This window comes from Salmo salar, chromosome 07 (genome assembly GCF_965601325.2).
Source record: "Salmo salar chromosome 07, fSalSal1, whole genome shotgun sequence".
In the NCBI taxonomy this organism is placed as follows: Eukaryota; Metazoa; Chordata; class Actinopteri; order Salmoniformes; family Salmonidae; genus Salmo; species Salmo salar.
In genome coordinates, this window is record NC_138297.1 from 49,879,448 (window position 1) to 49,998,265 (window position 118,818).

General features: G+C 42.5%; 3 protein-coding genes across 7 annotated transcripts; 1 reads left to right on the top strand and 2 right to left on the bottom strand.

Moving 5' to 3' along the window:
- Positions 1 to 4,032: 4,032 nt before the first annotated feature.
- On the bottom strand, positions 4,033 to 61,397 carry LOC106609476 (chemokine-like protein TAFA-2). Its single transcript, XM_082977726.1, has 6 exons — positions 60,714 to 61,397; positions 18,872 to 18,975; positions 14,421 to 14,573; positions 8,590 to 8,714; positions 7,831 to 7,887; positions 4,033 to 5,286 (listed from the first exon to the last, which is right to left on the bottom strand). Exons 2-5 carry the CDS (start codon positions 18,972 to 18,974, stop codon positions 7,858 to 7,860), a joined length of 411 nt encoding a protein of 136 aa, XP_082833852.1. The 5' UTR covers position 18,975; positions 60,714 to 61,397; the 3' UTR covers positions 4,033 to 5,286; positions 7,831 to 7,857.
- Positions 61,398 to 62,164: 767 nt separating this feature from the next.
- etv6 (ets variant gene 6 (TEL oncogene)) lies at positions 62,165 to 81,017 on the bottom strand. Of its 5 annotated transcripts, none has more exons than XM_014208155.3 (8): positions 80,697 to 81,017; positions 78,937 to 79,066; positions 66,665 to 66,829; positions 65,389 to 65,523; positions 63,327 to 63,914; positions 63,077 to 63,219; positions 62,866 to 62,966; positions 62,165 to 62,715 (listed from the first exon to the last, which is right to left on the bottom strand). In XM_014208155.3, the coding sequence occupies exons 1-8, from the start codon at positions 80,727 to 80,729 to the stop codon at positions 62,613 to 62,615; spliced, it is 1,398 nt and encodes a 465-aa protein (XP_014063630.1). In that variant the 5' UTR covers positions 80,730 to 81,017; the 3' UTR covers positions 62,165 to 62,612.
- Positions 81,018 to 82,772: 1,755 nt separating this feature from the next.
- On the top strand, positions 82,773 to 116,834 carry LOC106609439 (protein mono-ADP-ribosyltransferase PARP12). The gene is made up of 12 exons (XM_014208283.3): positions 82,773 to 83,147; positions 110,331 to 110,466; positions 110,703 to 110,973; positions 111,250 to 111,300; positions 111,397 to 111,523; positions 111,707 to 111,872; positions 111,992 to 112,112; positions 112,323 to 112,419; positions 114,603 to 114,687; positions 114,858 to 114,988; positions 115,398 to 115,549; positions 115,691 to 116,834. The coding sequence occupies exons 1-12, from the start codon at positions 82,873 to 82,875 to the stop codon at positions 116,080 to 116,082; spliced, it is 2,004 nt and encodes a 667-aa protein (XP_014063758.1). The 5' UTR covers positions 82,773 to 82,872; the 3' UTR covers positions 116,083 to 116,834.
- Positions 116,835 to 118,818: the final 1,984 nt, after the last annotated feature.

Genomic DNA, 118,818 nt, shown 5'->3' on the forward strand with positions numbered 1-118,818 from the left:
TCTCTCTCTCGCACACAAGCATGCCCACACTCATACAAATACCTGTATACACAAATGTATGGTAATGCAGCAGCTCGGTGGTGGGTTGTAACACACCCTTACTCTCACACTTTACAGTGAAACCACATTGTAGTGAAACCACAGTTGTAATGTAACCACAGTTGCATTTGGGAGTGCCGTTTGATGATGACGAATGCCTCATGTTGATCTTTGATCTCACCATCATCAGTAGAAAAGGAGCTTAGACAGAAAAATCATGGGTCCTCTGATAGAGGTTGTGTGTATATCATTTGTGTATGTGTGTGTACAGGATCTTAATTTGATCACTCTTTTGTTGCTGATCATTTTCCTGTGCTGCAGGAAATGCAGATTAGCTTCATGATTTATCATAATTTCACTGAAAACCCGCACTAAAAAACAGTTAAATTAACATTATTGCACTTTTCATGTAGCCACATTTTGGCAAGCTATTAGCCTAACCACCGATCAAGCAACGTTATGGACTAAACGTTAAAATCCTTTTGCTGCAGGATTATTTAGCTGCAACAATACTGGTAAAATTAAGATCCAACATCTCTCTCTGTGTGTGTGTGTGTGTGTGTGTGTGTGTGTGTGTGTGTGTGTGTGTGTGTGTGTGTGTGTGTGTGTGTGTGTGTGTGTGTGTGTGTGTGTGTGTGTGTGTGTGTGTGTGTGATTAAGGTTTAATGAGGGCTCTGGCTGCTGGCTGTGCATAAGAAAACTGGTACACCTTGGACTGATGTAGAGAACATGAAAACTATACAATTATCGGCCAATCTGACCACCAGTCCTACCACAATGTGATTGTTTAGAGCTTTGTGTTCGGGCTTTAACTGTTTCTTATTGGAGGACACCATGTTGCAGTGTTATTTATGATTCCCATGACCTGTTAATAGCAGCTCATTTTAAAGCATTTCAAGAAAAAAAGGGGACCAAACAGGTGATCATCATTAGCAGCTGAGAAGCAGAATGAATCACAGGCTATGACTCGTACAGTCCGTCATGGAGCTGCTTCAATACAGCAGGTCAGAGGAGGGCAATTTGAAGTTTGGCTTCGTAAAATGTCTTTGTGCATCTTGGTGGGCCCAGGCTGCAACAGTGAATTGATGAGTAGGATAAAATGTTCTACTGACAGGAGGTTGTCCAACATGCAGGTTGTATTAGGACTTGGGTCTACAGAATGCATCAATATAAATGCTGATTTTTGTGCTTAAAGTGCAAGTGTACTGCTGATCCTAGAGCTGTGCTAACCTGGGAGCTCTTATTATTAGCCCTGGCGTAGAACAAACCCCTGCAGCCCCGCAAGGCACTAACTCTGGGGACCCATGCACCCCCATGTCTACATTTAAAAAAAAATATATATAATAATTTGACTTTTAAATTGACTTTTATTTCCACATGTAGCGAGTGAATTGTTTGTGTTGTCCAATCTACATGGGTAGTAGGTGAAACAGACAGACAATATAGTTGTCATGCATCTAATTAGCCTATTTCTCAGTGGCGGCTACAAAACTTTGCGGGGGGGGGGGGGGGGGGGGCAGAGAAACTGTGCTCGGCCAGTAATTATTAGGAACAGGAAATTATGTCATTTTGCTGGTTCTCCACACATGCTGTTGACTAGTCACTATGCCTACTGTCAAATGAAATACTATGAATTGTCTAGTGAATGAAATAAGAAATTGTCTGGCTAAGTGCGTAAATGCGAAAATGCGAAAAGTTCATTATCGGCCAAATAATCTCCCCATATGCTGTCTCTTATCGAAGTCCACGCTCAAACACATATCTCCAAGCCCGAGGAAAGTTTAGGGGAAAAAAACTATAGGCTATCAACACTCCCTGTCTTAAAATGATTAGAACGATTCATTCCATATCTATACTTTTTCCAACATGTAAGCCTGACAAGTTCTTTTGTTATGCAAAACTATAAAATGAAATGAAAGTACAAAGCTGGCGATAGCATCACCAGTGTTTTACACTGAGCTGCTTTAATGAAATTTTCCTTTCCCAGAGAATCGACAAGCTCCATTCCCCTGGCGGAGCATTTAATTACAAAACCCACATAAGATTATGAAACTATACAGCATATGGTGAGAGGAACGGGATTCCTTTGATGTGCACTTGTAATGGCAGCAGTGGAAAAAAGAACGAGACAAATGCCTTTACCTCATTTGAATCAAGAAGCATCAGAGAAAGAGAGAGAGAGCTTCCAAGTTCAGCTCACTGTTCTCTCTTTTATTGCTAACTCCACCACCTCCCACCCCACCTCCCTCACCTTTCCCATCACAGCATTGAGACGTGTCAGAAAGCGGCGGAGAATCTGTGAGGGTTGTTAAAATGTCAACCCGTTTTAACGCTCTGAGGCTTGCAGGGTGTCATGGCCTTCCGACGGTGGAGAGCATGTGTTGTTCTGAATGGGGCGCCCTTTGTAATCGAAGGTGAAGCTCTGTGTTTAAAGGAAGCACTTGCTCGTCTAAGAGGAATCCACAAAACATGACAAACTGAGACGCTCGGGGCAGCAGCGCTTGTCTTCTGCTGCCGCTTCAACACATTTCACAGACTTAAGGGTGGGAGCGCGTTAGCAGGCTTGGAAAGCCATGTCATTCAAGACGGTGTTGTTTGACAGTCGGAAGCGGTGCGTTGCAAAGAAACCTCAGTGGTTCAGTAAGAGAGGGCATTGAGGCTGCTGGGAGATGATATGAGTCAATCGTACAAGGATTGTACAAGAATAAAACATGTGTCCATGAAAATGTAAAGAGGAGCCAAATGAACTAAATAAACATGAGGCACCTCCTTGAAGCTTACTGTACATCGTACCTTGATCAAGTAGACTAGAGTACAGTAATGAATCCATATTGCCATGACCCAAGAAAACAAAATAAGTAGCCTACTGTTTTGAGCCTAGTCCTTTCCATACAACTGACAATCTAAGTGAACATGCTGTTTTTCTATGTTATATTGCCCCAAAGCAACTATTCACTCATAGAATTACTGCACTGGAAATACACATTTTAATAGCTTCAAGAAAATCATTATTATTATGTTGACATTATGCCAATACGCCATTCATTTACTGATATTATTCTCGCAGTTCCATGCCTTTTCAGTTGTGATTTTATGAAGGTATTTTCTCTCCTGGCTGTCATGTTCTTGGAACTCAATAACCCCTAGATTTCATTAGCTCCTCTCTCGGTGTGATGTATTTACTCTGGTGACATCAATGTTTGTCTGCCCATGAAAGGCAAACAATGGTATTCTTGAGGGGGAGCGTTTGAAAAGGTAGGTTCTAGTTGAGTGGGGGGGACAACTGACTTTGAGTTTGTGGGCTTTGCTTTCATAATGTTCCATACAGTACCAATTTAGGATTTGTAGTTTGCTATGTTTTTATCTTTTACCATGAAAATCTTTAATGTTCTGAATGTACATTTTCAAAGTGTGTGTGTACGTGTTTAACTATTCTTGTGGGGACTTCTGGTCCCCACAAGAATAGCAAACAAACAAAAATTTGACCAACTGGGGACATTTTGTTCATCCTCACAAGGTCAAATGCTATTACTTGGGGGCTTAGGGTAAAGGTTAGAATTAGTTCAGGTTAGAATTAGGTTTAGGGTTAGGAAGTTAGGTTTAGAGTTAAGGTTAGGTTTTGGGGTTAAGGTTAAGTTTAGGTTAAAAGTACGGGTTAGGGATAGAGTTAGGTTTAGATTTAGGGGTTAGGGAAAATATGATTTTGAATGGGACTGAATTGTGTGTCCCCACAAGGTTAGCTGTACAAGACTGTGTGTATACATATTTGTTTTTTGTACAGTGTGTTGTGGCATAGCCCATAACGAGGACTCTGAAAGGAATCAATGTTCCATTCCACAATCGAGATACTCAATCTAAGGGCTGTTGCATAATCATTATGAAGCCTTATCAGCTTCATACTGTAGCCTACACTGTGTGAAGCATAGCTAAACAGAGTCAATCTCTGGTTTCTTCTTCCTACACCTGAGGAGGTTAAGGGTCACATGACAAGCGTTAAGTTAAGACACAACCACAGTTTATTATTCGAAGATGTTATCACTTGCACAGACGAAGGAAGCGTCAGAGATACCTGTTGAAAAGTTATCAGCGAATCAGAAATACATTTTAAAAAGTACTTAACCGGCCCCTACCAACCCCATGGACTATAGCCAGTATTGTAGAATGAAGGCATTTTAGCTTGCATACATTAACATAAACTTTACATGGACATTCGAATCTGAGCTTCAGCATTGTGCAACATAGACAAACTAACTGGATCAGCTGGCAGTTGATAGGAGGATTTTCAAAAGAACATAAGCAAACGTTAAGCACACTAAGGGTAACTCATTTGCGCACCACTTTCATTCATGTGTACATTTTCAAAAGTATGCACCTAGTGCCCCAATCTGCTCTAGATGAAATGAAAGATGATGCCCTTAGAATAAAACATGCAAATCAAACATGACCTTCAGTTTTCAGTTTTGGTGGTGTAAATCCTACACTGTAGTCTGCCCTATACATCAGTAGTCTACATCAATTTGTCCTTGGATACATCACATTCTCTCACTTGCCATTGGTTGGCCATTGATTGCAACTCTCATTTGAATAAGCTAAGTTCCCTACGCGCAGCACCATCAAGAATGGCCACCCACAATGATGGCCACCCATTTCAAAAATATGGAGGTGTAGATACGCCAATTCCAGTACCTGTGCCTTTTTTGTGCTCCTTTGAAAATCACCCTGCATGTTCAATGATTGGCTCAATACAATAAGGTTCACCAATTTTATATTTCTTCTTCTTACTATTTTCTGACCATCATTTGATTGTTAAAAACTGGATCGAATACTTGATATTGATGATACTCTGTTACAGTAATGATGCACAATGCATTCTGAGGGGGAAAAAACTATTTCCCTAAGGAAAACTATCACTTTCCAAATAATGTTTAGGCAAAATTCACCATTGTAATCCACTATAAGCAGAACAATGTTAGAGAATAAAAAGACATCTTGATGTCCAATGTGGTGATAGTCATGTCTGGGCTTTTCAAAATAAAGGTCCCCTCTACTGAGCAATCATTTAGTAGTGTCCACTCTTCTCTTCACATCCAGATGTCCTTTGTTACCCTGTGCTTGTAAGTCTTCCAGAAGATTCATAGTATAGTCTCCAATAGAGGGAGTCTCTATTTACAAAAAGGGTCGCTGCAATGTTCTTGAGTCCATGATGGTATTCCACAGGTAAAGACCCAGTAACATTTATTGATCCACCTGTAACACAAACACATTTCCATGAACATCAGACCATCCAGATTTCATCTCACAATTAATACAGTATGTGCAGTACAAGCAACGCCACTGTTTTCACCACCCAGTTGTTGAGTTATAAAAGGATTCTAGAGTGTCTTTGAAATGTAGACATAAAGGTTAATGAACAGATTAATTAAAAATCCATTGTTCTACATTCAGTCCCCAGTGACTACAGAGTCAGTTTGTATCTTGTACTTTTCCCAGAAGAATTTGAGGTTATTTGGTGCAAAGTAATCACAAGTCTATCACAAGGCCTTTTGCATCTAAAGTTTACGGTTCATCTGCCCGCATTATGAAATGACCTTTTTTGAAAAGTTTACAATTCTTAATCTCATGACCTAATCTTGTATGAATTAGGTGGTTGGTTTTCTTTGCTAGTTTTAATGAGAAAAGGCAATAAAGTGAGCAAAGAAAAGCTATCAGGAGATATTAGCGTCTCCGCTCACAGTGGTCAACAAACAAAGCAAACTCATTAGCGTTCGCAGCCACTGAAATTACCTCTGTCACACTGACTGCACAAGTCACACATGATTTTGTCCACTTCTTTTTCCAGATAGGGGCAAAACAATAATGATAAGCATAATACTAAATCAAGATTTGAAAGGCACAAGTGCTTTCCCCTGGATAGAAATGTGCTTTCCCAACTAAATGCCTTTCCCCATCCGTGCTGGGAAATGATTTGTAGTGGTAGGGCTACACTCAGTGGGGGGAAATTCCTTGAAGGAAATTGAAACAGAGAATATGTTTTGCAGTTTAGGCCAAGTTGTTGTTCAAATTTTTCCTGTTCCACCTTCCATATCAGATTCTGGCCTATCCTGACAGGGATGGTGTTTTTATCTTGATAAAGGACTTGTGTGGATAGAATTTGCCTTACCGTACAGACTGAGGTTTTCTGCCTCCCCTAGTTTAATGCTGTCAGATACTCTCAGCACTTCGGACCCTTCACAAGATTAAATTGCCCGTCATGAAGCTCCGGCTCTGACTGACAGCTCCTCGGCTCAGGCAAAAGTACATTCCGGAAAGGGCTTAAGAAACGTGCCTTGCGAGGAACACCCATAACACCTTCATAACGACGTTCCACTATCGATTCCAGCAGACTGTCTACCGACTAGGCCAGTCTGACAGCTGAGGGAAGCTGCCACGGCAGTTGTCAAGCTACATTTTTACTGCTGAACTTTGCAAAGAAAACAGGCACCTTTGACAGACTAATCAGCTATTTGACTGTGGACAGGCCCATTTTTCATATGTCATAATACACTGTATTCTCTGTCTCTGAATAAATTATCTTAAAATATAGTGATATAAAATTTAAATGACAACCCCCAGGCATCGCCTAACTTCATATTAAAAAATCTCTCATAATCATATCAAACACACTCTCAGTAAATTCCACAGATATTTAGGTTAGCACTACGCCACTTTGCATATGTGTAAGGAGAGAGTGTCTTCTTGTCGTTCATATTGCAATAAATTCTCCCCCTCAACGAGCCATTTACATTTCCGAGCTGTCACTGTGATTAATGTGGTACTAATTTGAGAATAATTCCATGCTACAAAGACAAAGAGCAGGCGCAGGCTTTTGTCAGCAGAGAAAGGAGCCTACACGAGACAGATCTAATGGCATCTCAGTGGAGTTGTCGCAGAAGGGGAAAATGAATGCATCGACTGAGATCATCATCACCAACAGAAGACAGGAGGAATTAAATAGGAATGTGGCACCTTCTGAAGGTTTTTCAGGCTGCTTTTAAAACATTTAACTCATAATCTCTTTCTGAATCATATTCAATCACATACATTGTGTTAAACCTAAGGCTGAGTGAAAACAATGAGCGAAACAGGCCTATAGCTGCATGGGTCAGAGGGTGACTCATGAAATCCGTAACACAAAGATACCCAACCTGGCTCGGCTCATTATTCACTGTACAATTATCATTTTCCAATCTATAATGGCTAAATGGGTTATTTGGACATGTTATGCTAGATAATCATTCTCCTGTTCATTCTCCTGCATTCTCAATAGGTTTTGCCCGTGGCAGGGAAGCACATTAGCGGGTAGATGGAAATACGCTTTCATTTTAATGTAAGGCAATTTTATTGAGATGGCATAATCACATTATGGGGAAGCAATGTATTTTCCATCTTCCAAAAGATGTTGAAGTATCTTGGATGGCAGGTAAAGCAATTAGAACACTCTCTCCAGCTGTTTTGTTGAATTTATCAATTTAAACCATACATTATCCATGTATAGTCATTACTTGCATCCTAATAAGTACAATTAAGGAGCATGGTGTAAATCTTATTTCTTCATTAAGCAAATGTTCAAAATAATAGAAATGGTTTGTTTGCTGTTTCTCACCAGCACTTGACACAGTAGGATGCAGATAATGTTTAAACTGTAATATTCAATATTTGCATTAAATGCAATAGTCTGAATTCAGAAAACAATGAACATTAACACTGATACTGGTCTAATTCAATCAAATTTATCTAACAAGATTGCATCACCTTGATTCGGTTCCGTGGCATCAAGGGTTACCAGAGCTGATCCCTGTCCGATGAGATCTTTCCGGCGTTCCGTGTTAACAAAGACAGGGGGAAAAGAAGAAGTGAAGAGATGGGTTTTACATTTCAAACCAGGCGAAATGAACACGTGCGTGAGGTTATTATGGTTGATCAATCCATCAATACAGCTGCAGCAATACCGGCCACCAAAAAAAAAACATTCCATTTTGAGGTCCCGACTAATCCCTGGATCGATAATTACAGGCTCCAGACAGGTGTGGTGTGGCCAGTTTAAATAATTAAGTACATGGAAGGAGGCAGAACTCAAGTCTAGGGGTCGTCATAACCCAGGGAAGGATATGGGCATCGGGTTACCGCGTTAAAAGCAAGTAATTGGAGTGAGTAATTTGCACGTTTCGGTCCTCAAATGGCTCTGATAGTGCTAAGGAGACATGTTGGACCCTCAGATATAGGCCCCCGGGGTCCCAGTAGTGACTGCAAACATTAGACCGTTTTAGCAATGGCACGGCAGAGTGCTGTAATTTCAGACTAAACAGTTTGACCTTGACCAATGATACTAATAGGCAAGGTCAATAGATTGAGAAACATATAGGTGCCTTCTTAAACTGAAGTTGACTGTACTTGGCTACTATGAGGACTACTATGACCGCTACCATGTTGGTACTCCGTACAGCTGAAATTAAATTCAATGGCTTGTTGCCACTGTCTAAAGTGCAATGTGTTGATTACGATGACCCTTACCTTGGTAGTCTTTATCTTGTTCCCCGTGGCGCAGCTCCATCCCTTTAGATCTGGGAGGACTTTACACTCCTCCCCATCCAGACATGGATGCATCTGACACCACCACTTCTGCTCCACTATAGAGGCTAGGGGAGAACAGAGGCACCGTTATGATGAGCAGCTTTGAGAGATACTAGGGAGACATACAGGAACAGACATGTTCCTTGTTTTACAAAACACTAGGGCTGGGAATTGCCAGGGACCTCACGATACAATATTATCACGATACTTAGGTGCCAATACGATATGTATCGCGATTCTCACGATTCTATATGTACTGCGATTTTGATGTTCCAAACTTATTGCTCACTATGTGTCTGCTGCAGAGAGAGACATGAGAGAGCCATGAGAAAATTAGTTTTGATTAGTCAGGGAAATACAAGTGCTGAAAACATGTTGGCCCACAATTTAAAAATAAGATGGAGAACAAGCTATAGGATGAAAAATAGCGGCGTTTTGGCGCATGTACAGCTGATGAGCGCTACCTAACGCTTACGCTAACTACCGATTTCTTTTACAAATCAATACTTGGAGTCAAATATTGATAGAATATTGGCAAAAAATAATATGGTGAAACGTAACGGTATCGACCCCCCCCCCCCCCCATCACCACAAAATACCATGAAGTTGTTGTATTGTATTTAATGAGAGCCAAACCATCATGCACAGAGACTTATTTGTATCCCACAGGCATGATTATAACAGCAATTTTGTGTAAAGCACCTTTAGAAGTGACAGTAATTGTACAACGTTGGCTGTATCATACGGTTTGATGTCCAACAGAATACATTTCAAACACTTAACAATGCTTTGAGGAGGTGATCAGGCTCAAACTGAGATGAGAGCTCAGGTAATCCCTGGATGTATAAAAAATAATAATTAAAAGGTTAAGTGCTGATCATTTTTCAGAGATCACCCGTGGAGCACTTTAAACTGGGCGCCATTGGCACAGCGCTTTAATTTGCTGAGAATGTCAATACTCAAATGTCATCGAATAGGTCAAACGCATCTGGTGCCAGACTTTAGGTGTGAACTGCTTTTCAAGCCCAAATTGAGGCAGTTCTTTCTGCCTGGTTGGTGGTCTGACTGCCACATTAGTGTGGGTAAGTGATGTTCTGGGACTGACATGGCATAGATGTAAGTCAACTTCAAGTGCCTTTTTTGAAAATGTGAGGGTTTCAAATCGTCCCCTTCCCTTAGAAAGCATAGTGATTGCTGTGCACTTTCTATTGATTTCAAAGCAAAAACTTCCCTTCCCACTTCCTGTAGACCTAGTAGCATAATAAGGACTTTATGGGACAATGATACATTAGTCTTAACATTCTGATATACAGCACTGTTAATCACCTACATTCACTTTGCAATACAAGGGAACAGGTTTGGAGCCTTGCAAATTAATCTGTGAGCTTTTGAATATGATACCAGGTGCACAAGGAATGCAGCAAATATAATGTAAGCTAAGCAAAACTGGGAGGTTTGTGAATTCACGGTTCTGTGGTCAAAACTTCAGCCTTGTGGAATTATAAAGCGGTTTTGAGTATATGTAAAGCTGAGTTGACTTTGCAGTGAGGCCTGTTGAAGTGTAGCTAAACCTTGAATGTGGAAATCAGAGTGGCTGTATGATATAACCCAATGAAAGGAAACATGACGCAGCAGTCGTCAGCTTTATGCTTCAGAAGAAGCACATCTACCATGAGGGCTCCCGAGTGGCGCAACGGTCTGAGGCACTGCATCTCGGGGCTAGAGGCATCACTACAGACCCTGGTTCGATTCCAGGCTGTATCACAACCGGCCGTGATTGGGAGTCCCATAGGGCGGTGCACAATTGGCCCAGCGTCGTCCAGGGTTAGGGTTTGGCTGGGGTAGGCCATCATTGTAAATAAGAAATTGTTCTTAACTGACTTGCCTAGTTAAAATAAAGATATGTAAATCAAGTACATATCTTTCTACTGGCAACTTTGAAGCACTCAAATCTACAGTTCACATGCAAACATACACTGATTTCATTATTGATACAGCATTAGACCTATAAAATGATGGTCAGTATTGACATTCGTATTCTGTACATTGAAAACCTCTTACGAATTAAGGGAATAGAAGAGATTTAAGGAATACATCTGTTTTTGAAAGCCAAGAGTACTATTGGCATACTTCGCTCACCATATATAAATCAAATGTATATCTAATTTCACACTTATTTCACAGAAACACATTCCCTGCTTGCCACACATGAGAATTGCTCCAAAACAAGGAGCAGCCACTTATACCCCTGATCTGTCAGTAATTTGAGGATTAAGTCGTACGGTATTAATGGGAGGTGAATCTGGCTTCAAATCAAATCAAATTGTATTTGTCACATGCGCCGAATACAACAGGTGTACAGTGAAAGTTGTCCTGTCCCCTTAGCAGAAAACCCCCTCCAAAGCATAATGTTTCCACCTCCATGTTTGACGGTGGGGATGGTGTTCTTGGGGTCATAGGCAGCATTCCTCCTCCTCCTCCAAACACGGCGAATTGAGTTGATGCCAAAAAGCTCAATTTTGGTCTCTTCTGACCACAACACTTTCACCCAGTTGTCCTCTGAATCATTCATATGTTCATTGGCAAACTTCAGACGGGCATGCACATGTGCTTTCTTGAGCAGGGGGACCTTGCGCGCGCTGCAGGATTTCAGTCCTTCACGGCGTAGTGTGTTACCAATTGTTTTCTTGGTGACTATGGTCCCAGCTGCCTTGAGATCATTGACAAGATCCTCCCATGTAGATCTGGGCTGATTACTCACCGTTCTCATGATCATTGCAACTCCATGAGGTGAGATCTTGCATGGAGCCAGCCCCAGGCCGAGGGAGATTGACAGTTATTTTGTTTCTTCCATTTACGAATAATCACACCAACTGTTGTCACCTTCTCACCAAGCTGCTTGGCGATGGTCTTGTAGCCCATTCCAGCCTTGTGTAGGTCTACAATCTTGTCCCTGACATCCTTGGAGAGCTCTTTGGTCTTGGCCATGGTGGAGAGTTTGGAATCTGATTGATTGCTTCTGTGGACAGGTGTCTTTTATACAGGTAACAAACTGAGATTAGGAGCACTCCCTTTAAGAGTGTGCTCCTAATCTCAGCTCGTTACCTGTATAAAAGACACCTGGGAGCCAGAAATCTTTCTGATTGAGAGGGGGTCAAATACTTATTTCCCTCATTAAAATGCAAATCAATTTATAACATTTTTGACATGCGTTTTTCTGGATTTTTTTGTTGTTATTCTGTCTCTCACTGTTCAAATAAACCTACCATTAAAATTATAGCCTGATCATTTCTTTGTCAGTGGGCAAACGTACAAAATCAGCAGGGATCAAATACTTTTTTCCCTCACTGTACAGGGGGGTACCGGCACAGAGTCAATGTGTGGGGGCACCGGTTAGTTGAGGTAATATGTACATGTAGGTAGAGTTATTAAAGTGACTATGCATAGATGATAACAACAGAGAGTAGCAGCGGTGTAAAGGAGGGAGGGGGGCAATGTGAATAGTCTGGGAAGCCATTTGACTAGATGTTCAGGAGTCTTATGGCTTGGGGGTAGAAGCTTTTTAGAAGCTTCTTGGACCTAGACTTGGCACTCCGGTAACGCTGCTGTGCGGTAGCGGGCTTGGGCCCAACGTTGCAGTGAAGGCGTAAAATTGGTTTCTGGTGGGAAAAGACAACACATATCTGGGTGCCTGAAGATAACACTCATTGAAACGGCTCTGAGATTCACAACATCTACTTTCACGTCCTATAGGTACAGTGCCTTCAGAAAGTATTCACACCAGTAGAGGCTGCTGACTGGAGAATGGCTCATAATAATGGCCGGAATGGAGAAAATGGAATGGCACCAAACATCTGGAAACCATGTGTATTGATGCATTCTGCTCCAGTCATTACCACGAGCCTGTTCTCCCCAATTAAGGTGCCACCAACCTCCTGTGATTCACACCCCTTGAGTCAATACATGTTAGAATCACCTTTGGCAGCGATTACAGCTCTGAGTCTTTCTGGGTAAGTCTCTAAGAGCTTTGCACACCTGGATTGTACAGTATTTGCACGTCATTCTTGTTGATCTTTGCTAGACAGCCATTTTCAAGTCTTGACATAGATTTTTAAACCAATTTAAGTCAAAACTGTAACTAGGCAACTCAGGAAAATTAAATGTCATCTTGGTACGCAACTCCAGTGTATATTTGGCCTTGTGTTTAGGTTATTGTCCTGCTGAAAGTTGAATTTGTCTCATAGTGTCTGTTGGAAAGCAGACTGAACCAGGATTTCCTCTTGGATTTTTCTTGTGGTTAGCTCTATTCCGTTTCTTTTAATCATTAAAAAAAATCCATAGTCATTGCTGATGACAAGCATACCCGTAACATGACGCAGCCACCACCATGCTTGAAGAATGGTACTCAATGATGTGTTGTGTTGGATTTGCCCCAAACAACACTTTCTATTCAGGACATAAAATGTATTTCTTTGCCACATTTTAGCAGTATTACTTTCTGTATAGGCCTTCATTTTTTCACTCTGTCAATTAGGTTAGTATTGTGGAGTAACTACAATGTCGTTGACCCATCCTCACTTTTCTCCTATAACAGCCATTCAACTCTAACTGTTTTAAAGTCAACATTGGCCTGGTGAAATCCCTGAGTGGTTTCCTTCCTCTCTGGCAACTGAGTTAAGAAGGATGCCTGTATCTTTGTAGTGACTGGGTGTATTGATACATCCAAAGTGTAATTAATAACTTAATAACTTCACAATGCTCAAAGGGATATTCAATGTCTGCTTTTTTTACATTTATACCCATCTACCAACAGGTACCCTTCTTTACGAGGTATTGGAAAACATCCCTGGTCTTTGTGGTTGAACCTGTGTTTGAAATTCACTGCTCGACTGAGGGACCTTACAGAGATGAGGTAGTCATTCAAAGATCATGCTAAAACACTATTATTGCACAAAGTCCTTGCAACTTATTATGTTACTTGTTTAGCACATCTTTTACTCCTGAACGTATTTAGACTTGCCATAACAAAGGGGTTGAATACTTATTGACTGAAGACATTTCAGCTTTTCATGTTTTATTAATTTGAAAAGCATTTTTTAAACATAATTCCGCTTTGACATTATGGAGTATTTTGTGTAGGCCAGTGACAAAAAAAATCTAACTTTAATTAATTTTAAATAAGGGCTGTAACACAACAAAATGTGGAAAAAGACAAGGGGTATGAATACTTTCTGAAGGCCGTGTATTTGGCATGTTCAGCTCATTCTAATAGGACCACATGGTTCTACAGACTATAGGGAATGAGAGGAGGAGTACAATTCAGCAAGGCCATTACTGTAAAAGGCAGAGACACTACTGAGTTGTAAAGCATCAGACTCCACTAAATGTAAGGAATTTTAGGTTGAAAAACAAGAGACCAAACTAATTTCCCATGAGGATACGACTATGGCACAGGAGCACTTCTGGTAAACACTGTTTAACACATTTCATTACAGTTTAACACTTGTAAAGTGCATTGTAAAGTTTAAGTATAAGACAAAGTATAAATGAAGCCTCTGTGGATGGCTATGACTAAGCACCTTGTGGTCTGAAGCGTTACAAAATTAACAACAATTCTTAAGAGCAGTTTCACTAAGGAAGATGGTGCGAGCTCATAATATAAAGATTTAATGATGATCTCAGCCTAATCTCCTCCTATTAGTCCGAGTGGAACAGACCATCAGCAAAAAATGACACATCGATAGCACATTAAATATTCAGCTGGAACGTACCATCTACACAGGACGGGGCAGCTCTGGTCGTCCCGGCCACTTGTCCAGGGAAGCAGGAGCATTTAACCGTTTGGGAGCGTTCTTCTATTTTGTTCTTGTTGCAGCATCGATGCAACGCCACAACCTCACAAGTGCCGGTTCTGACTTGATGCACTGTAGAAAACATAGAACAGAATGAAATCAGAATTAGCCACTTGATAAGTCAGTAAATGCTTGTCAGAACCAAAATAATGCAACAGTACTTCCACATAGCCTAAAACTCAAGTTCTTGTCATAGTGCAGCACAGAAAAAAGAGCCACAAAGCAAATACTATTGTATTACTTATGCTGTGTGACTACAAAAAACGTTAGAATCAAGCGTTCATTTTTAACAGGCAATAGAGTAGGCCTACTATATATCAATTGTAGAGTTAACTTTGTATTAGGTTGGCTAACAGCCTGTTCACATAATCAGAACACTGAAGGCAGGTAGCCTAGTGGTTAGAGTGTTGGATGTGTAACTGAAAGGTTGCAAGATCGAATTCCTGAGCTGACAAGGTAAAAATCCGTTGTTCTGTCCCTGAACAAGGCAGTTAACCCACTGCTCCTAGGCTGTCATTGAAAATAAGAATTTGTGACTTGCCTGGTAAAATAAATAAAATATACCTGTTAAGGGAGGCTCCCAAATACTTATGCGGTATCCAAACCCTGAAGGTACAGAATAACTCCAATTAAGCTTTAAAACAGTTTTTAACCGCAAGTATCAGCCGAGGAATTAGTAGGCTATTCTGCCATTCAAAAAACAATTGAAAAATACCTATCTTAGGAGTTGCTGTATTTTGAGCCAATTTACAGCTCAGGCTACATTGTCTGAATTATTTAGAGACTGTGCTGCTTCCTGCTCTTTTAATTACATGTGACATTTTCACGAGGAGTCCGTCCTTCTGCAGAGGCAGTTATTGCTCACTTGGTAAACAACAAATGAAAAGTGCTGTGGAACCTTCCCACTGATTGCTGTACTTTATACCAGTGAAGCCAGCCAAGCTTATTTCATTACATTGCTTTTGCATGCCTTGTTATGTTATTTTCTTTTTTTCAATTAGGCAGAAATGTCGTAGGAGGAGGTAGGGTATTGAGTCGACTGTATTGCAGCTGCATCAACACCTAAAGTAACATCCTCAACACCACCATCACTGGGACACAATGTGAAAGAATCACACCTCAATCAATAACATTTGAATGTTTCCAATGGCTTCGATCAAACTGAATGCAGTGGTTGATGAACTCACAGTAGCAGATAAGAGTATTATTGCTCAGGTGAGATTCCTCACACTAACTGTCAGGAGTTCAAGCAGATGAGTAGTCGTGCCATGTTATAGAGAGGTGTTAGGTATAGGCCTATAGATCAAAAGACAAGCAGGAAGTGAAAAGGAGGGAGGCGGAGCTCTTTTTTGATAATACACAAGTTTTTATAGCGCTTCTGCTATCGCCGTCCCCCCTGTCCCTGCTCATACATCAAAATAACTGAGGAGCAATCGCTTGAACGTAGCGGGAGTTTGACTCACACTCTAGTCGTATCAAAAAAGATATGAAAGACAAATACGTTTCTGCCGGCGTTGCTTAGATCTATGTAAAAGTAGCGCCACGCTGCACACAGAGAGGAATAGTTTTTTTTTGAGTAGATTTGGAGCTCTAGCCGTATGACCACTGTGCTGTCCTGCTATGAAACAGAGGTTTTTTTATGTACTTGGGAATGAGTCTTTTCCCAGAGTCCCAGAGAAGCGCCTTTCCCTGCTGGGCCGGTGCATGGGAAAGGAGTGAGTGGCTTTATACACTGGTGAAAAGCATATTCCAAGGTGATGAAGAACTGGTGACCCATGTAATTGCTATGCACTGACTACAAATTGATTCTCTGGGTCCGTGTTAGGAAAGTGGTACCAACACTACAGTTCATGATTATATTCACTTTTTATATAGCCATTATTTCTCTCTGTTTGAGAGGCTTTTGGCCAGGCCGGTCTCAGATGTACAGTACAGAATGTCTCGATTTTTTTTAACCTTCAAATCAATTCTGAATATGCAATTTTAGCAATAGCGCAAGTGAAGACAACCAGCGGCAAAAATAGCTTTTCAAATCATTGATCCTTATGGTGTTCTGCATCTGACATCCGTAAAGCTTGAGCCATAGATAGAAACGTTTCTTATCGTTTTTATCATGTAAATTGGTCGTGAACACATAAGATACATTTTATTGCAGGGCTCCACTGAAGCGGACAGTCTGTGTAGTGAAATCCTCAAGGCATTCCACAAATCAGATTAAGAAGTGAAATCAAATGTATTTTCCGAGGGCAATGCAATTGCTGATCTATTCCTCACCAAGAAGTATTGATTGTGCTGTTTCAGGAAAAAAATAAAAATAAATAAGACTCCCAAATGGTTGGGAACTGTGCTCTTGAGGAAAAGAACAATGTTAATTTTTTTGGCAATCCATTTGCACTGTTACCAGCCAACGGATTTCCCAACAAACACTGGAAATCGACAAAGAAGATAAAATGCACTTACAGACATAATAGGATCCTCGTTCTGGGTTGCCCATAATTCAAATAGAATTGCTCCAGTATAATGGGGGGATAAGGACATTCTCACAATGTTTTTAAGTAGGCTGAATAGGTCGTAAACCTTTGGAGTGAGACCATGCTTCATTGTACATTTTATTGCAATGCGCTAATGGTCTATGACAGTAATTGGACAAACTAAAGCGATATGTTTAGTCTAAGTGCTAATTGTATGTGTCCAGTGTTTTCTCATTGGATCAATACTAGGAAAAATATAGATGATCAGAAACATTCCTCCATTGACTTTACAAGGACAGTGGATCATTGTAGTGATAAGGATTGTAAAGGTCCTTGGACATCTTATTCCAAGGATGTGTATCCGGTAGGAGTGCCCATAGGGTCAAGTGCTCTTGTTGTGCCTCTCCAGTATTGCACCTTGACCGTGTAAACAACTCAATACAATGGCAAATACAAGGTGAACCAGAGAGAGCAACTCGGAAGGCGAGGCAGATCACTCTTCCTGCACATCTCAGCAAATTAAAGCCAACACGTCAAAGCGCAAAGAGGGAAGAGTTGTTTTGAAGATATACAAATTTATGCAGCTTTTTGCTGACAGAAGCCACTAATATAAAAAAGTATTGCGAGCACTCAAATAGGACACAAAGTGCATTAGAAAATCAATTTCTTTGCTTGCCGAAACCAACAATATTTACTTAGGGTGGTTCTTTTTTTCAATGGTATAATTTATTTTTTTCTTGTGTTCTCTGGGAATATTTTTTTTTCTTCGACTTTGAACGTGTTCTGGATTGATTTCATCCCTGGAATGATAACAGGTTTACAGCAACAGAAATAACACCCGAGGGAAATTAGAGGGCTGCTGAAGCTATCAGATAGAAATTGAACGTGTGCGAGATTATTCTGATCCAATTCCTGATGAGCGCCTTGAGTAAGGATCGCTGCCAATCAAAAGCCACATGCTGGAGGCCCATGCCCTACTTTAATTGGTCGACAGACAGAAGAAAGCTAAATATTTTCTGTCATGTCCACGAATGGCCACCCTGCATGTCTACGGAATCACATTGCCAATTATCTGCGACAGTGGATTGTCAGTGAGGTTCTCAGTGTTGAAAACAATGAGGCTAAAACATTCGAGTTGCCCCACACTTGTAATGTTACTGAGATGCCATAATTGATCTGACTGGGTTCTAGTGATGTTCTAGTGGTGTCCCAGCATGTCAACAGTCTTAACAAGACAAGGGAACTATTTTGAATTCCATCTCTTTCACACATTTAATCCCTATCACACAATCCTTTTTCGATGGAACATCAGGTGCATTTAATCATCTATTACCTAAGATAAAACATCTAGGCATACTATAGGCTATATAAAGGTATTATAATGTGAAGGCTCAGAGATCAGACATCATCTAAACTAGCAAGATGAATGTAGTTGCACCCCCTTTTGCCCTCACAACAGCCTAAATTCGTTGAGGCATGGACTCTACAAGGTGTTGAAAGCATGCCATCGGTCCGCCTGGCACCTACTACAGTACCATGCCCCGTTCAAAGGCACTTAAATATTCTGTCTTGCCCATTCACCCTCTAAATGGCACACATAAACAATTAATGTCTCAATTGTCTCAAGGCATAAAAATCCTTCTTTAACCTGTCTTCTCCCCTTCATCTACACTGATTGAAGTGGATTTAACAAGTGGCATCAATAAGGGATCATAGCTTTCACCTGGATTCACCTGGTCAGTCTGTTCATACTGTTTTGTACACTCAGTGCATATACAGTAGGCATCTGCCAAAATGAGCGTAAAAAAATGCAATGAGCATGCTCCACTTTGTCCATGACAGCCAACAGACGCTCATCATAACACGCCCCTTCTTACAGGTGTACCGTACTGTCCTTACCTCTGACACCTTCTGTTGGTCTGGCCATCTCCAGCAGAGTCACCATGCAGACCATTAGAAGTAGAACCCCTTTACTTCCTTGCTGTGTGTGTCTCTCACTCATCCTGCGAGAGAAAAACAGAGAGGGTGAAGAGAGATGCACGGCTACACTTAGTTTGTTTTAACAATGGTTATACACTTATACACAAGCATCCCATTGTCTACTTCAGCATCTCGCACGTTACGCATTTAGGTCATCCAAAACATGACCGTTGCGTCTCAGTGGTCTTAAGAGACTTCCACTCTCCACATAGCTATTATTCATCAACGTTGATCTGTAACAACTGAACAGGTGAAAGAAAATCATTCCGTTGGTTTCTGCCATATTACTTTTACCAATCGTGTCTATTTGGATCAGTGCGAAAAGAGGAAGACATTTGACTATTGATGTCCCATGGTTCACATTCATTCTGCTCCTGCCTTTTCAAATCCACTTCCAAGAAAGGCACAACAAGTGTCCATCTAGTAGTGTCTTCTCCTGTGTTGTAGGAGATGTGCTTTAAATTGCATCAGACATCTGGCCAACCTCTGCTGACCGGAAGCCTATACACTAGTCAACTACTCATCTCCACCTTCATTTACCCCCTCTATCTTTTTCTGCCCATCCCTTCTCTAGTTTCATTCACTTGCTTTACCTCCGTCTCTACCATATTTCCTAATGAACTCTCTCTCTCTCTCTCTCTCTCTCTATGACGGAGCCAAAGGGCCACTCAGAGCAGGTGAGGCCCTCTGCCACCCCCACACAGGCCCTCACCATTTCAGTAGGGCAGTAGGGCAGAGGCCCGTGGGCTGTGGCTCCACACAGGGAGGAGACGAGAGAGGAGCCTGGGTTCTTCTATTCAGAATTAATCCATTCCTTCTGCCTTACCCTGGGCCCTGCACTCTTTTCTCCCTAATGAAGTGTGGTTGAGATTGGGATGGAATACATAAACCATTTGGCATTGCTTGCTATCCTTGACAGGAAATGATCAAATTTCGAACACAAGACACAAGTGGTGCAGTAATTACTGGAAGAGGCGAGGTATCAGATGCCATGAGGCAGAGACAGTTACATGCTTCGTCTACCCCTTTAATTTCACCATCCCCCGTCTTTCTCCACCTCGATCATTGACATATAGATTGCGTATCTCTCATAGGGATTATCAGATTATTCATGTAGTTCATTTTATTTTTGCAATCATGAAACGGGAGCTGGCCTTTGAGTGCGGAAATAGTGATTAAAAGATGGCCGATCAACAAAACAGATAAAAGACTGACCATTCTAATACAGCACTGAGCTGCCATTGTGGCCTTGCACAGGATGACATTTTTCAATGCAAGATTTGTAAAATGTACTGTTCATTCCACGTCTCCCATAATAAGTGGATGTTACTATGACGCTGCATAACTGTGCCAGTATATCAGCCATGCACAGCACAAACAAACACATTATTAACCTCTTTCTAGTCAACAACCCCATTTTTCACCTTGTTCACTGACTGTTCAAAATTATTCCGATAATCATGAGGGATCAGTGAAAGTGTTGATTTAGCAAACTATTCATCCCCTTCCTAAATCTTCACTCCTCCCTGAACACTCACATATACCACTACCTCACATGAGGGGTTTCTCTGAGAAAGCATAAGTCTGTGAAGTAAAGAACCATTTTGTGCATTATTAGTATTCTTGCAAAGCCTTTTGATTGCAAGGGAAACTATGAAAGGGTGCAGATAATAACAGTCCCACTTCAAGCAGTGGGATTTGAGTTACCTCCATATTCCACATCACCATTGTGTGAAATTACTATTTTTAATTGTACTGTAGTTTTAGACAGAAAGGAGGAGACTCACACTTATTTTCGAGTTAAGATAGTGTCAAAGTGCAAGCATCACGTTCTAATTTGTGTGTTTTATTCAAATACAACTTCATGTTTAATGCATGGATTTTGTCACAGAATAGACCCAGAGGAAATATGCATAATGTATGCCACTGATTGCTGCAGGCACAAAACACAAATATCACACAAAAGTTTAGAGGAGAGCAAAAACAAACCGAACAGGAATAAACCACAGAGAAATGTACTGTATAATTAAAATATGGTTTGTGAGGATGAGTTTCTTTTTCTTCTGCCTCTAATCTATGGATGTGTGCTGATATTAATGATACAATACCTCTATTAAAATTGTTAATTTGAAGAACATAGTATTGTTCACTCGTGCCACCTCAGTGGTTTGCCTGAATTGATATCCGTGTTCAAATTCATTTGGAATGGGACTTTTCTCCCATTATATCTCTGTAGCAGTAAGGTCTGTTGTTCGATGTATGGCCTATGGAGTGTAGATTTGATTTTCTTTCAAGAGTACAAAGTGCATTCGTTTAAAACTGAATGAAGCAAGAAAAATGTTTCCTTTTCTGCCCCTTCCTATTCTATTGACTTCTCTCTCTGAAACAAATTGAATAGGTACAGACCAATGAGCAGCCTTTCAAAAGACTCAACTTGACCTTGCAGAGGGGAGCGGTTGCATTGGCTATGGAAGGACCACTTCAAAAAGAGTTTTCCCACACAGAAGAAACGTGCATACATAGCTGATCTATATGTAAAATTAGCTGAAGTGAGTGCAATGAAAAATAAGGGAATTGACTGTATATTTTGATTTCATTAAATTATAATATAAAAGGTATAAAAGGCTATATTATGTTGCATTAATAAGATGTAAATACGCGGTATTACCTTTTTAATGTAATAATATCTATATTTAGCAGGTTTTCATAAAGTCAGGTGTTGGATGTTAAATGCTGTTACTGTTTAATGAGCAGCAATAACACGTGTCTTCATTGAGCGCCAACAATTACTAATGCAAATATGATTTATGTAATTATGCTGTTTTTGCACATATTCATGTTAATTACTATATTGTTGATAAATATCTGAAACTGTGTCATAATGCATGGGTTTGATATGAGAACATTGCCACTGCTAGCAGTGAAGTGAGTATTTGCCTCATAACACCAAATACTCTGGAGTACAATTATTGGTTAGATTGAATAGTATTACTAAATAGGCCAACTGTGATTGGATGAAGACCATGTGATTCATTCCTATCCACAAGCTACGATGAACTGCTTTACGAGGCTGGTCCTCACTGTGGTTCCAACAGGTCATTAGGTCAGCATGTGGTTCAAATCAAATCAAAGTTTATTTGTCACGTGCGCCGAATACAACAGGTGTAGACCTTACAGTGAAATGCTTACTTACAGGCTCTAACCAACAGTGCAAAAAAAAGTATTAGGTGAACAATAAGTAAATAAATAAAAACAACAGTAAAAAGACAGTGAAAAACAGTAGCGAGGCTGTAAAAGTATTGAGGCTACATACAGACACCGGTTAGGTAGGTAGGTTGAGGTAGTATGTACATGTAGATATGGTTAAAGTGACTATGCATATATGATGAACAGAGTAGCAGTAGCGTAAAGAGGGGTTGGCGGGTGGTGGGTGGCAGGACACAATGCAAATAGACCGGTAGTCATTTGATTACCTGTTCAGGAGTCTTATGGCTTGGGGGTAAAAACTGATGAGAAGCCTTTTGTCCTAGACTTGGCACACCAGCACCGCTTGCCATGCGGTAGTAGAGGGAACAGTCTATGACAGGGGTGTCTGGGGTCTTTGACAATTTTTAGGGCCTTCCTCTGACACTGCCTGGTGTAGAGGTCCTGGATGAAGGCCGAGCAATTGCCGTACCAGGCAGTGATGCAACCAGTCAGGATGCTCTCGATGTTGCAGCTGTAGAACCTTTTGAGGATCTCAGGACCCATGCCAAATCTTTTTAGTTTCCTGAGGGGTTATGGTCAGCCTTCCACTGAATGTTAGCCTATTCCCCAAAATCATTACTAGATTCTGCCGAGCTCCTTGGCTGATCTGTGGAGAGCGAGGTCGTGTTCACAGACTTTGATAAGTTCCCCCTGTGCCGTTGTGGTGAGGAGAAGGTCGTAGGTCAGCCTTCCCCATGGACAGACAGTGATGGGTTCTGACCTGAGGTAAAAGCGAGATGCTGGCACTCTACAGACAGGGCAACATACCAAGATCTCTTTCAACCCAGAGTGAGTGTTTGCATCAGTAAGTCTATTCAGGCTGATACAAGAACAAAGACAAGCGATGGAGTGTTCTCACAGCCAATGGGTCAAGCTGCTGCTACTTTTGTCAGGGATGGATGGCATAACTAGGTTGCTTTTTAAGAAACTTGAGATTCAATAATTTAAGAGTGGGGCTGAAATCTAAGACCACGTTTGCCAAGGGGAAGAGATAGTGGAAAAACTGTATTCCCTTGTGAAGACAGACTGTATCAACGGGATACATGTCAAATCATTCTGTCCTATTTGTTAAACCTAAAAATATTTTGCCGCGTAACACATATGTCACTCATATCCCAGCCTTGAAGGACCAATCTATAATAGTTTTCATAATGTGGACAAAAGACTCCATCGACCTTGGCCTACATACATACTCTAAAGAGGAAAGAACTCAGGAAGGGAATACATTTATTCATCAAGACTTACAGACGTAGGATGTTAATTTGAGCCAGTTTGCAACAGCAGGAAAATAATCCTGCCGCAACAGGAAATGTGAATTATTATGTGGATTATAATGAATGGACATTTTTGTGGGGCTTGATACATTTCAAAGTGGAAATTACTATCTTCAGAAGCCTTTTTATACCTCAAATACATTACAAGTTTTACATTTCCTGTATTGCAGGACAGTTCTCTTGCAACAGGAAGATCAAATTAAGATCCTACATCTGTATTTACATAGTGGAAAAAAGTAAGGGCCCTATTAGCAAAGAAAGAGGCCATACAGGAGAGGAGACTCTGATGGTACAGTAATGGTGGAGCCATTATAGTAAGTAAGATCTGCTGAAGTTGCAAAAGCTATTACACAGTTAAGCCACGCATGATGAGAGCTATTCCTACACCACTGTACTGTGCAAACCTCTTTGAGACGACCCACAGTAACCGACAGAGGGATTTGTGAGGCCATGACAACAAAGAGCCCTGACACATTCGGCGAACAAACATAGGCTTTTATTCCTATAGACATGGCCCAACATATGATAAAAGCCTCAGTGTAATAAAGTGAAGGAGAGGGTGGCGTGGGAGACAGACAAAGCTCTGGATGGAGAGATTGGCAGGCAAGGGAGTGAAATCGTTAAACTGCAAAAACCTGGACTTTCCTCTCTGTCTCTGGAGCTGGATTTGATACAGGGATTATCTCTCTCGTCTCTCTCTCACTCCCCCTCTCCCCCCCTCTCTTTCTCTCTTTTCTTCGACCGTGACAGGGACTGTCACCTCGGACAGCTGCAGTGGGCCGATTGCACGGTCACAGAACAAGCATCTCTGCTACACAGATGTTCTCCACTGACAGTATGAAGCGAAAGTAATGCTTTTTCCCCTCTGTCACACCAACCACTTTTCATGATCCTGCTTTAATGTGAATGTAAACGAGACGTGACACCAGTCATAACAGTCTATGATTTTTAGGTCAAAACTATCAACAAAATCACCAAACCCTGTCACAAAATATTCTCTGGTTCAATGTCTATCTTGAGCTAACCGGGTCACTCTGGCTAATGGAAATTGCAATGCATGTCCGGCAGAGATGAAAAACACAAACAACATGTAGAAGCTTCCCAATATACAGTAAGTAACTGACATGAAAATGCAGGGACCCCTAAATGCATGACCTGACTTCAGTTTTGAACCCTTTCAAAAAGTTTTCACTTCCAAGTGTTCACTTGTTACCAGACACCAACGCTGAGTGCCCTTTCCGAGTGGTGACCGTCATAATGACCTTCCGTAATGACACCTTCCGTAATCACACATCGGAGATGTGAAGCCATTTAAGAGGGCAAGCTCATAAACGTAGCAGGCTGCAACATTCAACCCCGTCTCGGACAGGCGTACGGGGGTCAGTGTGATATTTCAATCCGTTTCCCATCAAGTTCACTCTGGCACTATTACCAGTCAGGAGAAACCAGTGCATTCACACCAATGGATTGGATGGCTGCCTCTCTTGCTCTCCTTTTCACACTTCCTCCTCCTATGAGTTATGAGGTCATAGTACAATGGTCTATTTTATTTTGATATGGACCGTAATTGCTCTCTTAGCCGAGGCTTTATGAATTATGAATGAATGTGGTCTAAACATTTTAGTAGTAAGGCATTGCATATCTTTTGAGTGTTTACTTTAATGAAGGGTAGTACAGGAAGTAGTCATACAGGATGGGCTCCTTGACTGCTACCCAATAATAACTTCCACATGAAAAGATTGATCAGAGAGAGATGAATATAGGGGGGAACTATGAAATAACGTCTTTGAGTTCTGCCGTTTACGTTCGCTAGTTATGCCCTTTTGTACGTTCTATTAAGTTTGTCTTCTTGATTGATGCGACTGAAATAACTGTAAAGAACCCAGCAAGAGCTATTTTTCTTTAACGCATATTGGTCTTGTCAGACTTGATAACAATGGTAATATTACTTACTTTTTTTCCATCTACACACAATACCACATTAGGCCTACCTCCTCGGGACATTTCTTACGTGCACAGCTGATATTGATGAAGTGGTGATTATTGTTGTGGGTGACCTTTGTCGCATCCGCAGAGGAAATGTGCATCACCTGCCTGTATTAGTAATGACCTGATGAGGTTTGTGTTATTTATATGCAGCATCCGCACCGCCACCCAGGCTGGCGATGTCTGAGCAAACAGACATATTAGACTTCCTGTGCAATTCAGACACTGGTCTCCACCAGTCTCAAAGAGTTAGAGCCTTGAAATATTTGGGTCCTTTTATCTAACCACATATCACCACTGTCTTCAGTGTCTGTCATAAAATGTATTGGTTTTGATTTGGCATTTTTCTCGTCTTTATATTATCCTTTATGTTTAATCGTATTGCTTTATTATGCTTTTGTCATTTATTTATGATAAGGCCTTTGGGCTGCACCGCTGTATGAATTACACTATTACAATAACATGTATCATGAATGTCAATAGATGAGGGTATAATGTGGGATGTCTTCCCTAAGTGTATGCAGCATATTTCCCCTCTCGTCACTCTTTACCATTCTCTCTTCAGAAGTGCAACACTCGTTACGGCTATTGACATGCTAAGGCAGCCGTTTGAAATATTAATGTGCAATATTTTTTAAAGCAATGTTTCCATCCCCTTACAACCTAATCCCAGAAGACGATGCTACAGAGAGAAAGCAGTGTATTGGGTAGGGAACATAGGCTACGTCCCAAACGGCACCCTATCCCCTACAGGCCTATATTACATAGGGCTCTTGTCAAAAGTAGTGCAGTATGTAGGGACTAGGGGGCCGTTTGGGATGCTGCCATAGAGAAGTGGCACCACATTATGCCTTAGTGCTGCAGGGTGAATAGGTCCTAGCTGTTCAGCAGGGAGCAAATGACTTCAAAGATCTGGCACTTGACAACATGTCAAAAACGGAGAGCCACTTGAATTATCCAATCATGGTGAATGATGCAGATTGTTACGGAAGGTGTGCGTGCAGGAGTGTGCACGTGGCCATGCCTGTAGTGTGTGAGGCCGTGGGTGTGTATATGTGTGCATTTGCGCGTGCATGCGTGTATGTAGACTATGTGTATACATGCTGTGTGCTAGCATTAGACACCAAAACACTGTAATTTATTCTTGTATAGAACCACCTAGGCTTCGGAGTGTTTTCCCCCAGTATTTGCTTGAGGTGCAGTAGCAACATATAAAACAAACTGAGGGTGCCAAGTGGTCTGACCTTTTAAGGTAGGCCGCTTTTCACAAACACTTAACCACCGTATGGGAATCAACGCAGAATCACCACAAGACAGGGGTTGCATTGATTCTTCTTAGAACAAAAGACAATGAAATGTGACCTGTTATCTGCAATTACAAGATGGGGCTCATAAAGGACACAGTAAAGGGTACCGTTCCTGATCCACCACCATTGTTTTGTAGCATCCACGTGGGTGATGCAGCTAGGACGCTAATTTGGGACAAATAAGAAACCTGAACACCCCTCTTGTTTTCAATCATGACGTCATTACAACAAAAACTGTCGTTATGACATCATTGCAACCAGGAACTGTCATGATGACGTCACATCCAACTTTGCCCACTAGGGAAAGTGACCTTCAATCGAGACCCTTGGGAGAGCTGGCGGGTACACAGATGCTGAGGCACATTCACACCTGTAGCAGTGATTTGGTTTAAACAAGCCTAATATTACATGTAATTTAAGGAGCTGTTGATGCGATTGGACAGGAGAGCTGAGAACTAATTTAGTTCCAGACACCTCGGGATGACATGTTTCACCAGTGTTAATGCACTGACTTTGTTTATATGTCATAGTAGAATTGTGTTCATGGGCTTGGCTGTTTAACACACCTCTAAACCGTTGTTACCTCAGACTCCATCTGTTGTGACTAAAACGACATTCCCTATAAAGGTCCAGTGCAGCCATTTTTATCTCAATATCAAATCATTTCTGGGTAACAATTAGGCACCTTACTGTGATTGTTTTCAATTAAAATGGTCAAAAAGAAATACAAATTGCTTAGCAAAGAGCAGTTTCTCAAGCAAGAATTTTACTAGGACTGTCTGAGAGTAGTCTGAGTGGGGAGGGGAAAACTGAAAACTAGCTGTTATTGGCAGAATGGTTTGGAACTCTTTCTTATTGGTCTATTAACTAATTTGATGACAGCAGGCAAGCCAAACTCCATCCCTCCAAAACAGACAAATTTCAGCCGCTCTTTCCAAATAGCTATTACACTAAAGGGTCCTTAATCATCATTTTCACAGCATTATTTCAACCTCATAATGTGGAAATATATATAAATCACATTTTTGACTGCACTGGGCCTTTAAAGTTAAGATACTGTACTGTTAAATAAAGACACAATCTATCCCCCGGGGCCCGCATCCCGCATTCAAAGTCACAGGCTCAATTTTCTTAGCCTAACTTGGTGTGATCGGAAACCAAAAATTCCTACCTCGGATTAACGGAAGCCAATAAGCGAGAGGAAACATGAATAGAGTGTCTAAGCCGTGCTCGGGTGCGCTGAGCTCCTCTTTGATGAGAAAGAGAAGGTGAAAAGTGAGGCGTCAGAGCGAGGGAGCACTCTATTTTTAGGAGGCTTGATGAAACTTCTCATTTCTGTACCAAGGACAGGCGAGAAGAGACAGGTGATTATTTAATGCCTTTAATTAGCCACAGAGACTGACTGTTCTACCTGTTAGCCAATTATCGTCTGAGCACTCTGTACCCAACTCTTAATAACTTACTAACTGAAGCTGTAATATATCACTTCCTGGAAAACATGGAACTGAATATGTTGCTTTATTGCACAGTAAACCGTAGCCAGGGATGGGGAAATGATGCACAGCACATAATGGGTAGTACTGTATGTTGTTTGGTACTAAACTTTTCATTTCAAGTATTCAAGATGTAAGAATTTCTAAGACAACGGTAGGGCTTTATTATGCTATCTGTGCCAACTACCTTGGTGATGGATTAACCTTATAAAAAGGTGTTGTAAAGCACCCTGCCTGCCACATTGTCAAGCCGTCGAAGATCCGTTAGGTGTGATTTTATAGTACCTCAGCTGGAATAGAATCACCTTGCAGCAAATGTCATCATATCATTATCATTCATCAAGATCATGCGCATGATCAAGCCGGTGATTAGCCTGACATGATTCTATATTAGAGTTGCTGTCTTCATCTGAGGTTATATACAGTAGCGTAATTGTAACTGGAGCTATTGGAGATGCTATTCAAAAGAGTGACTGGAGATTTCTGTTCTGCTGTCCTTGCCTGCAAGTGGAGAGACCTTGAGGAGCAATGTTTCAAAGGCTCCTTCTTTCCCCCATTGAAGCCGGGGCACCATTTGTTCAGAGGTTCAAGTTAAGACTGATAGGCGTGAGAGCCAAGGTGAGCAGCCCTTCCCCAGAATAGCACCATGTGGGTGTGTGTGTGTGGCTGTGTTTTCTCTGAGCGTGTGTAAACTCAAGCCCCTCCACCTTAAGAATGGCTGACCAATTCAGCCAATGTCACCCTCAATGCTTTTCTGTTCGTTCCCTCAGTGTGTGTGTGTGTGTGTGTGTGTGTGTGTGTGTGTGTGTGTGTGTGTGTGTGTGTGTGTGTGTGTGTGTGTGTGTGTGTGTGTGTGTGTGTGTGTGTGTGTGTGTGTGTGTGTGTGTGTGTGTGCATGTGAGTGTGTGTGACCCTGACAGCTTATCAAAGCCAGGCTTCAAAACCTTTCTTCAGTGATAATTTGTAGGTCAGTGCCACTGACCATTCCGAATGCACAGCCTATGACAAGCTATGCCAGAGCAGGCCATGAATTAACAACACCTTTCATTCTCTTTCTCTCACTCGTGTCAGCCTCATTCACATGTCAGCACAGCTACGTAGGCATAGGGGTGGAGTGGGTGGCTGGGGCCAACCAGGCATTGATTTAGATTAGCGAGGGAGGCTCCTCGAAGTCCAGAAGGGGATCAGGGTGTGTTCAAATGGAACAGGCAGGCCTTATTTTAATGGGGGGGGGGGGGGGGGTGAAGGAGAGAGGAGGGGGTGACAAAAAAAATATTTAATTACACAGAGAGTGATTGAGCGGATTAAAATGAAATGGTACACTTTTTTCTTCCTTCTCTCCCTCTCCTCTCTCCCTCTCCCTCTCCCTCTCCCTCTCTCCTCCCCTCCTCTACCCCTCCCTCGCCTCTCTCTCCTCACGCTCCCCTCGCTCTCCCTTTTTTTTTCTTCCTTCTCTCCCTCTCCCTCTCCCTCTCCTCTCTCCCTCCCCTCCCTCCCCCTCCCTCTCCTCCCTCCCCCCTCATCTCGCCTCTCTCCCTCACTCTCCCCCTCCCTCTCCTCTCTCCCCCTCTCCCTCCCTCCCTCCCTCCCTCTTCCCCTCCTCTCCCTCCCTCTCCTCTCCCTCCCTCTCCTTCCTCACTCTCCTCCCTCCCTCTCCTCTCTCCCTCTCCCTCTCTCCCTCACTCCCCTCTCTCCCTCACTCACTCACCCCCTCCCTCTCCTCTCTCCCCCCTTCCTCTCCTTTCCTTCCCTCCCTCCCTCCCTCTCCTCTCTCCCTCCCCTTCCTCCATCTCACTTCTCTCTCCCTCTCCTTCCTCACTCTCCTCTCTCCCCCTCCCCTCCTCTCTCCTTTCCCTCCCTCTCCTTCCTCACTCCCTCTCCTCTCCTCTCCCTCCCTCTCCTTCCTCACTCTCCTCCCTCCCTCTCCTCTCACCCTCTCCCTCCCTCCCTCACCTCTCTCCCAATCCTCTCCTTTCCTTCCCTCCCTCTCCTCTCTCCCTCCCCTCATCTCGCTTCTCTCTCCCTCTCCTTCCTCACTCTCCTCTCTCCCCCCTCCCCTCCTCTCTTCTTCCTCACTCTCCCCCTCCCTCTCCTCTCTCCCCCTGCCCTCCATCTCCTCTCTCCCTCCCCCCTCTCTCCCCATCTCACCCTCTCCTCCCCCTCCCTCTCTCCCTCTCCCGCCTTCCCTCCCTCTTCCATTTACATCCAGGAACAACGAAGCAGAAGTTATTTGAGCTTGTGCTCTCGCGGGGGTTATAATCCGGCCTAAGTGACAGGCTAATTTGTGGTATTAGATTACTTTCATCAGCGCGTTTCGTTGGGGCCTCCTTTGAACGCAAAGGGGCATAAACGGCCGCTCTGCTTGGATGGCCACGGTGACTCGTGTGCTGTTCATGAAGACTGTCAAGGGGGGTATCACAACACCGTGGTGGCTCAGAGGAGTCACACACACCTGCCCATTGCCTTGTTCCAACTCCTTGATGACTCACTATGAAAACATGTGTACATGGATTCTACACAGATGATGTGGCATGTTATAATTTTGTCCTTTTAGCAGGTGTCTGGCATTGCATTGCAGTACTATGCAAGTGGCTCCCAAAGGTTATGTTGCCATAGACATTGACAGAAGACTCTTACAGAGCTTGAATGTAACATTAAGGGATCATTAAGTAGACCACTTGGACAAGCATCCGTTCACAGTCCACACCAGCTGTCTAAAACCTTTATGAAAATGGTCCAGAAATGAAAAATGACCTGCCTAGCTAGTCATCTCAAATGAGGATCCACCAGAACAAGGTGTCACTCATTATCAAACTGTAGGAGACCACACACACACAAACAGAAAGAGAGAGAGTGAGAGAGACAGAGACAGAAAGAGAGAGACAGAGAGAGACAGAGACAGAAAGAGAGAGACAGAGAGAGCCTTAGAGAGAGACAAACAGAGACACGGAGAGACACAGAGAGAGAGAGAGAGAGACAGAGAGAGAGAGAGACAGCGAGAGAGAGAGACAGAGAGAAGCAAAAACACATGCAAACATTTCTTAAAGTCACAATGGGAAATGCGTCTAAGTCAAGTTATTGCAGGAGACCATTCAGAATGTCAGAGACCAGAACAAGTAATTAAAGGCAATAGAAAAAAATGAGGATTAGTTGGAATTAATCCGCAACTTTCTCATTTTCTGGGCTGAAAACGCTGAAATGGAACGATATGGAAATGTAGCCGAGCATGGCAGAACTAATGGGGCTGCAGCTTCTCCCTGAAATGAGAAGTAGCTAATGGATGGCCAGGCCTGGATAAGATGGCTGAGCGAGATTGCATGTGGATTTAAATGATTAGGAACATGGTGGCCGGGGCTCTCTTTGTGCAGAGAAAAGTAAAATGTGACAATGAATGCTAAAATATGAAATCCGCCATTTAAGAAATACATTTTATTTTCTCTTATTCAAAATACAGGCCATGTGACCCAGAGACACAATCCATATCCACCATTCTGGAAATGCATGTACTTTAAATGTATTATTTATCAAGGGGGGGGGGGGGTGATAATGGACATTTGTGTGGCGTGTAACAGTGAGCGTCTGCAAACAATTCCTTGCACCATTAAATACATTAATCGACATGGTACTTAGATGTTAACAGGTTGTAGTTTGTATATTTTTTTTTTTACTCAGCCAGCTGTAGATTCTATTGTGTGCACAGTATTTAAGACTCACACACAGCTTGTTGAAAGCAGAAGCAGCTTACTCTAGTCTGAGTCGACATCAGAGACAAAGACTAACAATAACCTCAGTAGGTGGGTGGTTGGGTGGGTAGAAAGACAAGATGGGGAATGTGATGGGCTCTGACACTCAAATGGAGAGCTGATCGCTGATGGCTGTGGATCAGAACAGGCTCCACCCTCATTACAACCAGGAATAGGAAATGGAAGCAGCGCTCGCTCTGTCGGGAGGGACTGGAGCATGCAGCCTGACTACTTCGCTGTTCCGTACAGCTGCGACCAAGTTGGACAGGTGCGGGCCGATAATTGGTTGCCGTGTCGAAGGGAAGCACGCCGAGCCTGTCTCCAGGAGCTCATTACTATCACTCAGAACACGTCCAACCCCCCCCCCCCCCCCCCCCCCAAACTGGACCAAAGACCAAACCTCCAAATGGCTAAACTTATTTCTGTGTGGGACATCACTTATTAATTCTTGTGAGGTGCCACTGTTTAAGGAGAGCATAAAATACAGAGCAGCGGCAGCCATCTTTGATGGGTGAGCAATGACCAGGCTGTTTGTCTATTTGTGGCCTGTTTCTAGAATGTTCTAATAGGACTAATTTAAAACATCATTTACAGTAAATGAACCTGAAAGTGACTAAGACATGCTGTTTGGAGCATATATGTCCTACAGGTTCCACCACCTTATAGTGCCATTGTTCCCTGAACCATTCTAGACCAGTGGTCACCAACCGGTCCATCTTCAAAGCATTTCTAGTCGATCACCAAACCAACGATAAAGCCAACGATAAAGCCTTACGCTCCTATTGTATTTTCTTCGTCTTGCACTGTTGGTGCACTTGATTCAGAATCCCTGCTGTGCATTGGTCTGAAAGGACAAACTCCACCTACCCGGCGGACCAGGAGAGCTGTGGCTAAATCAAATGCACCTACTGTGCTGGCCAATCGGATAGCTCAAATCCCCGTGCCTACCTACAGTTTCCACGACCCCACAGCAAACTTTGATACAAGCCTACGTGAGATTTCATAATTTTTAAAACCATGACCAGAGAGAGACTGTCAAAGAATACAGCAGTTCAGATGTTTTTATGAGGGAGTTCATGTTAAAAATTGTATTCAGCACTGTCAACACTGTTTTTAGTCAACACATTAACAAAACATAAAACGCTCTTTTCCCTACTTCCACTCGTGTTGCAGCTGCAATGAATGAGTATCCAAGTGTATAGATAGCCCTGCGTTTTTATTATCAGCAGTTCGTAATGTCTATTTTAATATAAAGGAATATTTAACTTTATCTGGTCATAGGAACAACATGAATTTGTGCATGAGGCAGAAATAATGCAGTGCGACTCGAGTTTCGCCATCAGGTGGAAGGCGGTGTCCCCTCTCTCTGGTCAGTCTCACCGGAGGAAAGGAGAGAGCACGGACTGCGAGAGGTAGACCATCTACTGCTCTCTCCCTCCCTCCTCTAATCATTTGCAGATACCATCAGTCCGGTAAAATAAAATAAAACATTATCAGCAAATTACTTGAATTTATGCTCAGCTGTACCTTGCAATTGATACGACAACTGATCTAGGCCTATTTTGTTATCAAAGCTTGAGTTTTTAAATATAATATGGTCTGAGATTAACAATATTGGCATGCCAAGCATAGCCAATTTACTATGATAATGTATTAAAACTATTGCACAACCCACTGGGCACACACTGGTTGAATCAACATTGTTTCCACGTAATTTCAATGAAATTACGTTGAACCAACGTGGAACAGATGTTGAATTGACGTCTGTGCCCAGTGGTAAACCTCATTCCTACAGAACTGTTTGTATTACGTTAATGTTGCAATGTCTACTTGAGCGGTAGATCTCGGCTTGCTTTTTGACAGAGAAAGTGATCTTGACTTGACAAGAACACAAAGTTGGACACTTCTGAGAAAAAATGTTGCGCCTTACGCCTACATTCAGGGAATGTCTTGAGACCCCAAAATGATTGTCTGGTTTGTAAGGCATACAGAAGTTGATGTGTTGTTGGAACTGGCAGTCACTCTCCAAAGCCACCGTGGACACAAAGCCATGACTGGGGGGCATCATTAGGATACAAAACTCAAGCCTGTGTAGGAACTGTTGTCTGAGAGCACTCTGTGGTAGCCTACATAGTCAGAGGGCTGTGAGGGACAGGCTGAAGAATTACAAGAGAAAAATCGAAGTATATCACATTTCCATGATGAACAATTGGGCCCGGATAAACACTGTGATGTACTGTATGATCCAAACCAAATTGCCCCTTTTTACCAAATGCATGCTGGATAGGGGTGCAGGGTACAATTGTCCTGACAGCTTATGAATGTATAGCCTATAGCCCACAATATTAAGATTCAAATTAAAAAAATCTATCTGCCATAATATCAAACAATAGGTTAAAAAATAAGCCTATTTCTTTTGAGAAGGACTCCTGATGAATTGTTTTCCTTTTCTGAATAAGAATGCTAGAACACACTATTTCCCCTTGTGTTATCTCAACACACACACACACACACACACACACACACACACAGAGAGAACAAAAAAATGCATCGCTGAGCAGATGCTGCTGAGTATGTGTCTGATCTTGCGCCTTTAAGTAAAGTCTGGTGAGAAAAACTAACACCTCAGAAAACTGCTGCAAATTGGTGGAGTGTGGCACTGTCTGGGTAGTTCTATAACAGCATGGTCTAGGAAATACATATGAGCATAGAGGACTGACATATGAGCATAATATAATATTGATGAACCTAATTGGTGACTGAATCAGCCTTCGGAAGAAAATACAATCAGGCTACACTGCAATAAAGTCCTTCACACACTGTATACTGCAACGACCCCATAATAGGCCTACATTTTTCACAACCTTTAATAAACAGCAACCCACCTTTTTTGCCACCCTTTTGCACCTTATTGATAGGATTATGGATTTGCTGTTTAAAAAGCAGACTGATAGTGAGGGGAAAAGCCTGATGCATGGACAGAAGGTGAAGCCCTGTCCTTGACAACTACTGAGATTGAACGACCATCCAATATAGAGTTATCTGCTATAGGCACACATTGAGTTGACTTTGTCATTAACTGCAGATAAGTAGCTTGCAACAACACTTGACACGTGATGGGACACACTTGAAACAGATTTGCATCAGTTTGTCTGATTTAGCTCACTGTGGTTGACAAGAAATCCAATTAGGCTAACACTCAATTATCAACTACAGTCTTAGAAGAAAAGGTGCTATCTAGAACCTAAAAGCTTTGTTTGGCTGTTCCCTTACGAGAACCCTTTCAAGAATATTTTCTGGTTCCAGATAGAAGCCTTTTGGGTTCCATGTATATACAACAATTCCCAGAAGGTTCTACATGGAACACAAAAGGGTTATCCTATGGGGGCAGCCAAAGAACCCTTTTGGAACCCATTTTTCTAAGAGTGTACAGCAGGGTTCCCCAATTGGCACCTGTGGGGGATTTTATTTGCCTCCCCAAGTTTTTGGGGGGGTAAAAAAAGATAAAAAATAAAAAAGACTAAAAACAACAGGAAATCAGCTCCAAGTGATTTTTATTCAGGAAATCTATTCCAAGTATTCCCGTGCATAATAGAAAGACACGTGATAGTATACACGTAAGCAAGGTCTGAAATGATTATATTTTAGTCAAACATATCTGTTTGGGCTTCTTGAGGTCAATTTGCAGTCTACAAATTATTTGTAACTCTGTTCCGGCCCCCCGACCATCCGCTCAAGAAAATAAATCTGCCCACAACTGAATCTAGTTGATGATCCCTGGTGTGTACAGTATGTGGTATTGCCCAACATCCTGTGTGACCCTTTTGGGGCTGACAATGTACAGATAAAGCATGCATCATGTTAAGATAATGATATTTACAGGCAGTGAGCAAGGTATACTATACAAATCCCTCTGACTGAAGAAAAAGCAGAGCCAAACAGGTGGAGGCTGGTGTGTTTGTGGGATAACAGAAAACAGACATGCATAGCGAGTGAGGCATGTTAAAGCAACAGCATGGCACCAATAAACTCCAGCGTATGGCTTGTGCGCAGCAGGTAGTGATGAATGTAATTGGTGCAATATCAGCTGAAGCTATCACTCTGGTTTCCTGCATGAACCGCCTTCTCTTGATTAATGAGTGACAAACTTCTTCATAGCTAAATGATTCATGTGACCTAGACTAGAGTCCCTGCCTGCAACCATAACAACCAACAAGAGCTTGGAGTCTACTGGCTTGTGCCATTGGCTTAGCAACAAGAAGCCTTGTTTTTATGCATTCACGGCATGTTACTGTACGTGCATACTGGTGTGATTGGATTTCTTTCTCTTCCCCTCAAGTCTGCCGTATTCTGACATTCAGGAAGTGTGCCTGGGTTGACAGGGTACTACAGGGCCAAAGACGTGGCTTTGAACTCCTCAGAGTTTCTTCTACCACCTCCGCCACCTCTCTCACTTTCTCTCTCTCGTTCCCTCCCTCTTCCTCTCTCTCTCCTGTGGAATCATTTCTGGTACAGTCACCCCGGTAGAATGCAAATGAGAGCGTGAGTGAAGCGTCCGTGCTAGTGTGGGCCCCGCCGTGGTCCCAGATCTCGTTAGGACCCGGGTTGACATTTACCCAGGGAGTGTGTTGATTCGCCATGTGTTGCACAGAAATGTGAACACAGAAAAAGCTTTTGATAGACTAGAATGGTCATATCTTTGGATGCACTTGGTGTCACGTCCTGGCCAGTATAAGGGTGAATTGTTATTGTAGTTTGGTCAGGACGTGGCAGAGGGTATTCGTTTTATGTGGTTCGGGGTGGTGTGTTTGTTGAAGGGGCATTTGATTGAAGTATTCCGGGGGTTTTTGGGCACTGTTTGATTTTCATGTATTCTATGTTTAGTCTAGTGTGTCTATTTCTATGTTTGGTTAATTGGGGTTGGGACTCTCAGTTGAAGGCAGGTGTTGTCTATTTGCCTTTGATTGAGAGTCCCATATATTAGGGTGTGTTTGTGTTTGTCATTTGTGGGAGATTGTTCTGTGTTAAGCCTTGTGCCTTGCCAGACTGTTTTGTTGATCGTTAGTTATTTTGTTATTTTGGTGTTCATTTTGAATTTATTAAACTTCAAGATGAGCATACACATACCTGCTGCGTTTTGGTCTCATCACGACGACAACTGTGACAGAATCTCCCACCACCAAAGGACCAAGCAGCAGAGGAAGGAGCAAAGGGATTTCGAGTTGGACTGGCGAGAGAAATGGACCTGGGAGGAAGTTCTGGACGGGGCTGGACCTTGGCATCAGGCTGGGGAGTACCGTCGCCCACGGGAGGAAATTGAGGCAGCCAAGGCAGAGAGGCGGAGGTACGAGGCCTTGGAAGCGCTGAGGGAGAAGCACGAGAGGCACCCCCAATAAAAAAATTTGGGGGGGGCACACAGGTAGTTTGGCTAGGCCAAGGAAGAGCCGGAAGCCAGCTACCCGTGGTTATATGGAGGAGCGTATGAGGTGGAGGGCGCCATGTTTCGCTGAAGAGCGCACTCTCACCCATACGCACGCACAGTCCGGTGCGCGTTATTCCAGCCCCTCGCAGGTGCCGTGCTAGAGTGGGCATCCAGCCTGGTAGGAGGATGCCTGCGCAGCGCATCTGGTCGCCAGTACGCCTCCGAGGACCAGGCTACCCAACTCCCGCTCTACGCACGGCTACCATCAGGCCCCTGCACAGCCCAGTCCGCCCTGTACAAGCACCCCGCTCGTACAGGGCTACTAGTTCCATCCAGCCAGGACGGGTTGTGCAGGAGGTAAGATCAAGACCGTCTGTGCGCCTCCATAGCCCGGTGTTTCCAGTTCCTGTCTCTCGTGCGGCCCCGGAAGTGCGTCAGCCCAGTCCGACTCGTCCTGTTCCCGCTCCCCGCACTAGCCTGGAGGTACGTGTTCCCAGTCTGGTACGTCCAGTACCAGCACCACGCACCAGGCTTCAAGTGCGTCATCCCAGTCCGACGTTGCCAGGGCCGCCCGTCAGTCAAGAGTCGCCAGAGCCGCCCGTCAGTCAAGAGTCGCCAGAGCCGCCCGTCAGTCAAGAGTCGCCAGAGCCGCCCGTCAGTCAGGAGTCGCCAGAGCCGCCCGTCAGTCAGGAGTCGCCAGAACCGCCCGTCAGTCAGGAGTCGCCAGAGCCGCCCGTCAGTCAGGAGTCGCCAGAGCCGCCCGTCAGTCAGGAGTCACCAGAGCCGCCCGCCAGTCAGGAGTCGCAAGAGCCGCCCGTCAGTCAGGAGTCGCCAGAGCCGGCCAGACTGCCCGGAGATGCCAGAGCCGGCCAGACTGCCCGGAGATGCCAGAGTGGCCAGACTGCCCGGAGATGCCAGAGTGGCCAGACTGCCCGGAGCTGCCAGAGAGGCCAGACTGCCCGGAGCTGCCAGAGTGGCCAGACTGCCCGGAGCTGCCAGAGTGGCCAGACTGCCCGGAGCTGCCAGAGTGGCCAGACTGCCCGGAGCTGCCAGAGTGGCCAGACTGCCCGGAGCTGCCAGAGTGGCCCATCGGCCCAGAGTCTAGCAACAACCTTGAACTGATTAAGCCAGACAATTCAGAACTTAAAGAGATTAACTGTTTAATTGCTGAGTTTGCATACAGGGTGGAGAGGTGGAGGTCTGCCCATGATCCGGAGCAGGGGGAGTCTGCCTACGGTCCGAGGCTGATCGGGTCGGTCGGCACTATGGAGGACAATAGGCCGGAGCCTGAACCACCACCTGCATAGGTGGGTTGGGGAGGGGGGGTGTAGCACAAGTGCCGTCGGTGACGGCAGCCACCCTCCCTTCCCTCCCTTTAGTTTAGGGGGAATTTTTTGGTTGTTGTTTGGGGTTTTTGTTATTCTTGAGGTGCTTCCGGGGTTAGCACCTTTGGGGGGGGGTACTGTCACGTCCTGGCCAGTATAAGGGTGAATTGTCATTGTAGTTTGGTCAGGACGTGGCAGAGCGTATTCGTTTTATGTGGTTCAGGGTGGTGTGTTTGTTGAAGGGGCATTTGATTTAAGTATTCCGGGGGTTTTTGGGCACTGTTTGATTTTCATGTATTCTATGTTTAGTCTAGTGTGTCTATTTCTATGTTTGGTTAATTGGGGTTGGGACTCTCAGTTGAAGGCAGGTGTTGTCTATTTGCCTTTGACTGAGAGTCCCATATATTAGGGTGTGTTTGTGTTTGTCATTTGTGGGAGATTGTTCTGTGTTTAGCCTTGTGCCTTGCCAGACTGTTTTGTTGATCGTTAGTTCTTTTGTTATTTTGGTGTTAATTTTGAATTTATTAAACTTCAAGATGAGCATACACATACCTGCTGCGTTTTGGTCACATCACTACGACAACTGTGACACTTGGCTTCAATTTCATTAAAATATTATATGCCAATCCCTCAGCCATAGTATTAAACAGGCAATACCTGCTCTGTTCCATTCAGAATAACTAGAAGTAGCAGGCAAAGTGATCCCATCTCACCTCTGCTATTTTTATTGTCTATGGAGCCCTGGCCCAGGCAATTCGACAATCAAAATAAATTACACTAATCTCTCAATTTTACAGATCCGGTCATCTCATTATACGCAGACAATATCTTACTTAGACAATGTCTCTCAAACCCTCCCAAAGACTTTGAAGATCATAGACAAATTCAGGTCCATCTCAAGTTATGAAATACATCTAACCAAATCTGCCCTGCTGCCTCTCAAGACCATGATGAAGTACCCCATCTCTACTTATGGAATCCCAAATGTTTTCCATTCAAAATATTTGTGAATAGATATATTTCCTCCCTTAAATACAATCATTGCCAGAACCATTAACAGAAAGATCAAATAATTTCAACCCAACCTCAGTAGATGGACTAATATCCCAGTTGCTTTAACAGGCAGAATATCTATTGACTGAATTTCTGTAGTTTGCTTCCCTTGTCTCCCCCTTCTGGCTATTGGGATAAAATCCATAGTGCGGATTAAAAATATTAATTGCAAGGTAAGCAATCCTGGATAAAATTAACAAACTTAGAAAGAGGGAGGACTATCTGTACCAAACCATGCACTAGCATTTCGTCCCATCCTAAATTGGTTTAGACATCATTCTTCCGCCCCCTGGATGATTATAGAGAGAAATATGGTGTCTTCTATTGACCTGGAAGAGGTGGTTTTCACTGAAATATTCCTTAAACAATATAAACTATGCTTTGCTCCTATTATTGCTCACATAATTTCTATTTGGTGCAAAATGTAAAAAACGATGTAACTCAGAATCAAAATGGCATACCTGTACTCCCATATTTCACAATAATGCCTTGCGATCCCTAAGGGTGGCATTTTGCATCCCCCACAATGGTCCAATTGTGGAATGCGTACCCTTGCTGATATCATGGATAGTAATGGTTTGAGAACATTCCAAGATTTGAAAGACTCGTAAACATTACAAGTTAAAAATGTTTTTTCTATATTATCAACTTTGGTCAGCTATGCTGGCCTATGGAGTCCCTTGGGAAACTCAACTACAGAATCATCCAATGATGGATTTTTTAAATGAATTATCTGGGCTCCCGAAAGGACTGATCTCTATAATACATAAACAACTTTTGGAAAGCTCATATTCTGAGCTAGCCATTAAAAAAGTATGATCTACAGATCTAAATGAATCCTAACGACTCTTTAACTGAAAAGGAATATGGAAAAATACTACCTTGGCATCACGTAATCCCAACCATCAATTTATACAAGTTTGTTCACAGACTGTATATAACAAAAAGGAAATGTTTTACAAGGAAATTGGCCCCATTTCCCAACTGTTCATTGTGTCCCCTAAATCAGGTAGGCACTTTGCTTCATATGATGTTCCCTGCAGTTAAATGCTTCTGGTCCAAAGTTTAAAAAATCATTTTGAAGCGCATGAATGTAAATATTCAATGCGTTGCATCTACTATGTTACTTGTCGATGATAGCTCCTTGAATCTCTCAATCAATCAGAGAAGATTACTGTTGACAGTTAGCATGGCCGCAAAACAAATGTTGCCTCTTACATGGCAATGACCCCACTCTCTCCCAATTCGCCAGTGGATAAAGTTACTATTAAAAGTTAGAACATTAGAATTATCGACAGCGAGAAAGAATAGTGCTAGTAAATGAACAATTGAGGCCTGGACAAATATACTTGACTCCGGGAAGTATAATCTCAGCTAAAGCCTAGCACATACAACTAAACAATCCATAAAGCCCAACACATACATGCAATCAATGTACATGCAAACACTATACATATAAAAGTATGTGGACACCCCTTCAAATGAGTGGATTCGGCTATTTCAGCCACACCCGTTGCTGACAGGTGTATACAATCAAGCACACAGACATGTGATCTCCATAGTCAAACATTGGCAGTAGAATGGTCTTACTGAAGAGCTCAGTGACTTTCAATATGGCACCGTCATAGGATGCAACCTTTCCAACAAGTTAGTTCATCAATTTTCTGCTCTACTAGAGCTGCCGTGCTGTTATTGTGAAGTGTAAATGTCTAGGAGCAACCGCTCAGCCATGAAGTGGTAGGCCACACAAGCTAATAGAATGGGACCGCCGAGTGCCCAAACGCATTGCGCGTAAAATTTTTTTGTCTGTCCTTGGTTGCAACAGTCACTACCGAGTTCCAAACTACCTGTGGAAGCAACGTCAGCACAAGAACTGTTCGTTGGGAGCTTCATGAAAGGCAAAGATCAACATGCGCAATACAAAGCGTTGGCTGGAGTGGTGTAAAGTTCGCCGCCATTGGACTCTGGAGCAGTGGAAATTCTCTGGAGTGAGGAATCACGGTTCACCACGGACAAATCTGGGTTTGGCAGATGCCAGGAGAAGGCTACCTGACCGAATGCATAGCGCCAACTGTAAAGTTTGGTGGAGGAGGAATAATGGTCTGGGTCTGTTTTTCATGGTTCGGGCTAGGACCCGTGAAGGGATATCTTAACACTACAGTATACAATGACATTCTAAACAATTCTGTGCTTCCAACTTTGTGGCAACAGTTTGGAGGAGGCCCTCTCCTGTTTCAGCATGACAATGCCCCCATGCACAAAGCGAGGTCCATACAGAAATGGTTTGTTGAGATTGGTGTGGAAGAACTTGACTGGCCTGCACAGAGCCCTGACCTCAACCCCATCGAACACCTTTGGGATGAATTGGAATGTTGACTGCGAGCCAGGCCTAATCGTCCAACATCAGTGCCTAACCTCAGTAATGCTCTTGTGGCTGAATGGAAGCAAGTCCCCGGAGCAATGTTCCAACATGTTGTGGAAAGCCTTCCCAGATGAGTGGAGAATGTTTTAGCACCAAAGGGAGGACCAACTCCATATTAATGCCCATGATTTTGGAATGAGATGTTCGACGAGGAGGTGTCCACACACTTTTGCTCATGTAGTATATACAGTGCCTTTGGAAAGTATTCAGACCCCTTTACTTTTTCTACACTTTGTTACGTTACAGCTTTAATCTAAAATGGATTAAATAAAACAAAATCCTCAGCAATCTACACACAATACCCCATAATGACAATGCGAAAACAGGATTTTATACATTTTGCTAATTTATTACAAACAAAAAACAGAAATACCTTACTTACATAAGGTATTCAGATCCTTTGCTATGAGACACGAAATTGAGCTCAGGAACATCCTGTTTTCATGGATCATCCTTGATATGTTTCTACAACTTGATTGAAGTCCACCTGTGGTAAATTCAATTGATTGGACATGATTTGGAAAGGCACACATCTGTCTATATAAGGGCCCACTGTTGACAGTGCATTTCAGAGCAAAAACAAAGCCATGAGGTCAAAAGAATTGTCCGTAGAGTTCCGAGACAGGATTTTGTCGAGGCACAGATCTGGGGAATGGTACCACAACATTTCTGCAGCCTTGAAGGTCCCCAAGAACACAGTGACCTCCATCATTCTTAAATGTAAGGAGTTTGGAACCACCAAGACTCTTCCTAGCTTCATGAGGTAGTCACCTGGAATGAATTTCAATTAACAGGTGTGCCTTTTTAAAAGTTAAGTTGTGAAATTTCTTTCCATCTTAATGCGTTTGAGCCAATCAGTTGTGTTGTGACAAGGTAGGGGTGGTATACAGAAGATATCCCTATTTGATAAAAGACCGAGTTCATATTATGGCAAGAACAGCTGAAATAGGCAAAGAGAAACGACAGTCCATCATTACTTTAAGACATGAAGGTCAGTCAATTCGGAAAATTTCAAGAACTTTGAACGTTTCTTCAAGTGCAGTCGCAAAAAACATCAAGCACTGTGATAAAACAGGCTCTCATGATGACCGTCATAGGAAAGGAAGACCCAGAGTTACTTCTGCTGCAGAGGATAAGTTCATTAGAGTTAACTGCACCTCAGATTGCAGCCCAAATAAATACTTCACAGAGTTCAAGTAACAGACACATCTCAACATCAACTGTTCAGAGGACACTGCGTGAACCAGGCCTTCATGGTCGAATTTCTGCAAAGAAATCACAACTAAAGGACACCAATAAAAAGAAGAGACTTGCTTGGACCAAGAAACACAAGCAATGGACATAAGACCGGTGGAAATCTGTCCTTTGGTCTGATGAGTCCAAATTTGAGATTTTTGGTTCCAACAACCATGTCTTTGAGAGACGCAGAGTAGGTGAACGGATGACCTCTGCATGTGTGATTCCCACCGTGAAGCATGGAGGAGGAGGTGTAATGGTGTGGAGGTGCTTTGCTGGTGACACTGTCAGTGATTTATTTAGAATTCAAGGCACACTTAACCAGCTTGACTACCACAGCATTCTGCAGCGATACACCATCCCATCTGGTTTGCGCTTAGTGGGACTATCATTTGTTTTTCTACAGGACAATGACCCAAAACACACCTCTATTCTGTGTAAGGGCTATTTGACCAAGGAGAGTGATGGACTGCTGCATAAGATGATGTGGCCTCCACAATCAAACGACCTCAACCCAATTGAGATGGTTTGGGATGAGTTGGACTGCACAGTGAAGGAAAAACAGCCAACAAGTGCTCAGCATAGATGGGAACTCCTTCAAGACTGTTGGAAAAGCATTCCAGGTGAAGCTGGTTGAGTGTGCAAAGCTGTCATCAAGGCAAAGGGTGGCTATTTGAAGAATCTGAAATATAAAAAGACCTCAGATAAAGAAATTGTAGACCTCCACAAGTCTGGTTCATCCTTGGGAGCAATTTCCAAACACCTGAAGGTACCACGTTCATCTGTACAAACAATAGTACGCAAGTATAAACACCATGGGACCACGCAGCCGTCATATCGCTCAGGAATGAGACGCGTTCTGTCTCCTAGAGATGAACGTACTTTGTTGCGAAAAGTGCAAATCAATCCCAGAACAACAGCAAAGGACCTTGTGAAGATGCTGGAGGAAACAGGTACAAAAGTATCATATCCACAGTAAAACGAGTCCTATATCGACATAACTTGAAAGGCCGCTCAGCAAGGAGGAAGCCACTGCTCCAAAACCGCCATAAAAAAGCCAGACTAAGGTTTGCAACTGCACATGGGGATACTTTTTGGAGAAATGTCCTCTGGTCTGATGAAACAAAAATAGAACTGTTTGGCCATAATGACCATCGTTATGTTTGGAGGAAAAAGGGAGAGGCTTGCAAGCCGAAGAACACCATCCCAACCGTGAAGCACGGGGGTGGCAGCATCATGTTGTGTGGGTACTTTGCTGCAGGAGGGACTGGTGCACTTCACAAAATAGATGGCATCATGAGGTAGGAACACCCCAGTGTTTAATTTGCCATACTGTAATACTTTTGCCACTATGGCCTATTTATTGCCTCACCCCCTTATCCTACCTCATTTACACACACTGTATATAGACTTTCTCTATTGTATTATTGACTGTATGTTTGTTTATTCCATGTGTAACTCTGTGTTGTTGTTTGTGTCACACTGCTTTGCTTTATCTTGGCCAGGTCACAGTTGTAAATGAGAACTTGTTCTCAACTAGCCTACCTGGTTAAATAAAGGTAAAATTATAAAAAAGGAAAATTATGTGGATATATTGAAGCAACATCTCAAGACATCAGTCAGGAAGTTAAAGCTTGGTCACAAATCGGTCTACCAAATGGACAATGACCACAAGAATACTTCCAAAGTTGTGGCAAAATGGCTTAAGGACAACAAAGTCAAGGAATTGGGTCAAACCTCAATCCCATAGAACATTTGTGGGCAGAACTGAGAAAGCATGTGCGATCAAGGAGGCCTACAAACCTGACTCAGTTACACCAGCTCTGTCAGGAGGAATGGGTCAAAATTCACCCAACTTATTGTGGGAAGCTTGTGGAAAGCTACTCAAAGTTTGACCCAAGTTAAACAATTAAGGCAATGCTACCAAATACTAATTGAGTGTATGTAAACTTCTGACCCACTGGGAATGTGATGAAAGAGATTAAAGCTGAAATAAATCACTCTCTCTACTATTATTCTGACATTTCACATTCTTAAAATGAAGTGGTGATCCTAACTGACCTAAGACAGGGAATATTTACTAGGATTAAATTTCAGGAATTGTGAAACTTAGTTTAATGTATTTGGCTAAGGTGTATGTAAACTTCCGACTTCAACTGTAGGTCTAAAAAGGGCCTAAAATGGCTACTTTCATCATGATTTTCTCAAACATTGTTTGTGATACAAATGTAAATTGTCCCACCAACCCCAGCCTGGGATCTATATAAGCTCAGCAAAAAAGAAACGTCATCTCACTGTCAGCTGTGTTTATTTTCAGCAAACTTAACATGTGCACATATTTGTATGAACATAAGATTCAACAACTGAGATATAAACTGAACAATTTCCACTGACGTGACTAACAGAAATGGAATAATGTGTCCCTGAACAAACGGGGGTCAAAATCAAAAGTAACAGTCAGTATCTGGTGTGGCCACCAGCTGCATTATTAAGTACTGCAGTGCTTCTCCTCCTCATGGACTGCACCAGATTTGCCAGTTCTTGCTGTGAGATGTTAACCCACTCTTCCACCAAGGCACCTGCAAGTTCCGGGACATTTCTGGGGGGGAATGGCCCTAGCCCTCACCCACCGATCCAACAGGTCCCAGACGTGCTCAATGGGATTGAGATCCGGGCTCTTCGCTGGCCATGGCAGAACACTGACATTCCTGTCTTGCAGGAAATCACGCACAGAACGAGCAGTATGGCTGGTGGCATTGTCATGCTGGAGGGTCATGTCAGGATGAGCCTGCAGGAAGGGTACCACATGAGGGAGGAGGATGTCTTCCCTGTAACGCACAGCTTTGAGATTGCCTGCAATGACAACAAGCTCAGTCCGATGATGCTGTGACACACCACCCCAGACCATGATGGACCCTCCACCTCCAAATCGATCCCGCTCCAGAGTACAGGCTTCGGTGTAACGCTCATTCCTTCGACGATAAATGCGAATCCGATCAGCACCCCTGGTGAGACAAAACCGTGACTCGTCAGTGAAGAGCACTTTTTGCCAGTCCTGTCTGGTCCAGCGACGGTGGCTTTGTGCCTATAGGCAACGTTGTTGCCAGTGATGTCTGGTGAGGACCTGCCTTACAACAGGCCTACAAGCCCTCAGTCCAGCCTCTCACAGCCTATTGCGGACAGTCTGAGTACTGATGGAGGGATTGTGCGTTCCTGATGTAACTCGGGCAGTTGTTGTAGCCATCCTGTACCTGTCCCGCAGGTGTGATGTTTGGATGTACCGATCCTGTGCAGGTGTTGTTACACGTGGTCTGCCACTGCGAGGACGATCAGCTATCCGTCCTGTCCCCCTGTAGCGCTGTCTTAGGCGTCACAGTACAGACATTGTAATTTATTGCCCTGGCCACATCTGCAGTCCTCATGCCTCCTTGCAGCATGCCTAAGGCACGTTCACGCAGATGAGCAGGGACCCTGGGCATCTTTCTTTTTGGTGTTTTTCAGAGTCAGTAGAAAGGCCTCTTTAGTGTCCTAAGTTTTCATAACTGTGACCTTAATTGCCTACCGTCTGTAAGCTGTTAGTGTCTTAACGACCGTTCCACAGGTGCATGTTCATTAATTGTTTATGGTTCATTGAACAAGCATGGGAAACAGTGTTTAAACCCTTTACAATGAAGATCTGTTTAGTTATTTGGATTTTACAAATTAACTTTGAAAGACAGGGTCCTGAAAAATGTACGTTTCTTTTGTATATTGATGTTTTTACTTTCCTTGCTTTCAGGCCCACGGGGAAGGGGTGGTATGGGGAGGGTTTTATCTGGATGCCGGGGGGATGGGATGGGGAGTTGGGGGTGTAGGCCCACCTGTTTATTTATTTTTCTTTAACTACCAATTTGACTATTACAATATCCTCAATATGGTCATTTGTATTTCTTACTATTGTTTTTCTTTTCAGTGGCAGCCAAAATATACTGCTCAAAAAAATATGGTTAGGTACATTCGTGCAACGATTGTGCTTTTTTCACAAATGCGCTTTTGTTTAATCATCCCCCGTTTTGCAAAGTAGGCTGTCTTTGTTAGGAAGAAATAGTCTTCACAGTTCACAACGAGCCAGGTGGCCCAAACTACTGCATATACCCTGACTCTGTTGCACAGAACGCAAGAGAAGTGACACAATTTCCCTAGTTAAAATAAATTCATGTTAGCAGGCAATATTAACTAAATATGCAGGTTTAAAAATATATACTTGTGTATTGATTTTAAGAAAGGCGCTTTTTTCACGAATGCGCTTGTTAAATCACCCGTTTGGCGAAGTAGGCTATGATTCAATGATAAATGAACAGGCACCGGATCGATTATAAGCAACTAATTGTATACAGAATCCATTCAGCTGTAATGTTAATGCACCAAAGAGCTAGAGCCCTCTGCTGCAAGGGAGGAGAGGAAAGAAGGGTAGAAAATGGAACTAAAGCTAGATAAACTAGTAATATCATCAACCATGTGTAGTTAACTAGTGATTATGTTAAGATTGATTGTTTTTTATAAGATACATTTAATGCTAGCTAGCACCTTACCTTGTCTCCTTGCTGCACTCGCATAACAGGTAGTCAGCCTGCCACGCAGTCTCCTCGTGGAGTGCAATGTAATCGGCCATGATCGGTGTCCAAAAATGCCGATCACAGATTGTTATGAAAACTTGAAATCAGCCCTAATTAATCGGCCATTCCGATTAATCGGTCAACCTCTACCAAATATACTGCTCAAAAAAATAAAGGGAACACTTAAACAACACATCCTAGATCTGAATGAAAGAAATAATCTTATTAAATACTTTTTTCTTTACATAGTTGAATGTGCTGACAACAAAATCACACAGAAATAATCAATGGAAATCCAATTTATCAACCCATGGAGGTCTGGATTTGGAGTCACACTCAAAATTAAAGTGGAAAACCACACTACAGGCTGATCCAACTTTGATGTAATGTCCTTAAAACAAGTCAAAATGAGTCTCAGTAGTGTGTGTGGCCTCCACGTGCCTGTATGACCTCCCTACAACGCCTGGGCATGCTCCTGATGAGGTGGCGGATGGTCTCCTGAGGGATCTCCTCCCAGACCTGGACTAAAGCATCCACCAACTCCTGGACAGTCTGTGGTGCAATGTGGCATTGATGGATGGAGCGAGACATGATGTCCCAGATGTGCTCAATTGGATTCAGGTCTGGGGAACGGGCGGGCCAGTCCATAGCATCAATGGCTTCCTCTTGCAGGAACTGCTGACACACTCCAGCCACATGAGGTCAAGCATTGTCTTGCATTAGGAGGAACCGAGGGCCAACTGCACCAGCATATGGTCTCACAAGGGGTCTGAGGATCTCATCTCGGTACCTAATGGCAGTCAGGCTACCTCTGGCGAGCACATGGAGGGCTGTGCGGCCCCCCAAAGAAATGCCACCCCACACCATGACTGACCCACCGCCAAACCGGTCATGCTGGAGGATGTTGCAGGCAGCAGAACGTTCTCCACAGCGTCTCCAGACTCTGTCACGTCTGTCACGTGCTCAGTGTGAACCTGCTTTCATCTGTGAAGAGCACAGGGCGCCAGTGGCGAATTTGCCAATCTTGGTGTTCTCTGGCAAATGCCAAACGTCCTGCACGGTGTTGGGCTGTAAGCACAACCCCCACCTGTGGACGTCGGGCCCTCATACCACCCTCATGGAGTCTGTTTCTGACCGTTTGAGCAGACACATGCACATTTGTGGCCTGCTGGAGGTCATTTTGCAGGGCTCTGGCAGTGCTTCTCCTGCTCCTCCTTGCACAAAGGCGGAGGTAGCGGTCCTGCTGCTGGGTTGTTGCCCTCCTACGGCCTCCTCCACGTCTCCTGATGTACTGGCCTGTTTCCTGGTAGCGCCTCCATGCTCTGGACACTATGCTGACAGACACAGCAAACCTTCTTGCCACAGCTCGCATTGATGTGCCATCCTGGATGAGCTGCACTACCTGAGCCACTTGTGTGGGTTGTAGACTCCGTCTCATGCTACCACTAGAGTGAAAGCACCGCCAGCATTCAAAAGTGACCAAAACATCAGCCAGGAAGCATAGGAACTGAGAAGTGGTCTGTGGTACCCACCCGCAGAACCACTCCTTTATTGGGGGTGTCTTGCTAATTGCCTATAATTTCCACCTGTTGTCTATTCCATTTGCACAACAGCATGTGAAATTTATTGTCAATCAGTGTTGCTTCCTAAGTGGACAGTTTGATTTCACAGAAGTGTGATTGACTTGGAGTTACATTGTGTTGTTTAAGTGTTCCCTTTATTTTTTTGAGCAGTGTATATTAACAGAATTTGATATTGGACCTGTAAACCTCCCAACAAAAAATGACAAAACAAATAAAAACTTGGTCAATTTTCATTTAAATAATTACAATACACATAGACAAACACACACATCCACAGTACGCCTGCACACACACAAACACTTAACTGCCAATTCCATTGACTGCTATATCACTATGTCATAGTATTTGACTACCAGATATTTCATGCTATTCTTGCTGGTTCCCGGGAACCAAGGAACAATGTTAGTTTTAATTAATTGAATGGGGTCCTCATTAATATTTCTCAGCATTCCTGAGGCCAGTGTTTTCCCTTGAGGAAGACTCAACCCCCCTGTTTTTCTGTGGTCTTCTTATCCTGTTAGTCTCGCCTGACTCCATGTCAGCCTTATCTCCATCGTCACTACAGTCGGCTGCCTGATAGAGCACTGGCTGTAAGCTATTAAAATGGCCTCTTCACCAGATAAGAGCAGGAAAGTGGTCAGATTGAAAGCCACAGTCTCTGAGGGTAGTCTTTAGGTTACAGCCCCCGCGTTAAATAGCCTGAGGGAGGCAGAGTGCCAGATCAAGCCAGGCTCTGTGTGTGTGTGTGTGTGTGTGTGTGTGTGTGTGTGTGTGTGTGTGTGTGTGTGTGTGTGTGTGTGTGTGTGTGTGTGTGTGTGTGTGTGTGTGTGTGTGTGTGTGTGTGTGTGTGTGTGTGTGTGTGTGTGTGTGTCTGTCGCATCTTAGGGTCTCCAAATCTACAATTAGGCGCCACCTCCATGCCAATAGGCTAGTATTCAGAACCCTTGACTTTTTCCACATTTTATGTTACAGCCTTATTGTAAAAATAGATTTTTTTTTTTTATCCCTCATCAAACAACACACAATACCCCATAATGACAAATCAAAAACAGGTTTTTAGACATTTTTGCAAATGTATAAATAAAAAAATACGGAAATAAGTATTCAGACCCTTTACTTAGTACTTTGTTGAAGCACCTCTGGCAGCGATTACAGCCTCGAGTCTTCTTGGGTATGATGCTACAAGCTTGGCACACCTGTATTTGGGGAGTTTCTCCCATTCTTCTCTGCAGATCATCTCAAGCTCTGTCAGGTTGGATGGGGAGCGTCGCTGCATAGCTATTTGCAGGTAATTCCAGAGATGTTCAATCGGGTTCAAGTCCGGGCATTCAGAGACATTTTCCAAAGCCACTCTTGTGTTGACTTAGCTGTGTGTTTAGGGTTTTTGTTAGGGATGTTCTCTTGATAAGTGCGTGAATTAGACCATTTTCCTATCCTGCTAAGCATTCAAAATGTAACGAGTACTTTTGGGTGTCAGGGAAAATGTAAGGAGTAAAACGTACATTCCTTTCTTTAGGAATGTAGTGGAGTAAAAGTTGTCAAAAATATAAATAGTGAAGTAAAGTAAAGATACCACAAAAAAACTAGTAAAGTAGTACTTTAAAGTATTTTTTCTTAAGTACTTTACACCACTGCTGTAGCATCTGCTTCCAACTCACACTCTTAAACACACAGATCCCCTGAACGCAGCTCACTTTCCAGCTCACACTCTCAAACACATAGATCCCCTGAACGCAGCTCACTCTCCAGATCCCAATCATTTGAATTCTGATCACCTGTTCACACACCTGTATGTCATTATCACACACTATTTAGTTCAGTTCTTTGCACCCCATCATTGTGAAGTATTGTTTGTTTTATGACACACTTCTAGTCTGAGCTCTGTTTATCCCATAATTTAATCCTCCCGTGTATGACAGTTTTTGCCTGCCTCACTAGTGACGCCTTTTGCCTATTCCCTGCCTGTACTTTAGCCTATTGAATTTCCTGTTATCAACCTATTGCCTGATCTCCCGGATGACGTTACTAGCCTTTTCCCTGCCTGTACTGTTGCCTAGTTTGGACCCCCTGTGTATGACCTTCTGCCTGCTCCTGGACCCAGCTACCTGCCTCCTCCTGTGGTCCTTTAATAATAAACACCTGCTGCGCCCTGCGCTTGAAACCAGCTCTGTCTCCTATTGTGTTCATTACAGAATACATCACCAAAAACGACAGATGGATTCAGCGGAGCTGCAGCTACGTCTAGACCGACAGGAGGAACGAATCGCTAAACTCTGCGACCTCCTTCGCCAGTCCATTCCTCCTTCACCAATATCAGGTGCCACAGCCTCCTCTCATTCATCTCCCCCAAATCCATGCCTAATAAATACGACGGCTCCCCAGGGAAATGTCAAGGATTTCTCATGCAATGTAACCTGTACATAGACCATCACCCCACAGACTTCACCTCTGACAAAGACAGGGTGGACTTGATCATCTCCCTACTCACAGGCAAAGCTCTGGATTGGGTCACAGCCCTGTAGGCCGCTCAAAGTTCTGATCTGTCCTCTGAATCACGTTTCCACGCAGGAAGTGTTCAACCATTCAGTTTCAGGTTGTCACACCGGGGACCTGTTATGTGAGTTGCAACAGAGCCGTCGCTCCACCATTGAGTTTGCCCTGGAGTTCCGCACCATGTCTGCCGGCAGTGGATGGAGGGAACCAGCTCTCCTTACAGTCTACCAGAGGGGTCTAAATTGGAAGTTACAGACCAAACTGGCCTGCAAAGGAGATTTAACGGACCTAAACCAATATAGATGTCCATATCCATTGGCAACCTACTGGTCTCTCGTCCACCATGGTCTAATTGCCCTGAACCCATGCAACTCGGCCGCGCCCCTCTCACGCCTGCCGAGAGACATCGGAGGTTACGTGAAAACCTGTTCCTCTATTGTGGAGAGAGTAACCCCCTACTCAATAGCTGTCCCACCCCCCCCACGAAGGGGTGACCACAACCCCCCCACTTCCGCCCGGGTAAGCATCTCTACGTTTTTGAATATTGCCAAAAGGCAGTTTGGTATCCCGGCTCTTCTTTCTGCAAATGGGGTCACTCAGTTTGTGGAGGGACTTGGGGGCCGCAGGTAATTTCATTGATGAACAATTGGCAAAACAGTTAAGTGTCAAACTAATCCCTGTTAATCCTCCCTTTAGGATTAATGCACTGGACGGACAACCTCTCGGGACTGGTCTTGTGACTCACATGACCAAAAGTAGAGCCGCCCGTGGAGGGTAGGGGGGGGGGGGGGGGGGGTACTGTAACGTCTGCTTCCAGCTGACACTCTCAAACACATAGATCACTTTCCAACTCACACTCTCAAACACATAGATCACTTTCCAGCTCACACTCTCAAACACATCAATCCCTGAACGCAGCTCACTCTCCAAATCCCAATCACCTGAATTCTGATCACCTGATCACACACCTGTATGTCTTTATCACACACTGTTTAGTTCCAGTTTTTGCACCCCATCATTGTGAAGTATTGTTTGTTTTGTGACACACTTCTATTCGGAGCTCTGTTTTTCCTGTAATTTAATCCTCCCGTGTATGATAGTTTTTGCCTGTCTCACTAACAACGCCTATTCCCTGCCAGCCTCACTAACAACACCTTTTGCCGATTCCCTGCCTGTACTTTAGCCTGTTATCAACCTATTGCCTGATCTCCCGGACGACGTTAGTAGCCTTTTCCCTGCCTGTACTGTTGGGTAGTTTGGACCCCCTGTGTATGACCTTCTGCCTGCTCCTGGACCCAGCTACCTGCCTCCTCCTGTGGTCCTTTAATAATAAACACCTGCTGCGCCCTGCGCTTGAAACCAGCTCTCTGTCTCCCATCGTGTTCATTATAACTGCCGACAGCATTATGCTGCCACCACCATGCTTCACCGAAGGGAAAGCAAAGTACAGAGAGATCTGCTCCATAGCGCTCAGACATTAAGACTGGGGTAAAGTTTCACCTTCCATCAGGACAAAAACCCTAAGCACACAGCCAAAACAACACAGAAGTGGCTTTGTCTCTGAATGCCCGGATTTGAACCCGATCGAACATTTCTGGAATTACCTGAAAATAGCTGTGCAACGATGCTTCCCATCCAACCTGACAGACTTAACATGATCAACAAGTGGATCTCCCAGCAACACAATGACCCCAAGCGCACATCAAAATCCACAAAGAAATGGTTAATTGAAGACACCTATCTTTTAGAGATTTTATTTAATTACTTGTTATTTTTCTCTGAGCAATTGTAGAGGTATAATATAAATTGAAGGTTATCACTAAGCTAAGGACCCTGAACACCTCCCTCTGCAACTTGATCCTGGTCTTCCTGATGGGCTTGGCCCCAGGTGGTAAAGGGTCTGCCACGCTGACCCTTTACAAGGGGCCCCCTCAGGGGTGGGTGGTTAGTTCCCTCCTGTACTCCCTGTTCACCCACGACTGCGTGGTCGTACATGACCCCAACACCATTATTACGTTTGCCAATGACAAGACAGTGGTAGGCCAGATCACCATCGACGATGAGACAGCCTATAGGGAGGAGGTTAGATACCTGGCAGTGTGGTGCCAGGACAACAACCTCTCCCTCAATGTCAGCAAGACAAAGGAGCTGATCGTAGACTACAGGAAATGGAAGGCTGAGCATGCCCTCATTCATATCAACAGGGCATTAGTGGAGCGGGTCAAGAGTTTCAAGTTCCTCTGTGTCCACATCACTCCAAACACACAAACACAGCCTTAAAGAGTGCACTATAACGCCTCTTCTCCCTCGTGAAGAGGGCACGACCACACCTCTTCCACCTCAAGAGGCTGTAAAGATTTGCCATTGGCCCTCAGATCCTCAAAGTTCTACAGCTACACCACCAATTGGTATTGCAACTGCTTGGCATCCGACCGCAAGGCACTAAAAAGGGTAGTGTGTACAGCCCAGTACATCGCTGGGGCGGGGCTCCCTGCCATCCAGGACCTCTATACCAAGCGGTGTCACATTTTTTTATCCAAAGACTTCAGCCACCCAAGCCACAGACTGTTCTCACTGCTACCGCACGGCAAGTGGTACCGTTGTACCAAGTCTGGAACCAACAGGACCCTGAACAGCTGCTTCCCCCAAGCCATAAGACCTCTAAACAAGACTGCTAAATAGCTAATCAGATGGATATCCGGACTAAATGCAGTGACCCTTTTTTGCACTAACTCTCTTGCACTGACTCTATGGACACACACTGGCCACTACCCAAACATTCATACATACAGTACTTACACTGACACCCCAAAACACACACAATACTTACGCCCACACACATGCATACTGACGCCCCACACACACACACTCGCTGCTGTCTATTATCTATCCTGTTGCCTAGTCACTTTACTCCTACCTATACTGTATGTAGAGTACATAGCTACCTCAATTACCTCGACTTGGTACTTCTACTCCCTGTATATAGCCATGTTATTGTTCCACTCCTTGTATATAACCATGTTATTGCTCTACTCCCTGTATATAGCCATGATATTTTATGTTATTTATATTCCTTATTCACTGTGTATTATTCGTTTATCTTATTTTTTACTCTGCATTGTTGGAAAAGGACCTGTAAGTAAGCCTTTCCCTGTTCGTCTACACCTGTTGTCTACAAAGCATGTTACAAATACAAATGTATTTTACTTGAACAGGAAGTAAGCTATTTGCACTGCATAGTTATGTTGAAGGTATGTGTGATGCCAGACATTTGTAAAGGGTGCTAGTCTAAATCTCTAGTCAGGTATTGACAGCCTGGAGGTTATGGTGTCACCTTGTCTTTGACCTAAAGACAGCAATTGCCTCCAGGAGCTACAACCTTGGCTTTAGCTCAAAGGATTAATGCTGTCAGTTTTGAAGAGCCAGAGACCTACTGGTAAACAACAGTTTGATGTAGCTACAGATTTGCCCCACAAACCAACAAAAAGCAATGAAAAGAGTCTTCTTCCTACTGTCAAAAGAGTATTGGTATTTGTGGAGACTTCTCTGGGCCTTGCTGGCAAGCTGCGTGAAGGCCGCATGTTTGTAAGCCACTGGGCCACACGCAGAGCCCTGTTAAGACCCTGCAGGAGAGATAAAACGGCCTTGGTGGGGAAAAGGCGGACGCAGACCAGCGGTGTGAAACAGGATCACAGACGACTGGAGGACAGCCCATGAAGAAGGAGGGGGAGGAAGGGGGAGGCGGAGGAAGGGGAAATTTTGGACTGGGGATGTGAGAGCCACCGCACCAGTAGAGAAGGATTCTGGGACAGCAATGGCTGCCAGCCATCTTCGGAGACAACCACAAGTATAGAGAAAGGGAGAGGTTATAGATATGTTCGATTGGTGTGCACACATGGAGTCCGCATGTAATGAGCATGGAAACGTAATGAAGCATCCCACTGGGCACTGACATCAATTCAACGTCTAGTTTTGATTTACATTTGGTTGAGTTGTCAACTAACGTGAATTCAACCAAGCACCCTGTCATTAGATTTAGGTTAAAAGTTGGGTGATAAAAACACTAAATTCCCTTACACTGATGACTTTTTGCAAATCCAATCAGTTTTCCACATTGATTCAATGTCATCACATTTCATTTTTAGTTAAAAGTATGTGGAAACAACGTTGATTCAACCCGTTTTTGCCCAGTGGGCTTGGTCAACAACATGGAACTTAGAAGAGCATCAAGTTCAATAACCTACTCTATTATAATTGTGTAAGTAATGTTGTCTGTGGGTCTAAAAAGGTAGTGGCCTCACATCTCAATTGCTGAAACCGAGTGTCGACAACAGCAAGTACCTTCTCGGCCACCCACTTAAAACCATCACCATCCACAGTAAACAGACGATTCACAGGGCCAGTTTGATAGGCCATTGTAGTACAATTTAGTCAGTAGAACACACAAACAGGAAGTGACTCAATGCATGGTGAAATGCTATATATTTCACAATAGCTAATCCTACTGTAAACCTCTTTCCTCCTACTAAATTGAAACCACCACTTATAGAAGCACGTGATGCACAACACAGTGCCAAACAGCTGTGCTTCACTCAGTATTATTTGATGGTGAAATATACAATGTACCTCTCCAGAGACAAGAGGGAAAAAGAGAATGAGAGAGAGAATAAAAGAGTGAGAGAGCGCAAAAGAGATGGAGAGGGAGGAGAAGGCAGAGAGATGCGAACATTGTCGAAAACACCACGGACAATGTGTTAAATTGGAAAAGGAACAAAGCCTTCAGCCTCTAAACAAAGACTAACGAAGGCGGACATGATGCTAACGAACGCGTCCGCACGGCATTGGCAAATGGATCCTGAGAGGACCTATCAAAACCCTGGCACTACAGTGCCAAAGCCCACAAATGGAAGATTGGATAGAGAACAAGGGGGAGAGAGTAGGAGAGGGAAATAACATCTATGAGGTGTATGTTAAGAGTGTGTGTGTGGGGGGGTTGTGTTAGATAGAGAAGGTGGTGAGGGGCGGGACTTGCTGTTATTTTGGCATTTCTGCTCTCTTATTTATTCTGCGGCTGGTGAATTTGTTTAAACTCCAATTGGAAAAGGCTGATCAAAAAGAATGGGACAGGCAGAGAGAGAGGGGAAAAAAGCCCTCGCTTCCGACTTACATCAAACGCAGGCACAGCGGGTGCCAATCAACGACCAATTTTTTTCACACATTTCTATCGTTTCTGGAGAAAGGAGCGAGAGTTTGGCCTCTGAAGTCTTTTGTTTTGATCACAAAGAAAATGGAGCCCAGAACAGTCGAGAGCTACAGTATAGGATCTCTCTTTGCGGAGTAATATAAAATGTATCACATTCCAATGTCTTTCAAGTGACAGCAAGGATATGTCACAATGATATTAAAAGTTGTGACAAAAGTACTTAAGGTCATAGGCTACATCTATTTAGTTTGTCTGTGTGTCCTTTTGAAGGATATTCTACCCATGTAACCTAGGCCTGATTAGAGAAATTGTCTACTAGATTAAATCCAAAATGTATTGATTTTATAGAATCACCATTAGGACTATAGATCATGTACCTGTGACCATTATCAATCTGTGACCGTGGAATTAGTTTACAACTCAGAAATGTCAGCTGAACCACCAAAACTAAACATCAGCACGTCGTCAAAACAAACTCATGAAGGTTGCCGTCAGTGTTCTAGGAGAAGTGTTCCCAAACGTTTTTTTCCATCAGGGACACCTTCTGTGATAGCAAATATATCAGGGACCCTCTCAGAATATCAGAACACAACTCCTATTTAGAGTGTGATTAAAATAGCATACAAGCAGTTTTACTATGACTTCTGCAGTGCATGGCCAGACTAATCAAGTCTCGGACCCTGAGAAAGAACATTTTACATTCTCTGGAATCAGAGAGAACATTTTGCAGTTTTAAAGCTAATTTCTTGCAATTCTACACATTTTGCGATAGGGCAGAGTGAAAGAGCTGCAGTTTTAAAGCTTAAATTACACTGCATTATGTTCAAAACAACATTTGGGGGGAATACAAGAAGAATTGAGTAGAAAAAAAAGGGTAAATGATGGCGTACTGTGGATACAAATATCCCTGTGAGCCTCCCATGCCCATGTTGGGCATCTAAAAGTTTAAGAACAGAAATTGTGGATGAATAATATTACATTGTATTGTACCCTCTAAACTTTTTCCACGCATCTCGCACAAAATTCATTAAACTGTTCTTGCTAGCAATATTCATAAAAAGGGTATTAAAAAATATATATATAGACATATATTGAGGTCTTGCAATGGAACCCCTTCAGTATCCCCACAGACTCCACTTTGGGAAACCCTGAACTAGGATGCCTCATTGACTCTTACTGAAAGGTCAAGCCTGACACTACAGAAAAGCTCCAGAGGGACTTGAACCACAATGGTTTTATGGGTTAATATAGCAGCAGGTCAATGTAGGGTTCATTACCCACCAATAAGACATTTTGCTAATTTAAAAGCCTAATCTGTCATTTCAACAGCCTAACCCCTGCCACTTTGTTTGATAAAATAAAGGAATGAGCTGAGGGAAATGTAACCACTCTCAAATTCATAGATGGATGGATCAATGGTAATGCCCTGAATGGGAAAGGGCACAGTACACACCAGGGATGTGACATTGGAGAATCATCATCCGGCTCTGGCCAGACAGCTGCAGACAGTTGGCACCGGGTCACCCAGCTGGAGAGGGCATTCCTCTGTGATATGTCCCCTCACAGTGTAGCCAGTCTGATAAGAGCCAGGGATGTGCCCATCAATTGTCTGTCTGAGGGAGTTGAGGCAGTTGTCAGTAGATGTTATCGATGCCGATTAACTACTATGCATGCACCTGTGTGTGCGTGTTCACTAACGTGCGTGTTCGTCCTCCTGTGAGTGCAAATTCTTCCTGTCTTTGAAATCCGTATGCCCTCTCGCTGAGGTGTAATATAATTGTCACTGGTGACAAATGCTCATGTCATCTGATTAACAATGTCAGTGTGAGACGAGATGAGCAGGAGAGATACAAATATGGTATATTTTAAGAAGTAGCAGCCTGACAAACAGCTTAGATATTCTATTGACTGAGATTTATGATAACGTCATACCTGAACACCACAATGCTCTTCAGACTCCACATTTACCTGATATCATTTATAGTGTATCATGGTATGTATCAAGGCTGTCATTAACTTGCTATGACTGCCAGTAGGATGAGACCACATTTTGAAGTCCATTTCATATCAAGCCTCTCAGTAAATCTTTACGCTGCTGGTGGTGATGCAAGAACACCTCGTGCCTCTGAATTGGTATGGAGGGTGTAAGGTGCAGGCACACATTCAAATAGAAAGAGACAGACAACCTATTTGATTGAAAACCCAGGTTTTGATAAGACCAAAACACATTTTGCTTCTCCACAGTGTTTGTAGTTTTGCATCCCCATTGTTTTTAAATGTTATCATAGATTTCAGTTGGCCCACATAAATCCCCTATGCTTTTGTTCTGGTATACTGTCTTGGGTTGAACAGCTAGTCATTAGGTTGCATGACTATCCAGAGGACACACTTGCCCTTCTGATGCATTTAGCCTGTTAATTTACAAGCCTATTTAGTATTGGACCTTGACAGTGGACCAATGTTGAAGCAGCAACTCTGACTTGTATGGCAGCCCACTGAATAAACAATGGTTGCACTGTCGGCAGACCAATGGATGTCTGTGTATAAAATGAGTGGATGGAGAATCGCCATATATGGTTTTCCCTTATTAACGGCCCCAAGACCAAATAGACAACTAACTTGACAGTTGAACCATATTTAGGGGACATAAGGATTAAGGGATGTCTGATTTGTAATTATAAAGATAATCTAAATAGTTACAATGATGCCAGAAATTTCAGTGGTTAAACTTTTGATCTAGAGAAAATAAATAATAAGCGGATGCAGTTGGCATAGCCTAATAAATGCAGGTCCACACATCACTCGAGGTGCACTTTCTCGAGATGAGGGCGATTGACTGGCAATTAAACTCATGCTGTGAGCTAGTCTGATCAACATCAAGACTAAAACGAACCCAGTCATTATCGCGCTAATTATTTCAGACTTGATTGGATATTGATGAGATTCAAGTTAAGAACTTCTTGAGATTGCCCACTGGGCAAAAAGTGGTTGAATCAACGTTGTTTCCACATCATTTCAACAATAACAAATGTGATGACGTTGAATCAAGGTGGAAAACTGATTGGATTTGCAAAAAGTAATTAACTAAGGAAAGGTCCTCTTTTTTTCACCCAACTTTTAACCTAAATCCAATGACATGGTGACATTGTTTATTTCACGTTGAATTCAAGTTAGTTGACAACTCAATCAAATGTAAATTAAAACTAGATGTTGAAATGGCATGTGCCTAGAAGGTGAGCTCCTTATAGACTAATTATCTTGCAGCTCGCAATAAAAAAAAAGTGCTTGACTGCGCACACTTTAAATAAAAAAAGTGTCAGTAGCTATCATTATAGGACGCACAAAATTGACCAAGTATTCTAAAATCATGATTTTCATACCTGCTGCCCCGCTCCCTTCGCGCCCTCCAAATGTTTTAAGGTTGCCCTTTAATCCATCGGCACTGCTACAATCCAGCGGTGCGTCTGTCCGCGGGCGACATCAGCACAGCCTGGATTTGTGTAGGACTGGTCCAATATTGCTTGACACTGTGATAGATATCCGAAAATTAAATCCACGCGCACACAAATGCAACACTGCTCGTTTTCTTGGAACAAATACTTGACTGATTGATAGAGCACAGAAAATTATTCAGTGCTTTCTCTTCCTCTTATGCTTTCTGATAGTCAGACTATTTATTGTCCAACGTGTGAATACACTGTCATAAATTTTGCCCAGTCTTAACGGAGTGTGATCACCCTTGAAGTGAGAGAAAATAAAATAACCTAATACAAAATTGAGTAATAAACTCAAAATTGAAGTGAAATTGTCCCGACTTCTGCCTCAGTTGCGGCACCAGTCTGTATTCCACTGAGTTCCATCAGAGACTGACTGCATGCACGCCGTGCGCACTAACTTATTATCATACAGACACCTACCGACCGCAGCGCTCATCACAGACTCTGGAATAACCCATCATAGTGGCACACAAGGCCACTAACACTATCCATCGCCACTGTCGTAAACACACTAATAAGCCTACACTGGTCAATCACATTAAGAGACTACACAAAAATGTCTTTCATCTTATTTGCGCAAAACTGAGCAATGGGAATTTCGATTCATGACATTGAACTGCATCATGATGTCGTTAAATATGATTTTTGAAAGTTGTAGGAGACATGACATCATAGCCTAGGAGTAATATTTGCATTGGTCTATTAATGTGCAAGATTTAATTTAACTTGGCAGATGTGAGCCTTAGGGGACACAGTTTTGCACAAGTAGATATATTGTATACCTTTTAATGGTCATGTGGGAACAGGTGTGGTTGAATATCACACAGACTTTAATTAACCTCTTAAAAGGCCCAGTGCAGGCAAAAACGTAATTTTCTTGTGTTGTGTATATATATTTCCACACTATGAGGTTGGAATAATACTGTGAAATTGTGAATATGAGAAATTGCTATTTGCTAAGAAGCAATTTTGACCATTTTAATTTAGAACAAAATCACAGTAATGTACTTAATCGTTACCCAGAAATGATTTGATATTGAGATAAAAATGGCTGCACTGGACCTTTGATTCCTTGTGAACTTCAGTAGAGTTGGACTTGGACTACAGTGCAGTGAACTATGTTGGTTTACAGTCAAAAGTGGTGCAGCATTGCCACCATGTGGATTGTTTCAGAATAAGTTCCAAACTTCACGTTGGCAGTCATCTAATTAAAAAAATAAAAATAAGTCACCATACATTTAGCCTACATATCACTTCATTCAATCGATTCAGGAATGATTGCTAGACTTAGGCTTCAAGCAATAAGGTCAGATGCATTTTAAAGAGCTCAGCCATTCAAATTGATCAAAAAGATTTATTCTGTGGTGAAAATGTTCCAGCTACACACCCCCTCCCATTATTTGCACAAATTGCAAAAAAAACTGTTTATACTTAATGCACATGTGGGGAAGAAAAATCAACAATGTATGACATGACAAGCATGAAATGATTGATTTGCTGTGGCAGTTCAGGGAAAAGGAATGTCTTACGAGATATACTTTTCACCAGGTCCTTTGAACTCCTTGCATTAAGACAGAACACAACTGATAAGATTTGTCTGAAAAGAAAATCTTATAAAGTTTTAAAGGCAATCTGGAGACGTCACCATCAAGTTCCTCTGAGTTTTGGATAGAGTGAATGTCCGGGCGCTCTCGGTTTGAAACGATTGTTCGAGCTGCTTTCCGAAAGGCATCAGCGGCTGTAGTAGTTCATCGCTTTAGTGGACTCCATTTCCCAGAGGCCTCAGCACTCCTCTTTGATGTAGATTTGATCGTCTGTGTCCGACTCTATGTGCTCCAGCCTGTCAGTTTGTCCACTCATAATCTCATCTGGGGTTTTCATGAACCTGAACCACACATACACAGTGGTTAATCATTAGTTAACTCAAACTGGACAAGTGTATATACATTTTTACTTCAAATAAATATTGATATTAGGGTTTAGTTAAATATTAGGGTTTAGTTCATATATTGGTTTTAACTAAACCCTACCATACCTGAATAAGAGTCTCTGTCCTGGCTCTTTCCTGATAATGTTCAGTTTGTAGTAGTGTCTCAGTGCTCGTGACATCTTCTCGTACGTCATATTGGTCCTGTTCTGTTACAACCAATAGGAACAAGATAGAATGTTAACACAGAACTTTAAGAAAACCTGCACTGCGGGAAAAGGCCTTTTCCAATCAAACACTGGGGGGTGTAGTTCGTTACCTTGTGGTTCCCCCACAGGCGAGCCAGGCCGTTGGGGTCCATGATGCGGAAGACTTTGGTCTCTGTGTCCTCCCAGCGGATGTAGTTATCGTACCTGCTGTCTGAGAGGAGCTGGTAGACGTAGTCCCACAGCAGCCTGCAGTCTGGGAACACAAACACGTCAACTTTAGCCACACTTCCTCCAGAGTTGGTTGAAGCCGTGAACACCACCCTCTAAGATGGACCCTGAGTAGTTAGGAGCGTTAGTTACCTGCTATCCGTCCAATGGGCATTGCCTGCTCCTCTGGTGGCGAGACGGGCACGATGACGTGGTGGTTCCTGTAGAGCGCCTCCTCCTGCTGATGTAGAGTGTGCTGCTGGTGGTGGGCCAGTGCCAGCTGGATGTGGCCCTTCCCCTCACGCCCGTTTTCATGGGGGGCCTGAAGTGGTGGCCCCCCACGGCTGTGCCTGAAGTCTCCAGCGACACCTCCTCGCCCTGGGCTAAGCAGAAGGGGGTGCATGATGGCGCTGGGCATGAGCTGGATGACACGAGGGGGGGCAGCATCCTGGCACCCGGGGCTGCCTGGGCAGGGGGCTTCACGGGGCGTGGCACAGCGGCCGTTAGGGGCAGCCGGGGACACCGACAGAGTGTACAAGTCCTCGGGCAGGTGGTGGTTGCTGTCGGGCAGCTGGGAGGACGTCTGGAGGTGGTCCTCGGCACCAGGGCGTGGGTAGTTGGGGTCCAGGGGGGAAAGGCGGGGAGTGGGTTGGTGTGGCGAGCGGGAGCGGTGTCGGAGCTCAATGGTGGGTGGGTGCTGGGGTTGGGGCTCTGTACCACGCGGTGTTCGCCGTACCGTTTCTGCAATTAAAGGGAAAGGAGGATACCTAGTCAGTTGTACAACTGAATGTCTTCAACTGAAATGCGTCTTCCGCATTTAACCCACCCCCCCCCGAATCAGAGAGGGGCTGCCTTAATTGTCATCCACGGCGCCCGGGGAACTGTGGGTTAACTGCATTGCTCAGGCGCAGAATGACAGAGCAATGTCAGCTCGGGGATTCGATCCAGTAATCTTTCGGTTACTGGTCCAACGCTCTAACCACCAGGCTACCTGCCGCTCCTAGGAAATATGTTTCCAACATATTTACATGATGTCCAGTAGATGTCACTACACACACTTACAAACTTCATCATGTCTCAATGTATGTGGGTGGTAGATTATTAGTGATTGGTTTGAACTGCCCTCTACTGGGTAGGACATTACAACATGTACAGTACACATTTACATGTGAATAGCTAGTATGCTTTACCTCTAAGCAAGAAAGAAATAGCTTTGCTTCTGCATACCAAAACTAGCATACCGAACAACAAGGAAGTCCTGAGCATCTGAATCATCTAACCCAATCACTTCCCCTATAAAACATGTAGAGATGAGGAACTGTAGATAATCAACTCCTAGACCAAAGGTTGTTTAAATATAGAAGCACTTCCTTGTGGAGCAGGTTTCAATGTCAACACCTCTCCTCTCTCCTCCCATTTCCTTCTAACCATGCCAGTGAAAGGAGTCCAAAGTGTAGCACGAAGAAGTCCTTCCTCTTTTCAGGTGGATAGTAAACAGAGACTTAGACACCTCTCTCTAGAGTCTAGAGTAGACCATTGCACCACTTGTTACTTTTGTCAGATTCACTTAAATCATACTTGAGGTGCTTTCTTGCAATTGTATTGCTACATGACCAACTGACCTTCGCTGATCATGTGTAATTAAATACTTGAATTGAAGCCACTGTCTAAGATTGTTGAGTAACTCCTGTGAAACAGAAGTCAGATCCGTTGGGTTCTTCAGGGGGAATTTCTCACCACAAATTCCCCTAGACAAGAACAGAATTGTGAAATTCTTCTGGCACAAAAGTTTGATGAATAACAAAATAATATTGTCAGGAAAGTGACGCAATGGTGATGCGTTCAATATTCCACTCCATAATGGGCCTCAAATGTTGTTGTTTTTCCCCCCCATAGGCTAATAAGTTGATTTCATATTGGTCTGAGAAATGCTTTCCAATTGGACTGGCTCTCTAAGATCATGTTATAATAATCAACAGCCATCCTAAGGTTATTGAACTCAATGCCACTGCATTCCCCCCATTCAATTCAACGCTTTCCTGTAATCATCTCTCTCTATTCTTCCTTCAGTAAGTGTGATCTCAAGAACATCATCAGGCTGGTGTTCAGTAGGGAGAGTGAAATGTAATGTATAACCTGAACTTGTCTGAACACAGATTTTCATTTGCCATTACGAAGCCTTTTGCTACAGTGTGCCCTAACGAACATCACTGACCTTCCAGTTTGTGGTGCTGGAGCGCTCCCTCTGGCAGAGGGTGGAAGGAGTTGCCGGGGAAGTAGGCGGAGGGGTAGGAGGCGTGCGGCTTCCTCTGCTTCAGGATGTGCTGCAGCAGCTCGTACAGGACGTCTCCTGCAGGGTACACAGGTCAGTGGTTAGAGGTCAAACGTTACCGTATGAGCCCCTCCGATGGTGCACCCCATAGACGTGTCAGCAGTCAATCAATGTCATCAAAAGGATCAGGCTCCGACCAGAGATCTTAACTGGAGTTTAAAAACATGGTCCGGACCAAACAGATGGTAAACGATGCCAACAGACCAGGACAAGAGTCAGAGTGTTGCTAATGATTCAGCCTACCAAGGGGCAGTTCAAGACTTGATATTATTTCCTAGCAACTTCCATACCTCATCTGTTCTCCTACAAAGCAGCCTACTTGAGGTGGTCATGGACGTGACAGAATTCTAATGGCAAGTCTAGTCATAAACCAACCATGTGACTCACTTTGTAGCACCTCCCAGATTTCTGTGTGAAGGCTAGGTTGATTGTGTCAGACAATATGAAAAAAAGCCTGTAGTGTCTACAACAGAGATGGCATTAGCATAACATGGTTTATGCTCAATGTGTAAAAATTGCATTATTAGGCCACCCTGAAAGATTTAACTCGCTACCTGTCTATGAAGGGCTCTGAGAGAGTATTTCCCTCAAAGAGAATCAATAGAATGGAGGAAATATTTTCACTTCAATTTGCGAGGCTTCCCGTCAGATCATCAAGGAAATGGTTCTCATAAAGGAAGTGAAGACGCCACAGGCACACACACTTGCACACATAAACCCCTTTCAGTTCTCACTTTCTGGCCCTGCTGTTTAACACGGCACTGCAGGGGAAATTCCTGGTGTTAGCAGGTGACGGTTGAGTTCGGTTTGCACTTCCTGATCGGCCATTTACCCAACCAGTCTCCTAATTCCTCCCCCCCCCCCCAACAACAAAGACAGACCGCAACGCCAATCAGGAAGCTGCTGAATCACCTGATATTGCTCTTCCAGCTGAGCAGATCTATCAACATATTTTACAAATATAGACTAAAGGTCTATCAAAGACATTCAGTGTATGCTCTAGACACATGGCCATTATCTGAGGTCAGTGTGCCATTTCTCCAAAGTCATTCCCCCTTCAAAATTCACTATTGTTAAACATGAGCATGTTGTTAGAATAATGTGTTCTAATAACATAGCAACCGTTTGAATTAATAAGGGCCGTGGGAGGTGGGCGTACCGGAGTGGGACGACCGGTAGCGGAAGTCCTCCTTGGTGAGGAGGAGCAGGGCCTTGCCGTTCATCTGGAAGCTGCCGCTGGTGTTGGGCCGCAGGGCAAACTCCCTCTCGGCCCAGCGCAACCACTGGCCCACGTCCTCCCTGCTCCAGAACACCGGCTGCAGGCCTGGGGGTGGAGGGTGCAAGGGGGGAAGAGGAGGGAAATGAGAAGAAAGTGTTGGGAAGGAGGGAGACCGGGGGGGAAGTAAAAGAAGGAGCAAAGGGAGAGAGGGAGGAAAGAGACAAAGGTGGCAGTAAAAAGGGAAATGAGGAAAGGAGATCAAAGTAAGAGGGATTGATTCGAAGATTAGTGGAGAGGGGGGGAAGAGAAGGGGGGAGGGTATGAGGTGAGATAAGCAGAGTGCAGGAATGGAGGAGGTGTCGAATAAGAGGAAACTTTAGTCAGGCATGCTCACATACAGTATGTTCATTTCATATTTGCTTCATATTCGTCAGTACTTGTGAGTTAACCTTGGTAGATGTAGTTTGTAAAGGAAAACCTGTGGCTTCTCTCAGTCAGTCTAAAACATAGTGTATAAATACATGTGTATTAGACTAATCTAATACATAGTGCATAAATGGCAAGGACACACTGAGGAATACCAGAGGAAACAGCTCTGACGTTTTTCACCCTGCAGGCTCTGAAATATTTCTTTCACTGCCGTGGGAACTTACGAGAGCGAAACATCTGCACTGACGGATCGCCCAAATGCATTAGTGACTGACTGCAATGAGCAATAGCCCAGGAATTAACGCACACCCCAAATGTGTGTCCGACACCATTACTTAGAAAACGATAAACTTGTTCCTTGTAACCTAAACAATAACAATGTGGTTGACTCAAACCTTGAGGTGCATTCCATTCATTCTTTTAGGAAATTGATGTCAATTAAAAACTGTTTTTTTTTTTTAAATCACATTACATTTTTCGTTAAACCTACACATGGACAATACAATAGTATTCAAAGGGAAAACAATGGTGTGGGTGACTGCGGGAATCAGAGAGCAGTGGATGTCTAGAAAGTAAACAGCATGTCATTCCTATCAGCTAGAAAGCCTTACCATGGGTTTATACGGCATATGAGTCGTATTGTTTTCCCAGTCTTGCTCATCGTATTGAAATTGAGAGTACTAGATGTTTAGCACATAAATCATTGACAGAAAAGTCATTGTTGTTTGTCAGGAACTGTTTTCTTTGGCATCTGTAGCAGGAGGGTATCTCTCCAGGAACAGGGTTGGAGAGCCCTGATCTAGATAATGTCATTGGGTACTGGGTGGCCTATATTTACATTCATATATCTATACATTTGTACTAGGCTCTAACCTTTAACCTGTGAACAGATTTACAGTATCGCTGTGCTTCACCTCACACACACACACACACACACACACACACACACACACACACACACACACACACACACACACACACAAAACCACCAGAGCAGCATCCATCACGCGTACGCCAGACAAAGAGTGGCAGTTTCTACGTCTCACTTATCGCCAGGCCTCAAACACTTCCTCTTGGAATGGGACAGCTGTTATCTTTGGCCAGCGGCGCGCGCAATGTCACTGTCACAGGAGTAATCGGAACCCGTGCGCGGTTTCAGAGCGATCGCTCCCCCCCGCCCGTCAAACGAAGGACGTTTTATACAGGGAACAATCAATATAAAAAGAAACGTCTCTTAGACTGCCAGTTTCGCACTTCCCTTCCATATTCAGATAGAGAGAAGAGACATTGGCAGGGCTTGTGATAAACTTTCCCTTCACAAGTCTATCTAGAATATAGCGTATGGACATAACTATATAGCCAGTGAAGAACTTGATGTGTAGATGTGTCATGGAATGTTTATGTAGCCTATTCCATCACTACACAGGGTCTACTTACATAGTCTCCACAAACAGTCAAGCCAGAACCAGTCTGGGAAAAATACTAGATTGTCACAGGGGCCATGCATCTGGTTGAGCTGGATTTTCAATCAGGGGCCAATAGGCCCCCGATGGGTCACATATGACAAGTAAAGAGACCTTTTATGAGTATAAGTGTAAATCATACAACAGTTGGATACCGGTGTTCAAGAATAACATGAGGACTACAGTCCATTGTTTGTAGGGATTTTAGAATGTCCCAATGAAATATGTTTTCATATCCTTTCAATCTAGATTTCTTTTTCTAATACCAGCTCTAGATTTTAGATTGAACAACCGAACAATGCCATTGACTGCCATGGTGAGAACAAACACCATCAGTAAGTTACCGGTAGCACCTAACAAGAGAACAGATCTAATTACCATATGCTTAGCATCCACCAGCTGTGTTGCCTACGGGTGACCCCTTAATCACGTGACCTTAGTGATGCGTACAGCGTGCAGGGAGGACCTGGTTGTGAGGTCACTGCCATGGTATGTTCTCTCCAGGGCTGGATTGAGAGAGGGGAAAGAGAGAGCAAAAGAGGGAAGGCACAACGCTGCCAAAACTCCTCTGATATCCGGCCTGCTGGACCAAGCCATCTGCACAGGGCCCAGCGGAGGAAGGAGTGGGGGAGGGAGGCCCAAACAAACGTGTCCCACAACGCACTTGGGCAGGAAGCGATCCAGCATGGGCTCCGTTTCAGCACAGGAAACTTCCTGCGGTAAGGTTAGGGAGCGACGCTGTGAGGTTTATCAACAGTCAGCAGCAACGGAGAGAGCAGAGAGAGAGAAAAGGATAGAGCAGGGAGGATAGAGAGAGTGATGGGAACCAGAAACAATAACAGAGAAATGGTAGAAAAAAGAAGACCAACAGGAAGAGAAACGGATATGAAGAGTCAGCACACACACACACACACACACACACACACACACACACACACACACACACACACACACACACACACACACACACACACACACACACACACACACACACACACACACACACACACACACACACACACACACACACACACACACACACACACACACACACACACACACACACACACACACACACACACACAGACAAGCTGAGGCAGCCAGAAAAAGAGTGGGAGGAAAGAGAGAGAGTGACAGTGCCTCTTTGATTAGCCCTACATCTTACTCTGTCCCTCACAGGCTCAGAGAAGTTTCCCTTTTCGCCCAATCCTTTTCACATTTCAGTTGTGTAAGAACCTGCAGATTTATTGTTTCAGTGTTCATGACCAAATCAATTTCAGCCCCCGCTCTCGTTTCACCATCCGTGTCTTTGTTGGACACCATCTCGGGTTTCTGGTGTGCAGTCTGTTTGTGTATGGGATGAAACACTCTCGAACACGACCGGCGAATCCACCCGAAAGGCCCTTGACTAAACCGTGGGCTACTAATCCTCTCTGATGACACATAATTTTCACTCTGTGGATTTGCAGGCCCCCGCACGCACACACACACACACACAGTGATGCACGCTGTTGCCGGGGCAACTCGTAAGCGCATGGGATGAATGAAGGAGAGAACGGATGAGATCACTGGTATCTTGTTTCGTTGTTACACTCCACAACCCCCCAACCACTTTAACTCCTCTCTCGGCAAAACAGAACATTCAGGGAAAATATGTGTCCATTGTGTAGACCGCTAAAGGTCAGAACAGTAGTGTGTGTAGTTTTACCTGGAATTAATAACAAAATATTTTTGGTGAATGTACTGTAAATGCTATAGAAGTTTGCAAATGCTTTTGACAGCTCAGGACTTCGATCAAAACATCAAGTATGTTTCCTCTCTCTAGTCATTCACCTCTTGAATGAGAGGCGGATATTGCTCTTTCATTCTTGATTGAAAATAGCTTTTCTTTATGCAGAGTCGGAGAAGGAGGCCTTTTGACCTTGTGAGTCAGACATGAGGGTGACACCTTACACATTTCCCCTACTCACACCCTCTCTTTTCTCACTCTCCCCGTTTCTGTCCTTCACTTCATACCCTCTCCTTTCTTTCTCTCGCTCCAGGTCAATATGAAAACAACATACATCACCTCATCGAAAACGGTGTGTTCCAAATCCAGCCAGATTGGACTTCATCCAGTCAAAACAAGCGTAAAAACAGATTACCAATCAAATGCTCGGTTATTGGGCAGGAAGTAGCGCAACCTGTTTGATAGTATGTTGCGCATTGGGGGCAAGCAAGCTGGCTCATGTACTGTAGTTTGTTTTCAATAAGTTCCTGCCTTCACTGATTCTATTTATGCTTTTTTATAAGAGAAGGCCAACCCTCTTTTCGAAAATGCAAGAACGAGTAGTACTGTAGTAATGCTGTACCTCAAAAGCTAAACTTGTGAATTTTAAAATGCACACCTACCAGGCTTTCCTTCTCTTTGGGCAAACAGACCACTGAACATGTACATGCTAGATAGAGGTTATTGTTCAAACAGACAAAACAGAGCTAGTTATGCCCTTGAATGTTTCAATGGACTGCTTTTTAAAATCTTATTGTGGACACTGGTTCTCAAACGTGAGCTTAGCGCCATAGAATAACAACCAAGAAATTAGAATAAATACAATGTTTCACGTTAACAGACCCTTACAGGATTGAAGGTCTCTCACACTCACACACACACACACACACACACACACACACACACATGAAATCAGAAGTTTACATACACTTAGGTTGGAGTCATTAAAACTTGTTTTTCAACCACTCCACAAATTTCTTGTTAACAAACTATAGTTTTGGCAAGCCGGTTAGGACTACTTTGTGCATGACACAAGTAATTATTTCTGACAATTGTTTACTGACAGATTACTTCAATTATAATTCACTGTATCACAATACCAGTGGGTCAGAAGTTTACATACACTAAGTTGATTGTGCCTTTAAACAGCTTGGAAAATTCCAGAAAATTATGTCATGGCTTTAGAAGCTTCTGATAGGCTAATTGACATCATTTGAGTCAATTGGAGGTGTACCTGTGGATGTATTTCAAGGCCTACCTTCAAGCTCAGTGCCTCTTTGCTTGACCTCATGGGAAAATCAAAAGAAATCAGCCAAGACCTCAGAAAAAGAAATGTAGACCTCCACAAGTCTGGTTCATCCTTGGGAGCAATTTCCAAACGCCTGAAGGTACCACGTTCATCTGTACAAACAATAGTACGCAAGTATAAACACCATGGGACCACGCAGCCGTCATACTGCTCAGGAAGTAGACACATTCTGTCTCCTAGAGATGAATGTACTTTGGTGCGAAAAGTGCAAATCAATCCCAGAACAACAGCAAAGGACCTTGTGAAGATGCTGGAGGAAACCGGTACAAAAGTATCTATATCCACAGTAAAACGAGTCCTATAAATCGACATAACCTGAAAGGCCGCTCAGCAAGAAAGAAGCCAATGCTCCAAAACTGCCATAAAAAAGCCAGACTACGGTTTGCAACTGCACATTGGGACAAAGATCGTGCTTTTGAGAAATGTCCTCTGGTCTGATGAAACAAAAATAGAACTGTTTGGCCATAATGACCATCGTTATGTTTGGAGGAAGAAGGGGGAGGCTTGCAAGCCGAAGAACACCATCCCAACTGTGAAGGACGGGGGTGGCAGCATCATGTTGTGGGGGTGCTTTGCTGCAGGAGGGACTGGTGCACTTCACAAAATAGATGACATCATGAGGTAGGAAAATTATGTGGATATATTGAAGCAACATCTCAAGACATCAGTCAGGAAGTTAAAGCTTAGTCGCAAATGGGTCTTCCAAATGGACAATGACCCCAAGCATACTTCCAAAGTTGTGGCAAAATGGCTTAAGGACAACAAAGTAGAGGTCGACCGATTAATCGGAATGGCCGATTAATTAGGGTCGATTTCAAGTTTTCATAACAATCGGTAATCGGCATTTTTGGACACAGATTATGGCCGATTACATTGCAGTCCATGAGGAGACTGCGTGGCAGGCTGATTACCTGTTATGCGAGTACAGCAAGGAGCCAAGGTAAGGTGCTAGCTAGCATTAAACTTATCTTATAAAAAAAACAATCAATCTTAACATAATCACTAGTTAACTACACATGGTTGATGATATTACTAGTTTATCTAGCTTGTCCTGTGTTGCGTATAATCGATGCGGTGCCTGTTAATTTATCATTGAATCACAGCCTACTTTGCCAAACGGGTGATTTAACAAGCGCATTCGCGAAAAAAAGCACTGTCGTTGCACCAATGTGTATCTAACCATAAACATCAATGCCTTTCTTAAAATCAATACAGAAGTTTGTATTTTAAACCTGTATATTTAGTTAATATTGCCTGCTAACATGAATTTCTTTTAACTAGGGAAATTGTGTCACATCTGTTGCTTTCTGTGTAAACAGTCAGGGTATACGCAGCAGTTTGGGCCGCCTGGATCGTTGCGAACTGTGTGAAGACCATTTCTTCCTAACAAAGATCATAATTAAATTAACCAGAATTGTACATAATTATGTCATAACATTGAAGGTTGTGCAATGTAACAGCAATATTTAGACTTAGGGATGCCACCCGTTAGATAAAATACGGAAAGGTTCCATATTTCACTGAAAGAATAAACATTTTGTTTTCGAAATGATAGTATCCGGATTTGACCATATTAATGACCTAAGGCTCGTATTTCTGTGTGTTATTATATTATAATTAAGTCTATGATTTGATAAAGCAGTCTGACTGAGCGGTGGTAGGCAGCAGCAGGCTCTTAAGCATTCATTCAAACAGCACTTTCCTGCATTTGCCAGCAGCTCTTCGCTGTGCTTCAAGCATTGCGCTGTTTATGACTTCAAGCCTATCAACTCCCGAGATTAGGCTGGCAATACTAAAGTACCTACTAGAACATCCAATAGTCAAAGGTATATGAAATACAAATGGTATAGAGAGAAATAGTCCTATAATAACTACAACCTAAAACTTCTTACCTGGGAATATTGAAGACTCATGTTAAAAGGAACCACCAGCTTTCATATGTTCTCATGTTCTGAGCAAGGAACTTAAACGTTATATTTTTTTCATGGCACATATTGCACTTTTACTTTCTTCTCCAACACTTTATTTTTGCATTATTTAAACCAAATTGAACACGTTTCATTATTTATTTGAGACTAAATAGATTTTATTGATGTATTATATTACGTTAAAATAAGTGTTCATATATATATATATATATATATGAACACTTATTTTAACATAATATAATACATCAATAAAATCTACACATACATACATACACACACACACACACATATATACATATATATATATACATATATATACATATACATATATATATATATATATATATATATAAAAATATATAACTTAATCGGTATTGGCTTTTTCGGTCCTCCAGTAATCGGTATCGGCGGTGAAAAATCATAATCGGTCGACCTCTACAACAAAGTCAAGGTATTGGAGTGGACATCACAAAGCCCTGTCCTCAATCCCATAGAAAAGAACTGAAAAGGCGTGTGCGAGCAAGGAGGCCTACAAACCTGACTCAGTTACACCAGCTCTGTCAGGAGGAATGGGCCAAAATTCACCCAACATATTGTGGGAAGCTTGTGGAAGGCTACCCGGAACGTTTGACCCAAGTTAAACAATTTAAAAGGCAATGCTACCAAATACTAACTGAGTGTATGTAAACTTCTGGGAATGTGATGAAAGAAATAAAAGCTGAAATAAATCACTACTATTATTCTGACATTTCACATTCTTAAAATAAAGTGGTGATCCTAACTGACCTAAGACAGGGAATTTTTACGAGGCTTAAATATCAGGAATTGTGAAAAACTGAGTTTAAATGCACTTGGCTAAGGTATATGTAAACTTCCGACTTCAACTGTGCATGCATGCCACGTCCGTCACGTACACGCACACACACACACACACACACACACACACACACACACACACACACACACACACACACACACACACACACACACACACACACACACACACACACACACACACACACACAAAATTATACAGATGTAATAGGAACATACATTAGCCCAGCTAGAGGTTTCAGAGATGTTCAAGTGAATAGCTGTTCTCAGTTTGACCTCATTATTCAATCCAGAATTATTCTGTAATAAACCACAATGTCATGGAAATTAGCATGTCATCTATGCTAATGAAATCTGCAGTAGACCCTTCACTTAAAAAAGGTCAACTGCCCCTTAGGCCGTTTAAAACCAAAGTTGGTTATATGTGGCATCGATATGAGTTAGAAACATGAATTCTAGGGTAAAAAATATCAAAAATGTGTAAATAGGATAATGTTGGTCATGAAGTCAGTCTCATCCAAAACAGCGTTCTGTAAATGAGTTTGTCGCATTTTACTTTTTTTTTTTTTTAAACACTTCAACCAGTAAAATGGCTCTTTGGCTAGCTTTTGCTACAGACTATGTCAATGAGCGTTAGCATTCTAGCTAACAAATGCGGCATCCAAAATACTTATTTTGCAAAGTTCACAACCAAATATAATCTTAGCGACTGTTCAAGCTATAATCAAAACATAATTGTAAGTGTATGAGAACCCCACAAAGTTATTTTGTTTAGAAGTAATAAAATCTAAATCTAGGCTGTTGAATGGGCACAGATGGCAATGGCTTTCTTACTGCAGCCAAGAGCCGCGTGCATCTGTCAGTGTGTCGTGTACTGGAAAGGGTCTATATACAAACATAACACACCCACATCAAACCACACCCCCAAGACAACTCTGGTTTGGCTTCAGTCGTGGTCTCCATTGAGCAACCGTCAAAACAAAGCCAAAGGAAGTGCAGTCGCCCTTTAAAGGGAGAATGGGTAGCATTAGCAACATAGCTATGTCTTATAAGCATCAATCTGTCTGGTGGGCTCAGTTTGCTCCCTGCCTGGTTTGGGGTGGGGAACTAGGACCCCCACTTTCCTCCCAAACCCCCTTCCTTCCATGATGGAATGTGGAGTGTTTCAAACAGGAAGAGAAGGGGGCTGCTCTTCAGTTGGCTGTTGGCATGTGAGAACAGTTTCCCCTTTCAGAGGGAGAAAAGGGAACGAAGGGGGAAAAACAACAACATTTATTCAGGAAGCGCAGTCTGCCCACTCAGAAGATTCCTGAGGAAGAGAACGGCTTCCAGGGGCAGGAAATTTCCCCTCTGAAATGCACTGGGGTATACACAGTCACACACACCCTCCTTTGTATGTATTGCACCATTGATATGCACACAAACATCTTTACACATACAGAAAGACTCCACAAACTAATATGCAGGCACACACACACACTGTACAATTACACAGAGTGACATGCGGACACACACACACACAGAGATTGATACACAAGCACACACCAACTCCAACATGCCTGTGCACAAAGACATTCTCACACACACACACACACACACACACACACACACACACACACACTAGAACCCCAGCTGCGAGCAAAGCAAACACAATCTATTGAGAAAGGTTTACAAAGAAAAACAGCAGCAAGCCAAGTTTCTAAGGAGAGGCTTCTTTCTCAGTCACCCAGCAAGTGATTTCTCATGTTCAATAAGCTTCCATGTTTAATGTAAACTGTACTCTCCATACATATTCCCATAGACACTCACTCCCTATTCTTTGAACTTGTCACTTTGCACAGGTGTCTCAATGTTACATCCCCATCAGTGCCCACCCGACTCGTTGTGACGTCAGTAAATAGCGTGAATCCCTTACTGCAGTGAGCCTGAATGACACTGCTACGCTTCTTAGTGTCTGCTAGGTGGGTGACCTTGAGGCTGACACATCGCAAGACAATTAAGTAAACACGATTAATGTAATGGAATTGTGAGTTGAAAAGTCATCCACTTAACTCAAGTGCTGACATCTAGTGCAACCAAACAGTAGAATGAATAGTGTTTTACAGCTGTGCATGTTTTTTTTTCATGTGCATGTTCTATAGTTCAACAATGAGACAGCTAACAGACAGGAAATTGGAGGATTAACGTGAAAATCCGCCAATGTGATGGAGAAATGTAACCCTAACTTCACCACTTCAAAAACATTCACCCAGACACACAGGGAGAGGCAAACCTCTCCCATTCAGAGTGGGGTGGTTTCTAACACTCCTGTCTAAAAGGGTTTAAACGAAGAATAGCCTTCTTTGAGAGTGAGGAGAAGGCTGCAACTCTCACCCTGATCTAATCCACTTCCTCCTCAGGAAATAGAGAAGGCAGATTTCTGCCCACACTGCAATTTCCTCTCTCCCTCTTCCCCCCCTGTTTCATTCTTTCTTTCTTTCCCCCTGGACAAATTGCCTTTGAATGTGGACGGTTTGTCTCTCGCAGTACGTGTGCCAGTTGGATCCAGCTGTGTGATGTGTTCTGGAAGGGGAGCAAACGTGTTACAAGTTGTCTAAAAGAAGGGTACTTGAACATTGTCAGGAAGAGTGATGGCTTTGAGCCAAAGAAGGTTCTAATAAGAGGTTTGGGTACTGTAGGCCTACAGGTGAAGGGTCGTTTGTATATTTAACAGCGTTAAAGACAGAGTCAACATGTAGCAGAGAGGGAAATCTTGCATAATCTAAAGATTCAAACAAAAAGTTGAATCGAAGCTCACAGTCCAGCAGACCACATTCACCACGCCCAGATAAACGGCCCTAACAGACAACCTCAGACCAAAATAGACACGTTAAACGTTCTTCCTTTTTCTATGACAATACAAAAGGGGAAGTGGAAATGGGGAATTTCCTTGGTATGGTCCACGTGCATAGACACTACAGGTCATTTCTTTTAGATATTGAGATTACCACAAAGTGTGTTAATATACTGGTCTAATTTATGAGTACTGTACCATATCTTTGCCAAACACACATCAACAAACCGCCAACATTTAGGTAAATTACCCTCAAAAGTTCCCACAACAACTCATTGGCACATACTGGTAGAATTAATGTTGTTTCCACGTCGTTTTAATGAAATTGCGTTGAACCAATGTGGAACAGACGTTTAATTAATGGCTGTGCCCAGTGGGAAGATTTATATCCAAACTCACTGAAGAACTACAAAGATGAATCTCACTAGTCTTCTAAGTCCTAAAAGTCATACATGTTAAAAGGTGCCTGGTTAAATATTAATCGTTTTTCACACAGAGCAGGCCCAGTGACTCTACGACTCTATAAACACCCAGTCTATATCCTGGCCGTGATCCAACCGCGCCTGTTGTTTTATTGGCTCAGGCAGTGGCCGGTTGAGACCTGCCGGCAGCTCCACCAGACAGCACACGGTTGTCATGTTCCCTCCTCTCCTTGTCCCTCTTCCTTCCCTTCCTTCCTTCCTCTCTTTTTTGAGGCCCTTGATTATTTTACTGGTCTTAAGAATAGGTAAAAAAAACATGGTTTCCACCAATGCTCTCACTTTTCCAACCATGTCAGATCAGTAAACACCTCAAATCGAAGTTTATTCGTCACGTGCACAGGATACAGAGGGTGTAAATGGTACAGTGAAATGCTTACTTTCCGCTCTTCCTCATCAGTGCAGAATAATGTAAAGTAGCAAAGTAAATCAATATACGCATCTGCCCTCTCGATACAAATCAAATCCTCTCTTCACCTTACCTCATATTTACAGTCTTCTCCTTACTTTCCTTCTTGTCCGTCCAGTCCTATTCTGTCCTGTAATACCTCACTCTCTCCCCAGCCCAACCCATCTCCTACTTCCTTTCTTCTCCTACCTTCTATACATTTTATACTCCTCCATTACACTGGGCTATTATTCTGTGCTGTTCGCTATTGTCTTGTACTGAGTTATGTTGTGTTGTGTGCTGTCCTTTAGTACCCTGAGGTGTTATTGTACTGAACACGCCTGCGCTGCCGTGTACTGAGTTGTGTTGGCTGTCACTGTCCTGCTGTGTTGCATTCCACTGTGTTCTACTGTGTAGTGTTACAGTACAGTGACTCTGCTATGGTCCAGTAAAGACGTCTTGTGTTGGTCCTTGACCCTGGGTCTGCTTCAGCACCTCAGAGGAGGGATACATGAGTAGGTCTGTCTGTCCACATGGGGAGAATGATGCCCGTTGGAGTCATGGCGTGACATGCAAGTAGCTATAGTAAATCATGGCTTTCAATCTGCCATTTTCTGAGGTCAAAAGCTCTGAAAACAAATGTTTATGGAATAAGGAAAATGCAGGCTGAAAAGACAAAGATTTGTTTGTTGATTATGACTGTCATGTATGCTCTGTGTGCGCCTGTCATGAGTTGTGTGTGTGTGTTTGGCGTGTGTCTGCATGTTTGTGTGTGACTCACGCAGGTGCACGGGCAGCCTAGCAGGCTCGTCCTCCATTCGGCTGGCTGGCCTGGCTGTGGGAGCATGGACGGGGGAGGAAGTGGAGTTTGGCAGGGGGCTCGCGGAGGAAGGACTGAATGAGCTCCTCTCCTGCTATGAATAGATACAGAGACACAAAGCATGCCTTAGTTACAAACCTCCCCGAAAACCATCCTTAAACCCAAACAGCCCGAGAATCACCACGGCGAGAAACTATAACACCATTTAAAGACATTCTTTATCTAAGGGATAAGGTACATAGCCAATCTTTTTATTCATAAAATCATATTTGACTTATGTGGTGTGTTTGCATGGTCAAAGCAGCCAGTCACTAAACAGGAGGTTGAACTTACTGGTATTTGTGCACATTTACTTATACAAAATGTAACCGTCAACCTGACAATGTATGCATGTGCTGTTGTGTACAATGGTATTCTAACATTCATTTGCCTCTTTCTACTCTGCACCTTCTATGGACAGCAACAGTTAACAGGTGAGTATGTATGGGCCAATCAGTGCTGCTGAATATGATGTTTATAGGCTCTTTTGCCAACAGCGGCATCTTATAACATGGATTGATGATTCATTCAACCAGTCAATCTAAAATGGCTAGTTCCTATTAGCCTACTGTACTATAAACTCACTGTGGCATATGTAGCAATGAGCTTTGAATCTCATTTTATTATGCAGACCGCCCTACTCTTCAAGAATACTTAGTGTTTTCAGTAGCCTATAGCCAACAGTAACACACTATATCAAGTCTTACTTTCAGAAGATTTCGAAATTTGTACAGCCCAGATTTGACAAGGTTGTGTACGGTCAAAAAGGGGTTAAAGTACAGATGGGGCCAAGAGGGAGCAAGAGAGTGAGTTTGTGCGAGTGTGTGCATTTAAGGGCATACATATAGCCTACATTAACTCTGCTACTTTTCTCTGCAAAACAATATAATTCCAAAATATCTTTAGGCCTACTCTTTTAGACTGCATTCCAACAATCCCAAATAGTTTCCTTGTCACTTGAAATTTGAAGATCCATCTTTAGACCGTTATTGTAATGTAATAACATGATAAACAGCATGCATTTTTGCACTGGAACTGTTTTACATATTTTAGGCCTACATATTTCAGGTTTACATATACAAAATGTTTTGTATCAAAAATTCATTACCTGTGTGTATGCTATATAATCGTGACAGATACATTTATATTCCCATGAATAGTTTCAACCGGTAATAATAATTGTAGGCTAATATGATCCATAAGGATACTAACATTTCTGGTGGTTTTCAAACAAGCCATATGGCGCGTTCAAAACAACTGGGAACTCGGAAAAAACGAGCTCCGACTGGGAAAAATCGTTTCAATGGTCATCCAATTCGGAATTCCAAATCGGAAACGCGTGCATCTTTCTATTGCTCCGACCTGAAGATCACTGACGTCATGATTTGACCTCGTTTTTTCCCCGAGTTCCCAGTTGTCTTGAAAGCACCAATAGCCTATGAAAATGAACGTCGTGACGAAAAACGTTTATCTCAGGTGTGCTGCGAAGTCGGTAAACTTGCGCACAGCATGGATGGACTTACCATGCGCTGCTATATTCTACAACAGAGCGGCGAAACGTTCCCCTCAGCAACAGATGATTACCAACACACACGATGCAGTTGTCAACAACACGACTGCGTCAAGCGCATCTCACCCCGGGATCCTAGAACTTGATTCTGCTTTATAAAATCAACAAATACCTTAGTTATGATCTGCGATGGGGATTCTGACATGTCTCGCTAAATTCAGGAAGTTCTCCTCTTCCCACTTTCCTTTTCCCGTTCTCCTCTTTGAAATAAACCAGAAAAAACACCCACGCCCGACTCCCTGACTTGGGGAGGGTTACGGGCCACGTAATAAACACGTTTAAGGTTTGTTATCAATCCATTATATGACCATGTTCATCATAAACGCGTGAAAATTCTTTGTTTTCTGTTGGTGCTGTGCTCTACATTTCGGCGACGCGTTGGTTAATTCTCTTCCTGGAAGACTGGACTAAAAGGCGGACATCTCCGTGATGCTGCTCATTGACTTGGATGTGTAAACGGCGAAATGACGTGAATTCCCAGCATTGAGCCCAGCCCCCTTGTTGCAGAGGGTTTGATTGCAGCCTGGATAAAAAGGCGTTCCTGGTGTAGAATTATCTTATTGGCTTCCCGAGTGTCGTAGGCGTTTCTTATTGGGGAGAAAGATCTCCAAATGGTTCATTGCTAGAAAGAGACGCCTACGAGATCCAGGGAGCCAATTAAATAATAATATTCAAGAAACACACATAAATCTAGCCTGCTTCCAGACTCTCTTCTGTAGCCACTTCTCTCTTAATCTTAAAGGGATACCCCATATCTGGATATTGCAGATTATTTTTACACAGGGAAGGCTGAGTGTCTGCATGTTTTTGCTTCACCCTTGTACTTGAGTGGTTGGTTGTCTAGGTCTTAATTGAAAGGAAAAAACTAAAACCTGCAGACACTCGGCCCTCCGTGGAATGAGTGTGGAATGAGATGTCCATTCATTGCCATCAAAAGGGGGCCCAATAAAAATGTAAAGTAAAAAATAGGCCCCGCAAACTCAACTCGGGACCTCGAAGCCAGTTCCACTGCATTTCTTCATAGTTCCTCTCTAAACGGGGACTTATTTAATTATCTTCCTGAAAGACTGGACTAAAAGGCAGACATCTCCGTGGTGCTGCTCATTGACTTTGATGTGTAAATGACGTGAATTTGCCCCCTTGTTGCACAGGCGGCAGGTAGCCTAATTGTCAGAGCGTTGGGCCAGTAACCAAAAGGTTGCTGGATCAAATCCATGAGCTGACAAGGTAAAACTCTGCTATTCTGCCCCTGAACAAGGCAGTTAACCCACTGTTCCCTGGTAGGCTGTCATTGTAAATAAGAATTTGTTCTTAACTGACTTGCCTAGTTAAATAAAAAATAAAAACTTTCAACCTGGGAATGAATTATTAGGTAGAAAACACCCAGCAGACTGAAAACCAGAAGACTCCGAACTGTAAGAGTTGAGTACCACTGATGTAGGATATTATATGCTTAATATCGGCTAATTAGCCCGACTCTCCCTATGTGTACTTTTGCATGAAGCTCAAAATGGCGTTCAATGGTACACTTACAACATAGGCCAGACAACAGGGGCGATCCCATCTCTGCCACCAATGTAATATGAGAGGGTTTCAATCCTGCTGTGCAGCCGTGAGTGTAGTGTGTAACTCCCTGGCATATGGTAACAGCAGCACAATCACCAGTGGAGGCTGCTGAGGGGAGGACGGCTCATAATAATGGCTGGAAAGGAGTCAATGGACTGGTATCAACCACAACCACGTGTTTGATACCATTCCATTCCAGATATTATTGAGTCATCCTTCCCTCAGCAACCTCCACTTACACTCACGTAGTATGCAGCATGACACTATAAAAAATGATTCACACATGTAAAGGATGGACATTACAACAAATTCATGGCAATATATTGATAATGACATGTTAAAAAATTCTGATCAGTAGAAGTGATTTGACTGACATGAATTTCCCCTGGCCTATTGTTTGGATGGGATGCATCTGACATCTACTGGGCATAGTTGGTATTTTTTACAGGAGATCGTTGACCTCCATATTTACGTTCCAATGATAAAGATTCCAGGCCTATTTATATAAATAGTATATAACACATTGGCTAGTGTCAAGATCTTGCTAATTATTTTGTGCAATATGAAAGTTTTATTGCATGTGCAGAAGAAGGAAAGATCATAAAGGTTATACTAAGTTTCGGTTTCGATTCACTCACCAGCTCCCTTCTAAACACATAATATTCTTGTTAGTGTTCCGAACCAATTGGAAAGTATATACGGTTGTTTAACAGGTTGAAGAAATGACGGAATCGACCATAACTAAACTTATTTGTGCTAATCATGGATCAATGAACGTCGATGAATTAGATGCGAATTTTTACAGTGACTTGCCCGTCTCGGTGCGGGATGTAATTACGAATCAAGCTAAATTTTGTTTTGTTGTTTTTGACGGAGAGCAAAGGGTGGTAGCCAAGACTGGAGTTCGACTGTGCAGATCCAAAGATTGCCAGGGATGCCGAAATTTACATTTTTGTAAACGATTCCTGCTTGGAGATTGCCCGTTCAGTCGGAGAAGGTATGCTTCGCAATTGTGTTACTGTTGTTACAATCGTTTGCTGGTGACGTTATTTTAATCACAAGGCCCACTCTGGGGAACTTTTGGCATATAGCCTTTCCCTTTGCTTTATGGCAGGGATCATAATTACAAATCATTTTACTACAAATTGACCGCAAGTATCCCACACATTTGTAGACGAGCAAGTGTCTCTTCTATTATGCGTGGGAATACTTGGGAACAGATTTCGCAAATTAAAATCAATTGGAGCTGATCTGCTGGTGTTTTTAGTCTTTTATGTAAAAAAATAAACAAATCATAAAAAAAAATATATATATATATATATTTGGTTTTTTTTGCTCAGAAAACTTAGGGAGCCAATTGCTGCCAGTTGGGAACCCTGCTTCATGGCGTTATTGGTGTATTTTGAGAACCACCAGGGTTGCCTGGTGTAGCTAATATTTTTAAACAAATGATGCGTCAAAACCGACCCACACGGCCTGAGATCTAGCCCCCCATTTGTTTTTCTACAGCAAGAGAGGAGTTGCCACATTTATCCAATAAACATTTTTTTCCATAATGTTGTCGAGCGCTTAGGAAGGAATATTGACGTAATTTGTAATGACATAGGCTGAGGCTCAATTCGGTTTTACATCAAAATAATGATCCTTGAGAGTTTAAGAATATGTCTTAAGAGAAAAGATAATTCACCCTTATTAAAAATGTTCCATCAATGAATGTCGATTTAACTTGTTTTGACTGCTATGATTAAGCAATAAGGCACAAGGAGGTGTGGTACATGGCCAATATACCACTGCTAAGGGCTGTTCTTAGGACACAGCCCTTAGCTGTGGTATATTGGCCATTAAAGCCTACCACAAACCCCTGAGGTGCCTTATTGCTATTATAAACTGGTTACCAATGTAATTAGAGCAGTAAAAAATAATGTTTTGTCATAACCGTGGTATACAGTCTGATATAGCACAGCTGTCAGCCAATCAGTATTCAGGACTATAAATAAATCCAATTTGTGCATGTGCATAACTATAGATAAATCTGACAGGAGAGTTTGAGGGATGAAAGTTGTACAGAGGATCTCAACATCTCTGTGCAACTATTTTCTAGAAATTGTGCCATTATAATGTGCCAGATGTTAAGACTACCAACTGTTATAAATGGCCTATTTGCGAGCTTGACATGTTGTTTCAATAGGAATAGGCTACTGACTAAAATCTGGGTTTATAATTGCAATTCAACTTTGCCATGGTTTGCTGAACTAGATGCAGATAGCCCATAGCCCCTGATAGGCCGCCTACATCTAATTTCAGGGAAAAGTCCACAATGAAACTGACATTGAGCTGTGACCATGATCACAATTGATAACTTCCAATTTAATTAACTAAACAGTGCCATTAATAATTGCATAATAACACAAGGCTACAACAACAAACTGAAGTTATAGGCTATTTATTAAATATGTTTGTCAGCTCCAGGTAGGCAACACAAGTGGCACAAATTGATTTGCAATGACTCAAGTGATATTGTAATTTCAACGTATTTATTGTATCAAATGGTAGGCTAGAGTAGCCTACAATGGCATAGAAATGAATAGCCTACTTGATGGCCAACATATACAAATCTATCATTCTCCACATTTAATGTCACGTTGTCCTACAACAGAAGCACGCAAGGGAATTCCATAACTTCTATTTCAAATTTCCACTTGCACAGCGCTCGAGACTCAAGAACTGCGCATGCCTAAAACCCTTTCCTTGATTTGGTTTTCCCTAAGAAAAGTAAACATTAGAATGCAGTTTACTTTAAACCAACTATCTAAAGCGCTCTAGTGTGCCTAAAGTCGTTTTCCAATGCTTTGTCTCCGTCATATCAGTTCTTGCACATTAATATGTTTTATGGAAAAAGATTTGGAAATAGGTATCTCCAATATTAACCAATATTAATCTAAATAGCCTACCTACAACTGGTAAAAAGTTGTCACAACGTGTGCGTGTGCTGCTCTGTCACCATGACTCAGCTGCCTGCTGCAGTGCTCTCTCAACACACACAAGCACCCCTTCCCACCACTCACTCAGTAACAACCTGCTCACTGCCTGATAGTCAGCAGCAGGTCACAGTGAAATTTCCACCATACATTTTTTCCCATAGGGGATTTTAGAAACATTTAAAATAAGGGCTGTGTTCTGTGTAGGCTTACCCTGGTGTGACGTTTTGATAACCGTGTAAATCTCTCTAGGACAAGGTGACTTTTATCAATATATTCCCCTATATTTACCCCCCCCCCCCCCCCCCCCCCAAAATGAAATGCTAATTAGCTGCTAACTTGGCTATCATAAAGAACTACAAATGCCATGATGATCTGGACGAGACTGCTGAATCGAGGCAAAGGTAAGAATCTCTGAATTAACTATCTAATGTTAGCTAAATTTACTAATGAATACATGGCTACATTTCTTTTAAATTGACAATTCTGTGAACTGTCTAGTGTAAGTTTTAAGTTGACACAATACCTGTTCGTAAAGGCGTCAGCTAGAGATGCTGTGCAGGAGTTTGGTGGGATTTGTAGTCTTGCATGATGTCTACTTTGATGCTAATTAGCATTTTCGAATATAAGAGTAAATCGGGCCAAATATTAGAGGTCGACCGATTATGATTTTTCCCAATGCCGATACCGATTATTGGAGGACCAAAAACAGCCGATACCGATTAATCAGCCGATTAAAAAAAAAATATATATATATATATATATATATATATATATATATATATATATATATTTATTTATTTATTTATTTATTTGTAATAATGACAATTACAACAATACTGAATGAACACTTTTATTTTAACTTAATATAATACATCAATCAAATAAATTTAGCCTCAAATAAATAATGAAACATGTTCAATTTGGTTTAAATAATGCAAAAACAAAGAAGAAAGTAAAAGTGCAATATGTGCCATGTAAAAAAAAGCTAACGTTTAAGTTCCTTGCTTAGAACATATGAAAGCTGGTGGTTCCTTTTAACATGAATCTTCAATATTCCCATGTTAGAAGTTTTAGGTTGAAGTTATTATAGGAATTATAGGACTATTTCTCTCTCTACCATTTGTATTTCATATACCTTTGACTATTGGATGTTCTTATAGGCACTATAGTATTGCCAGTGTAACAGTATAGCTTCCGTCCCTCTCTTCGCCCCTACCTGGGCTCGAACCAGGAACACATCGAAAACAGCCACCCTCGAAGCATCGTTACCCGTCGCTCCACAAAAGCCGCAGCCCTTGCAGAGCAAGGGGAACAACTACTCCAAGTCTCAGAGCGAGTGACGTTTGAAACGCTATTAGCGCGCACCCCGCTAACTAGCTAGCCATTTCACATCGGTTACACCAGCCTAATCTCGGGAGTTGATAGGCTTGAAGTCATAAACAGCGCGATACTTGAAGCATTGTGAAGGGCTGCTGGCAAACGCACGAAAGTGCTGTTTGAATGAATGCTTACGAGCCTGCTGCTGCCTACCACCGCTCAGTCAGACTGCTCTATCAAATATCAAATCATAGACTTAATTATAACATAATAACACACAGAAATACGAGCCTTAGGTCATTAATATGGTCAAATCCGGAAACTATCATTTTGAAAATAAAACGTTTATTCTTTCAGTGAAATACGGAACCGTTCCGTATTTTATCTAACGGGTGGCATCCATATAAGTCTAAATATTCCTGTTACATTGCACAACCTTAAATGTTATGTCATAATTACGTAAAATTCTGGCAAATTAGTTTGCAATGAGCCAGGCGGCCCAAACTGTTGCATATACCCTGACTCTGCGTACAATGAACGCAAGAGAAGTGACACAATTTGCCTAGTTAAAATAAATTCATGTTAGCAGGCAATATTAACTAAATATGCAGGTTTAAAAATATATACTTGTGTATTGATTTTAAGAAAGGCGCTTTTTTCGTGAATGCGCTTGTTAACCTGTTGGGTCTAGGGGGCAGCATTTGCACGTCTGGATAAAAAAAATGTACCCGATTTAATCTGGTTACTAATCCTACCCAGTAACTAGAATATGCATATACTTATTATATATGGATAGAAAACACTCTAAAGTTTCCAAAACTGTTTGAATGGTGTCTGTGAGTATAACAGAACTCATTTGGCAGGCAAAACCCTGAGACATTTTCTGACAGGAAGTGGATACCTGATGTGTTGTATTGACTTTAAACCTATCCCATTGAAAAACACAGGGGTTTAGGAATATTTTGGCACTTCCTATTGCTTCCACTAGATGTCACCAGCCTTTACAAAGTGTTTTGAGTCTTCTGGAGGGAGATCTGACCGAACAAGAGCCATGGAACGTTGATGTCCCATTAGACACCTGGCGCGCTAGTTCATGTTGGGTACCCTCGTTCCAATACGTTATAAAAGAGTATGCATTCGTCCACCTTGAATATTATTCATGTTCTGGTTAAAAAAGGCCCTAATGATTTATGCTATACAACGTTTGACATGTTTGAACGAACGGAAATATATTTTTTCCCCTCGTTCATGACGAGAAGTCCGGCTGGCTTACATCATGTGCTAACGAGACGGAGATTTTTGGACATAAATGATGAGCTTTTTTGAACAAAACTACATTCGTTATGGACCTGTGATACCTGGAAGTGACATCTGATGAAGAGAATCAAAGGTAATGGATTATTTACATAGTATTTTCGATTTTAGATCTCCCCAACATGACGTCTAGTCTGTATCGCAACGCGTATTTTTCTGGGCGCAGTGCTCAGATTATTGCAAAGTGTGATTTCCCAGTAAGGTTATTTTTAAATCTGGCAAGTTGATTGCGTTCAAGAGATGTAAATCTATAATTCTTTAAATGACAATATAATATTTTACCAATGTTTTCTAATTTTAATTATTTAATTTGTGGTGTTGACTTGACTGCCGGTTATTGGAGGGAAACGATTTCCTCAACATCAATGCCATAGTAAAACGCTGTTTTTGGATATAAATATGAACTTGATAGAACTAAAAATGCATGCATTGTCTAACATAATGTCCTAGGAGTGTCATCTGATGGAGATTGTAAAAGGTTAGTGCATCATTTTAGCTGGTTTTATGGTTTTGGTGACCCTGTCTTTGACTTGACAAAACATTACACACAACTCTTGTAAATGTACTGTCCTAACATACTCTAAATTTATGCTTTCGCCGTAAAACCTTTTTGAAATCGTAAAACGTGGTTAGATTAAGGAGATGTTTATCTTTCAAATGGTGTAAAATAGTTGTATATTTGAAAAATTTGAATTTTGACATTTATTTGGATTCAAATTTGCCGCTCTTGAAATGCACCTGCTGTTGATGGAGTGCACCACGGGTGGCACGCTAGCGTCCCACCTAGCCCCAAGAGGTTAAATCACCCGTTTGGCGAAGTAGGCTATGATTCAATGATAAATGAACAGGCACCGGATCGATTATATGCAACTAATTGTATACAGAATCCATTCAGCTGTAATGTTAATGCACCAAAGAGCTAAAGCCCTCTGCTGCAAGGGAGGAGAGGAAAGAAAGGTAGAAAATGGAACTAAAGCTAGATAAACTAGTAATATCATCAACCATGTGTAGTTAACTAGTGATTATGTTAAGATTGATTGTTTTTTATAAGATACATTTAATGCTAGCTAGCACCTTACCTTGTCTCCTTGCTGCACTCGCATAACAGGTAGTCAGCCTGCCACGCAGTCTCCTCGTGGAGTGCAATGTAATCGGCCATGATCGGTGTCCAAAAATGCCGATCACCGATTGTTATGAAAACTTGAAATCGGCCCTAATTAATCGGCCATTCCGATTAATCGGTCGACCTCTACCAAATATATTGATAAAAGTCACCTTCTCTGAGAGAGAATTACATGGTTATCAAAACATCACCCCAGGGTGACACAAAACACAGCCCTTATTGTAAGTGTTTCTAAAACTCCATATGGGAAAAATTGCCCTGTTTGACCGCTATTTTTTTGTTGGTATTATGACACCTACACTGTGGAGCTCTATTAGGTATTTACATTTAGATAACATGTTGGGCCTAACCCAGGCAAAAAATAGAATCTGTTGCCTAGTTTTAGGGCCAAGTGAAGAGGAAAAAAATAAATAAATGGTGATGGGTGGTGGCACTTTTATTTGCACGGATAGTACTTTAAAAACGTACATTTCATGAATAAAGTGGCAATATTTTGAGAATAAAGTCAAAATTACATTTTGAGAATAAAGTGGCAATATTTCGAGATTAAAGAGGCAATATTTCAGGAATAAAGTGGCAATATTTTGAGAACAAAGTGGTAGTTCGAGAATAAACTCAGTTGTATTTCAAGATTAAAGTAGGGGATTTGGTTATTAATTGCATGCCTCCATGACTGCCTGTTGCTGTGCGCGCCACATTAGTAGATGACCGTTAAAAATATACTTTAGGATTGGTTTTAGTAACAAGGAAATCCTTGCTCTTTTAGCACATAATAACCTAATTATTAGGACCTGGAAGTGGTTTTGCCACAGATTGGGTCTTTTCAGAAGGAGGAACAACACAAACTTGGATGAGGTACTTCATCCAAATCTGTGTGTTTACATACAGTGCCTTCAGAAAGTATTTATACCCCTTGACTTATTCCACATTTTGTTGTGTTACAGCCTGAATTCAAAATTATCTTAAAAAAAATTATTATCACCCGTCTACACATAATACCCCATAATGACAAAGTAGAAAATACCCTATTTACATACGTATTCAGACCCTTTGCTATAAGACTTGAAATTGAGCTCAGGTGCATCCTGTTTCCATTGATCATCCTTGATGTTTCGATAACTTGATTGGAGTCCACCTGTGGTAAATTAAATTGATTGGGCACGATTTGGAAAGGCACACACCTGTCTAGTATATGTCACGCCCTGACCTTAGAGAGCCGCTTTATTTCTCTATTTGGTTAGGTCAGGGTGTGATGTGGGGTGGGCATTCTATGTTATCTATTTCTTTGTTTTGGCCGAGTACGGTTCCCAATCAGAGGCAGCTGTCTATCGTTGTCTCTGATTGGGAATCATACTTAGGCAGCCTTTTCCCACCTGTGTTTGTGGGTAGTTGTTTTCTGTTTTGTTATTCTGTACCTGACAGAACTGTGCGCTTTCGTTTTTCCCTTACGTTATTTTGTTTGAGTGTTTTTGGATATTAAAGATCATGAACACTTACCACACTCCGCTTTGGTCCACTCCTTCCAACAAAACCCGTTACACTATATAAGGTCCCACAGTTGACAGTGCATGTCAGAGCAAAAACCAAGCCATGGGGTCGAAGGAATTGTCCGTAGAGCTTAGAATTGTGTCAAGGCACAGATTTGGGGAAGGGTAACAAAAAATGTTGTGCAGCATTGAAGGTCCCCAAGAACACAGTGGCCTCCATCATTCTTGAATGGAAGATATTTGGAGCCACCAAGACTCATCCTAGTGCTGGCCGCCTGTCCAAACTGAGCAATCGGGGGAGAAGGGCCTTGGTCAGGGAAGTGACCAAGAACCCAATGGTCACTCTGACAGAGCTCTAGAGTTCCTCTGTGGAGATGGGAGAACCTACCAGAAAGACAACCATCTCTGCAGCACTCCACCAATCAGGCCTTTATGGTAGAGTGGCCAGACGGAAGCCACTCCTCAGTAAAAGGCACATGACAGCCCGCTTGGAGTTTTCCAAAAGGCACCTAAATACTCTCAGACCATGAGAAACAAGATTCTCGGATGAAACCAAGATTGAACTATTTGGCCTGAATGCCAAACGTCACGTCTGGAGTAAACCTGGCACCATCCCTACGGTAAAGCATGGTGGTGGCAGCATCATGCTGTGGGGATGTTTTTCAGCGGCAGGGACTAGCAGACTAGTCAGGATCGAGATGAAGGTGAACGGAGCAAAGTACAGAGAGATCCTTGATGAAAACCTGCTCCAGAGCGCTCAGGACCTCAGACTGGGGCGAAGGTTCACCTTCCAACAGGACAACGACCCTAAGCACACAGCCAAGACAACGCAGGAGTGGCTTCGGGACAAGTCTCTGAATGTCCTTGAGTGGCCCAGCCAGAGCCCGGACTTGAACCCGATTGAATATCTCTGGAGAGACTTGAAAATAGCTGTGCAACACTCCCCATCCAACTTGACAGAACTTGAAAGGATCTGCAGAGAAGAATGGGAGAAACTCCCCAAATACAGGTGTGCCAAGCTTGTAGCGTCATACCAAAGAAGAATCGAGGCTGTAACCGCTGCCAAAGGTGCTTCAACAAAGTACTGAGTAAAGGGTCTGAATAGTTATGTACATGTGATATTTCAGTTTTTTATTTTTAATACATTAGCTAAAATGTCTAAAAAACATTTTTTGCTTTGTCGTTATGGGTATTGTGTTTATTTATTTTATTTCACCTTTATTTAACCAGGAATAAGTTCTCATTTACAACTGCGACCTGGCGAAGATAAAGCAAAACAATTCGACACATACAACAACACAGAGTTACACATGGAATAAACAAACATACAGTCAATAATACAGTAGAAAAAAAGTATGTGTATATATATATATATATATATATATATATATACAGTGTGTGCAAGTGAGGTAAGATAAGGGAGGTAAGGCAATAAAATAGGCCATAGTGGCGAGGTAATTACGATATAGCAATTAAACACTGGAGTGATAGATGTGCAGAAGATGAATGTGCAAGTAGAGATACTGGGGTGCAAAGGAGTTAAATAAATACAGTATGGGGATGAGGTAGTTGGATGGGCTATTTACAGATGGGCTATGTACAGGTGCAATGATCTGTGAGCTGCTCTGACAGCTGGTGCTTGAAGTTAGTGTGTAGATTGATGAGGGGAAAAAACAGTGTAATATATTTTAGAATAAGGCTGTAACGTAACAAAATGTGAAAACGTCAAGGGTCTGAATACTTTCCGAAGGCACTGTATCTACCTCTATCGATCCAGTATCCCTGCACATTGTAAATATGATACTAGAACTGACCCTGTACAGTTGAAGTCGGAAGTTTACATACACTTTAGCCAAATACATGTAAACTCAAGTTTTTCACAATTCCTGACATTTAATCCTAGTAAAAATTCCCTGTCTTAGGTCAGTTAGGATCACCACTTTATTTGAAGAATGTGAAATGTCAGAATAATAGTAGAGTGATTTATTTCAGCTTTTATTTCTTTCATCACATTCCCAGTGGGTCAGAAGTTGACATATACTCAATTAGTATTTGGTAGCATTGCCTTTAAATTGTTTAACTTGGGTAAATTGTTTAACTTGGGTCAAACGTTTCGGGTAGTCTTCCACAAGCTTCCCACAATAAGTTGGGCGAATTTTGGCCCATTCCTCCTGACAGAGCTGGTGTAACTGAGTCAGGTTTGTAGGCCTCCTTGCTCGCACACGCTTTTTCAGTTCTTCCCACAAATTTTCTATAGGATTGAAGTCAGTGCTTTGTGATGGCCACTCCAATACCTTTAATTTGTTGTCCTTAAGCCATTTTGCCACAACTTTGGAAGTATGCTTGGGGTCATTGTCCTTTCAGGGGTCATTTGCCTTTCAGGTTATGTCGATATAGGACTCGTTTTACTGTGGATATAGATACCTTTGTACCTGTTTCCTCCAGCATCTTCACAAGGTCCTTTGCTGTTGTTCTGGGATTGATTTGCACTTTTCGCACCAAAGTATGTCTATCTCTAGGAGACAGAACGCGTCTCCTTCCTGAGCGGTATGATGGCTGCGTGATCCCATGGTGTTTATACTTGCGTACTATTGTTTGTAAAGATGAACGTGGTACCTTCAGGCGTTTGGAAATTGCTCCCAAGGATTAGCCAGACTTGTGGAGGTCTACAATTTATTTTCTGAGGTTTTGGCTGATTTCTTTTGATTTTCCCATGATGTCAAGCAGAGGCACTGAGTTTGAAGGAAGGCCTTGAAATACATCCACAGGTAAGTCGCTCTGGATAAGAGCGTCTGCTAAATGACATAAATGTAAATGTAAAATGTACACCTCCAATTGACTCAAATGATGTCAATTAGCCTATCAGAAGCTTCTAAAGCCATGACATAATTGTCTGGAATTTTCCAAGCTGTTTAAAGGCACAGTCAACTTAGTGTATGTAAACTTCTGACCCAATGGAATTGTGAAACAAATTATCTTGGGATCCTGGAGACCTGGGGCTATGCGTGTATGTGTCCCAAGTAGGTTTGCAAAATTCTGGGAACTTTTAAATAAATTCCCTGGTTTTCCACAATCCCGGTTGGAGGATCCCGGAATCAGGAGGGAATAAGCAGGATATCCGGAATCCTCCAACCAGGATTTCTGGAAAACCAGAGAATATATTGAAAAGTCACAGAATTTTGCAAACCTAGTCCCCAAGTCAAGCTGCTCTCCAAATTCGTCAGCTGTTGATTGTCATGCAAATAAGTGCTGGTCTCATGGTAATTGACCGTTATTCAACAAAAAGATGTTTAGCATCTCCGGCTCCCTTGCATAGCCTACAAGCCACTTATGAGGACCTTTAGAACATCTACATTTTAAAAATGCTAATAAATCCATTTAATATAACATGCCCTACACCATAAAAATAAATCCATAATTTATTTTAGGACAGGTCTAAAGGAAATGTTGCCTATTCAGAAGAATAGAATAGCTTATTCTGAGTCTTCCTTATTTTAGGCCCTGATCTAACTATGCCATGTGGCTGTGGGCTACACAAATTAATTTAGCTGGCAAAATTTGCTTATAATTTCCGTGGCATTATTTTATAGTAAGAAAGAACAATACAATTGAACATACAGTAGCTGAATAAAATAGAAAGGATATTTTACCCAAATGATTTCCGAGGAGGTGGGCACATGCGGCTATTCTGTGTTGAGCGGTTAACAAAGAAACAGGTCCTCCTATATGCTTATATGAAAGTTATTTATGCAACTTTAGTTGTGACACAAACTTCAGGCTATATATTTTGATTTTTAATACATTCTAAGGCTGCATGATGCAACTCTTATGATTATTTGAAAAAAGTCACATGAAAGGCAATCACTCTGCTATGTTTCTCTCAAATGGCTGCACACACTTCATCAGTCTCTCCTTCACAATTTGACAAGCACTTGATAATATTCTCACCCATCAGACTATTCTCAATTTAATCTGGTCTTTACATACTACAGTATATCATGGTCATACGGCATATGAACTAACAGAATCAAATAGAATGTTATTGGTCACATACACATGTTTAGCAGATGTTATTGTGGGTGTAGCGAAATGCTTGTGTTTCTAGCTCTAACAGTGCAGTAATATCTAACAAGTAATATCTAACAATTCCACCACAATACACACAATACACACACATTTAAATTGAAGGAATGGAATTAAGAATATATAAATATTTGGACGAGCAATGTCAGAGTGGCATAGACTAAAATACAGTAGAATAGAATACAGTAAATACATATGAGATGAGTAGTGCAAGATATGTAAACATTATTAAAGTGGCCAGTGATTTCAAGTCTATGTATATAGGGCAGCAGCCTCTAAGGTGCTAGTAAAGGCTATTTAACAGTCTGATGGCCTTGAGATAGAAGCTGTTTTTCAGTCTCTCGGTCCCAGTTTTGATGCACCTGTACTGACCTCGCCTTCTGGATGATAGCGGGGTGAACATACATTTACATTTTAGTCATTTAGCAGACGCTCTTATCCAGAGCGACTTATAGTAGTGAATGCATACATTTCATACATTATTATAAAAAATAAAAAAAATCCTACTGGTTCCCCGTGGGAATCGAACCCACAACCTTGGCGTTGCAAACACCATGCTCTACCAACTGAGCCACACAGGAACTAGCATGCAGTGGCTCGGGTGGTTGTTGTCCTTGATGATCTTTTTGGCCTTCCTGTGACATCGGGTGGTGTAGGTGTCCTGGAGGGCAGGTAGTTTGCCCCCGGTGATGTGTTGTGCAGACCGCACTACCCTCTGGAGAGCCTTGCGGTTGAGGGCGGTGCAATTGCCGTACCAGGCGGTGATACAGCCCGACAGGATGCTCTCAATTGTGCATCTGTAAAAGTTGTGAGTGTTTTAGATGACAAGACAAATTTCTTCAGCCTCCTGAGGTTGAAGAGGCGCTGTTGCGCCTTCACCACGCTGTCTGTGTGGGTGGACAATTTCAGTTTGTCAGTGATGTGTACGCCGAGGAATTTGAAGCTTTCCACCTTCTCCTCTGTGTTTCCGTCTGTGGATAGGGGGGTGCTCCCTCTGCTGTTTCCTGAAGTCCACGATCAGCTCCTTTGTTTTATTGACCATGGGTGAGTGGTTATTTTCCTGGCACCACACTCCCAGGGCCCTCACCTCCTCCCTGTAGGCTGTCTCGTCATTGTTGGTAATTAGGCCTACTACTGTGTTGTCTGCAAACTTGATGATTGAGTTGGAGGCGTGGGTGGTCATGCAGTCATAGGTGAACAGGGAGTACAGAAGGGGGCTGAGTACGCACCCTTGTGTGTCCCCTGTGTTGAGGATCAGCGAAGTGGAGGTATTTTTTCCATCTGGGGGCGGCCCGTCAGGAAGTCCACAACCCAGTTGTACAGGGCCGGGTTCAGAACAAGGGCCCCAAGTTTAATGATGAGCTTGAAGGCTACTATGGTATTGAATGTTGAGCTATAGTCAATGAACAGCATTCTTACATAGGTATTCCTCTTTTCCAGATAGGATAGGGCAATGTGCAGTGCAATGGCGATTGCATCGGCTGTGGATCTATTGGGGCGGTAAGCAAATTGAAGTGGGTCTAGGGTGTCAGGTAAGGTAGAGGTGATAGGATCCTTGACTAGTCTCTCAAAGCACTTCATGACGACAGAAGTGAGTGCTACAGGGCGATAGTCATTTAGTTCAGTTACCTTTGCTTTCTTGGGTACAGGAACAATGGTGGACATCTTGAAGCGTGTGGTGACAGCAGGCTGGGATAGGGAGAGATTGAATATGTCCGTACATTCTCCAGCCAGCTGGTCTTGCCATGATCTGAGGACGTGGCTAGGGATGCCCTCTGGGCCGGCAACCTTGCGAGGGTTAACACGCTTAAATGTCTTACTCACGTTGGCCACGGAGGAGAGCCCACAGTCCTTGGTAGCTGGCCGTGTCGGTGGCACTGTGTTATCCTCTAAGCGGGTGAAAAGGTGTTTAGCTTATCCGGAAGCAAGACGGTGGTGTCCGCGACGTGGCTGGTTTTCCCTTTGTAGTCCGTGATTGTCTGTAGACCCTGCCACATACGTCTCATGTCTGAGCCGTTGAATTGCGACTCCACTTTGTCTCTGTACTGATGTTTTGGCTGTTTGATTCCCTTGCGAAGGGAATAACTACACTGTTTGTATCCGGCCATATTCCCAGTCACCTTGCCATGGTTAAATGCGGTGGTTCACACTTTCAGTTTTGCGCGAATGTTGCCATCTATTCACGGTTTCTGGTTTGAGTAGGTTTTAATAGTCACAGCGGGTACAGCATCTCCTATACATTTCCTGATAAACTCAGTCACCGTATCCATGTATTTGTTGATATTATTGTAAAGGCTACCTGGAATATATCCCAGTCAGCGCGATCAAAACAATCTTGAAGCATGGATTCCGATTGGTCAGACCAGCGTTGAATAGTCCATAGCACAGGTACTTCCTGTTTGAGCGTCTGCCTATAAGAAAGGAGGAGCAAAATGGAGTCGTGACCAGATTTGCCGAAGGGAGGGCAGGGTAAGACCTTGTAGGCATTTCGAAAAGCTGAGTAACAGTGGTCCAATGTTTTCTCAGAGTGCTACAGTCAATGTGTTGGTAGAACTTTGGTAGCGTTTTTCTCAGATTAGCTTTGTTAAAATCCCTGGCTACAATAAATGCGGCCTCAGGATATGTATTTTCTAGTTTGCATAGGGTCCAGTGTAGTTCTTTGAGGGCCGTCGTGGTATCGGCTTGAGAGGCAATCTACACGGCTGTGACTATAACCGAAGAGAATTCTCTTGGGAGGTAATAAGGACGGCATTTGATTGTGAGGTATTCTAGGTCGGGTGAACAAAAGGACTTGAGTTTCTGTATGTTATCACAATCACACCATGAGTAGTTAATCATGAAACATACACCCTCACCCTTCTTCTTCCCGGAGAGATCTTTATTCCTGTCAGCGCAATGAACTGAGAACCCAACTGGCTGTACGGACACAGACAGTATATCCCGAGAGAGCCATGTTTCCGTGAATCAGAGTATGTTACAATCCCTGATGTCTCTCTGGAAGGAAATCCTCGCCCTGAGCTCGTCAACTTTATTATACAGAGACTGAACATTAGCGAGTAATATACTCGGAAGCGATGGGTGGTGTGTTCGCCTCCTGAGTCGGCGGACTAGATGTCCACTCTGAATACCTCTATAGATCATAGCCTGGAGCAAACAATGCCATTATCACAACACATAGGTTGTAATATGGATTTTTTTTCTGGCTTCCCCAGTGATTTTACCCACACACCGCTACTGTTAGCGACTGGTCGTTAGCAAGTTTGGTAGGCTACTAATGACCATCAGTGTCATTAGAGCGCAGTTTAAGAGAAGCCTAGTTGCTGTGACTCAGAAGTCACGTGGAATTTGACTGCAGTCATGACTCGCGACTGGTGCAGCAATTTAATGTTCCATTATTATAACCTAACAGATGTAGCCACTAGTCTATATAAGGTGAACAAGTGATAGCCTAAGCGTTATAGCTGAGACAAATAGCCTATAACAGAGATGATAACCTATGCATCTTTCATTCCTTCCATCCTTGACGACATCACCGATAGATGGATAGTGAAAGGAGATATTAGCTAGGCTACCAACTAAGTCATGTCAGATCAATGATTATTTCTTTATATAGGCCTAGCCTATATAGCCCTATCATCATTAATATCTAATAGGCCTATATTTAGATCAATCAATCAAATGTATTTATTTATAAAGCCCTTTTTACATCAGCAGATGTCACAAAGTGCTTATACAGAAACCCAGCCTAAAACCCCAAACAGTAAGCAATGCAGATGTAGAAGCACGGTGGCTAGGAAAAACTCCCTAGAAAGGAAGAAACCTAGAGTGGAACCAGGCTTTGAGGGGTGGCCAGTCCTCTTCTGGCTGTGCCGGGTGTAGATTATCAGAGTACATGGCCATTTAAAACCTCTTAAGGATCCACCCCTTTTTTTTTTTCAATTTTCCCCTAAAATGACATACCCAAATCTATCTGCCTGTTGCTCAGGACCGGAAGAAAGGATCTGCATATTCTTGATATCATTTGAAAGGAAACACGTTGAAGTTTGGGGAAATGTGAAATTAATGTAGGAGAACATAACACAATAGATCTGGTAAAAGATAATACATAGAAAAAAACATATGTTTTTTATTTTTGTTGCATCATCTTTGACATGAAAAAGAAAAGCCACACATTCAGCTAGGAAGCTGTTTCAGACTGATACCTTCAAGAATGAGCAAGCTACATGACATTTAGTATAAAGTCACTCAGGTGTCCTTCACGATATTCCCAAATGTACCCAAGTGGCCTCCAAGTGGACGAATTGGTAAATTGATACATTTTCAAGAACCTAACCATAGTAATAAACTTGAATTCTTACTGATAAAAACAAATCTTCAATAGTGGTAAAGACTGACTTCAAAGAGACCACATTCAAGTCCTCCATCCCCCACTTAGTCTGACAGCTGCTCTCTCTGGCTCCACAACAAACCCCCGCCCATCCATCTAGAGGTTTGAATACCCAGTCAGCCTACAAGTAGAGGATGGAAAGTGCTTTACAGCAGAAAGAGACTTGAGACCAGTAGCACAATCTTGTGTATAGGGTGTTCTAAATACTGTAATTGTAAATAGTGTGTATATTTTTTATTTTTGTCTTTTTTTACTTTGTTTATGGTGTGTTCACTTATTACATTAGATCAGTGTTGGCTGCTAACTTGGCCCTTATCTTAAATATTTCACTTCTGTGTTTGGAGACATTGAATCAGCATTCTTGTCGCGTCTCCTGTTAGTACATTTTATGTAGGTAAGCTAATGATCCATAATGTATGACATTCCAGGGAGTGTGTAAACTTGTATTTTGCATTAGCATAGCATTTTTGTATGTTTTCTTATTTTATTGAACTTTTATTTTAGCAATACATCAAATTAACAACACATCTATAAACATATATTATATAGAGTGGAGAACGCTGTGGTGAAGTGTGTGTACCAATCATTTTTTAAATTTTTTGTGTTAACCTTTATTTAACTAGACAAGTCAGTACAAATTCTTATTTACAGTGACGCCTACCCTGGCCAAACCCAGACGACGCTGGGCTAATTGTGCGCCGCCCTATTGTGCGCTGCCCTATCCTCAATCACGGCCGGATGTGTTGCAGCCTGGATTCGAACCAGGTACTGCAGTGTGTTAGACCACTGCGCCAGTCGGGAGCCCAATGTGTATTGTATGTTGACTTTGACATGTTGTGGCTTTCGAGTGCCTTGTTTGCTATTCATACACATATTTCATTAGGAATTAGGGATACACACACATGAATATATAGCAATCAAAGAAAATATTTCAAAAATCTCTCGAATGAGTACTATGCAACCATTGAAACAACTGCATTAGCTCAGATTTACAATATAAAATAATATAAATATAAAGACTGGTATTTCACTTCACTTAAATTGACTGGTTGAAACAACATTTAGTGTTCGATTTTCACAAATGTCTTTCTTTGCAAGTTGAACGAGTGGAAATACAAAATCGATCGTGCATACTATATGGATTTTTTGGATATGAAAACGGATTTTATCAAACAAAACTACACTACATTTTATCTCTGGGACCCTTAGGATGACAAATCAGAGCAAGATTTCAGAATGTAAGTAAATGATTTACCCTTCAGATGTGAATGAATCAAACCTGTCGCCGTGCTAAAAGTGTTTTGTTGTTGTGCACTCTCCTCAAACAATAGCATAGTATTTTTTTCCTGCTGTAATAGCTACTATACATTGGACAATGCAGTTAGATTAACAAGAATTTAAGCTTTCTTCCCATATAATATATGTACCGTTATTTTTTATATATATTTTTTTACATTTTAGTCACATTATGCATATTGAGCAACAACTGTCCCGTTGACAGGACACCGATTCATAAGAAGTTTTAAGGCCAGATTGTTCTTCAAAATGTTCAAACGTGATCAACAGGCTCAAATAATACACAGTGGTTGTAGAGGGTGCAACAGATCAGTACCTCAGGAGTAAATGTCAGTTGGCTTTTCATAGCCAAGCATTCAGAAGTCGAGACAGCAGGTGCGGTAGAGAGAGAGAGTCGAAAACAGCAGGTCTGGGACAAGGTAGCACGTCCAGTGAACTGGTCAGGGTTCCCTAGCCGCAGGCAGTACAGTTGAAACTGGAGCAGCAGCACAACCAGGTGGACTGGGGACAGCTAGGAGTCAGGCCATGTTGTCCTGAAGAATGATCCTAGGCCTCAGGTCCTCCGCGAGTAGAGAGAGAGAGAATTAGAGGGAGCATACTTAAATTCACACAGGACACCAGATAAGACAGACTGACCCTAGCCCCCCGGTACATAGACTATTTCAGCAAAGATACTGGAGACTGAGACAGGGGTGGAGTTTGGGGGACACTGTGGCCCCGTCCTACGATACCCCCGGACAGGGCCAACCAGGCAGGATATAACCCCACCCACTTTGCCAAAGCACAGCCCCTACACAACTAGAGGGATATCAACAGACAACCAACTTACTACCCTGAGACAAGGCTGAAAATCCCGCACGAAGATCTCCTCCACCCCAGGAGCAAAACCAGACAAGAAGATCACGTCTGTGACTCAACCCACTCAAGTGACGCACCCCTCCTAGGGACGGCATGGAAGAGCAACAGTAAGCCAGTGACTCAGCCCCCAAAACAGGGTCAGAGGCAGAGAATCCCAGTGGAGAGAGGGGAGCCAGCCAGGCAGAGACAGCAAGGGCAGTTCGTTGCTCCAATGTCTTTCCGTTCACCTTCACACCCCTTGGCCAGACTACACTCAGTCATAGGACCTACTGAAGAGAGGAGTCTTCAGTAAAGACTTAAAGGTAGAGACCCAGTCTGTGTCTCTCACATGGGTAGGCAGACCATTCCATAAAAATTAAGCTCTATAGGAGAAAGCCCTGCCTCCAGCTGTTTCCTTAGAAATTCTAAGGACAATAAGGAGGCCTGCGTCTTGTGACTGTAGCGTACGTGTAGGTATGTACGGCAGGACCAAATCGGAGAGATAGGTAGGAGCAAGCCCATGTAATGCTGAAATTGCCAGGTGGAAACTTGGTGTGTGTGTGTCTGTGAGGGTGCGTGCGAGTTATTAGATCATTAGATTGATAAGTGTGAGTGCACAGTGACGTCTGTTTGAACAAGTGTATTTGATTATTATGGCCATTTGTTTGTTTTAACACGCCCATCTCTACCTATTTATGTATCCACACGGACTTGGATTAAATACCTCATCCAAGGCTGTGTGGTTCCTCCTTCTGAAAAGACCCAATCTGTGGCAGTCACAACTTCTTCCAGGTCCTAATACTTGGTCCTAATACTTATAATATTTTGGTTATTATGTGCTAAAAGAAGAAGGATTTCCTTGTTACTAAAGCCAATTCTAAAGTATAGTTTCATCAGTCATCTAACTCAGGCATTTCAAAGGTGGAGCACACAGCAACAGGGAGCCAGGGAGGTATGCATTTATTAACCAAATCCCCTACTTTAATCTTGAAATACAACTGCGACTTTATTCTCAAAATATTGACACTTTATTCTCGAAATATTGTCACTTTATTCACAAAATAAAATGTTGACTTTATTAAAAAAAAATAAAAAATCTACTTTATACTCGAAATATCGACTTTATTCTCAAAGTTTTTCAAGTTTGTTAAGTACAATCCGTGCCAAACGAAAATCCAAGTACCACCACCCATAATGTTTTTTTTTTTTTTTTGGTCTTCACTTGGGCCTAATAGTCTTCCATATCATGCATACAAAACATCTGAGGGGGCATAAAGTATGTGAGGATACCTCAGGGGCGGTCTGAGGGGGGCTAGGCCCCCATTTAGAAGTTGGAGAATTTAGCATTTTCCAAACACCTGACACAGCTTTTTCCTGCAATCTAGAGCCATAATTACTATGCTTAATTCTATGTCATAAATATGTTTATTTTTCTGTATATTTAAGCATACAGTGCTTACATTCACCCACGATTGCTCAGTTTGGCCGGACAGCCAGCTCTACGCAGAGTCTTCTTCCGTTTAAGAACGATGGAGGCTACTGTGTTCTTAGGGACCTTCAATGCTGCAGAAATGTTTTGGTACCCTTCCCCAGATCTGTGCCTGGTTCTTTTTTTAATGAATCTAAATATGCTTCTCTGCATCTCTGCAAGGTAAAATATTTAAAGGATTGTGAGTCTTATTCAGTACATTTAGTTATTGCTTGCTTTTCTAAAGTCTACCAACCTTGCCAGCAGGCATGCCAGCTAAGATAGTTAGACAAGCTAGCTACTCTAACTTGATTGATAGCCTGAAATGGCTTCTTGGTGACCAGTTATAAGGTTGGGAGATAGCCAACTTCATAAAATTGGTAGGTGGCTAGTAGTATTAAAGAGAAACACCAACAATAAATGAAACCAAAAAATAATAAAACATTTTTTAACAGGGCAAATCTGAGGGGGCCTACTTTTAATAACTTTTCCAGTAGGCCCTATCCAAAATGTTCCATATTTACGCATGAAATTACGCATTGCATTCAAACACATCTTGAACCCTCTAGGCGCTGCTCAAAAGTTTTTCCATTGTGCACTAGGCTGAAAGTAGTTGCAATAAATTGTAAGAAACAGGCCTGGGCATATTATCATGCACTGATCAAATACCCACTGAGAACAAACGTCTGTTCAAAGTCAATTTTTAATTTACATTTGGTTGAGTTGTCAGCTAACATGAATTCAACGTGAAATCAACCAAAAATCCATCACATTGGATTTAGGTTAAAAGTTGGGTGAGAAAAATACGAAATTCCCTTACGTTGATGACATTTTGCAAATCCAATCATTTTCCATGTTGATTCACCATCATCACATTACATATATATTTTTTAATGACATGTAAACAACGTTGATTCAACAATTCTTTGTGTAGGATCCCTATTTTTACTGTTTCCAATGGAATAAGTATAGGCCTATAGCCACATCCCACTGTGCACACCACGTCATTTCAATGTGGACATTTTTGTAATATTTATTTGAGACAGTGAGATTTCAATATTTATTCACCCACTCAGAAAACAGCCAAAAGTTTGTTGAATTCCCAATGTGTAATCATGCACAACCGAATTCCAATGGAAAAGCAATGTCAGATTTTTGGTTTAGGACTCGTTTCAATCTGTATTGCCAATGTTCAGCGCTATAGCGCGCTTAAAATGTTAAGGTAATTTCTGAGTGAGTCAACATATGCAGCGTTTACCATAAATGCAGGAACATTACCTTTAAATTTCAATCGCACTATAGCGCTGAACTTCGGTGATACAGATTGAATCAAGCCCTTAGTTGTCATCTAAATGTGTTATCACTGCGCTTTCAACCATTTAAAACCACAACAAAGTTAAATTGGGAATACAATGTCAGATATTTTGTATTTATGCATCTATTTGATGTGTTATCACCTTCACAGACCTGCAACCTTTGCATGCTATTTTGAGTACACATGCTTTCTGTGATTACATAAGATTACATTTATAGTTGATTATATAACGTGTGGATATAATCCTGAATGCTGATTGGTTAAAACCGCATTCCAGCCGGTGTCTATTCCAGAAGTTACTGCTAAATCTATGACTTTAAAATGCCTATTTACTCTGTTCCATCTGACTGCTGTGGTGGTTCATTTCTTTACTATCAAATCGGGTCAGACAAACTTATCACACAAGTCAGAGTTAAACTTAAATGGAATATTTATTAGTGAGAGCTTTGCAATAGCGATGGCTGGTCGACGAATCCCCGTCTCTGATGATTCGTTGAGAGCGCCGAGACAAAAGTACAAAGGTCTTTTATAGCCAAGCTACACCCCTTTCAACCTACATGACGAACAAAAGATATATAGAATGGGTCACAAGGTTCAGATTTGTATGAAAGATACCTATAATACATAGCAGACAGTATCTGCTGTGTCAACAGTTTTCATTGTATAGACCAGTGTCTGGCCCTCCGACTCCAAACTTGTACGGTATAGAACAGAAACATTAACTCATGCTCTGGAATGCTCTTTAGGTTTTATCACCCAAAAGACATCGTAAATCTCCTGTCAGTGTTATCTCCCAGAGGCACATCCTCAGTAGAACACACACACAATAGTTAAGAATACTCTATTCTGTTGAATAAAACAACCATGTGATGCAAAAAAAGTATTATAACAATCTTGCAATTTTGCCACCATACTGCACTTAGTCATCAGCCCAGCCAGGCAATTTATAAACTTGATCTCCACTATAAAAAGCATCTAGACATTATCTCACATTTCTTTTAGACTGTCATTTAGTTTTCAACAGCGGAGATTTGTATTAACCTTGCTATCTGTCTCCCCGACATTTGCAACATTTTTTCAATATTTAAATTAAATCTCCAACTGTCCCATAGTAATGAATGTGTCGGAATGAGACAGACAGGCATGCAGCATTTCTCAGCCAGTCGAAATCATGAATCAGCTGGCATAATTTTTGTGGATATATACAAATAAATGTCAATTGAAAAAAGGTAAAACGAAATGAAGTGCAGCTAGTTTATAGTCTTTCCAGCTTCAGTTTTAAGTGATTGTGTTAGCTGTGTTGTTGGCTAGCTCCTCTGAAAACAGTGTCCTGACGAAATTGCGACTCATTAACTCATTGTTATGGATGTATCCAAATAAATGTCACTAGAAAACAGCTTAAACAAATGCAAATGCTACTTTGTGGTTATTTTGGCTGCACTGTTTGACGTGACTGTAAGTTAGCCGTTGTTGGCTAGCTAGCAAGCAAGGGATAACAACGTTGCCAGCCAGTATGGCAATGGAACATTATGAATGAACGACTAACTTCCTGTACCCATTGATACAGAACAAAAAGCGAGAACGACTGGGTCGCATCTATGGCAACCGAACCAATAAAACGAACGAGCAGCCGGCTTTGGTAGCAACCCTAGATTTGTGTCGGGACTATATCTTGTGGAAGGATGAAATAGTATGAATAAATTCATCAAAATAACTTTTAATGAAAATATGCCTTAACTTAAGGCTATTTACTATATGGCAAAAGTAATATTGAATTGTCAATGCAACCAAATATCAACATTTGAAGGAGATGTATATTTTGTGGCACTGACTTAGTCTGTCTTAAATTCCAGTTGGTCTACAAATATAAATTAAAGGATTAAATCAAATCCAACTTTAAATACAGTTTTATTTGATTTAGTCCTATTCTTTAACTTATATGTTTGGTTGAGATGGAGACTGAAATCCAACATATCAATTATGAATTTGTAGACCAACTGGAATTTAAGACAAAGTCAGTTGCACAAAATAGACATCTCTTTCAAATGTTGATATTTGGTTGCATCGACAACCAAACACAATTCAATATCCAATTTGTCTACAAATTGATAATTCATATGTTGGATTCACGTCTTCATATCAACCCAAAATCTATGTTAAAGAATAGGACTAAATCAAATCAAATCGTATTTGTCACATCCGCCGAATACAACAGGTGTAGACCTTACAGTGAAATGCTTACTTACAAGCCCTTAACCAACAATGCAGTTTTAAGAAAAATATGTGTTAATTAAAAGTAATTAAAAGTAAAAGTAAGAATTAAAAGTAACAAATAATTAAAGAGCAGCAGTAAAATAAAAATAGCGAGACTACAGTTGAAGTTGGAAGTTTACATACACCTTAGCCAAATACATTTAAACTCAGGTTTTCACAATTCCTGACGTTTAATACTAGTAAAAATTCCCTGTCTTAGGTCAGTTAGGATCACCACTTTATTTTAAGAATGTGAAATGTCACAATAATAGTAGAGAGAATGATTTATTTCAGCTTTTATTTCTTTCATCACATTCCCAGTGGGTCAGAAGTTTACATACACACTCAATTAGTATTTGGTAGCATTGCCTTTAAATTGTTTAATTTGAGTCAAACGTTTCGGGTAGCCTTCCACAAGCTTCCCATAACAAGTTGGGTGAATTTTGGCCCATTCCTCCTGACAGAGCTGGTGTAACTGAGTCATGTTTGTAGGCCTCCTTGCTCGCACACGCTTTTTCAGTTCTGCCCATAAGTTTTCTATAGGATTGAAGTCAGGGCTTTGTGATGGCCACTCCAATACCTTGACTTTGTAGTCCTTAAGCCATTTTGCCACAACTTTGGAAGTATGCTTGGCGTCATTGTCCATTTCGAAGATCCATTTGCGACCAAGCTTTATCTTCCTGACTGATGTCTTGAGATGTTGCTTCAGTATATCCACATAATTTTCCTCCCTTGTCTATTTAGTGAAGTGCACCAGTCCCTCCTGCAGAAAAGCACCCCCACAACATGATGCTGCCACCACCATGCTTCACAGTTGGGATGGTGTTCGTTGGCTTGCAAGCCTCCCCCTTTTTCCTCTTAACATAACGATGGTCATTATGGCCAAACAGTTCTATTTTTGTTTCATCAGACCAGAGGACATTTCTCAAAAAAGTATGATCTTTGTCCCCATGTGCAGTTGCAAACCGTAGTCTGGCTTTTTATGGTGGTTTTGGAGCAGTGGCTTCTAACTTGCTGAGCGGCCTTTCAGGTTATGTCGATATATGACTTGTTTTACTGTGGATATAGATACTTTTGTACCTGTTTCCTCCAGTATCTTCACAAGGTCCTTTGCTGTTGTTCTGGGATTGATTTGCACTTTTCGCACCAAAGTACGTTCATCTCTAGGAGACAGAACGCGTCTCCTTCCTGAGCAGTATGATAGCACGTGGTCCAATGGTGTTTATACTTATGTACTATTGTTTGTACAGATGAATGTGGTACCTTCAGGCGTTTGGAAATTGCTCCCAAGGATGAACCAGACTTGTGGAGGTCTACAATCTTTTTTTCTGAGGTCTTGGCTGATTTCTTTTGATTTACCCATGATGTCAAGCAAAGAGGCACTGAGTTTGAAGGTAGGCCTTGAATTTTCCAAGCTGTTTAAAGGCACAGTCAACTTAGTGTATGTAAACTTCTGACCCACTGGAATTGTGATACAGTGAATTATAAGTGAAATAATCTGTCTGTAAACAATTGTTGGAAAAATTACTTGTGTCATGCACAAAGTAGATGTCCTAACCGACTTGCCAAAACTATAGTTTGTTAATAAGAAATTTGTGGAGTGGTTGAAAAACGAGTTTTAATGACTCCAACCTAAGTGTATGTAAACTTCCGACTTCAACTGTATATACAGGGGATACCGGTACAGAGTCAATGTGCGGGGGCACCGGTGAGTCGAGGTAATTGAAGTAATATGTACATGTAGGTAGAGTTAAAGTGACTATGCATAGATAATTAACAGAGAATAGCAGCAGCGTAAAATAGGGTGGGGGTGGGGGGGGTGGGGGCAATGCAAATAGTCTGGGTAGCCATTTGATTAGCTGTTCAGGGGTCTTATGGCTTGGGTGTAGAAGCTGTTGAAAAGTATTTTGGACCTAGACTTGGCGCTCCGGTACCACTTGTCGTGCGGTAGCAGAGGGAACAGTTTATGACTAACTTTATATGTAGTTTGATTTGATTTAGTCCTAATCTTTAATTTAGATTTTTGGTTGAGATGGAGACATGAATCCAACATATGAATTATTAACTTGAAGAGTATATTTGAAATCAACGAAAGCTTGAAACCCTAAGCCTATATGTGTTGTCTATTTTTAGTTGAACCCTGGGTTGAATAGAAACAATAGCTGTTGATTTCGCAAACGCTACATAGGCCTATTAGATGATATATGACTTTGAAATAATGGTAACATTTTATTTGTTCTGTTAAACCTACCCTTTGGAATGACTTCGATAGGAACAGTAAATCTATTTGGTTATTAAGAGATCTCTTAGTAATAATTCTCACAATAGCACATTGGTTGTAGTCAGTGACAAATATCAGGGCTGGGCTTGGTTAAAATCCTGTTTGGGAGACCAAAGGGGAGCTGTAAATCAATTATCCAGTAGGAGATGCTTCCCTGTCTGTTTTTTTATCTGATTTTGGATATAACGTTGAAGATCTAACATTGTTTCAAAGGTACAAATTCAACATATTTTATACAATCTTTGTCTATGTAGAAATTTCACCCTCAAAAACTTTTCAAATCAAATGTACACTGAGTGTACAAAACATTAGGGACACCTGCTTTTTCCATGACATAGACTGACAAGGTGAATCCAGGTGAAAGCTATGATCCCTTATTGACTTGTTAAATCCACTCCTATCAGTGTAGATGAAGGGGAGGAGACAGGTTAAAGAAGGATTTTTAAGCCTTGAGACATGGATTGTGTATGTGTGACATTCAGAGGGTGAATGGGCTAGACAAAAGATTTAAGTGCCTTTGAACAGGGCATGTTAGTAGGTGCCAGGTGCACCAGTTTGAATGTGTCAAGAACTGCGACGCTGCTGGGTTTTTCATGCTCAACAGTTTCCGGTGTGTATCAAGAATGGTCCACTGCCTCCCGAGTGGTGCAGCGGTCTAAGGCACTGCATCACAGTGCTTGAGGTGTCACTACAGACTCTGGTTCGATCCCAGGCTGTGTCACAACCGGCCGTGACCGGGAGTCCCATAGGGTGGCGCACAATTGGCCCAGCGTTATGCGAGGGTTTGGCCGGGCGCTCTAGCAACTCTGTGGCGGTGTTACGTGGAGTGGAACAGGGGAACCCAAGAGCAGCCTCAGACGAGGAGACTGGGATGAAGTAACCAAGGTATTTATTGAAACACAGGGGGGAGATGGAGTGCAGGTCAGGGGAAGCTCGGGTGGATTGCTGGAAACCAGGTGCGGAGGCTGAGGCTGGAGCGAGAAGGGTTGAGACAGGGTAAGCAGGTCCGGAGGGGAATCCAAGGGAGTAGTAGAGTGGGGAATCCAGGACCGAGTAGCAGGATGACAAGACGTGGGACTGGAGACAGGGACCAGAGTCAGAGCGGGCAGAACTGTAGCGGAAAGGAAAACAGCGTCAGGCAAGGAAAACAGGCACAACAGGATAACAGGATCTGAATAGTAACAAACGGCTAGAAACGTAGACTGACTGATCAGAGATTACGATCTGGCAGCGTGGAAGTGGCAGGGCTGAGTATTTGTTGAGATCTTGATTATGGAACAGGTTGCAGCTGGTGGGGATCTGCTCTGACTCCAGCACACCTGTCTCCGCCCACACAATCACACACACACACACACACACACACACACGCGAGGGAGATACTCGCTCTGTGTGTGTGAGTACTGGGGGAGTGGTGGCAGGTAAAGGAGACACAGGATGAGCAGTAGAGGGCATTGCCAGAGCAGATGTGACAGGCGGGCCAGCTGCCTGCAGACTGACTTCGGTCGTCAGTTGAACGGTGTTTCCTCCTACACATTGGTGCGTCTGGCTTCCGGGTTAAGCGGGCGGGTGTTAAGGAACGCAGTTTGGAGGGTCATGTTGCGGAGGACACATGACTCGACTTTCGCCTCTCCCGACTCCGTTGGGAAGTTGCAGCGATGAGACAAGATTGTAATTGGATCGCAATTGGATATCATGAGAAAAAAGGGGTAAAATAAGAAAAAAAGAATGGTCCACCACCCAAAGGACATCCAGCCAACTTGACTCAACTTTGGTAAGCATTGAAGTCAATGTGGGCCAGCATCCCTGTGGAACGCTTTCGACACCTTGTAGAGTCCATGCCCTGACGAATTGAGGCTGTTCTGAGGGCAAAAGTGGTTGCAACTCAATATTTGGAAGGTGCTCCTAATGTTTTGTACACTCAGTGTATTTTCCACGTAGATTTCACGTTACAATACATTGACAAATAACGTTGATTCAACCAGTTTGTGCCCAGTGTGATGGAAGGTTGTATCAAGAAAATGTTTACTTTTGACTACAGAGGAGGATGTCACTTCAACCATGACCTGACCTCGGGGGACAACAGCAGAATCCTGAAAGAACATGGACTGGAGGAACTGAACAGATCTGAGCTGTGCACTCTGCTGCTTCAGAATGATGGCTTCCTCTTACCACAAGTACGTAACACTGCAGCAGGCCCCCTTGCTAAAGTATGCTCTGTCTGGTTAAGGCCTTGTGTTTAGTGACCATGATCTAAATTAAGTTCATGTTCCTCCAATCTTGTGCTGTGGTGTGCAGAAATATAAATGGAATATCCCAGAATATTGTGTGTGTGTACTCATACATGTATGTGTGTGCGTGCATGCATGTGTGTTTGTGCGTATTTTTTTCTCGCACATTTTCCTTCTGCTAGTTGTGCCACAACTACAGCAACGGTGTTGGAGAGTATGGCAAATGCCAGGATGGTGAGACATGCAAGAGGCTCCACATCTGTGAGATGTATCTCAGGGGTAGCTGCAACTGTCCCAGGTGTCATGATTTCTACGAACCCCACCCATTAAAAATCCTAAAGGACAGAGGGGTGCCCAACGAGCTCATTGCCTCCCTAAAGTCTGTGTACATGAACATGGAGTGGTTGCAAAAGCAAAACCATGCCAAGCAAGGCAAGGGGCAACATCAAAGAGGTAAAGCTAATGCAACCGCTAACACAAGTAACAAGTCTAACAGAGGCCCACATAGTAGTCACAATAATCAATACACAGGTTAATTGTGAATTTCTTTTTTTAAATAACCTAAAATTTAGCAGAAACTATTTCATGTGCTCAGTTACAGTGTGTTCATGGTTATTAACTGGTATTAAGAGCCGATGAATGATGAACATTCCCAGTCACAAGCTATCAAAATGTATAGATGTTGATTCTATTGGCATGGTAAATGAAATGTCCTGTTCTCTTTTTCAGATAAATCTGAAATATGTATGTACTTCATCAAGGGCAGTTGCATACACGGTGGTAAGACAGCATTTTCAAAGCATCATTTTATAAATAATCAATGCTTACAGCTTAATAAACATAAGACTTCAACACTTAACTTTACTCATATTTCAGATAAGTGCTTTAAAGCCCACTCTACCATGCCCTACCAATGGGAAGTGAAGGAGGGACTAAACTGGACAGCTCTACAAAACAACGAGGTGATTGAGAAGGACTATTGCGACCCAGCAAAGACATACAGGTGGGCTCTACGTTTAAGAAGAATGAACTTGAATGGACAGTAACACGTAGGGCACTTGGTCAATGGTGGGCAAATGTAATACGATGAGTTGTTAATGCCATATACGCTTCTAGTTAGTGCGATATACAGCTTCTCCTATTGTTATTGCTGATTGTTCGCTGTCTTTTATTCTCTCTTGTCTAGTCGGGGAGTCCAGCCTGTGTGTTTCGATACGATGACCTGCGGTCTGAACAAAGCCCGGCGTCTCTCCACCGTCTCCTCTGTGCTAGAGCCTATGTTCATCCTCACCACGGAGTGGGCCTGGTTCTGGGAGGATGAGCATGGAAACTGGATCCAGTATACATCAGCAGTGAGTGACGATGAGCAGTGTTGAAAAGTGATGGTTGAATAGGACAGAGTTCAGTCCCTCTTTATATCCAAATTATGCAAATAATGCATAACCCCCATGTTTTCTGTCTTGCCCTACAGAGCGGTGGACACAGGGCGGCCACCATCACCAGTGAAGAGCTGGAGAAGAGGTTCCAGGAAGACAACAAGGCTGTGATGGAGTTCACCGCGGGGTCACAGACCTATGAACTCAGTTTCCCAGGTGAGCACAGATGACGTGATATCCAAGATAAACCAACTGCAGCCTTAAAACCATATACACCATACATAGTATATTACGAACAGATATGCAGTGATATACTACTGTATGTGACAAATTGAGATAGCTTTGGATGGAGTCACTATGGCAAAACAATGACATCTGCATGTGAAGTGAACTGTCTGTTGTTACAACAGCTCTGCTCCTTTTCAGACATGATTCAAACAAACAAGCAGTACTGCACCAAGAAGGTTGTGAGAAGACGGCCTGTGTTTGTCTCTTCAGCTGATGCACAAACTATCAAAACCAGGTAAGATAAAGTTGTAAATGTTTTTTGTATGGATCAATTTGCTCTTGAAATGACTCTTCTGGGGATTGTTCACTCACTTCACCACTAGGCTCCTCATGTGTTCTCTTGCCTTGATATAAAATAGTCCTATATTTGAAAAAAATAAATAAAAGAATTGTTATGAATATGGCGATAGGATTTTTCACTGGATGTTGATCCCGTATACGGGACGGAGACCGTCAAGATTAAAGTGAAGACTGTTATTTTATCAAATCAATTCTCTGTAATTATTATTACATGATTAAACTAATCATGTAAATGTAATTAACTAGGAAGTCGGGGCACCAAGGAAAATCTTCAGATTACAAAGTTATATAACTCTTAACCCTCTTATATAACTTATATATAACTCTTCAGATATTTTAATATCTGATCAATTAGTCTTCTAATTAATGAATTATTCTTTACCTCACGTTAGTCTCATTCCAAACGTCGTAAATTGTTGGTTATCTGCACGAACCCAGCCTTTACAATGAATCATCCATATATCAATTGTCTTAATCATTTATTTACTAACTAACTAAATAATCACAGAAATGCATAAACAAACAAACAGTAGATATGGTTACAAGGAAATGATAGGGAAGGTTCCCTAGTGGGCTAAGCCGATATGACCGCTTGGTGGACAAAGGGAAGGGGTTGTGGACTGAGAAGGGCGGGAATTACAAGAGAGTCACTACACAGTTGATAATTATATTAATTGAAATTCTAATCCTTTGCACATGAACTGTCACCCATTCGGGAATAATTGCAATCAATATATATTTACGCTCAGTGTGTCGTCGTGATCTCTGTTGGAATCGTCCGTCTTTCTGTTGGAACGTTCATCCGCGCGTCTCTCTCTCTGCTTCCCTAGAGTCTTTCCTGGTTAGAATGCATACTTCAGAGTACCATTCAGAAATGTTCTTATAAAATAGATGTTTTGGCGGTTGTCGGTCTTCGCATCCCAGGTTAACAATTTCTAGCTGCAGACTAGTAATTAGTATCTAAGATTTGCTCTTATTCTGTGGGGATCGATAGTCTCAGAGTTGAACCATTTCCCGCCGTGTAGCCAATGCTCTACGTGGTATGGTTAGGAATTGAACAACCATTACAACCTTAGCTTATACTGAGGTTTTTGTGGTCTCTACTCAAACCTTTGCCCCCTTGGTGACCGAGGTTCGCATGGTCTGAAGAGGATTTCTTCAGTCGGGGGTTTTATTCGGAACAGTAGAAAAGGGCTGTCACATGACGCCAGATCATGTCTGTGTTCATGGGGGCGGGCCAATGATTTAGTTACACTTTAAAGGGAATACAATTCTCTCACATTAACGGTTTAAAATCACATTACATAATTTCACAAATAGTTTCATATTTACTCATTCATTTTATACAATAATTAGACGCAAACCTCATAACGGAGGCTCCTGTATAAACAGAGTTATGGTAATGTGGCTGTATTGTCTTTCATGAGGTCACAAACATGAAACAAAACAGACCGGGTCGTAGCTGGCTTCTCCACTGATCATTTACACATTCTCCAAAACATAAATATTGTTCAGTTCTCAAGTTCTGTGATGTAGAAGAAGTTCCTTTGTTCTCTCTATGTGTCTCTTTCTGCATGGCCAGGAGGAGAGAGTCCCCTCCAGGAATTTACGACCTGAGATAACAGAACCTGGGTGTAGGAGAGAAGAGAGGGGGAAGCCACTCGCTATACCCAAAGAGGGTCACGTCATGACACAGACTTGAAAAGAATCAAAAGATATACATTTTGTAGATATTTGGCGAAATAGACAGACATACCCCTATTTCCCCTATAGGAAACAATGGGAAGAACTCCGAAGTTTTAACTTCCAGCAATTGATCAATGCATAATACTCTTCCCAAAATGATGTACATCATTAGAAAGAATAGATTATCTTGATTAAAATGCTGTAGAACTTCAAAACATCAGAATACATAAATGTATTGATATTTGGTGAAATAAACAGATTTCCCCAAAACAATGGCAGTCTAAAAATTCTAAGGGCAGTCTTTTATTTAACCAGGTTACTATTTATCTGCAACCATTTGCCTTTTTTTTTTACATTTTGTGGTTGAACTGGACAACCAAATGTCTGTTTGCATTTACCTTTAGGAATATTTATTTTTCTTCTACCTTTCAGCAAAAGGGCTCCGAGCAATCACTCAAATTTCAGAGCTTTACCAGGACACTGGGACAAGGTACAAACTCCTGAAACAGGATACAAGGTATTATATTATATACAGTACATACCAGATGCCTGGAACCTGCTATTTTAGACCAATGGAGATGGCTGTTTGTTTTGTTTCTGGGCAAATAACTGCTCCAATCTGTCCCTACATGGTAGGCTAATGGTGTATTATGACTGTTTCTCTGTCTCCCATCATGTCCCTATCAGAGAGTCGACCTTCCGTGCTTGTCAGTGGAGTTTAAGGAGATTCAAGGGCTTTTTCAGAACACCATGAGAGGCTTCAGCATCCGCCAAATCCAGAGGATTCAGAACAAATCCCTTTGGGAGGTCTTTCAGTGGTACGTTCCCTAAAACTACATACACTTTCAACTGACAATCACCTGAGTTATTGATTGGTCTAGAATAGATGTATTTATATCTAGGCAAGTAAGTTAAGAACAAATTCTTATTTACAATGGTGGCTGACCAAACCCGGACGATGCTGGGCCAATTGTGTGCCGCCCTACGGGACTCCCAATCGCGGCTGGATGTGCTATAGCTTGATGCTCACTTCCTGACTGCACCCAAAATAATTGCACATTATACAAGCATTCTCTCTCTCAACTAACTTTCTGTCACAAATATCATCTCAAAAGAAATACAAATAATTTATTTCCAATACATTCTGCACACTGTCTACAGTGCTTCTAGAGGACATACACTGATTGCAAGGCAAAGGGATTTATTTTTTATTATTCTTATTGCAAGGCAAAGGGATCTCATGAAGAAGAACAACAGAGGGAGGAATGTGACGGAGAAACAGCTTTTTCATGGCACAGACTCCAAATACCTGGATGCCATCTGCCTTAACAACTTTGACTGGCGGATCTGTGGACTAAACGGAACAGCCTATGGGAAAGGTGAGCTGTGTCATGTGCTTGTGCATTTACATTTCTTTCTAATTATTGACATAAATCAAGATGATATATCATTGATAAAATATATTTTCCTGTGATTAATGATTACTGCTTACCCCTTCACCTCCTAATATCCAATTTCAGGGAGTTACTTTGCCAGAGATGCCAAATACTCCAATAGCTACACTGGCCAATCAAATATGAGGTCCATGTTTGTCTGTCGTGTGTTGGTGGGAGATTACACCAAAGGGCACTCCCACTACCTCCGGCCCCCATCAAAGGACGGAGGGGACACCATCTTCTACGACAGCTGTGTGGATGACGTCAGCAACCCCTCCATCTTTGTGGTGTTTGAGAAGCACCAGGTGTACCCAGAGTACCTCATCCATTATGGTGAGGACGTCGCAGGGTCGCAAGTCTACCAGCCATACTACCGTCCAGCTCCTGTACCTGCTCCAGCACCTAGACCAGCACCAACATACAGACCAGCACCAACCCCTGCACCTAAACCTGAAAGCTCATGTGTCATTAGTTGAGGCTGATTGTGAGGTGTGAACTGTGAACCCTTTGATATTAAACTGAGGGAAAAAACGTACGCTTTCGTGAATTAGAGAAATGGATTTAGCACTCTGTTAAATGTGTTTGACAAATTACAGCTAATCTTGGGATGCACCTTACTATGATTACTACATGTGCAATTATCCGTTTTCGACAATGGACACATTTTTGTAGTGCTATTGACTTTATATAATGGCAAATTGTAACCCGCACAACATGAAGTAGTTGTGTACATTTTAAGCTTTATACCTTTACAGTACAGTACTTTTACAGTATCTGCTGATGTGCATCAGTTCAGTGTTTGTACGATTACGGGGTTCATTAATTTCATGAATATAATCCGTCTGTTTTCTTTGCATTGATGGGTTCTGACTTCTAAACTTGAAAATATGAAATATCCTTATTCATGTCACTGAGGGAGAGAGGGGAATGCAGAACGTTTACATTCTGTCAGAACATGTTATGGTCAGGTATCCTATGGAAAGGAGTAGGGCCACAGTCTGGTACAAGGCAGCCGTGAGTTGGGGAGAAGTGAGGAATTTGGGCCGAAGTCAGGTCCGATGAAGTGAGAAAGAACAGGAAGTCCTGTTCTAGCAACAGAGATCTATTGGCTGTCCAGATGTGTAAGGAGGAGACTCGGCATAGGAGGAAGGTTTAAATACCAGTGTAAATATGTCTTTGTCTTTCAGCTGTTTGAACCATTGGGTGAATAAACTTGGTTTGAGCTTTACTAGTCGTCTGTGAGTTTTTACTCTGTTTATTTAGAAGCTAACAGTTGGTGCTGCGAGCAGGGTTCACCACTATTTACAGTCAAACTAGAGAGTCCGAATCTGTGAAAAAAATGCCGGCACCAGAAACAAGGTAGGCACAGTTCCTACACCTGTTACCACTCATTCTGAAATCTTGGGGAGATGAGGATCGTAGGCTGAACAATTATAGGATACGGACCTACAAAACATGAGTTTATTCAATAGTGTAACGACCGGTCGTAAATACACTCAGCAAAAAAAGAAAGGTCCTCTCACTGTCAACTGCGTTTATTTTCAGCAAACTTAACATGTGTAAATATTTGTATGAACATAACAAGATTCAACAACTGAGATATAAACTGAACAAGTTCCACTGACATGTGACTAACAGACATGGAATAATGTGTCCTTGAACAAAGGGGGGTCAAAATCTGGTGTGCCCACCAGCTGCCTTAAGTACTGCAGTGCATCTCCTCCTCATGGACTGCACCAGATTTGCCAGTTCTTGCTGTGAGATGTTACCCCACTCTTCCACCAAGGCACCTGCAAGTTCACAAACATTTCTGGGGGGAATGGCCCTAGCCCTCACCCTCCGATCCAACAGGTCCCAGACGTGCTCAATGGGATTGAGATCCGGGCTCTTCGCCGGCCATGGCAGAACACTGACATTCCTGTCTTGCAGGAAATCATGCACAGAACGAGCAGTATGGCTGGTGGCATTGTCATGCTGGAGGGTCATGTCAGGATGAGCCTGCAGGAAGGGTACCACATGAGGGAGGAGGATGTCTTCCCTGTAACGCACAGCGTTGAGATTGCCTCAATGACAACAAGCTCAGTCCGATGATGCTGTGACACACCACCCCAGTCCATGACGGACCCTCCACTTCCAAATCAATCCCGCTCCAGAGTACAGGCTTCGGTGTAATGCTCATTCCTTCGACGATAAATGCGAATCCGACCATCACCCCTGGTGAAACAAAACCGCGACTCGTCAGTGAAGAGCACTTTTTGCCAGTCCTGTCTGGTCCTGCGACGGTGGCTTTGTGCCCATAGGTGACATTGTTGCCGGTGATGTCTGGTGAGGACCTGCCTTACAACAGGCCTACAAGCCCTCAGTCCAGCCTCGCTCAGCCTATTGCGGGCAACTGCGCACTGATGGAGGGATTGTGCATTCCTGGTGTAACTTGGGCAGTTGATGCTGACATCCTGTACCTGTCCGGCAGGTGTGATGTTCGGATGTACCGATCCTGTGCAGGTGTTGTTACACGTGGTCTGCTACTGCGAGGACGATCAGCTGTCCGTCCTGTCTCCCTGTAGCGCTGTCTTAGGCGTCTCACAGTACGGACATTGCAATTTATTGCCCTGGCCACATCTGCAGTCCTCATGCCTCCTTGCAGCATGCCTAAGGCACATTCATGCAGATGAGCAGGGACCAGGGCATTTTTCTTTTGGTGTTTTTCAGAGTCAGTAGAAGGGCCTCTTTAGTGTCTTAAGTTTTCATAACTGTGACCGTAATTGCCTATCGTCTGTAAGCTGTTAGTGTCTTCACAACCGTTCCACAAGTGCATGTTCATTAGTTGTTTATGGTTCTTTGAACAAGCATGGGAAACAGTGTTTAAACCCTTTACAATGAAGATCTGTGAAGTTATTTGGATTTTTACGAATGATCTTTGAAAGACAGGGTCCTGAAAAAGCGACTTGAGTTTGCTGAGTTTATATGGTGTAGGGTAGGTTCCGTGTAGTGGGGGTATTCCCCAGTGGGGTTATTCCCCTGTGAGATCTGTAAGAGGGACGAAAGTCCCAGCCACAGCGACATTGAGGCAGTAGAGTGTATGAAGATAGTGATAAAATGTTGCCTATAAGTTCTGGAGGAAAGCCTCATCCATGGTTAGAAAAGGAAAAAGATATTCAAACGTTGTTTGAACATGATTCGAGTGTATTAGCAATAGCGATAAGGAGAGATGT

Coding starts and splice junctions, on each gene's coding strand:
- LOC106609476 (XM_082977726.1), bottom strand. CDS start 18,974: ATGAGTGAGAGACACACACAGCAAGGAAGTAAAGGGGTTCTACTTCTA. Junction 14,574..18,871: donor ACCAACAGAAGGTGTCAGAG/GTAAGGACAGTA, acceptor TGTTTTCTACAG/TGCATCAAGTCAGAACCGGC. Junction 8,715..14,420: donor TGCCCCGTCCTGTGTAGATG/GTACGTTCCAGC, acceptor GTTCTCCCCTAG/CCTCTATAGTGGAGCAGAAG.
- LOC106609439 (XM_014208283.3), top strand. CDS start 82,873: ATGACGGAATCGACCATAACTAAACTTATTTGTGCTAATCATGGATCA. Junction 111,524..111,706: donor GACCCAGCAAAGACATACAG/GTGGGCTCTACG, acceptor TCTCTTGTCTAG/TCGGGGAGTCCAGCCTGTGT. Junction 112,420..114,602: donor GCACAAACTATCAAAACCAG/GTAAGATAAAGT, acceptor TCTACCTTTCAG/CAAAAGGGCTCCGAGCAATC.
- etv6 (XM_014208155.3), bottom strand. CDS start 80,729: ATGTCAGAATCCCCATCGCAGATCATAACTAAG. Junction 62,967..63,076: donor GCCTGTGGGGGAACCACAAG/GTAACGAACTAC, acceptor TGGTTGTAACAG/AACAGGACCAATATGACGTA. Junction 62,716..62,865: donor GGACAGAGACTCTTATTCAG/GTATGGTAGGGT, acceptor TGTGTGGTTCAG/GTTCATGAAAACCCCAGATG.